This window comes from Schistocerca cancellata, chromosome 2 (assembly GCF_023864275.1).
Source record: "Schistocerca cancellata isolate TAMUIC-IGC-003103 chromosome 2, iqSchCanc2.1, whole genome shotgun sequence".
NCBI lineage: Eukaryota > Metazoa > Arthropoda > Insecta > Orthoptera > Acrididae > Schistocerca > Schistocerca cancellata.
Genome location: NC_064627.1, coordinates 811,462,098 through 811,606,276, shown reverse-complemented (window position 1 = coordinate 811,606,276; position 144,179 = coordinate 811,462,098). Strand labels below are relative to the sequence as shown.

Here is a 144,179-nt window from a genome sequence, read left to right as displayed (position 1 = left end):
TTGTAGTAGCTTACCCGCACTCCTATTTTCCTATTCATTATTAAACCTACTCCTGCATTACCCCTATTTGACTTTGTGTTTATAACCCTGTAGTCACCTGACCAGAAGTCTTGTTCCTCCTGCCACCGAACTTCACTAATTCCCACTATATCTAACTTTAACCTATCCATTTCCCTTTTTAAATTTTCTAACCTACCTGCCCGGTTAAGGGATCCGACATTCCACGCTCCGATCTGTAGAACGCCAGTTTTCTTTCTCCTGATAACGACATCCTCTTGAGTAGTCCCCGCCCGGAGATCCGAATGGGGGACTATTTTACCTCCGGAATATTTTACCCAAGAGGACGCCATCATCATTTAATCATACAGTAAAGCTGCATGCCCTCGGGAAAAATTACGGCCGTAGTTTCCCCTTGCTTTCAGCCGTTCGCAGTACCAGCACAGCAAGGCCGTTTTGGTTATTGTTACAAGGCCAGATCAGTGAATCATCCAGACTGTTGCCCTTGCAACTACTGAAAAGGCTGCTGCCCCTCTTCAGGAACCACACGTTTGTCTGGCCTCTCAACAGATACCCCTCCGTTGTGGTAGTACCTACGGTACGGCTATCTGTATCGCTGAGGCACGCAAGCCTCCCCACCAACGGCAAGGTCCATAGTATCCATTATAAATGTCTCAACTGCCGCAGATACTATTTCTTTGAATTCAAGTTACATCTGTTCTATAGTTGCATAGCTGGTTGAGAAGGAGTGGAGACTGCCTCTTTGGAAGGCGTCAAGCGAATTTTTATCTACTTTTTAAATATATGTATTTTTCGTTCACTTTTGGTGTATTTGAATGTTGTTGTTGTCAGTCTCACTAAACCGACCTTGTAGACACTAATTCCTGCACCTTTATGATGCTTCCTATTTGCTTAGGATTATTTGTTGCTAAGACGTCAAGTATGCTTTCGCAATCGTTTACGCTTCGAATGGGCTCCGGAACTATTTGCTCAAAATAATTTTCTGAGAAAGCGTATAGTACAATTTCTCAAGATGTTTTATTTTTACCACCAGCTACGGACATGTATTTTCGCCAACATGTCGAGGTTAGATTGATGTCACCGCCAACTATAATTGTATGAGTGGGATACCTTTTTGAGATGATACTCAAACTTTCTTTGTTCTGTTCAGCAAGTGTATTATCTGAGGCGGGAGTTAAAGGAACAAGTTATTAATTTATTCCATTTGTCAGGCATGACCTCTATCCATACTGACTCGTAGGACCTACATACTTCTTTCGCTATATAATAAACTACTTCTAACAGCAACAAACGGGCCGTACTGCATTTAATCTATCCCTTCCGAACACCTTCCTTTGTAAAAATTTCGTCTGAACTTATATCGAGCTCTAGCCAGTTTTTTAAGATCTATAACTATTTGAACTTCAGTGCTTTCTATTAACGCTTGGGGCTCTGGTTGTTTCCCAACACAGCTACGACAATTTACAACTACAATACCGGCTTCTGCAATGTCTAACCTCTTCCTGTGTTCGGTCTGCACACATTTAGACTGACGCCCTTTCTGTATTTTGCCCGCTATCCATGTAGCCGCCTCCTGTGTGTGTGGTGGAGCCGTGACCTATTAAGCGGAACCCCAAACCCCACCACAAATTTGTTGTTGGCCCAATATTGGGCAGGTGTTATGTGTTGTGCTACTGTTGTTAGGCCATTTTTGGTAAGCTAATTTCTGTTGTGTTGGATTTGAGAAGCTAAGATATTAGTTGCATTTACCAACAGCAGTATAGAAAGTGAACTCGAATATATCGTTTGCAGTCAATAACAAATAGAAGTCTTGAATTGGTCAACTGCTGCGGCTATGGCGGCAGCTGGCTTAATCAGTCACCGCCCGTCATGTTAGGACAATCTCCGTACCTCCGCCTCCTGTCTCTTCTCTCTGCTTGCGTTCTGCAAAATTTTCCCTGTGTGTTTCTTTATGTTTGATAAGCCATCTTAGGTGTTCAGCCCATCAATCGAAATGCTTGATAACAACTTTTGCTGCTGTTGCGCTACGTCGTTCCTTAAGATACAAAGAAACACAATTTTATCAAATATCTAATGCTTCATTTAGATGATATCTCTTGCAAGCTGCAACTATCATGCAACATCGATCTTTTAATGTACTTACGCTATCGGCTCTATTGTGCGTTGTTATTGATATGCAGGTCAGTAACAAGCCTTGAGTCACTGTCTTTGAACTGTTCCTACAATGGCTTTCAGAGAGACGCTTCTATAAAAACAATACAAACAAAGGTGACTGAATATAGAAACAAAACTAACAAAGATGGTGATTGCTCAGTTGCCTACAAGAAAGCCTTAATTGATCTGAGAGTTGGCTCTGACAGCCACGCGCTGTTCTTGGACTGGCATATGGAGGTACTGTGCTGATAAACAGTTGTATCACGCTGCGTGGAGTTGGACTTCGGCATCCTGCTAAACCCATTATAATACTTCGTGAATCGTTCAGAGACTCCTCAAGCCACTATACAGTGAATGTCGGAGAGTACATCGTACCATTCATTTCTCTTTTCCGTTCGTGTATCGAGCGAAGGAAAAATGACTGCCTGTATGGCTTCGTATGTGCCCTAATCCCTATGATCTCTCAGTTCATATTCTCTTTACGAAATATGCCGGCTGTTTATAATTAAAGTGATTGTGTTCCAAGTGTTTCAGTGCGACCTGCATGGGTCGCAGGACGCTGAAACATTGTAGCTATGTTCATTAACTGGTGCTCTCGCGGAGAATGCTGAAAAACATTAATATTTCCACTTTCTGCCACCAAGTAAAAATATGATGCTCTAAGGAGTCAGAATGTCAAATGTTTTCTGTTTTGACGTCAGTATGCTGTTTGTCGCTTGGCGACACGCGCTGATCTTTTGTGGGGTGAGGTGTGATGTAAAGCGTTAAAAAGAAGTTGTCCGAAAGAAACGCGGTAGCTATTGTGAAGAAAGTCAGTGCACTGCTGGTATGGTTGTTTTACCATAAAGGTAGAAATAGCAGCACTGAATTGCGGGAATGGCGTCGTCAGATACTTCTGCGAAGAAACCTCACGTCAGTAAATAGACTGAAGAATATGATCAAGAAATTTGAAGAAGCAGGCGAATTAGGTGTTGCAGCATGGAGAGGGAGGCTGCCCACCCCCATGCCAGTAGTTGATGAAGTTGCTGTAACCGACAGTGCAGCAGATGCCTCAAATTCTGCAGCCGGTGCTCGAGCTGTGACGTGGGAATCGTCTCTGCCCTAGTGAACAGTTCAAAATATTTTGGGGCCCATTTTACATTGGTATCCCTACAACATTCAGAATGTGCACCAAATGAAGCCTCAAGATAGGCTAAAACGCCGTGATGTTGACCTTCGTTTCTTGGCAAGCATGGAAATGAATGATATGTGGCTGGGGAGTATTCTTTGGATGGGCACATTTTATTCTGTATGGTGCCGTGGATGCACAAAACTGCTACTCCACCACATGTTGTGCCGGAACATCCACTGTATTCACTTTATGTCATTGTGTGGTGTGGTTTCACAAGTTCCTCTATTCTCGATCCGTATTTCTTCGATAAGATGACACCTTGCGGACCTCTTACGTGAACAGTGAGACCTGCACGTGATAAGGACCTCCTTGTGCAACAAGTGATGCCATCTTTGCGAGAACGCAACTGTGTTCTCACCATTATTTCCATGCAAGATGAGGCGACACAAATTGTCGTTTATCAGGTGAATAATTTACTTCGAGGAACAGTCGGTAACGATGACATCATCCCTAAGCAATTTCAAACTGCGTGGCCTTTCAGATCCTCCAACCGAAATCCATATGACTTCTGGTTGTGGGGATTTCTGAAAGAGCGTGGTTATCAGGGACGCTTCGAGTGGGCTCATGAACTAACTGTTCAAAATAATTTACTGAGAAAGATTGTATACCGATTAGGTTCCTTTCAGATTACGCTGATACAATAGCTCCCTACTTAGCAATCATATACAACCGCTCGTTCACCGATAGATCTGTACCTACAGACTGGAAAATTGCGCAGGTCGCACCAGGGTTTAAGAAAGGTAGTAAGAGTAATCCATCGAACTACAGACCTATATCATTGACGTCGGTTTGCAGTAGGGTTTTGGAGCATATATTGTATTCAAACATTATGAATCACCTCGAAGGGAACGATCTATTGATACGTAATCAGCATTGTTTCAGAAAACATCGTTCTTGTGCAACACAGCTAGCTCTTTATTCGCACGAAGTAATGGCCGCTATCGACAGGGGATCTCAAGTTGATTCCGTATTTCTAGATTTCCGGAAAGCTTTTGACACCGTTCCTCACAAGCGACTTCTAATCACGCTGCGGGCCTATGGGTTATCGTCTCAGTTGTGCGACTGGATTCGTGAATTCCTGTCAGGAAGGTCGCAGTTCGTAGTAATAGACGGCAAATCATCGAGGAAAACTGAAGTGATATCAGGTGTTCCCCAGGGAAGCGTCCTGGGACCTTTGCTGTTCCTGATCTATATAAATGACCTGGGTGACAATCTGAGCAGTTCTCTTAGGTTGTTCGCAGATGATTCTGTAATTTACCGTCTAGTACGGTCATCCGAAGACCAGTATCAGTTGCAAAGCGATTTAGAAAAGATTGCTGTATGGTGTGGCAGGTAGCAGTTGACGCTAAATAACGAAAAGTGTGAGGTGATCCACATGAGTTCCAAAAGAAATCCGTTGGTATTCGATTACTCGATAAATAGTACAATTCTCAAGGCTGTCAATTCAACTAAATACCTGGGTGTTAAAATTACGTTCAGTTGGAAAGACCACATAAATAATATTGTGGGGAAGGCGAGCCAAAGGTTGCGCTTCATTGGCAGGACACTTAGAAGATTGTAAGAGGTCCGAGCAGATGTAATTTTATGTAAGAGGTCCGAGCAGATGTAACAGATGTAATTTTATGTAAGAGGTCTGAGCAGATGTAATTTCGATGTATTGCTCATGCGCTGCCTGCGATATGCAAGGTATAAGAGAATCGCTGACCAGAGAGCAGTGTTGATGCAGTAGGTACTGTGTAGCTGTAGCAGTAAGTTGCTAGTCTGTGCTAGTCTGCGCTTGTGTGGAGTCTGCTCTGGTCTGGTATAGTGTATCGTGTTGGCTGGCCGGTCGCGGTGCAGCGATGCCGGAGCCTGAGTATTATAGTATAAGGTAAAAAGCAGCCTCGTGCATATCTAGTAATGTTATGTGAACTCCCATGTAAATCTTTTTTAAAAAAAAATGTCCTAATAATAATCTTTGTCATATAAAGTAATTTTTTTTTACAAGCATTCATTTCAATTTAAAGAATTAACTAATTTCTCCAATCCATGATCATTCCTATTGTTGCAAAAGAAAAATCAGTTGCTTACTTTCATAAATGACAAATCTATCGGCCAGCATTGCACAGAGCTGTGCCGGAAAATTTTTATATAAGAGCAGATATATTCGCCGTTTTTATTGAGGTAAGAATTTTTCCTTTTTTTATTCAGAATGATCTTACAGGGCCATGACGCAGCACTGCTGTCGTCCAAAATTTACCAGGTTACTGAATTTATTTTTTATTATGAGGTTTAGGAATTTTTCTGTTTCGAGCTTACATTAAATGAGAAAAGAATTTTGTGGGTACATTAAATGTGAATGCATTTCTGTACGGAGATTATAAATGGGAACCAATTTTGTTCTGAGGTTACACAAAAAAATAGAATCATATTCATTATTATTATTCATTTTTTATTAATTTTGTGGGGAGGTTACAAGGTGCAACAAGTCCACTAAAGAGACAGCTTACACTACATTCGTTCGTCCTCTGTTAGAATATTGCTGCACGGTGTGGGATCCTTACCAGGTGGGATTGACGGAGGACATCAAAAGGGTGCAAAAAAGGGCAGCTCGTTTTGTATTGTCACGTAATAGGGGAGAGAGTGTGGCAGATATGATACGCGAATTGGGATGGAATCATTAAAGCAAAGACGTTTTTCGCGCGGCGAGATCTATTTACGAAATTTCAGTCACCAACTTTCTCTTCCGAATGCGAAAATATTTTGTTGAGCCCAACCTACATAGGGAGGAATGATCATCAAAATAAAATAAGAGAAATCAGAGCTCGAACAGAAAGGTTTAGGCGTTCGTTTTTCCCGCGCGCTGTTCGGGAGTGGAATGGTAGAGAGATAATATGATTGTGGTTCGATGAACCCTCTGCCAAGCACTTAAATGTGAATTGCAGAGTAGTCATGTAGATGTAGATGTAAATGTAGATGTACAGGGTTATTACAAATGATTGAAGCGATTTCACAGCTCTACAATAACTTTATTATTTGAGATATTTTCACAATGCTTTGCACACACATACAAAAACTCAAAAAGTTTTTTTAGGAATGCACAAATGTTCGATATGTGCTCCTTTAGTGATTCGGCAGACATCAAGCCAATAATCAAGTTCCTCACACAATCGGCGCAGCATGTCCCCATCAATGAGTTCGAAAGCATTGTTGATACGAGCTCGCAGTACTGGCACGTTTCTTGGTAGAGGAGGTTTAAACACTGAATCTTTCACATCACTATGCGTGAAACTTGCCCGCACGCGTTCAACCGTTTCTTCGCTCACTGCAGGCCGACCCGTTGATTTCCCCTTACAGAGGCATCCAGAAGCTTTAAACTGCGCATACCATCGCCGAATGGAGTTAGCAGTTGGTGGATCTTTGTTGAACTTCGCCCTGAAGTGTCGTTGCACTGTTATGACTGACTGATGTGAGTGCATTTCAAGCACGACATATGCTTTCTCGGCTCCTGTCGCCATTTTGTCTCACTGCGCTCTCGAGCGCTCTGGCGGCAGAAACCTGAAGTGCGGCTTCAGTCGAACAAAACATTATGAGTTTTACTACGTATCTGTAGTGTGTCGTGACCATATGTCAATGAATGGAGCTACAGTGAATTTATGAAATCACTTCAATCATTTGTAATAGCCCTGTAGATGTAGAAAGCATTCAGTAAAATTTTGGATGACGTTTTATGCCTACCGCCGGCTTTAAACGTATAATTTTCCCAGTATATCAAGTTTAAATTAAAGTCACCACCGACTATATTTGTGTGAGTGGGGTACCTATTTGAAACGAGACTCAAGTTTTCTTTGAACTGTTCAGCAGCTATATCTTCTGAGTCAGGGGTCGGTAAAACGACCCAATTATATAGTATAGTCCGATTGTGAAGTATAACCTCTACCCATTCTATTTCGCAGGAACTATCTATTTCAATTTCACTACAAGGCAAACTACTTCTGACAGCAATAAATACTCCATCATCAACAGTATTTAATCTATCCTTTCCGAACACTGTTAGATCGTTAGAAAAAATTTCCGCTGAATTTATTTCCGGCTTTGGCCAGCTTTCTGTACCTATAACTATTTGAACTTCAGTGCTTTCTATTATGGCTTGGAGCTCTGGTTCTTTCCCAACGCAGCTACGACAATTTACAGTACCGATTGTTTCTACAACTAACTTGCTATGTTTCACCTGCCCCGTTTTAGATGGACGCCCTTTCTGTGGTTCCCTGAGGCCCTCTAACTTACAAAGCCGCCTAGTCTCTTCCACACGGCCCCCGCTACCCGTGTAGCCGCTTTCTGTATGTAGTGGACTCCTGACCTATTAAGCAGAACCCGGAAACCCACCACCCGATGGCGCAAGTCATGGAATTGCAGCCTACACGGTCCCAGGACTGCCTGAGCCTCTGATTCAGACGCTACACTTGGCTCTGCACCAAAGGACCACAGTCAGTACTATCGACGATGCTGCAGTGGTGAGCTCCGCCTTAATCTCGCAAGCAAGACTGGCGGTCTTTACCATATCCGCTAACCACCCAAAACCAGAGAGAATCTCCTCCGATCCTAAGCGACATACGTCATTGGTACTGACATGAGCCACCACCTGCAGTTGGCTGCACCGTGTACTCTTCATGGCATCCGGAAGCAGCCTTTCCACATCTGGAATGACTCTCCCCAGTATGCACACGGAGTGCACACTGGCTTCCTTCCCCTCCTTGGCAGCGATGTTCCTAAGGGGCCCATTACGCGCCTAACGTTGGAGCTCCCAGCTACCAGAAAATCCACCCTCTGTGGACACCCAGACCTTGCAGGCCGAGAGGCTTCCTCCAGAACAGAGTGGAAGACTGCATCCTGCTCAGGGACATCGTCAGCCACAGATAACGCCCGAAACCTGTTCGTCAAACGAACTGGGGAGGCCCTCCGATCGGCCTTTCGGAAAGTTTTTCACTGCCTGCCAGACTTTGGAATGATCTCCCACTCGACCATGGGTGAGGGGTCAACCTCAGTGCAGGCAGTACCCGGGGCGGCCACAGCAGTGCACCGGACGGGGGACACGTGGGATGTGCTCGACGTCTCTCACATCCCCGCATCTGCCTCCCACAGTGATGCCCCTTGGCAGCAGTCTCAAGCTGTGTGACGGAAGCCAACACAGCCTGGAGTTGTGAGCGAAGTGTAGCCAACTCAACTTGCATCTGTGCACAGCAATCACAGTTTCTATCCATTACTACAGTCGCTCCTGTTTGAAGCTCGTAAAAATATACAATAAACGAACGGTGTACTCAGCTTATTAGCAGTAGGAATTCGAAGTGCTCTCTCACTAACCGTCTAAACGACACTGAGCTACACTAACCAAAACAAACAAAAGCCTGTACGATCCGTGGGTCGATGCGAGGGTCGATAGCAACAGCGGTACTGTACACTACACTGTTATTAAAATAAAAGCTTGTGCGTAGTAAGCACTCGAACACGCAAGAAATTACAAAAATAATCTAGTAAGTCGTTCCTGCTGGAAACTCGTAAAAATGTACAACAAACGAACGGTGTACTCTCCTTCTTAGCAGCAGGAACACGAGGTGTTCTGTCACTGACGGTCTATCCGACACTCCGACGATTTGTTATAATTAAACGTCTCGTAATGACATATTGGCAGTTAAAGCCTTCATGAGAGTGTCGTTACAGAACAAATGCTGAAATTTCGCAGGTTCATCGTGATGTCGTGGTTATAAATATAGGGTTGCGAAGCATAAAATATCTGGTTTGCGTCCTGCAGTGTCCACATTTCTTTTTTCTTTTTCTCCTTCTTATTTCTGAAACGTTCTGGGACTTCCCCGTTAATTTAATAGAAGTATGTCCCGTAATATTTGATGTTGTGTATATGTAAGAATGGTCTCTCTCTCTCTCTGTCTCTCTCTATACACATCTGTAAACGACGTAACTTCGAGGTTAACGTTACGTGCAGTAAAGAAAAAGCATAGCATCCAGCGCTGTCTCCTTACGAGGAACTTTTGAGTCCGAGGTCGCAAATTCAGTCTTTAGTGAGAATCATCTAAAAGTGTTGTTAACGATTATGACATGAAAAATAATAGCTGCTAATAACTCAGGAGGGCGACAGAAAATGAGTGTCCAGGAAATGTAGAGATCAACCTTCTGTTAGTTGTACATACTACACTTCACAAAATGGTCATATTCGGCATTCAATAAATGTTCAAAACAAACCATTAACGTGCGCCATGAACAACGAATGAAAAATGGCGCACCAAAGTGATCACAGAGCTTCGCACCATCAAAATCGAAAGCGAACTCCTTGGGCGTTACAAACCGTGCGGGACGTTCGGCTAGGTATCAAATCAAACAGAATGCATATGGAATCATATTGGTGTAACGGGATGATGAAAACTCGTGGAATGTGATGGCGTGCACCCGGATGTGAGACAGTCTGTCGTGGAGCTTATAGTGAAACAGGCTATCCTTTAAGGCGTAGCTGCAGGTACTGCTGTAATATGTTTTGTAGACACGGAGAAAAGAAACATCCAGAGACTGAACTTGTCCAGTGGTTCTTGGTGGTATGAACTGCAATATCACACAAGTTTCAGGAGGGATAGTTTGCACGAAAGGAGTATGATTTTCATAAGCAGACTAGGAATCAACCAAAAGCAAGTTATTTCGACCAGCTGTTGGCCAAAAGCAGTGGTCATACCATAGTAGTTGTTCTCTTACACCCATTTTCCCACTCTTGCTTGCTGTGACGCAAGTGTTCCCCACTATCCTTGCAAGATCATGCACACGATAATGAATCGAAGGAGGCAGAGCACGTCCAACTTCTCGCAGTACAATAAATAACTTTCTAGCCAATTTAGGATCCAGATTAACATTCGGTATAATTCTATACGAATGTTTTAAGGCATTGATGTTAGTTGACCTTGACACAATTGCCTTGGTTCCTGTGATTTCCAGGATGCCTTTCGTATGCATTTCCTTTTCTGATCCCGACTAGTCGGGGTTGAAAACAAATTCCTTACTGGGCGAGGGGATAAATTTCTATATTTCATCAACAAACTTTCAGGCCAATTCCGCAGTTCGCTGTGCATCGTCAAGTTGACGCCTTGTTTGATATTTCGTTATCTTGCGTCTTCCAGTTCTGTAGCAGTGTTTGCAGTTACGCAACCAACCACTGCTTTCCTTAAGATCACTGTAATCTATATAGCGCGAAATCTGATGGCATGACGTAGGGTCACTAACATGCACATCCTGTAAAATTCTGTCCAGCATCACAGAATATCCGTAGTTTTTCTTAAGCACTACACGGTCATATTGTTACAGACTTATTTGAAGTATGATCATAATTTTTTTTTTACTATGCAGTGGATGTTCTTCCACGTTTCTTGGACAACGATTGTCCTTTACTATGTTTCACTGCAGACGGGAATTGTGGCTTCCTGTCTGACAGGGATGGTGAACTACATGGCTCGATACCCTCGTTAACCACTGTCGCCCTCAATGTATTCCTCATGTAAATGTCCGCACAGTGGAGCGCATACGACACACACATTCTACCTCCTCATCTTGCATAAACGCCAGTATTATATCTGCCACTTCATTCCCACTCTGTGAAATTCTTTGGGTTCCTTTCTGACAAAATATCAATTTTGGCAACTATTGTTATAGATATAAAGCCATGTTTGCTTTGTTTACCGTTACTGTTGCTCTGCTTTGTATCAACACCACTAGAACTGCAGCACAGTTATTACCCGTCGACTAAGCAGTTCAACTAAGTACTGTAGCCTCATGCTGTTGCCATTAGTAGCCAATATTGTGGTTACATGACAGGCAACATGTGGAGCGTCGAATGCCGTGAACCTCATAGGCCTTCTGCGACTCCGCACTCAAGGGGTTCCTTGTTATCTGACTGTCGATAGACAGCTCTTTCCATCTTCGAAATGACGTCACGTGTGTACCTAATCTTGTGAACTGTACATTACCAACATGCCCCTCTGTGTGGCCTTCAAGTAATGGTGCCATAGCATAAAGCGTAAATGAATTATTGCGTGCGTAATATGATATTTCAACTGTTTGTCTGCTGTCTTCAGTTTCAGTACTAGGCAGATCCACCATTAGATGCAAGGTTTGAACCCTCTTATTGAATTTACGGTGGACCAGGACTTCCCAGAATTTTCTGTCACATCTCCCATTAGCCTGTGTCAGAGAAAATTATTGTAAGTCTGACGCAAGGGCCATCTAATGGATGCACGACTTGATATGGTTTTCTCTTTCGGCTTACTTGCAGTCTTTTCTTTTATAGCGGCAGCGTAATAGCATGTTTTTTCACAGAATTCTTCGAATGACACAGTAAGATCAGAATGAGTCTTTGCCGCATTTTATAATTTTTCATGGAACGCACTTACCTAGAACGTAGTTTACACTCATGTTACAGAAGTCATGGGATACCTCAAAAATGGCTCTGACCACTATGGGACTTAACATCTGAGGTCATCAGTCCCCTAGAACTTAGAACTACTTAAACCTAACTAACCTAAGGACATCACACACAACCACGTCCGAGGAAGGATTCGAACCTGCGACCGTAGCGGTCGCCCGGTTCCAGACTGAAGCGCCTAGAACCGCTCGGCCACACCGGCCGGCTGGGATACCTCCTAATATCGTGTCGGACCTCCTATCGCCCAGCGTATGCAGCAGTTCGACTTGCCATGGACTCAACAAGTCGTTGGAAGTCTCTTGCAGAAATATTCGGCCATGATGCCTCTACAGCCATCCATAATTGCAGAAGTGTTGCCGGCGCAGGATTTTGTGCACTAACTGACCTCTCATTAATGACCCACAAATATTCGATAGGTTGCCAAGTCATTCGCTCGAACTGTCCAGAATGGTCTTCAAATCACTCGTGCACAATTATGGCCGGTGACATGGTGCGTTGTCATCCACAAAAAATTTCGACCGCTGTTTGGGTACATGAAGTCCATGGCTGCAAATGGTCTCCAAATAGCCGATCACAACCATTTCCAGTCACTAATCGGTTCACTTGCACCAGAGGACCCAGTCCATGCCCCACAGCCCACACCACTGTGGAGCCACCACCAGCTTGCACAGTGCTTTGTTGACAACCTGGGTCTATGGCTTCGTGGGGTCTGCGCCGCACTCAAACCCTACCATCAGTTCTTACCAACTGAAATCGGGACTCATCTGACCAGGCCACGGTTTTCCAGTCGCCTAGGATCCAAACGACATGGGCATGAGCCCAGGGGAGGCGCTGCAGGTGATGCCGCGGCGTTAGCAAAGGCACTCGCGTCGGTCATCTACTGCCACAGCCCATTAACACCAAATTTCGCAGCACTATCCTAACGGATACGTTCGTCATACGTTCCGCGTTGATTTCTAGCCGTGTTGCCTGTCTCTGAGCACTGGGTTGGGTTGTTTTGGGGAAGGAGACCAGACAGTGAGGTCATCGGTCTGTGAGCACTAACAACTACACGCAAACATCGCTGCTCTTGGAGGTTAAGTGAAGGTCGTCGGCTGCTTTGTTGTCCAATATGAGAGGTAATGTCTAAAATTTGGTATTCTCGGCACTCTCTTGACACTGTGTATCTCGGAATACTGGATTCCCTGACTATTTCCGAAATGGAATGTCCGACACGTCTAGCTCCAGCTACCACTGCGCCTTCAGAGTCTGTTACGTCCCGTAATGCGGTCATAATGACGTCGGAAACCTTTTCACATGAATTACCTGAGAGCGAATGACAGCTCGGCCAATGTACTGCCCTTTTATACCTTACGTACACGACACTACCGTCATTTGTATAAGTGCATATCGCTATCCTACGACTTTTGTCTCCTCAGTGTATAATGTATATCAAGTTCAACCAGCATTGTTCTTCGTTTGCCAGACATAAACTAAATGTTCTCATTTCGTCCTTTAATTAAGTTGATAGTGACTATCAGTTTGACGAAACATAAATGCTCTCCTAGCTTTCGAGATGATCTTTTCGCTTTTGGTGACTACTGTTCCTGTAATGCCATTATGCTCAACAATACGAGACTCCTCAGTGACATTTTCGAAAAGATTGTGCCTGTTAGTAGCAAGGAGATGCAAAATATTTCTTCCGCGTGTTGGTTATCTGTCTAGTTGTTCAAGGCAGATGTCGAGACAATGTATTCAGTATTACTTCGCAAAACTGCTTTGTCCTTACCGCCTGTAACGGATTCGTGGTTTTTCCAGTAGATTCTAGGTCGTGTCAGGACATTTTAGGTGAGCAGAATTCGCCTAGGTGGGTTCTGGGGTATTTTACTGTTGAGAACGAAGCAATCCCTGAAATGCAGAGAGTATCAGGTTGTGTAGTCCAAATCTACTTGTAAGTTTGCGGTTGATGTCATTCCGGCCACATGCTTTTATATTTTTCCCATGCAGTGAGATTTGAAGGCAGGGTCCGAATGACAGGTCATTCCTCTACGGGACAAGAGATATGTCCTCGCATCAAGTCTATTCAGACCAGAATAAAAGGAAATTCTTTCGGAAAACTTGACACGAAGCAGAAGATGAGCTTCGCAAGTATACGTGCAGAAAAATCGCTACTTTGAACTAAGGCTCAAGACTCTATTTAACGGGAATAAATTTTGGAAAAAAATATACCCGGAAAACACTAATAAGTCCGTACAATCCGTCATTTTTAACCAACACTCCAATGACTCATTTGTATTCCAAAATGTTTCTGCCTAAGTTCTGTTGTTGCTTCGATTAGCTCACTTTTATCAACTCCATTGAACTTCTTCACGCAATATTTGTTTTTCTTGTTTGTTGGAATACCATTTAGAACAGAAAAATCTTGAAGGACATTTCAGCTACATGCAATTATCTCTTTTTTTATAGGCTTCATTACTTTAGCTTATCGATAATCGTTATCTAATTTCCTCTGTAACATAGCCTTGTTATAACTGTTGTGAGTGGCGTGATAATCTTGTACTCTTACTTAAGCAAACATCACTTTGTTACGTAACTACCGACTAATGCCCATTTCCAATGGATAGATAATGGCAATATGTCAGGAATGTTGGGCACTCGTTGACAGTGAGTGCTGAAGATATGTTTACTGCGATTTTTATGATGTTCCTTTTAGGTTTTCAGCATTCAGCACAGTAAACAGAGAATTAATTTTTACATACTTCAACTACTCAGACACCCACTTGTTCACTTCCATTTACAAGAAAGATATTAACTAGTTCCAATTCAAAAATAGATCCAATAATTGTTCCTCTAAAACGAAATATTTATGTCACTCAGCTGCATATTTCAGTTTTTATTAAACCACTAGTTTTGATATTTTATCTTATAAGGGGTATTTTTTGATTCCGGCCTGCAACATTGTTTACTCAAATCTATATGATAAACGCTATTTCATTTCGAGCGACTTTTCCATCTCAGTTAATCAGTGAGTCAAAACGAACGTTGGTAGGTTTCTGCTATGGGTATATGGCGCAGTCAATTCATAAACTGTTCACTCTTTCTTTACAGGGAACCACTGACAGAAAAGATTGTAAAATTTAAAGGAAAACAACAAATGAATTTGTTTTGTTCCAGGATCTTATTTGGCGTTTTCCACTGTTTGAGGGGAAATAATCAAGGCATAATCCTTTTAATCTTTCTGATACACGAACCTCTTGAGTTTAACCAGACATATGTATCCTGTATCGGATCTACAGCAACTTGTGGATGTGTTTCTTGATTCTTAACTCGCATAGTCCAAATATGACGGTGTGGAACGACTGGTCTACGTATATTTTCAGTCGTTTCATTCTGTGCCTTTATCGGGGAGTGGCTGTTAATCAGCTTATGATCAGCCTGCGTGTAAATAAGACTGAAATAAAATTTTGTATACTATTAAAATGTTAGAATTAATTTAAAATATGCTTAAAATAAAGTTGGCCATTTGGGAATGTGACAGATTGTAATGGTGATTTCTGATACTGATGCAGAATAGTGTCGGGTAGCAAGTGTATGTAGTGAGATCTCATCATCAGAAAATTATCTCGAAAATTTCCTTTGTCATTGTTGCACGGAGTAACAGCAAGTGGTCAGACTATGCAGTACACAGTCTCACTGGCACAGAACCGATTTCGGATTCTCACTTGCACAGTACCGAATTCGGATCTCAAGCATCCATTTTTAAGTTCCCTACGACATGATTAGACCTAACGTTACTAACATTAATGTGCAAACTGTGCAAGAAATCCACTTATTCAAGTGTAATAGACCTGAAATCCAAGTTGAAAATGAGAAAAGAAAATTGAGAACTGAGTCGACCAGGTGTCCTTCTTCTTCTTGTTTGTGTTAATTCCGTCTAGTAGGGGCTGCACTGTACCCAAAAACTGTGAAATTTACTTCATTTAATTTCTGCGGTTGAACGCAGTCATGAGGTACCTAAGTGAGGGAAGTTACGTCCGCCATCTGTCAGTCAGTTATGTAAACTGTGTTCTGTTTGTGGTCGTATTTTAACTGTTTGTGTGCCGTATTTTCTGAGACGGAAGTGGAGAACCAGCGCAGCATTTGCCTAAAAGAGCGTGGGAAACTGCCTGCAAAACAGACTCAGGCTGCCCTGTGTACAAGCCCACTGTCATTAACCCGCCGTGCGGATTCGATACGTGTGTGGTTCACTTCCCTGTCTCGCAAATTAGCGCGTCATGCTGTTCGAACAAGTAACCGATCTAACATAGTATCATCAATTTTTCGTGGGCCAATTGTAGACGGATAGCGATAATTCTGAGCGTAGTCTTGTGACGGAGTACTTACTTATTATACAAAGTGTGTGAGAAAAACAATAATGCTGCCCCTTACAAGTAGTCAATTTCGACAGCTATACACCGACAGAGTCTTCAGTCTTGGTAGCAGTGCTGAAAGGCTTCAAGTGGTAGGTCCTTCAACAAGTCGTTCACATCGTTTTGAATGTTCTCCAGAGTCCCAAAACGATGTCCTTTTAAGACATTTTTCAATTTCGAGGAAAGAAAAAAGCTACAAGGACTCAGATCAGGTGAATAGGGGGGGCTGTGGAACAACAGGAATGTTTTTTGAGGTCAATAGTTGCGTGATGGAAGTGACCGTGTTACATTGGGCGTTGTTGTGATGCAGCATCCAATTGCCTACAATGCATGGCCTCACTCGATTCGCTCTTTTCCTTTCAAGGACGACTTTGTAAAACACTTAGTTGACAGTTTGTCCTGAAGGAACAACTTCTTTATGCACGATACCCCTACTGTCATAAAAGGAAATGAGTACTGTTTTCAAAAAATGGCTCTGAGCGCTATGGGACTTAACATCTGAGGTCATCAGTCCCCTAGAACTTAGAACTACTTAAACCTAACTAACCTAAGGACATCACACATATCCATGCCCGAGGCAGGATTCAAACCTGCGACTGTAGCAGTCGCGCGGTTCCGGACTGAAGCGCTTAGAACCGCTCGGCCACATCGACCGGCAGTACTGTTTTGATCTTTGATTTGCTCATTCGAGCTTCTTCGATCAAGGTGATGTCTCAGAGTGCCACTCCTCACTTTGCCACTTTGTCTCGGGATCGTAATAAGGGGGAGGAGGAGATTAGTGTTTAACGTCCCGTCGACAACGAGGTCATTAGAGACGGAGCGCAAGCTCGGGTGAGGGAAGGGTGGGGAAGGAAATCGGCCGTGCCCTTTGAAAGGAACCATCCCGGCATTTGCCTGAAGCGATTTAGGGAAATCACGGAAAACCTAAATCAGGATGGCCGGAGACGGGATTGAACCGCCGTCCTCCCGAATGCGAGTCCAGTGTGCTAACCACTGCGCCACCTCGCTCGGTGATCGTAATAAAAAAATCCAGGATTCATCACCTGTGATCACACGGCTGAACCATTCGTAATTCTCTCAAAAATCAACACACACGTTTCTTTGACAGTCCTTCTGCTCAGCTGATTTTGAAGTTCAATGTCACCGTGAGTGAGGTTCATCTTCAACATGTTCCCGGCCTTCCAAAAATGATGAATGCCAGTGAGAAACTTGTATTCTTCATTAAGGAATGTTCGCCATAGGCCTGTTTCAACTTTTCCTAGACCACACTCCCAATTTTAACACAAAACTTGATGGCATAACATTGCACTAAATTCTGCTGTTCCGTTTTCGTAATAAACACAACTTCACTGATGGTGTTCTCAAAAATCATTTGATGCCTGTTCGGAGTTGAAATTCAGAATGAGCATCTGAAAGAGACTGAACACACAAGCAGAACACACAGCGTTGCCAAATGGCTCGCAACGTTGCCAATCTAATCGCTTTTCTCACACACCTCAAAACTTCGCTTGCTATAGGGATAGTCCATTGTTCTAATTTCGTACTAGATTGTTAAACATTGTATGCATGCCAGAAGGCTTCAGCTAGCACATGAAGCAACAGAAGAAAAAACAAACACGAAGGTATTGGTTATTCTCGTAAACTGAGTCTTTGTTCTGGCTGACAATCTCTGGACTCTCTTTGTCAACCTAAGATTTGAAGGATGAAGTACAGCATACCTCGGAAGTGTTACCTATGGTACCTCAAACTTGGAATGGAATTCATCACATTCCGATAGGTTACAGAGAAACTGTGTGTTTACTTAAACTTTCTGGTAGAGTAAATTAAGTTTTTCTCTTCTGTCCCAATTAGAGTATAGCAAAATGTACAGACGAATTGCTGCAGCAGTAGACCGTATTGAATCCTTGAGTCATGTTGAGAGACACTTTTGGATAGGACCTACAGTAACTAGTTAGCCCTCGGATGGAAAGGACCAGAGTTTGAGTTCGTATCCCGCACACAGATTTAACTTACTATGAAGTTTCATTGCAACGCACACTTTGCTCCTACAAGAAGAGTAATTCTAGGATAAAGGGGTTATAAAGAGCAAACAGAGATAATTTTTGTTGTATTTAGTAATCTGGGTACTGTGCTGCGTTTTCCTATACTGCGCAACTTGAGAAACTTCAAATAGTCGTGTCTGTTCTCAGAAATGGAGTAATGTACTTAAATTTCAAATAATCAGCGAACACTGCTACTTTCCTTCGAAAAGCATGTGCTCATTAGAATTCCCTTTACTTTAGTGCGTAAGGCGCAGATCTGATCTACAGCAGGGTAATGACAACAGTCGATTACTAGCGAGAGATAAATTTTAATGTATCAGATAAGAAGCGTTCGAGAGGATTCTCATATATGTACATTAATAACGGTGACGCAATACTTGAATTCATAGTCAATGTTTCGACTGTGATTGCCTACGTCGAGCTGCAGAAAATGAACGAATAACGGTCAACTGCAAGAAGATGAAAAGGTCTCGGCCATCCACGTATCATCCAACGAGGTCCACCGTAGGTTTTCCCCTGTAAAATGGGCGCCAATGTTTGGTGGAGACGAAAGCTGAGCAAGTCAAGGATGATTAGAATCATGCGGTCCATGACACATTTTGACTTCTGGGATCCGCCGATGACAACCCAAGGTTGTTTCCCATATAAAAACCGGCAGGTGTGACCGAGCGATTCTAGGCGCTTCAGTCTGGAACCGCGCGACCGCTACGGTCGCAGGTTCGAATCCTGCCTCGGGCACGGATGTGTGTGATGTCCTTAGGTGACTTAGGTTTCAGTAGTTCTAAGTTCTAGGGGACTGATAGCCTCAGATATTAAGTCCCATAGTGCTCAGAGCCATTTGAACCATTTCTCTCGCCGGCCGGGGTAGCCGAGCGGTTCTAGGCGCTACAGTCTGGAACCGCGCGACCGCCACGGTCGCAGGTTCGAATCCTGCCTCGGGCATGGATGTGTGTGACGTCCTTGGGTTAGTTAGGTTTAAGTAGTTCTAAGTTCTAGGGGACTGATGACCTTAGCAGTTAAGTCCCATAGTGGTCAGAGCCATTTGAACCATTTTTGAACCAACCATTTCTCTCATGGGTGAATGATGTCGTCGATTGATGTTGTAGGGGACAGAGGACAATGTGATAGGGCCGGCAGCAGTACAATCAAGTTGTTTTGGTAGATGAACTGCGTTAAATATCAGGACAGGCCGTTTTCCTGAGGAAGAGCTGCAAGAGATGTGCAACTTGTGGCAGAGTTTCGACGCACCAGTGCTGTCGACTGCTACATTGTTATTGCCATAGATAATGTACCTTGGCAGGACAGAACTAACACATTACCAGAATTGTGCTATACTGGATTTAACACGATGATGAACACTGTTTGTCATTATATCTCCTAAATTTTTCAGGTATACAATCTTTCAATAATATCTGGGATAAAGATACTTGATAAGATTCTCTTTCTGGAAAACTTAATACATAGTTTCAGATCACTGCAATATGGAATCCAGTTTGAAGCTTTTAGGTCCGATAGTATACTTTGATGAGTGGAGCTCAATTCTACCTAAGCTCAGCAAATGAAACCGATTCGCTAATTCGCTATGCTGTGTAATATTAAACTTGGATCAAATGAAAGATGTTCAATGTTGATCTAAATTAGCAAGAAACGCACTTGGGAACACAATAATTCAGCTATGGAGGCGATTATCGCTTCGATCACAGATGTTAATCGTACATCGTAGATACCAGTGATCTAGTAGATACAAATTTATTACTGATCGTTTCGTACTGTAAGAATGAAGGAAAATAAGCCTTACGTCTCCATAGCGGACAAGATTCATTGATAGAAATCGTTTCGACCGGTATAAGGATACAACATAGGACAAAAAATTGATAAGGCAACACGGCCAACAAAGAAGTCACCATTGAGTTTAATACATAAAACATGGTAACATACTGAGGACGGAAAATTTTTAAAAATATGCACTGATCAGCCAGAGCATTATGAGCACCTGCCAGACCACTATAAGCACCATACCCAGTATGTCCACCTTTGGCACAGACAACAGTGGCCACGCGTCGTGGCATGGAAGAAATGAGGCCTTGATAGGTCTTTGAGGAGAAGTGGCACGACATCTGCACACACAACTCACCTAATTCGCATAAACTATGGGAAGGGGGGGAGGGGGGGAGATGAGCTCTGACGCCACATTCACATGCCAGATGTGATCGATAGGATTCAGATTTGGCGGGATGAGGGCCAGCACATCAATTGGAACTCACACTGTGTTCCCCAACCACTCCATCCCATTTCTGCCCTTGTGACATGCTTCTTGTAAAAAAATGCCACTGCTGTCGGGAAACATGATCGTCATGAAGGGATGTACGTTGTCTGCAACCGGTGTACGATGCTTCTTGGCCATCATGATGCCTTACACGAACTCCACAAGACCGACGGATGCCCAGGTGCAAGTTCTCCAGAGGATACCGAAGCCGCCGCCGGATTGTCTCCATCCCAAAGCACAGGCGTCAAGGAGCTCTTCCCCTGGAAGTCGACGGATTCTCGGCTTTCTATCAGCATGATGAAGAAGGTATCGGGATTCGTCAGACCATGCAACGTTCTGCCACTGCGCCGACGTCCAGGGCCGATGGTCACGAGTCCATTTCAGTAGTAGTTGCCGATCTCGCGGAGTTAACATTGCCACATGCATGGTTCGTCGGCTGCGGAGGGCCATCGTTACGAGTGTTTGGTGCACTGTGTGTTCAGACACACGTTTACTCCGCCCAGCATTAAAGCCTGATGTTAGTTCCGCCACAGTTTGTCGACTGTCCTGTTTTACCAGTCTGCCCAGCCTACGACGTCCGACATCTGTAATGAGGGGTGGCCGCCCAAACCCACGACGTCTGGTCGTGGTTTCATCTTCGCTTTGTTACATGTTGAAGACACTCACCACAGGATTCCTCGAGCACTGGAGAGACGTGCAGTTTCCGAAATGCTCGTACCGAGCTTTCGGGCCATCACAATGTGCCCTCGGTCAAACTCATACAGATAGCGTGCCTTCCCCATTCTATACATAGACAACACGCTCACTGATACTACATGCACCGTGCGTGTGTCTGACTAGCAGTCCTTCCTCGCGAGGTGACGCTGCTATCGCCTGGACAGTTTTATATCGATAATACACTCCTGGAAATTGAAATAAGAACACCGTGAATTCATTGTCCCAGGAAGGGGAAACTTTATTGACACATTCCTGGGGTCAGATACATCACATGATCACACTGACAGAACCACAGGCACATAGACACAGGCAACAGAGCATGCACAATGTCGGCACTAGTACAGTGTATATCCACCTTTCGCAGCAATGCAGGCTGCTATTCTCCCATGGAGACGATCGTAGAGATGCTGGATGTAGTCCTGTGGAACGGCTTGCCATGCCATTTCCACCGGGCGCCTCAGTTGGACCAGCGTTCGTGCTGGACATGCAGACCGCGTGAGACGACGCTTCATCCAGTCCCAAACATGCTCAATGGGGGACAGATCCGGAGATCTTGCTGGCCAGGGTAGTTGACTTACACCTTCTAGAGCACGTTGGGTGGCACGGGATACATGCGGACGTGCATTGTCCTGTTGGAACAGCAAGTTCCCTTGCCGGTCTAGGAATGGTAGAACGATGGGTTCGATGACGGTTTGGATGTACCGTGCACTATTCAGTGTCCCCTCGACGATCACCAGTGGTGTACGGCCAATGTAGGAGATCGCTCCCCACACCATGATGCCGGGTGTTGGCCCTGTGTGCCTCGGTCGTATGCAGTCCTGATTGTGGCGCTCACCTGCACGGCGCCAAACACGCATACGACCATCATTGGCACCAAGGCAGAAGCGACTCTCATCGCTGCAGACGACACGTCTCCATTCGTCCCTCCATTCACGCCTGTCGCGACACCACTGGAGGCGGGCTGCACGATGTCGGGGCGTGAGCGGAAGACGGCCTAACGGTGTGCGGGACCGTAGCCCAGCTTCATGGAGACGGTTGCGAATGGTCCTCGCCGATACCCCAGGAGCAACAGTGTCCCTAATTTGCTGGGAAGTGGCGGTGCGGTCCCCTACGGCACTGCGTAGGATCCTACGGTCTTGGCGTGCATCCGTGCGTCGCTGCGGTCCGGTCCCAGGTCGACGGGCACGTGCACCTTCCGCCGACCACTGGCGACAACATCGATGTACTGTGGAGACCTCACGCCCCACGTGTTGAGCAATTCGGCGGTACGTCCACCCGGCCTCCCGCATGCCCACTATACGCCCTCGCTCAAAGTCCCTCAACTGCACATACGGTTCACGTCCACGCTGTCGCGGCATGCTACCAGTGTTAAAGACTGCGATGGAGCTCCGTATGCCACGGCAAACTGGCTGACACTGACGGCGGCGGTGCACAAATGCTGCGCAGCTAGCGCCATTCGACGGCCAACACCGCGGTTCCTGGTGTGTCCGCTGTGCCGTGCGTGTGATCATTGCTTGTACAGCTCTCTCGCAGTGTCCGGAGCAAGTATGGTGGGTCTGACACACCGGTGTCAATGTGTTCTTTTTTCCATTTCCAGGAGTGTAGGTCGGCGGTCATTACGTTCTGGCTGATCAGTGTATTACGACAGTATAAATAATTTAAACACCATGAAAGCATTCGCTTGTGACAAAGTGAAGTTTTATGGAGCACTATGCAATAGAGAGAATACATGACAACAGGCGTTGGCCTCCAGGTGTCGCGTACAATTTGACGTCGAACACAGACTATTGCCGACCATGGCGTTGCCTCAGGCTTTCAAGTATTTCTCCAGGGTGATGCAAATTTACATATTATAGTTCGTTGACTACTTATTTTAGCGTTTTCTGTGTGGACGAAAGCTCGAACTTATTGGCTAAAAGAGATATCGCTTATGATTCACCTATATCAGGATGCGTCTGTTTTTGTGCACGTATCGTGGCAGTTTACGCACCATTTAAGCAGTCGGTAGTTACATTGTAGCTCATCTCCGATCACCGGCTTGCACAGTATTTAGTACAAAGTGCGTAGTTACTGCTAGGCAAGCCTATATAATATTTTTTTTAAGAGACGTTCAGTTACTTTTAGTTGCTGCCTAACTCTATATTCTTACTCTTCACTACAGATGGTTCGAATTTACCTCTCTTATTCTGCCGCTAAAAATCTACGAAGTGCCAATAAATTTTTTCACGTAAAATGCAAGTCGTCTCCAAGAAATCTTATAGGAGCATTTCTCGTGTGCACCTACCAGTTACGTTCCCGATACCTTACTAAACTAAACTGAGGACGAGAAAAATAATTTGAACTTCAGTGTATTCATCAAATTACTTACTTTTTTGTGTCAACAATAGTTTCTTTGTTAATTACTTTATTCATCTCCCGTTTGTGCGAAACTAAATCCATTCTTTTACGGTGTCACTAGATTGTAAACCGACATCTACAACAGAACTAAACTTGATCTGCTTATGTTTGGTAGTCAGAGTTAGTCCTAGGTCGTGGCGACATACTCTGCGATAAATGTTAATACACAGCAGATTCCTGAGTCCAATTTGCCCCAAGTCCATATTTGTTCTAATCTACAAGTACAATTAACTACTGTGTACAACTAGCCCTTCAACGGTTTGATCTGAACGAACAGTACCAGATTACTCTCCCAGACAAAGTAAATAAAGAACTTCGATTATGTCGGATGTCACAATAACTTCGTAGTCGTCGGCGGGTACGTAAATGATAGGAGTTGTAATTTATTCTTTGTGACAGGTAAAACGACGTTAGTACTGCTTGTGTTTAGTGTGTTACCGGATGGAGTAGGGACGTGGACAGCCTCAATCGTTGAGCGATCACAGTGAAAGGCGCAGAGGTACCACGTACTCGTGTGAGACCGCGTTATCGTCTGATACGCCCATTGTTGTCTCCATTTGTCCCGATGGTCGAATCGTGCAATATCCAGATTCTTGCGGCATTAGTATGCGACAGTGGGCCGAAATAGAAGTCTATAGGGCAACAGAGGCAATCTTACTTGTTGTCAAGGATTCATACACTATGTGATCAAAAGTATCCGGACACCTGGCTGAAAATGACTTACAAGTTCGTGGCTCCCTCTATCAGTAATGCTGACATTAAATATGGTGTTGGGCCTCCCTTAGCCTTGATGACAGCTTCCACTCTCGCAGCCATACGTTCAATCAGGTGCTGGAAGGTTTCTTGGGGAATGGCAGCCCATTCTTGACGGAAAGATGCACTGAGGAGAGGTATCGATGTCGGTCGGTGAGGCCTGGCAGGAAGTCGGCGTTCCCAAAGGTGGTCTATAGGATTTAAAACAGGACTCTGTGAAGTCCAGTCCATTACAGGCATGTTATTGTTGTGTAACCACTCCACCACAGTCCGTGCATTATGAACAGGTGCTCGATCGTGTTGAAAGATGCAATCGCTCTTCAGCAGTGGGAAGTAAGAAGCTGCTTAAAACATCAATGTAGGCCTGTGCTGTGATAGCGCCACGCAAAACAACAGGGGGTGCTACACACGCTGTCAGATGACGTTCACCGGGTATTCGTCTTACCCACAACCTGCCACAGGATCGCCACATTGTATACCGTGATTCTATACTCCACACAACGTTTTTCCACTGTTCAATCGTCCAATGTTTACGCTCCTTACACCAAGCGAGGCGTTGTTTGGCATTTACCGGCGTGATGTGTGGCTTAGGAGCAGCTGCGTGACCATGAAATACAAGTTTTCTCACCTCCCGCCTAACTGTCATAGTACTTGCAGTGGATCCTGATGTTGTTGTTGTGGCCTTCAGTCCTGAGACTGGTTTGATGCAGCTCGCCATGCTACTCTATCCTGTGCAAGCTTCTTCATCTCCCAGTATGTACTGCAGCCTACATCCTTCTGAATCTACTTAGTGTATTCATCTCTTGGTCTTCCTCTACGATTTTTACCCTCCACGCTGCCCTCCAATACTAGATTGGTGATCCCTTGACGCCTCAGAACATGTCCTACCAACCGATCCCTTCTTCTAGTCAAGTTGTGCTTTATCCATACAGTAAAGCTGCATGCCCTCGGGAAAAATTACGGCCGTAGTTTCCCCTTGCTTTCAGCCGTTCGCAAGGCCGTTTTGGTTAGTGTTACAAGACCAGATCAGTCAATCATCCAGACTGTTGCCCCTGCAACTACTGAAAAGCCTGCTGCCCCTCTTTAGGAACCGTACGTTTGTCTGGCCTCTAAACAGATACCCCTCCGTTGTGGTTGCCCCTACGGTACGGCTATCTGTATCGCTGAGGCTGTTTGGAATTCCCGTGTGACAGTCTGGATAGATGTCTGCCTGTTACACATTACGATCCTCTTCCACTGTCAGCAGTCTCTGTCAGTCAACAGACGAGGTCGGCCTGTACACTTTTGTGCTGTACGCGTCCCTTCACGTTTCCACTTCACTATCACATCGGAAACAGTGGGCCTAGGGGTGTTTAGGAGTGTGAAAATCTCGCGTACAGAAGCATCACCTGACCACGTTCGAAGACTGTGAGTTCAGCCATTCTGTTCTCTCATGATGTCTAATGACTACTGAGGTCGATGACATGGAATACATGGCTGTAGGTGGTAGCACAATGCACCTAATATGAAAAACGTATGCTTTTGGGGGTATCCGGATACTTTTGATCACATAGTGTATGACAACGTCTGACCATCACAAGGGAGGGCCTCAGCATTGTGCTCCAAGTATATCGCAACCTCTTCATATCTGCACCTGCCATGAAAGAACAAGTAATGAAGACCCTGCAACATTCTATGCCATCTTCGCCTTTGGCTGGAGATTAGCATTGCTGGAGTAGGGAATTACCGTTCCTTGCATAGGCTGCTGGTAACATCACAGCAGAAACGGCTGTGTTTGGAATCGGCCCTGACTGGAAAGCATAGACTGCTAATGAATGCCGTCACAGTGTGTTCAGTAATGAATCTCGGTTTTGCAATATCCCGGATCCCCATCATGACGGCGACCTGGGGTGGGGCCCCGTTCTTCAGATGGGCAGCGGTGTTACTCCTGGTGTCACGGTGTGGGGACCCATCAGGTATGACTTCAGGTCACAGTTGGTAGTAACTGAGGGATCTCTGGTGGCACAACGGTACGCCACGGACATCCACAGGTTTTATCACTCACCCGACGGTACCGTAGTGACATTTTTCAACAGAAGACAGCTCGTCCACATATGACATATGTCTCTGTGAACAGTGTCCGTGATGTTGGCCTGTAAGATCGCCAGATCTGTTACCGATAAGACGTATGTGGGATCAGCTCAGACGTCAGCTCCATGCCAGCGCCAGGATTAGTGGACCAGTTTGCCTCACGGTATGCTACAACGTATTTATGACACCCTTCCCAACCCAATCAGTGTACTCATTCAGTTAAGAGAGGATGTAACGCCATACCGATAAGTGGGCTTATACTGTCAAGTTCTTTGTAACTTTGACTCGATTTTGGGATCACTGAAGTAACATCACATACGCTCTCAAGGTGTGAAGCTACATTTCGTTTCCTCCTCTCCTTCTAAACGCTTCACTCTTTTTGTCAGGCGGTGTGTATCTGGATCCACCAGTGATACAAAGTGCGAACCCAGTCAACCCACAAAAAACGAAAACACGGTACAAGGCAAATATGGCTTGTTGTACTGTAGAACAGTCTCTTCTTATTTCGATCGCCAGCACAGAAATTAATGTTGTACGTACTGCAGTGAAATGTACAACTAGAGTCCAAGTTCCGTTGCGTCAAATTTAAAATATTAAACATTGGCCGGCCACATACCGGTATAATCCGCCGCCATTCGCTGAGTCCACTGAATAACGTCTGGTCTTTTAGGGCAATGGAGATATCAATGGAACATGAGGGTTGATAATAGGAAATGTGCGTAATGTGGGAATGTAGGTCGTAGAGAAACATGGGAATTACAGTGAGATGACAAAACTCGTGGACAGCGAAGTGCACATGCACAGAGGGCGGTAATATCGCGCACACAAGGTACAAAAGGTCAGTGCGTTGCGGAGCTGTCAATTGTACTCAGGCGGTTCATGTGAAAAGATTTACAATGTGATTCGGGCCGCACATCGGGAATTAACAGACTCTGAATGCGCTATGGCAGTTGGAGCTAGATGCATGGTATATTCCATGTCGGAAATCGTTAGGGAATTCGGTATTCCGAGATCCATAGTGACAAGAAAGTGCCGAGAATACCAAATTTCATGCGTTACGTCTCGCCACGGACAATGTATTGGCCGACTACTGACAGAAGACGGGTTTGCATAGAGTTGTCAGTGCTAACAGACAAGCAACAACTGTACGAAATAACCGCAGAAATCAATGTGGAGCGTACAACGAACGTATCCGTTAGGAAATTTTACGTTAATGGTCTATGGCAAAAGATGAACGACGCGAGTGCCTTTGCTAACAGCACGACGTCATCTGCAACGCCTCTCCTGGGCTCGTGACCATATCGGTTGGACTCCAGACGACAGGAAAACCGTGGCCTGGTCTTATAAGTCCCGATTTTAGCTGGTAAGATCTGATGGTAGGGTTTGTGTGTATCGCAGACCATCCGAAACCATGGAACCAAGCTGTAAACAAGGCACTGTGCAAACTGGTAGTGGCTCCATAATAATGTGGGCTGTTGTTACATGGAATGGACTGGGTTCTCTGGTCCAACTGAACTGATTATTGGCTGGAAATTGTTGTTTTCGGCTGCTTGGAGACTATTTTCAGCAATTCATGGACTCCATGTTCCCAAACAAAAAAATGGCTCTGACCACTATGGGACTTAACATCTGAGGTCATCAGTCCCTAGAACTTAGAACTACTTAAACCTAAGTAACCTAAGGACATCACACGCATCCATGCCCATAGTAGGATTCGAACCTGTGACCGTAGCTGTCTCGCGGTTTCAGATTGAAGCGCCTAGAACTGCTTGGCCACTGTGGCCGGCTGGGACTTAATGTCTGAGATCATCAGTCCCCTAGACTTAGAACTACTTAAACCTAACTAACCTAAGGACATTACACACATCCATGCCCGATGCAGGATTCGAACCTGCAACCGTAGCAGCAGCGCAGTTCCAGACTGAAGAGCCTAGATCCGCTCGGCCATTCCCAAACAACTATGGAATTTTTATGGATGACAACGCGCCATGTCACTGAACCACAATTGTTCGTGGGTGGTTTGAAGAACATTCTGGATAATTTGAGCGATTGATTTGGCTATTCAGATCGTCCAACATGAATCCCATCGAACATTATAGGAAGTAATCATTAAATCAGTTTGTGCACAAAATCCGGCACTAGTATGGAGACCAGGCCATGGTAGTGAGGCGTAAAGAATGAGTGAAGATTGGACAGGAAGAGCATGGTTCAACATATCTGCAGAGGACTTAAAGTGCCTTGTTGAGACCATGCCATGTCGAGTTACTGCTCTAAGTCGGGCAAAAGAGGTCTGACAAGGTGTCAGGAGGTATCCCATGACTGTTGTCACCTCTGTGTAGGATAGATGTAACTAGTATGGAGACCAGCCATGGTGGTGAGGCGTAAAGAATGAGTGAGGATTGGACAGGAAGGGCAGGAGCTGTAAATACCCAGTTGGATTTCATTGTCTGGGAGAGGGAGTATGTAAAAATCTGGCAATAAGCGGAAAAATAACGTTGTTGGAGTCGAGACAGCGGGTGTATAATATATGCTGAGATGTTTGATGTATGTGGGAAGGGCAAGTTATGATCTGGTAAAGGGTTCTTCTAGGGAAAGATAAATGGAAGTAGTGGGACAACCTGTGTATGGGAACACTCTGCATTGTTGCCAAATTTATTCAAGATGGCGGCGATGACATCATCAAAGATGGCGGCGTGTAGACTTGGCGACAGCACATGACGTAATTCAAGATTGCTGATTTTTTTTTTCGGGAAAATAGGTCAATGGTGCTATGTCCACTAACCTAACCCGCCAGAAAAACTGGCGCCAAATTCAAATTCCAACAGGATAATGGCCGCAAAACCATACTTGTCTTTAATATTATTCATTATTATTTATTATCATTTATTGTCATTTGAGATATGATTCGCTTATGACTGTGATCCTTCTCAACTTAACTCAGTGGATATATAATGGAACATATGACTTGGTATCGAGACAGAATAAGTTACATACTGGATAATATCTAGCAGCATGAGGGAGTTGCAAATACCGGTCACATACAGCGTTTCTTAGCCGAATGACTTTCAAAATTCATCGGGCAGATGTGTGATATGTCCGCATTTGAGGATCAGGTTTATAAAGTATATATGTTTGTGTAAAGTAAATGTCGATGTGCTGTTGGAGGGTGTGTGTGGATTTGACTTGGGGTGCTGTGATAGCGAAGGGAAGAGTATGTCTAGTGCTAAGGAAGGTACAGGTATTTCCAGAGCCACAGCGTTCAACAGCGTGTATTTCGAATATTTCGCTCATTGCCGAATACCGTTCAGTTGAGACCTAGATCGTAAGATGTAATTGTAAGTATAATAATAGAAGAAATATGTGAGGCGTTTTCTAGAATGTGTTCGTGTATGCAAAGTCTGTGGTGGTATTGATTCGCGTTCCCATGTTAATGGTAGCGGTCTTCCGAATGCAGAGGCCTGTTAGAGTGTAGGAATGTATGATAGTTAACTTTACCATGTTCTAGACGACCGAATAGCGAACTAAGTATGTCCTGGGCTGCTTTCGTGATCAAGTGTAGCTTTGAGAAGATGGCGCGTTTGCCGTGGAGCGTTATTCCCTCCCATGTAAATTGTTCGGATGACTGCTTCTGCACATTTGATGACTTTACTTAGTTGGGGGAATATGGATTGTGGTGTGTTGGACACACGTTTGCCTGTTCTCTAGACGTGGGAACGACCATAGTTGGTTTGCATAGAATATTGATCATCTCGGATCTGTTAGACGACCGACTTCAGAATTCGAGAGTGCGAATATCAGTTTACTCGTTTCTAGTTAGTCAGTGGTTTACAGCACGCTGCACTTCGCTAAAGTTTGGTGTTTGCGGAGAAATAATTTACAGTGTATATGTTGTGCATTATGCTGCGTTAGCGATCGGGAAGCTAGTGCGGTGTTCTTGATATCGAGAAGTACAGCGAAAATTGACGGTACTCTGTGATATATTCCCTGGTTGGAGATCAGTTTGACGGTCCAATATTCTTGCGAGTATCGTTTGTATTTGATGACCTGTACACAACTTTGCGATGTTTAGTTGTCTGTGAAAAATGGTGATCAGTGTAAAATAGTTTATTACTATTGAGTGTAGCGTATGTAGAAAGAAAGAACAGGTTGGTGGTGCATAGATTGAAGGAAATGTCCGTGCAAATTAGCACTCTTTACAAAATAACAAGAGAGAGTCCCAGAAAGAAAAGCTGGATGGTGCTTCGATAGCGACGGCGTTAGTAATTCCACTAGTAAATTCGATAAGAGCTCATGAGAATGCTCGATTGATTGTGATGTGATATAGGAGTGGTGAGAACATTTGCTTATGTTGTGAGCAGGAAGGCTATCACGTTACGTCCGGGAGGAAGAATGGATTAGGCGATATTTTGGTAAACAGGTTCTGTTATGGGTAGAATTTCCGTGCATACAAGTTGAGGCATGAAGAAAGCAAGCGTTAACTATTTCTGGGACTATACAGACTATACAGTTCCAGAGAGGTCGACTTGGCTCTTATTATTTGCAAAGAGATGTGACATAAGAATAATGTTGAGAACGTTTTAGATGGCGAGTCGTCACGCAGACGTTTCAAGGCGAGGCGAGAGCTGTGCTGGGTAATTAAGTATCGTTAAACAAGTGTGTATGTGTGTCTAAACGCCCTGCTTTCAACAACAGAGACAAGCGGCACCTGGAGATGCCTCGAATATGAGACTGGTGTGAGCGCTGCTTGGAATACAACCTTCACTGGTGTTCGGTGGCGGCGGCTGGCGGCTGCGACCGAGCGTGCAGGGCCCAAGCTGTGGCTGCCTCAATTCGCGGGGGTTGTGGGGCGCGCGCAGTGAAGCGTCAGTCAATCGTCATTTATAGCCCTTTAGAATCGCTAAGGGGTGGGGGGGGGGGGTGGGGAGAAGCAGGTTCTGCTATTGTGGAATGGAATTCTGAAGCGTCTTCGCCGGACCGCAGTTAGAGTGAGGGTAGTGAGGAAGGACAAACGCGCACGGCTCTGCTTGGAGTGTGCACTGTGTGTAAATAAATGCCCAGTCATTAACGGCGCCTACATACAACTTCGACCTGCGTTTGGCTGCAGCTCGCGGCTGTGCTCCCGCCCGATCACATCAGCACGTGTGTGTAGGTGAACACATATTTGGATAGGAATTTCTCAGGTGTTACATATGAATGGGAGGTGCATCACCTCGTGCTTGTGGAAGCTGAGCAGGGGCTGTGCGCGGTTTGACATCTGAGTTACACCTCACTTATCGCTGCCTCCTGTGTACTCAGTGGACAGGGGGCTGTGGACTGTGCTTACGCCTGTTGATTGCATTATTTCGGGAGCAGGTCTGTAGGCCTTCATATGTGCTATTTGAATAGTTTACGAGTACTTAGCATGTCTACACATCATTGTGCTGTATTATTTAGTAGCAGTTTGGAGGTATGCACTGAAATTATTTCAGAAAATTAGAAGTTGTTTGGCTATTTGGACGTAAATGTTTTGCATTATTTACGAGCGGTTCGCGTGTCTGTAGGCTGTGGGATGCGTTATTTTTAACTGTTCACAATTAGCAAGCGTGTGTGTAGAGCATTATAAATGAGTTATGTAGGAGTAGTTTGCAGCTCTGTATGGTGTGGGGCATGTCAGTGCGTGGGTTCTGTGATACGTATATTCCATCCCTAAATAAAGTACATTCATTCCTCCATCTATGGGCCTAGTGCAGGCAGAGTCCTTTTATCAGAAACCCATAGGAAGAGGTTGCATCCTGGAGGCTTAGGTTATTGGTGATGAGCTTCGTTTGCAACAATTTTGTTACGTTGGTGGCGGAAGCGCAAGTGACCGTTCTTTATTAGCAGAATTCAAACTTGGCACTGGTTCCTAGGAGGAAGTGGCGGTCGGATGGCTGATGTTAGTACAAGTGTCCTTTCTTTCCAATAATTTTCTTAAGTTGGTAGAGAAAGCGCAAGTGACCTTTCTTTACTGCCAGAATTCAAACTCGGCGCTGGTTCCTAGGAAAAGGTGGAGGTCTGGACCTTGAAAGTAGTTGAAATTCGATAACTGAACCGTTTTTCATACTTACATGAAATTGTAAATTGAATTATTTAATATGATTAAAATTGAAATGCAATTAAGTATTTAGGCAATTGATAGCTTAGATGCGTGATGTGGGTATTAGCATATTTACAGAAGACTATGGTTCAAATGGCTCTGAGCACTATGGGACTTAACATCTATGGTCATCAGTCCCCTAGAACTTAGAACTACTTAAACCTAACTAACCTAAGGACATCACACAACACCCAGAAGACTATGTCCGGCACATGTATGGAGGTGGCGATCGAGGATGGGTGACGTAAGTGGCGGCATGGCACGTGTCCGATTATAACACGCACGCGAGAGAGCATTCGATCTTGAGTCAGTTAACTTAGCGAGAGTGTTCTTTGTCGAGCACGCCACGTGATGGACTGGCGGTTGTGTGATGCCAGGGCTGATTCCACTCTCCAGCAAACAACTTTGGCGCCAAGTATGTTCTTTGTCCGCCACAAAACCACGTGGTGGATTGCTAACCGACCGTTGTGACATTGGGGGAAGATTCCACTGTCAGGCGAACAATTTTGCCGCGAAACGTGTGGGAGCGACATACACATGGTGAACGGACAACCTACCGTGTTGTGACGTCAGAATTGGCAGGTTCGAATGAGCAAAACATGTTTACGCCGCTGGGCACGCGCGGTCCGAGCGGCCACTGGACCAGTGGCAGGCTACCGCTGACCGGTGGCGCCAGGGGTAGCCTCCTATGCTGGTGATGATTGGAACTAAGTCAGTTGTAGTCTGGACCTAGTGGCAAGGGCACTGGGTGCCACCATCTCGAAGATGTGTACTAAGTCTGTTGGAGAACAAGTGATGACTGTACTGCTTGAAATAAAGACTCCAGTCCTTTTTCCTTGCAAAATCAGAGGACGTGAATTAGGTTAGTACAAGTGCAGTTTATTATTTGACCTGATTTTGATGGGTTAGCAGTGATAAAACGTAAGTGACAGTCAAAGTTCGTAGGATGTGGACTATTTCGTAAGTGTGATCGATTATGGTGTTGGAATTTGAACTTATGAGAGATTTTTGTTATGGATGTAAGCAAATGGCTTTTTTCCCGTCGAAATCAGAAATCTTGAATAAATAATAAATGATGATAAATGATAATAATAATAAATAGTACAGTTTTCGAGACATTATCATGTTAGAATTTGAATTTGGCGCAATTTTCTAGTGGAGGTAGGCCAAATAATAATAATAATAAAAGATAATAAATGATAATGAATTATAATGAATGACAATAGATGATAATGAATAATATCAAAGACAAGTATGGTTTTGCAGCCATTATCCTGTTGGAATTTGTATTTCGCGCCAATTTTTTCTGGAGCGTTAGGTAAGTGGGCATAGCCCAATTGACCTCTTTTTCCGCCAAAATTCAAATTCCCCGCCATTTTTATGGTGGTTAGATTAGTGGACATAGCCCAATTGACCTATTTTCCTGGCAAAATCAGCCATCTTGAATGACATCATGTGCTGTTGCCAAGTGTACACGCCGCCATCTTGGATGACGTCATCTCCGAAATCTTGAGCAAATGTGGTAACAATACAGAGTGTTCCTGTACACAGGTAGTCCCACAACTAATGGATGCAGAAAGTAAGGCTGAGTGTATGGCGTTAAAGGATTTGGAGAGAGTGGTGGAACTTGTATGAAACATATATCCAGGCTGCATTTGCGCAGCAGAGGATTCGTAGGTGTGGAGGATGGCAGAGAGGAGTAATTCCCATATTCGATCGGTTAGTAGTAGCAGCTGTTGTCTAGGGAAAGTCGGCTTTTGGCTGTGGTAAGGCGCAAACGCCTTGTTTGCGTCTCGCCTGTTGTGATGCTTGCTAGCGAGCGCGCGTTTACATTCGCATCGCGTCTTATTTCCGAGTCCGACTTCATTGATCATCATGGCGTATGCTTACCACCGAGAGACAATTAAATTAACTTTTCCGTAAGATCACGAACGACCGAAAGCGTATGAACTTGAACGTTTTGTACGGGAAGAAATGCGTCTCCCGCCAGAAGATGTTCTCGGAATACATTTTTCGATCCTCAGCACTACTGTGAACATAAATCTGGCGAATGACGAGCTGTGCGACGACGTTGTGCGGTGTCACGCTGACGATCTCAAGTTCCGGTACTCTGACGGACGTAGAGGTGCTGTCGTGGTTGATCACTCTAGTTTTGGGCTCCAAACGTTGCGGGTTTTCGAATTCCCGTTTGAAGTACCGTCGGACGTTGTAGTGGTCGCTTTTAAACCTTACGGCAACGTCGTCAGTCACGTGGAAGACGTCCGAACATACCCTGTCCTCAGTGGTGTCCGTCAGAAAAAAATTGAACTACGGAAACAGGTTCCTTCCTACTTGGTTATTGCCGGCTGCAAGGCTGTCGTCATGTACGATGGCCAACCGCGCACCAGTTCAGGCTGTGGCCTGGAAGGCATTTGTCCGTTCTGAATGTCTCCGACGCAGACTGGTTCAGAAGCCGATCGGAGACGTCGCTCCTCCTGCGGCGCCCGCTGTGTTATTCAATCATTATTATGATACAAATTAACCTACTACCTAAGTAAATTAGTAGGTCCTATTTTTAACTATTACAATTTACAATCTGCAGCTATTATTTTCTAATACTACAGGTTAATACTTTGATCCTTCACCACTATGGGGATTATTCTACTATTATTTACTACGCTATTGTTTTGGTATTTGGATTGTAATTTTCAGCTACTGTTATATTTGGATACTACTTATAACGAGTTACTATGACTACTCTACCTGCAGCGTCACAGGTGTGCCAGAAGATACAGACCTATAATTACTGGCCTTTCCCACTGAGCTAATCCCAGTGGGAGTGTCCCTGGCACTGGGCTGGCCGATGACTTGGTCGCTGCAGTTCTATACTAATCTTATTATCCTAATCTGAACCTATAAGTAATCTATATCTACTGTCATAATCGGTGCGTTGTCAATTCCGGTGGTGATGTACTACCCCCCCCCCCCCCCCCCCCCGAACCTAGTCCTAAAACATGGCGGGTTCCAGCCGTTAGGCGGCTGGCCATGTCCCGGAGGAACAGGGAGGGTGTACGTAGTCAAGTCTGGTGTTTTTTCATTGATTGTTTCTCAGGTACTCTTTGAGGACTTTGCCTGAGATTGAATCTGCTAGATTATTCAGGACGTTAAAAGTGTTTTCTTGCCTGAGCAAGTGGTGCGTATCGTTATTCGGCAGTTGTTCCCTAAATTGTTGTGCAACGTCGTCGAAGAGGGGACACTCGTACACCTCATGGTCTGGAGTGGCCTGCACTGCTCCACAGTCACACGCTGGTGTTGCCCTTCTCCCGAACCGACACAAATACACTCCTGGAAATGGAAAAAAGAACACATTGACACCGGTGTGTCAGACCCACCATACTTGCTCCGGACACTGCGAGAGGGCTTTACAAGCAATGATCACACGCACGGCACAGCGGACACACCAGGAACCGCGGTGTTGGCCGTCGAATGGCGCTAGCTGCGCAGCATTTGTGCACCGCCGCCGTCAGTGTCAGCCAGTTTGCCGTGGCATACGGAGCTCCATCGCAGTCTTTAACACTGGTAGCATGCCGCGACAGCGTGGACGTGAACCGTATGTGCAGTTGACGGACTTTGAGCGAGGGCGTATAGTGGGCATGCGGGAGGCCGGGTGGACGTACCGCCGATTTGCTCAACACGTGGGGCGTGAGGTCTCCACAGTACATCGATGTTGTCGCCAGTGGTCGGCGGAAGGTGCACGTGCCCGTCGACCTGGGACCGGACCGCAGCGACGCACGGATGCACGCTAAGACCGTAGGATCCTACGCAGTGCCGTAGGGGACCGCACCGCCACTTCCCAGCAAATTAGGGACACTGTTGCTCCTGGGATATCGGCGAGGACCATTCGCAACCGTCTCCATGAAGCTGGGCTACGGTCCCGCACACCGTTAGGCCGTCTTCCGCTCACGCCCCAACATCGTGCAGCCCGCCTCCAGTGGTGTCGCGACAGGCGTGAATGGAGGGACGAATGGAGACGTGTCGTCTTCAGCGATGAGAGTCGCTTCTGCCTTGGTGCCAATGATGGTCGTATGCGTGTTTGGCGCCGTGCAGGTGAGCGCCACAATCAGGACTGCATACGACCGAGGCACACAGGGCCAACACCCGGCATCATGGTGTGGGGAGCGATCTCATACACTGGCCGTACACCACTGGTGATCGTCGAGGGGACACTGAATAGTGCACGGTACATCCAAACCGTCATCGAACCCATCGTTCTACCATTCCTAGACCGGCAAGGGAACTTGCTGTTCCAACAGGACAATGCACGTCCGCATGTATCCCGTGCCACCCAACGTGCTCTAGAAGGTGTAAGTCAACTACCCTGGCCAGCAAGATCTCCGGATCTGTCCCCCATTGAGCATGTTTGGGACTGGATGAAGCGTCGTCTCACGCGATCTGCACGTCCAGCACGAACGCTGGTCCAACTGAGGCGCCAGGTGGAAATGGCATGGCAAGCCGTTCCACAGGATTACATCCAGCATCTCTACGATCGTCTCCATGGGAGAATAGCAGCCTGCATTGCTGCGAAAGGTGGATATACACTGTACTAGTGCCGACATTGTGCATGCTCTGTTGCCTGTGTCTATGTGCCTGTGGTTCTGTCAGTGTGATCATGTGATGTATCTGACCCCAGGAATGTGTCAATAAAGATTCCTCTTCCTGGGACAATGAATTCGCGGTGTTCTTATTTCAATTTCCAGGAGTGTATGTCGGGTAGGGTCCATGCCCAGTAAGAAAGTGCAGCAAGCCTCTAGTAGGTTTGATGTATGTAAGTTTTAAGCGTTCCTGTATATTTGGAAGTAGCTCATGTGTTCTTCGCCCTGTCTCATCATTATTCCAAAGATCCTGCCATGCTGTGTTACCTCTGTATTACGCATCTGCGGCGGTGCTGCCTGCTGCGTCCCCTCTGAAGCAGTCCGTTCAGGTGTCGGTTCCTCTCGACGACGCGATGGACGTTTCACCTGTCTCCCCTACACGCCTGTCGGAGGCAATACAAATGAACGACGACCGTCAGCAGGCACAAGCTATCTGTCCTGACTCCATGGCTATTGATCATGGAGATGTACCTACCTCCGCCTTTCTGCCATCTGGCCACATGTCGGACGATAGCCTCCCTCTATCCGACACGGAACAGCGTGTCAGGAAGCAATGAACGCCGAGGAAACGGAAGAGACAACGGTGTACCCCTTCTGATGGCTGCGTCCATTGGAAGTCTGCACAGGATGACGATCCTGCTACTGATGGTGCGCTGTCCTCTGACACCCTGACACCTGACGACGCGACATCCTTCCCTGCCGCCATCTCCAGTCCGCGTCCCCTCCGGACACTGACCTTCCCCCGCCTGCATCTGATGCAGTTGCCTCCTTTTCTGTGCCTGACGCTACCTGTGGGCGCACCTCTGTAATGTTCTACTGAACCGGACTGGTGACACGTCTGTCTGCTGGGCGGACGACGTCGATGCTGAGGATGGACATTCTGGAGGTGTACAGAACGATGGACCCCCTTGGTGGGGTTGGCTCCCCGTCACAGTGATGGGTTCTTCTGTAGGGGCCTAACAGGGAGTTCCCTGTGCTTCCCCCGTGTTTGAATCGCCTGTCCTCCTGGAGATCGCTGCTTTTCAGAGTTATCTCAGAGCCACAGTCAATGTCAACTCTATTCAAGTACGCCACAAACTGGCTTTACTCCATGACATGCTGATGACATGTTGTATGCCGCGGACGTTGACGTAGCTCTCCTTCAGGAGGTGCATGTTGCAACTTTGTGTTCCCCATGATTTTACAGCACATGTCTCTCAAGCTTCCCCTGGTGGTAGTGAGGTGGCGATCCTCTTACGTATCCTCGCTGATGCAGTTGCCTATCTCCCGGATGCCAGAGGTACGGCTCTCATGATTAGTGGCGTCAGGGTCATCGTCTATGCGCCGTCCGGTTTGTGTCGCCGCCGCGAACGTTCCACCTTTTTCTCAGAGACAGTCATGCCTCTCTTCCTGGGTCGGCAGGATGCGTTGATCATGGGAGGCGATTTTAACTGCTCCCAGACACCCCAAGACCAGCTACCACGTCACTCTACGTGAGCAGCGCCAGCGCCAGTTCTCCAGCGCCTCAGACAAATGGATTCTTGCGAGCATGTTCATGGCGATCGTCCGGGGTTTACGTATTTCCAGCCGACTCGCTCGTGTTTACATCTCCCGCGATATTGTCAGTGGGGTGTAGGCTGCTGAAGTCTGGCGCACTGCGTTCTCTGACCATGACGCATATATCAGCGCCACCAATCTCTGCCGCCAAAGGGTGTGGCGCGGCCGTGGACCATGGAAACAGAACACAATTCACCTTACTTCACCTTACTTCACCCGACTGCCCTCAGCTCATAGAGACCACGTGGGGAGCTTGTCGTCGACGCTGTGATGCCTATCAGTCTGCCCTGTCTTGATGGGTGCTGTGTGCAAAGCCTGCTCTCCACAAGGCCTTGATCGGTTATGGAGCGGAGGTTGCAGCGTGGTGGCGACGGACTCAGGAATTCTATTTCACCATTCTACGGGAATGTACTACACTCCTGGAAATGGAAAAAAGAACACATTGACACCGGTGTGTCAGACACACCATACTTGCTCCGGACACTGCGAGAGGGCTGTACAAGCAATGATCACACGCACGGCACAGCGGACACACTAGGAACCGCGGTGTTGGCCGTCGAATGGCGCTAGCTGCGCAGCATTTGTGCACCGCCGCCGTCAGTGTCAGCCAGTTTGCCGTGGCATACGGAGCTCCATCGCAGTCTTTAACACTGGTAGCATGCCGCGACAGCGTGGACGTGAACCGTATGTGCAGTTGACGGACTTTGAGCGAGGGCGTATAGTGGGCATGCGGGAGGCCGGGTGGACGTACCGCCGATTTGCTCAACACGTGGGGCGTGAGGTCTCCACAGTACATCGATGTTGTCGCCAGTGGTCGGCGGAAGGTGCACGTGCCCGTCGATCTGGGACCGGACCGCAGCGACGCACGGATGCACGCCAAGACCGTAGGATCCTACGCAGTGCCGTAGGGGACCGCACCGCCACTTCCCAGCAAATTAAGGACACTGTTGCTCCTGGGGTATCGGCGAGGACCATTCGCAACCGTCTCCATGAAGCTGGGCTACGGTCCCGCACACCGTTAGGCCGTCTTCCGCTCACGCCCCAACATCGTGCAGCCCGCCTCCAGTGGTGTCGCGACAGGCGTGAATGGAGGGACGAATGGAGACGTGTCGTCTTCAGCGATGAGAGTCGCTTCTGCCTTGGTGCCAATGATGGTCGTATGCGTGTTTGGCGCCGTGCAGGTGAGCGCCACAATCAGGACTGCATACGACCGAGGCACACAGGGCCAACACCCGGCATCATGGTGTGGGGAGCGATCTCCTACACTGGCCGTACACCACTGGTGATCGTCGAGGGGACACTGAATAGTGCACGGTACATCCAAACCGTCATCGAATCCATCGTTCTACCATTCCTAGACCGGCAAGGGAACTTGCTGTTCCAACAGGACAATGCACGTCTGCATGTATCCCGTGCCACCCAACGTGCTCTAGAAGGTGTAAGTCAACTACCCTGGCCAGCAAGATCTCCGGATCTGTCCTCCATTGAGCATGTTTGGGACTGGATGAAGCGTCGTCTCACGCGGTCTGCACGTCCAGCACGAACGCTGGTCCAACTGAGGCGCCAGGTGGAAATGGCATGGCAAGCCGTTCCACAGGACTACATCCAGCATCTCTACGATCGTCTCCATGGGAGAATAGCAGCCTGCATTGCTGCGAAAGGTGGATATACACTGTAGTAGTGCCGACATTGTGCATGCTCTGTTGCCTGTGTCTATGTGCCTGTGGTTCTGTCAGTGTGATCATGTGATGTATCTAACCCCAGGAATGTGTCAATAAAGTTTCCCCTTCCTGGGACAATGAATTCACGGTGTTCTTATTTCAATTTCCAGGAGTGTATGATGCCGTATTCGCCAGAGCGCCAGGAGATGGTGAATCGTGTCAAGGAACAGCTCACGTCCTTCTCTTGCCGAACCTTGAAGAAGTTATGGTCAGGGGGCGCACAAACGATGGGTTAGTGCCAGAGCGTCCATCTATGTATTATGTTATAGTGGAACGACGCCACCGTCGGAGGAATTTGATTAATGTTCTTACGACTGATGATGGGCAGCAATTTGATACCCAATGGGATATCGGATCTGCCCTCCATGCACATTGTTATGGTATACTCTGAACAACGTCATCGCCCTGCCAAAATTATGGCGGTCTCCATTCTCCGTTGTCTCGGTTCCCGTGGATGTGACGATGGATCTGATTGCTAATGTCGCGAAGGACAAAGTCCTTGACGCTATCCAGGCGGGTTCTACGAACAGTTCGCCTGGCCCTGATTGCCTCCCACTGGACTTTTATCGGACATTTCATCCCCTTCTGGCGCCAGTGTGGAATGATATTTGTCAAGACCTTATGTCACCTTTCGTGCCGATTCCCGACGGTTTCCTCGATGGTTTCCTCATTCCCATCCAAAATCGTCAGGGTACCTCACGGATATGCGATTACCGCCCCTTAGCGTTACTCAACAACGGCACAAAGATCTTTACCCAGCTGTTGGCTGCACAGCTTAAATGGAACAGCTCGGTACGTGGTTGCCCCCGATCAAACTTCTTTGGGAGGTACCAATAACATCCGCACTTTCCTCTGCCGATGTCGAGACATAATCACTGTTGCTCATTCTCATCGTATGCCTGGACTTACGGCAGCTCAGTCAAGTATTTGATCGAGTTCGTCAAGACTTCCTGGAAGGGACGCTCCGCAATATGGGCTACCCTGGTACTATCGTCGACGTCGTAATGCGTCTCCTGCGTGGAGCTACGTCTCGTGTACTCTACAATGGCCGTCTTACTCCTCCCATCTCGATCCGTCGATCAGTACATCAAGGCTGTCCGCTCTCTGCACTGTTGTATGCATTCGCCATGGAACCGTTGCTATGCGGCCTCCGTCAACGCGTCTCTAGGATGTCTCTCGGTGGCCATGTATTCAGCTGCACTGCATATGCAGACGATCTCGTTATCGTTCTTCGTAGCGGTGCTGAGGTCAGGGAGTCACTGGCAAGGGTCACCACCTACGGCGAACCTTCTGGAAGCTGCCTTAACATCCGCAAAGCGAGCACCACGGCTTGCTGTTCAAGATAATGTACGAAACCCCCGTTCTCCGCGGTCTAGGGGCGGTTTAGGTCTGTACCTTGTGCCCGACAGATCGGTAGCCTTTTTCATTGTCTCTCAAATGACGTTGTGGCGCCGTAGTCCTACGTACCTTACCAGCCTATTGCTGGAGGCCCTTGCACCACACTCTCTCTCTCTCAACACATATCCAACTTTCGGAAGTCCCGCCGCCCTTCTTTTACTTCCGTCAGTTTTTCCTTGAACTGAGCTACGTTCATACTGTGATACTGCCGGCGCAGTTGACATCCACGAAGGCTATCTATGGTTTCCTTCAGCAGCACAGTTCACCGTACGTGGTTGAAGGGAAGCTTCCTCATGCCGACTGGCGTGCCGTATGGCAATCAGTGTGCGCTCCTTATCCTGACTGACGTCCAGTCTGCATGGTACCTTACTGTCAGTGGAAAGCAAGTATGACGGTCACGCGTTCACAGGATTCACCTCGCAGACACCCCGTTATGTGTCGACTGTGATATTATGGACATAGACGAGCACCGTCTGGTGTGCAGATTGGCGAGAGGTGCCTGGTTCTTGGTACGACAGATGTTGTCCCTAATTACCCGTATGACTCCTCATCAGATACCTACTCAACTGCTCCTCTTTCTGGACGTGGGATACTTCCTGCAAGCGAAGACGAACTATGTGGGGTGGATTTGTGGATACGCAGCACACTACTTGTGCGCTGATGGCGAGAACTGTATCCTTGACTTTCGGCAGTTCCTTAATGAACGCCACTGTGCAGTTGTCAGCAATGCAGAATACAGACAATTTTTCTCTAATTTCCTATTCAGTGTCTTCCTTAACCCAACCCAGCGCTGGGGTGTTCCTGTCATGAAGAGTTGATCCCTGTCTCTTTCGCACTTAGAACCGATATATTCACTGGGTATCGGAATGTTCTTCTTAGTATGACGTCTGCCTGCGCCCTCCTTCTCGCGCGCCGCCAGTTTCCTGACATTCTCGGTGGTATTTATGACAAAAATAAATAAATACATGAAAGTAAAAAAGAACGAAAAGAAAAATAAATACATAAACTAATGTTCATTGTACCTCTACTCCACATTGCCTACACTATCGTGGTTCCAGGAGGGTGGAACAGGACAGTGTGGCCAGCCCTCGGGTTGCGACCCCTGCCCACTTTGCCCCCACACCTCCCATTGGGCGCCGGGAAGGTTCAGTCAGCATTGGCGGACGAGGACTTCCAGCATAAGAAGTCAACCTCATTCTGCCAACGGCCTTGTCGCAGAGGGCGGAGGAGCGGACGGAGGCTCGGGGCACTCTCTTGTCCTTGGGGTGCAAGGCTGCCCCTAGAGGCGGAGCAATCAGCAATGATTAACGGCATGGAGATGCAGAAACCAATGGAAGCCACTGCATTAAGGACACATAACGCGTATCTACAGGACATGTGGCTTGTAAATAAAAATGTGTCGTGATGGTCTCTCCATTGACAAAAGATTCTGGAAGAGTACCCCATTCGGATCTTCAGGAGGGGACTGTCAAGGGGGGGGGGGAGGGTGACCCTGAGAAGAAGACTGAATAATCAACGAAAGGATAACGTTCTACAAGTAGGGGCGTGGGATGTCAGAAGATTGAAAGTGGTAGGGAAGCTAGGAAATCTGAAAAGGCATATAGTTGGGGTCAGTGAAGTGATATGGAGAAAAGACAAGGATTTCTGGTCAGATGAAAAAATGCTTCAAATGGCTCTGAGCACTATGGGTCTTAACATCTGTGGTCATCAGTCCCCTAGAACTTAGAACTACTTAAACCTAACTAACCTAAGGACATCACACACATCCATGCCCGAGGCAGGATTCGAACCTGCGACCGTAGCGGTCGCGCGGTTCCAGACTGTAGCGCCTAGAACCGCTCGGCCACACCGGCCGGCAAGTAACATGTGACGCCGTATTTACTTATTTAAATAACACCAAATGTTCCGAATTTCACCAACTTCCTTCCACACTTTGACACTACTCAAACATTTTGGTACCAAAATATCACAATATTAATAATTTTCAATGAGGTACATATCAATAGGTCTCATCACTATGAGATCTAAGCCCTGGCTCTGCTCATCTCTCGACACGAAGTAGCTTCTAGTTCCCCAAAAAAGGGACAATATGCTAATTTCTGATTAGTAGAGAAACTTCACAGCCAATTGGAAAGCTCATCAAACACCCTCAGTCCTGCACATGTATACAGAACCGATCAAAATTTGTCAATGAATCAGGACTGTAAATTAACGTAACGAAATTTTGAAAACGCTCGAATATAAGATTAATTCCCTCTTAACAAAACTACTTTACCGAAATCATAATCTCATTTCCCAGTACCGTAAACTGACGAAACAGTTTACAGTAAATTCCCCGGTACGAATGACTAACTCACACGTCATTCTCGTAGTCCTCATGTGGCCTGTTACTGCAATGCATAATATAAAAACTTCACATAAAACAGTATTTCACATTCACGCCTTCTTTCCTCTCATAACGAAATACAATAATACTAGTAATTAATAAAGAATTAGAAGATTTAACAAACAAAACCGGAAATAAAATTGACATAATTTTGACTGCAGCTCCAACAGTCGCAGTCGGCCAGTGACCTCTATCATATGGCATAGAAACTACGTACACTGGAGCCATTTGTCGCCACTTGTTTTGCGCGTGATTCACACTGCATATCCAATCACCGCTGTGACGTCCCATCTGAACAGGCATGATGCGAGGCGGTACGCCTCACCGTGAAGAGAATAAAAAGAATAAAAGCTGAAACATTAGCGTAGTATAGCAAAAGCTGCCATACACAGTAAGCAGAGGACTATTGTATTGTATGGAACTGGGGACCTAGAAACGAGGGAGAGGCTTCGTCCCCGCCATAGCTCTCAGTGGTACACAACGGGCTACAGCAGTCCAAGCACCCCACCGCCGTCCCACACCGATCCCAGGGTTATTGTGCGGTTCAGTCCCCAGTGGAACCCTCCCCCCCCCCTCCCCCTCCGGGAACGTCTGACACCAGACGAGTGTAACCCCAACAATGTTTGCGTGGCAGTGTAATTATGGTGTACGCGTACATGTTCGCGTGGCAGAGTAATTATGGTGTACGTGTACGTGGAGAAAGCGTGCGCAGCAATCGTCGACATAGTGTAACTGAGGCGGAATAAGGGGAACCAGCCCGCATTCGCTGAGGCAGATGGAAAACCGCCTTAAAAACCATCCACAGACTGGCCGGCACACCGGACCTCGACACTAATCCGCAGGGCGGATTCATTCCGGGGACCGGCACGCCTTCCCGCCCGGAAAGCAGTGCGTTAGACCGTACGGCTAACCGGGCGGGTCAGCGTAGGACTAACAGGGGAGACTCACTGAGTGAAAACACAGACCTACATTTCGGTGATGGACACTGCAAGCCCAGCCGCATGTACTCGATCTCTTAACCTTACCTGGTCTTACCTGTTATTCAGTTGCTCATACGCTGCGTTTCCACATGCGAAATCGATTCTGCTCTAACGTAAAGAAACCGTGGATGAGGTTGCCACCCCATTAAATAAAGAACAAACTAAGGTGGTACATTCCCAATATATTGCTAGAACCGCACGGCCACTCCGGCCGGCCTAAGGACATCACACACATCCATACCCGAGGCAGGATTCGAACCTGCGACCGTAGCGATCGCGCGCTTCCAGACTGATGCGCCTAGAACCTCTCGGGCACACAGGCCGGCTATAATAAAATAAGGGAAATCAGAGGTCGCACGGAAAATTTAAGTGTTCCTTTTTACCACGCGCTGTTCAAGAGTGTAATGGTAGAGAAATAGTTTGAAGGTGGTTCAATAAACCCTTGGCCAGGCACTAATATGGGAAACGTAGGGTAATCATGTAGAAGTAGATGCAAAATTACGTAAAAGTGTAGAATTCAAGGAGCTTCAGCGACCAGAAACAACATCCCCATTGAGAAGGCCCCTCTGGGTCCAACAAAATAGTTATTCACGTATAAAAAAACCACTGTGCAACTGTCCGAAATACTGTTTCTGGTATCTGCCACTAAATCTCTGCTCTCTGCCATGCAATTTCTACTTTCTGCCACGCAGGAGTTACAAACGAAACGCCAGGTTAGTTTTGGATATGCTGGCAATAAGTAATACATACGAAGACAGTAACTGTTCTCGAAAGAACAGTTACTGTTGATGACCGTGCAGCTTTTCCCTGGAATAAATAATGACTAACTGAAACCCTCAGCTGCCGACAGGTGTTGTTGATATACCTCGATGTGGACAGCTGAAATAGTGTGCCCCGACCGGGACTCGAACCCGGGATCTCCTGCTTACATTGCAGACGCTCTATCCTTCTGAGCCACCGAGGACACAGATGAATAGCGCGACTGCAGGGACTTATCCCTTGCACGCTTCCCGTGAGACTCACATTCCCTTCTGTCCACAATTCTACATATGTGGGTGAGCAAATGTCTATAAGGTACAATACATATGTAGAATTGTGGACAGTTGGGAATGTGAGTCTCACGGGAAGCGTGCAAGGGATAAGTCCCTGCAGTCGCGCTATTCATCTGTGTCCTCGGTGGCTCAGACGGATAGAGCGTCTGCCATGTAAGCAGGAGATCCCGCCTTCGAGTCCCGGTCGGGGCACATATTTTCAACTGTCCACATCGAGGAATAGCAACAACACCTGTCGGCAGCTGAGGGCTTCAGTTAGTCATCATTTAATAAGCAATACGTTCGAAGAGATTTTGGGATTGCAGCCGGTCGTCGTAAATTTCACTTCACGATATTTAGAGTGGACACCTGCCAGTCATCTTCATGTCAGCGATCGAAGACTGACGAAGACGTTCTCTGCTCCATCTTATTCAGGACGCTGCGAGTACTTGCCGCGCACGGTGACACATGGACCACACCGCCCGGGGATTTTCTCTGTCTCGTGATGACTGGGTGTTGTGTGATGTCCTTAGGTTAGTTAGGTTTAAGTAGTTCTAAGTTCTAGGGGAGTGATGACCGTAGATGTTAAGTCCCATAGTGCTCAGAGCCAAGCCAGACCTTCCCGTGGCAGCACCCTCGTGGTGGAACTACTAAGATCAGCTGTCTTCGGCGTTGGCGCTGGCCGAAATCATCGGAGTATTCTGGCGTCTACGTCGAGAGCAAATCACGGAGATGACGAGATTCCACTTATTATCCAGCTGATAGCCGTTGTCACGGTTCATTAGGTTTTCAGCGATGCGTATTTAAATAGATTCCTTTACTCTGAAGAGCCAAAGAAACTGGTACACCTACCTAATACCGTGTAGGGCCCCCGTGAGCACGCAGAAGTGTCGCAGAAGTGTCGCAGAAGTGACGTGGCATGGACTGGACTAATATTTGAAGTAGTTCTGCAGGGAACTTACTTCATGAATCGTGCAGGGCTGTTCATAAACCCCTGAGAGTACGAGGGGGTGAGATCTCTTCTGAACAGCATGTTACAAGGCATCCAGATAAGCTAAATAATGTTCATGTCTGGGGAGCTTGGTACCCAGCGGCAGTGTTTAAACTCAGAAGAGTGTTCCTGGAGCCACTCTGTAGCAATTCTGGACGTACGGGGTGTCGCATTGACCTGCTGGAAAGATGCAAGTGATCAGACAGGATGTTTACGCACCTGTTACCTGTCAAAGTTGTATCTAGACGTATCAGGGGTCCCTTATCACTCCAGTTGCACACGCTCCGCACCATTACAGAGCCTCCACCAGCTTGAGCAGTCCCCTGTTGACAAAAAAATGGTTCAAATGGCTCTGAGCACTATGGGACTTAACAGCTGTGGTCATCAGTCCCCTAGAACTTAGAACTACTTAAACACACATCCGTGCCCGAGGCAGGATTCGAACCTGCGACCGTAGCAGTCGCACGGTTCCGGACTGCGCGCCTAGAACCGCGAGACCACCGCGGCCGGCCCCTGTTGACAATCAGGGTCCATGGGTTCATGATGTTATCCTCGTACCCATACACGTCCATCCGCTAGATGCAACTCCAAACGAGACTCATCCGATCAGGCAACATGTTTCCAGTCGTCATCAGTCCAATATCAGTGTTGACAAGCCCAGGCAATGCATAAAGCTCTGTGTCGTGTAGTCATCAAGGGTACACGAGTGGGCCTTCTGCTCCGAAAGCCCATATCGATGATGTTTCGTCTAACGGTCTGCACGCTGACACTTGTAGATGGCCCAGCATTGAAATCTGCAGCAATTAGCGGAAGGGCTGCACTTCTGTCACGTTAAACGATTCTCTTCAGTCGTCGTTGGTCCTGCTCTTGCAGACGCTGCACGGACCTCACATGGTAGTAAAAAGAACAAACAAACAGGTGTGAAATATATTACGACAAGGGAATTCAAGAGTCAAAACCTCCAAAACGGAACGCAAGAGTCATTTTTATGGAACTTCTGTAGAACAAATAGGAGGTACGTACGTCTGGAGGTCCCTTATTTAAACTTCATTGTTGCAAACGGACGTTACGCCACGACACAAACACAAATCCGAATACAGCGACAATGACCAGGTGGACAGTTTATAATTTTGTGAAAAAAAGGCACGAGTGAGATCTGAACACCGTGACCTCCTAACCACAACGCCGTGGTTGTTCAAATTCGCTCGCTGTTTCACATCTACAGCTTGGACCGTTCACTGTTTCTATTTAGCTTGTTTTTTCACAGTTCAGTGCATCTCCTTCCTGTTTTCATGTTTGATCTGTGTTCAGTTTTTGACGGGCTGTCCAATGCGTCATCTTACCACTAAATCTGAGGGCGTGCGATGGGGAGTTTCCCTTGTTAGGACATGTCATTAACTGCGAAGGAGTGCACCCATTGAGGTCACATTTGCTTGCTATCCATGATCGTCCACCCTCATGCAGTATGCGGGTATTGCAGTCTGTGTTGGGGAAGTTCACGTATTACATCCTATTTATTACTAACGCCGCTTAAATCGAGACTTCTTTGCATCACTTGCGCAGGAAGAATGCTCCTTTTGTTTCTTCACAAGACAGTCAGTCTGCTTTTCAGAAGCTGAAAAATGCTTTGCTTAGTGATCGAAGCCTTGTTCCTTTTCATCTAATCAAACCTGTGATCTTGACAGTGGATGCTTTCTGTTACGGCATCGGTGGAGTTTTGTCGCATAAATTTGGTGCTGTTGACGGGTCGACTGCCTTTACTTCGAAGTTGTTGAACAGAGCTCAATGTAATTATTAGCAAATTGAAAAGGAGGCTTTTGCCATTGTCTACAGGGTCAGTTAGTTCCATCAGTACCTTTCTGGTAGAAAATTTTACTTGGAGACTAACCATAAACCTCTACAATTTTTCCAGAATGATATTTTCACTCTGCAGCGGAGTGTGCGCTGATATGAAACTTCCTAGCATATTAAACCTGTGTGCCGGACCGAGATTCGAACTCGGGACCTTTTCCTTTCGCGGGCAAGTGCTCTACCAACTGAGCTACCCGAGCACGACTCACGCCCCCTCCTCACAGCTTCACTTCTGCCAGTTCGTCGTCTCCTACCTTCCAAACTTTACAGAAGCTCTCCTGCGAACCTTGCAGAACTAGCACTCCTGTAAGAAAGGATATTGCGGAGACATGGCCTAGCTACATCCTGGGGGATGTTTCCAGAATGATATTTTCACTGTGCAGTAGTCAGCACTGCTTCGGCAGTTGTTCGAATGGCCCAAACCTCAAGTACCTCGGCAACATTTGCACTAGGATTTCGCAGGTTCATACTGGAATACGATTTAGCTCATCATTTTTGACACTTTGAGCAATTTCCCTTCGTGGTTCGTATGCGTTCTACTAGGGCTCCCTCCACTATCTAGGACTTGTAGTCAATGTTTTGCCTCGAAGATTTGCCTGAAGTGATTGCGATTGACAACGGACATCAGTTTGTTGCCGCCGAATTTGAATAGTCTGCACCACCTTCAGCATCACCCACAACACAAGTACATCATTCCACCCACAATCCACACAGAAACTGAACGCTTTGTACGAACATTTCAGATGTACAGACTTCGGGCCTCCCACACATATAGTATCAACCTCTGTTGCTTTTCTTGTCTCCCTACCTCTCCCAGCCACACGACGGAGCATTGCCGGCAGAGTCGTTACATGGACGACGCCACTGCAACTTGCTACAGTTGCTGCACCCACCACAGCAGGCGGCGCCCATTCTGCCCAGAAAGGCAAAGTATCAAACTAACGATTCGGTCTTTTGCAGATTGTATGGCGGACGTAGGCGAGGTACTATCTACATTTGCTTGGACATCCTCTCTTTTTACTGCCGGGCCTGGAAGGATTGCTTAGACGCCGCCAGAATCAAATTTGTCCTTGTGAACTGCGTGATTCTGCCACAGTCTTTGTGCTTTAAGATTCTGTGCCTGCCCGGATGAAGCAGCCCTTGCTGCATCTGGCTTCTGCGGTCTCCGCGCCTTCAGCGCCAGTCCCAGAGCCGATGAAAGTCGACGCCCTTTCACGGTCGCCGCCGCCGTCTCGACAGTCACCGTTGTCTGGGGATGGGCCGCTCTTCCTGGTGGCTCTCCCGATGCCGCTTCAGGTCCCACTGCAGTCGTCGTGATGCTTCCGTCTTCGTTTGTTCCTCTGCTTCTGGATGTGAGAGCACAACCTCTGCCTACTTTTTTGGCTAATGTTTCCGAGCGGGCTCAGAGCGTATGCAGGCGTGTGGGCAGGAGCTCGGCACAGCCTTAGTTTCAGCTTCTGTCTTGTTATTGCCATGTGCATTCAGCCCTCCCCCCCCCCCTTCCCATCGTCGTTCGCTCATCTGCATTACATGACGACAGTGAGGAAGGTTTGCAGGGGAGGGACGTAGTATCATGTATCAATTCCTCTCCGCAGGTGCCATAGTAGTGGAATTACAAGTTTCTATCTCACCCCAATAGTGGTCGCGCAGGATATGCTGGACCGCTGAGCCACACCTCCAATAGATCTGTACCACGAGCACCCTCTGCTACTGCAGTATGGGACATCCAGTGGCAGCCACTGAACCCCTTACACTTGGGGCCTCATGGCTTAGACACCATCGTTTGTGCTTAGTACTACGAGACTCATCCTTGTTGCTACTGCATGAGCTGAACTCTAACTCTTGCTGTGTTCTTTGTGATGAGTTGTCGTATGATTGGGTAAATACAAGTTAAGTAAATCTTCTGTTTGTTGCGTTAACTTGCTCGCTAATCATTTCTGCTCCTGTCCAGTTTTCCTATGACGACAGTTGCCATACCACTTTGCAGCCCACTTCTCCTTACCTCCGTATATGAAGTCGTACACAACAAATTGTCCAATGGGATGTACCCTCTGCCACGTAATTCACAAAGATTCGTAGAGTATGGATGTAGATGTAGATGTAGTTGATGATTATACAGACATGCTGTTAGGTTTGGGCTTCTGCCCTGGTAACATGGACTACACAACATGTTCAAACGCCTGTGAAAATTGGAATACTGTAAGTTAAAGCCCACTTTTGTACGTCAGTTAATTTATTAATTAATTATAGTTCAGAATGCTGGAGTCAGCATAAATTTTTTCGTTGACAGTAAAAGCTATCTTTAAAATACTTTTTGTCTTATTCAATATGATATAAATAAAAGAGAAGATAAATCATATTATTTGCAAGCTGGACTCTCAGTTAAACAAGCACTAGGGTCACATGGAATGAATTTCCTTTATTTCACGTCTATGGTAACAAACTTGTAGGTCCTGAGACTACCGGTTTCGGTCAGCAATGACATTCTTCAGATCTGTTTTATAAACATTTTTATATGTGTGATGATGCTGGCGCTGATTTTGTGTTTAGCATTTGACGATGCCACTTTGGCTTCAGTATACTATGACATGTTTTTTATAAAACAGATGACCGAAACCGATAGTCTTAGGACCTACAAATTTGTGACCATAGACGTGAAATAGAAGAAATGTATTCTATTTTTGGACCACTGTTCCATTCGCGACCATGTCGCAGCTTGTGAAAGATGGTCATATGGAACAATGCATCCAATAAGATATTTATCGCTTTCTCATTTATTTGAAGGCAGCGTAGTATACTTGCACTTAAATGTTCTTTTTTTTTCCTTACCTTCGTGCTCCCTTTTATCGTCGTGGCTTGTGGAATATCACGCTGAGTGCATTAACTGATACGCGGTGTTTGGCTAAAAGTCAGTGTCAAGTATTTATTTAATTCAACTGAGCAGTAGAAAATTTCATACGTTTCTTAAGTGCAGGTTCTATACGCTTGACTATGAATCCATAACGATACTATACCACTTCCTGAAAGACGTACAAGACACAGAAATTAAATTAAACTTCAAGGTACATTAACCTCCAAAAAATTACACTTCTCGCTGGTTTTAATGATCGATAATGTTCTGACAATGTCAAAGAGAGCACTCTAATTCAATTACACTATTACAGTTTTATCGGTACACAAATTGCCCGAATTAAGCAGTATTAAAGAATTGTGTCATTTTCCTGCGGACGACATCAGGGTGATCACGAAGTCCCATTATCCCCTGTGAATTACACAGATGTTGATAAATTATTGTCTCTCATTATTGTAGGTAAATGATGTAAAATAAGGCTGGTGACTGATGAATCCACTTACACTATAGAGGAATGGACCGTAATGAGCACGTGGGCTCACGAACGACCCCATGCAGGAAAATCAGTGAGATATATTCAACACGATTTCATGGTAAATTTTCAGAAATGTTCCCTACCCTAAGCAACGATTTTACGGCGGGAGTAACAGCTTTTTGTAATTGATTGCGTAAGAGATAAGCCCCGATGAGGGCGACCGTCAGCACGATTAGAAATGTGTTCGCAGGCTTCAACGTCTGTCAAACGTGCGCCAAAAGCGATCGCAGGAACCGGGGTTCAATGCTCGACATTACAATAAGAGATGAAGAATGATTTGAAGGCATTTAAATCTTCGCTTGTGTACAAATTGAGTGATAATGACATACAAAAACAACATCAGGCTTGTGGGAGAATGTTCGGTGCCTTTACAAAACTTTTTTCGACTGGGAAAATGTTTTTCTCCGACGAGTGTACATTTCATATAACGCAGTTCAAAAGCGAGAAACACTTATTCCTGGAGGAAAAAAATTACGAAAAATATAGAATGTTCATATCTTTTCGACGGTGCTGTGAAACATATTGCTTATCTCAAGATGAGTGATTAAATTAGGCTGTTTCACATCTAACTATACCCAATTTCATATAGTAAGCTTTTTAATTAAGATTGTGAACAAATGAATGATAAAACAACAATAAATTTGGCGCCATTATTGTAGAAACTGGTACACAACATTTTTGGACCTATCCGAAGTTTTCTGTGCATCGTCAAGTTGACGCTTTGTTTGAAATTTCGCTAACTTTCGTCTTCCAATTCGATAACGCTGTTTGAAGTTGTGCAACCAACCACTGCTTCCCTTGAAATTACTGTAATCTATGTCGTGCGCAATTTAAGGTGCACTACGTAGTAGATCACTGTCGTGCACATCCTATAAATTATATCGAGCATCCTTGAAACGCACCAACACCAGTTTTTGTGACAAGTGCGCCTGTCCTCCCTTGAATACCTGTAGTTGTTCTTATGCATTACACGGTCATATTGCTGCGGACTTCTTCGAAATCTGTACGTAATTTTTTTTTTTTTTTTTTTTTTTTACTGTGCTGCGGAGTATCTTATATGTACGTATGTTTAGTACCAGCTCCTTGGACAACGATTGTCCTTTACTACGTTTCACTGGAGACGAGATTTGTGGCTCCATGTCCAACAAGAGGATGAACTTCATGGCTCGACAATTGTTTCAGTATCACTTTCGCGTGTTAAGCACGTATCGTTATCAATGTACTTATGTACATCGTCCGTACTTCCACGTGTTTAAGCACGTATCGTTACAATGTACATCGTCCGCACAGTCAAGCGTATACGACACCACATATTCCATATTCCATATTCTTGTACTGACTCATCTTGCACAAAGGCTGATATTTCATCTGCGACTTCCTTCTCACTGTGCAAAATTCTGACGAAATGACAATTTCGGCAACTGTTGTAGATATAATGCAATGTTTGCTTTGTTTATCGTTCCCATTGCTCTTCTTTGTATCAACACCACTAGCGCTGTAGGACTGTTGTGAGTTACTCGTCGACTATGCAGTTCAACTGAAGTCCATAGCCTCTTGTTGTGCTCACCACTGGATAACTGCAGTCCCACCCCTTGTTGCCATCGGCAGCCCAATATTGTAGTTGCGTGGTAGACAATGTATGGGGCGTCGAATGCCGTAAACATCCTTCGCTTTTTGCGACCTCGCACTCAAGGGGTTCCTTGTGAGTGGTCAATCTGTCTTAGCTGACCATCTGATTCAACCACACCTACTCGACAACTGTAATGTATCTAGTTACTTTATTCGCCGTGTGCGAGTCATAGTAATTGTTTGATGGGTAGACACAGTTAGAAGGACAAGTAAGCGCATTATTATCACTTCTGTTGTTCGTTTGTTCGATAGCTTCTCGATGAAAATGATCTATTGTTCACAGTGATCAGAAAGTACCATTACCCCTATCGAGTGTCCACATATTCACAGATAGTCACATTTTATTCGTGTGGGATCATTGCGGAGGAAAACTTCGAGGTAGTGTGACTATTCTTTATTATTTTTCGCAGGATGTTTGTGTATACACCATGCACGGTGTCAAATTCTCCTCAACATTGCTGGCGTTAAGGCAGTAAATTCACATCTAACTGCATCCTTAAGCTCGTCTACTATCTCGTAACGTGTGACAGCAACTTTCTGTTTAATGAACCCCCATAACGCATTGTCGGAGGATGACAGATGAGGACTTCGGTGTAGCTACTCCAAAGGTGCGAAAACATATACAACCAAGCAGTCCCCGATCTTGCATGTGTGCAATAAGACAATCACGTAACATGGTGAGGTACGCAATGTGATTCACAGTTCCATCAAAGAAACATGGACCTATCGTATGGTTTGCAGACATTGCAGCCCAGATCATGATGTGTGGAGGGATGAGCTCAAGTTCTTCATAAAAATGTTGGTTTTGTTTAGTCAAGAAATAAATGTTTCTCGCTTTCGCACGGCGATATATTGCACACTCGTAGGCGTAAGACGATTGAATGGAGGAACCGGAGTACGTTTTTCTCCGCTTATGGCCATCATTTCTCAGTGTGACACTAACTCAATATATACACTCCAGGAAATTGAAATAAGAACACCGTGAATTCATTGTCCCAGGAAGGGGAAACTTTATTGACACATTCCTGGGGTCAGATACATCACATGATCACATTGACAGAACCACAGGCACATAGACACAGGCAACAGAGCATGCACAATGTCGGCACTACTACAGTGTATATCCACCTTTCGCAGCAATGCAGGCTGCTATTCTCCCATGGAGACGATCGTAGAGATGCTGGATGTAGTCCTGTGGAACGGCTTGCCATGCCATTTCCACCTGGCGCCTCAGTTGGACCAGCGTTCGTGCTGGACGTGCAGACCGCGTGAGACGACGCTTCATCCAGTCCCAAACATGCTCAATGGGGGACAGATCCGGAGATCTTGCTGGCCAGGGTAGTTGACTTACACCTTCTAGAGCACGTTGGGTGGCACGGGATACATGCGGACGTGCATTGTCCTGTTGGAACAGCAAGTTCCCTTGCCGGTCTAGGAATGGTAGAACGATGGGTTCGATGACGGTTTGGATGTACCGTGCACTAGTCAGTGTCCCCTCGACGATCACCAGTGGTGTACGGCCAGTGTAGGAGATCGCTCCCCACACCATGATGCCGGGTGTTGGCCCTGTGTGCCTCGGTCGTATGCAGTCCTGATTGTGGCGCTCACCTGCACGGCGCCAAACACGCATACGACCATCATTGGCACCAAGGCAGAAGCGACTCTCATCGCTGAAGACGACACGTCTCCATTCGTCCCTCCATTCACGCCTGTCGCGACACCACTGGAGGCGGGCTGCACGATGTTGGGGCGTGAGCGGAAGACGGCCTAACGGTGTGCGGGACTGTAGCCCAGCTTCATGGAGACGGTTGCGAATGGTCCTCGCCGATACCCCAGGAGCAACAGTGTCCCTAATTTGCTGGGAAGTGGCGGTGCGGTCCCCTACGGCACTGCGTAGGATCCTACGGTCTTGGCGTGCATCCGTGCGTCGCTGCGGTCCGGTCCCAGGTCGACGGGCACGTGCACCTTCCGCCGACCACTGGCGACAACATCGATGTACTGTGGAGACCTCACGCCCCACGTGTTGAGCAATTCGGCGGTACGTCCACCCGGCCTCCCGCATGCCCACTATACGCCCTCGCTCAAAGTCCGTCAACTGCACATACGGTTCACGTCCACGCTGTCGCGGCATGCTACCAGTGTTAAAGACTGCGATGGAGCTCCGTATGCCACGGCAAACTGGCTGACACTGACGGCGGCGGTGCACAAATGCTGCGCAGCTAGCGCCATTCGACGGCCAACACCGCGGTTCCTGGTGTGTCCGCTGTGCCGTGCGTGTGATCATTGCTTGTACAGCCCTCTCGCAGTGTCCGGAGCAAGTATGGTGGGTCTGACACACCGGTGTCAATGTGTTCTTTTTTCCATTTCCAGGAGTGTAGGTCGAGTGCAATTACTTATGACCTATATCATGTAATTCTGTAATTAATCGCCATCTTCTCGCCGTGGCCGTATCGGACTTTAAAGCTTTGTCCACAGTGTTGGGAAGGACGACGGTTCAATCCTGCGTCCGGCCATCCTGATTTAGGTTTTCCGTGATTTCCCTAAACTGCTCCAGGCAAATGCCGGGATGGTTGCTTTCAAAGGGCACGGCTGATTTCCTTCCCCATCCTTCCCTAATCCGATGAGACCGATGACCTCGCTGTTTGGTCTCCTTCCCCAAACAACCCAACCCACAGTGTTGGCACTAAGAGTGAATATTGCAATAGGTGTGAACCTATTTGCGTCGGCGATGCGACGCCATCTGCTGAGGGCTGGACTGTAGCGCGAATGCGACTGTGCTAGCTTCTGTTGTCCAAGAACAAATATTTCAAAGACGCACCTATCACAGTCACCTGTCCTGCACGACGTTCTTGAAACTAACTGAAAGTTCCTTGAACCATTTTCTTCAAGATCTAGCCAAGACGTCTGTGAAATGTAACTTTCATAGAATGTTGCCTACAATCTGTGGGACTGAAATCACAAACAGGTCTGACAACATCGACGGAGACCATATGCTTTTCCTTTGTAACCGAAGTCGTTTGTGCTTGCTAGAGCGATGATACGCAATTCCGAGTTAACTTATCTCAGTGTAGACGAGTGTAATGTGCTGCGAATACATAGAAAGATCCTTTATCATTTAGATACAATATATCAATTATCTAGGAGTAGGCATTAGGAGTGATTTAAAATGGAATGACCACATAAAATTAATCGTCGGTAAAGCAGATGCCAGACTGAGTTTCACTGGAAGAATCCTAAGGAAATGCAGTGTTGTGGATTGGCAAGACAGTCAATCCACTATGACAGCAAGCCGAAAGGCACGCGTTTAAGCTCACGCAGGCTGGCGTGAGGTTTGGAACAGGACAAGGAATTTATAGCAGCAAAAATAGTACGTAGCTGCTGGAATACTTAACTTTAATCCATAATTGGTGAACATCGCTCTTGACGGTACATGTTTTACAGCATCAATAGTAACTGGTAATGGCGCCTTGTTAGGTCGTAGCAAATGACGTAGCTGAAGGCTATGCTAACTATCGTCTCGGCAAATGAGAGCATACTTTGTCAGTGAACCATCGCTAGCAAAGTCGGCTGTACAACTGGGGCGAGTGTTAGGAAGTCTCTCTAGACCTGCCGTGTGGCGGCGCTCGGTCTGCAATCACTGATAGTGGTGACACGCGGGTCCGACGTATACTAACGGACCGCGGCCGATTTAAAGGCTACCACCTAGCAAGTGTGGTGTCTGGAGGTGACACCACATGCAGTCCGAAAACAAAGGAAGTAGTTTACAGTACACCTGTTCGCCCACTGCTTGAATACTGCTCACCGGTGTGGGATCCGTATCAGATAGGGTTGATAGAAGAGATAGAGAAGATCCAACGGAGAGCAGCGCGCTTCGTTACAGGATCATTTAGTAAACGCGAAAGCGTTACGGAGATGATAGATAAACTCCAGTGGGAGACTGCACGAGAGACGCTCAGTAGCTCGGTACGGGCTTTTGTTGAAGTTTCGAGAACATACCTTCACCGAGGAGTCAAGCAGTATATTGCTCCCTCCTAGGTATATCTCGCGAAGAGACCATGAGGAGAAAATCAGAGAGATTAGAGTCCTCACAGAGGCATACCGACAATCTTTCTTTCCACGGACAATATGAGACTGGGATAGAAGGGAGAACCGAAAGAGGTACTCAAGGTACCCTCCACCACATACAGTCAGATGGCTTGCGGAGTATGGATGTAGATGTAGATGGAGATATTCTTCATGTTTTACTATCCCTATTAATACACAGCTATAGAAGGAGTATCGGTAGAGACTAATTTCGGACCGCCCTGTCGAATGAGCACGTGAAATTCCACTTTAAAAATAATTTTGTTCGCAACGAAAGATGCGATGAGCAGTATTTATTTGGGCTGACTCCAGCTACAAGTTGCAAAAAATAAATTGCAATATCTGACGAAACACCAGAGAGAATGCCCCTGATAACTCTTACGGGAAACATCCCACATATTGAAAACTGTCAATCGTGGAATTCATTTGTAATAATTTTAATCCATCTCTTGATATTTTCTTTTTGAGTTTCGTACCAGTTTTTATTACTGTCATCAGAAAAGTTGGTTTTATTTTATGTAACTTAATCATCATCATGGGGCATTTGGCCTCCAGACTTCACCTCATGCAACGACTTAGCCTTACATAAGGTTTTCTCCCTGTGTTTCATGAAGTGCTGTAGACTCTTGCTCATCCTATAGGTCGTTTCTTACTATAAAGACTCCTCCAAAGTGTTTTCTTCCCATATCTTGAAACGTCCCCTTAGATCAATTTATACAAGACTATGCTTAACCTGACACACAATATTTTTAGCGCAACGCAATCTGACTATCAAAGATCCCTGCAAAAGAATGGCCCTGAGTAACTTTAACCTATACCTTTCACAAATCACTTACCTCACAAAAATCTTCGTTACTCGAACTACTGCAATACAGCGAGCGCCACTATTGCCAGCTAAATAAAAGATTCAAACTACAGAAGGCACTAACTACTGATAGGGATAGTTAGCAAATGAAAGATTATTAATAGAGAACAAACAATGTATTTACCTTAATAGTCATAATATATATAGCAGTTCATGACAAATTACAAAACTCCGCCATCTCTCTCCTCACATCCACCACTGCTGGCGGCTCACCTCCAACTGCGCAACGCTACGCGCTGTTCACATCCAGCTGCCGCTGCCCAACACTACAATGGCAGACAACAATGCAAACTAGCCACAGACTGCACACAGCACAGCCAGTGATTTTCATACAGAGCGCTACGTAACGTTGCCAATAAGAAAACATAAACAGCCTACTTACATAGCCCCCATGCTCCCCACAAAAAATTTTACAAAATATTTTTGGGCAGTGGCCAATAATGATTTGAAAAAATTTTTCATAAATACAATAACAAAGAAATCAAATGCACACACTTATTGATACAATGTTGGTCAAAAGCTAAAATTTTCTCACAGTCCATAAAGACAGTCCAGATTGTTCATCACAGTAAAATTTCAGTGTTTTTTTTTTTTTTCTAAGTCTGAGCAGTAAGAGACAATGCACACGGAAGTAGTGGATTTCCATGCAGTCGTGAAGAAGTAGTGTTGTCCTTCCAATGGAAAGACTGCTGACTCTTGACATGCAGACAGGTAATGGGCCACAACAGAGCAAACCCACAGCAGAGTCATTCGACGTTTTGAAGAAGATTGGTAGGTAGGTCATCACAGAGCAGACCCACTGTAGTCCTGGTAGAGAGTATTGGTATTGGTGGGCCACCAGAGGTGCAGACCCACTGCAGTCCTTGTAGAAAGTGTGGATGGGCCCACTGTAGTCCTGGTAGAGATTGTGGTATTGGTTGGTCATCAGAGATGCAGACCCACTGTAGTCCTTGTAGAAATAATGGTATTGGTGGGTCATCAGAGATGCAGACCCACTGTAGTCCATGTAGAGACGGCCAGCAGCCATCTGTTGCGACTGTGCAGGTGCACAATCACCATTGAAGAGTCTTGAGGAGAATATAGCAAGTCCATAACCACCACTTGTGCACTCACAAAGTTTTTGGAATTGTCCTTAGAACCAGCAATGCTGTTATCCAGTCCCTTGCTGAATTATTAACACACGTGCAAACACTAACAGTCTCAACTTCTCACATATTGTCCATATACTATGACCAACAGAAACGTGTGCAGTGAAATGGAACTTACAAGTTACTTAATTTGATTAACTGGTGTCAATTACAATATTATAACATGAGAATACAATTACAAAGGTACAAAATACATCATTAAAAACATAACAATACAGATAACATTTGTAGTAATACAGGCTTTACAACAGAATAGAAATATACATATACATCAGTGTTACAGGAATTATGACATGAGTACATACATAAAAGATCAGAATAATTATTGAAACATCCACTTCACACATTATCATTAAAACAAAACAGAATAAATAATGTCTAAGCATATTTACAAGGTAAATAACATATTATTAATGCCAATTATGTTTGAGGATAACAGTATTCCTCTTCATAGTGAATGTAGCTTAGTACTAGAAAAACTGTACAGCATAAGTCTTATCAGATAAACATATAAAGACAGGAAGAACATAAATACACAAGGGTACACAAACACATAGTGGGATAACACAAGGAAAGGACAGGGTTTGTTTTACTGCAGTATTTTGCAAACAAAATTTTCTTTGCTTCTTGGAGATCTCCCTTCATCCATCATTATTCCCAAAAAGTCCTATCTATACCTCCTTCCTGTATTCTATTCATATTTCTTTCAAAATAATTATTTCTCATTGTACAATACTCATTTTGGCCCAAATCTTTTTCATGTAACTTCGCAATGCATTCTTTACCTATTCTCCATAGTCTGTTTCTTATATAGTCTACCCCTCTTAAGCTAACTTAAATCTACTGAGCTCAGATATATATACCAAGGGACGAGGCAATGCAGCATCACATAAAACAATTAATATAAACAGCAATGAAAAAAACACAGATTCGCGAAGCAAGCAGCATTATAGAGATCAGCAAAGCAATTGCAGTACTACAACTAATATAAGGCACTGTGCAGCAAACAAGGAAAACTAGCTTAGAAGAGTAACACAAAGTCAAATTCAGTAACACTATGCCTGGCAAACAGCAGCAACTTATACCTAAACATCACATAGCTCAAGCAGAAAAAAATATTACAGTAAAAACAACAATGCAGAAAAGGGAAATGTCTATTCACATCTTAATGTCTATGTAATTAAAGTGGTGCACCACAAAAACTAATTCTTCAAAAAATTACCAAGTACTCGAAAAGAAAATTATATATGCAGTTACTGTTATTAGTCCCTTCTTATTGTTCTTTCCATTCCAAAAGCTCCTTTTTCGAAGAATGTGGATCATAAAATAATTATTTAATAGATCTGTTGACAGAAAGTGTTCACATTAGCAAATGCATCTAAGTTTATTTTATAAAACTAATGCTGCAACACAGCTGGAAACCAGATATCAAATGAAATAAGCAACTACGAAAAGCAAAGCATAAAAATATCATTCAATAGTCATGTGACATTTCATAAGTTAGTAGAAATTCTCTCAACTCTCGTAGAAAGACACTTGTCGTAATCAGGTGTGCAGATGTAAAAATATTTCTCGTCATTTCATTAGGCATTTCAGTAAATATCATAAATTACCAGCTCCACAGTATGCTTTCAACAAGGAAATGTCAATAGCGGGGATAATGGCCTCCCTTTTTTTTTTTCTACCTGTGCTTCCGGAAAGGCACACCCTAATGGCTTGTTCTCCAGGTGTCTGACACAGCTGTGTGCCCACGACGCACCTGCAGGTGGTCACTTAACTTTCTTACGGAAATATTTACGACAGCAGTTTCCGCTACAGTGACAGTCTCATATAAAAATTTCACAGGTCGAGAATTTACGGTGCAAATGTGTAGAAACAAAATCCTATGAATATAACAGTGTCCAAAAAAAAATTTCGCCGGCATTGTGATACATTCACGCATTTACACACATTTCATAACTCTTAAAGTACGATTCTTGGTTTCCAACATCCTTTTTCACAAGTCAAGAGTCCCTAACTTCTATTCATTATTCATATAGATATAAACACGTAATCACATTCCTCATATATGGTAGCATCATCTTATTGACATAAACATACCTCAACAGCATAATACACATCATCGTCGTAAAAATAACATCATAACACCTCAGTCAAATCTCAAAATCGTCGCAGCTTCCTCCAATAATTTCAAAACCTAAAAAAATTCTCTGCCCATGCCAAAAGTGTCATCTGCCTCAAACGTACTTTAAAAATCATGATCCAATACCAAATATATCATTCAAAGCTCTCATAATATCACAATGGGTCCGAAAAAATATGAACAGTTCACAAAGTACAGACAAAATACAATTTCGTAAGTGTAAAGTTATACAACGGTGTAATTACGTAAACATCTGTCACAGACGTAATAAAAAAGTTTGTCTCTCTCAGTTAAATGATCAGATAGCTGTGTAATTTGTGTTAGAGAAATATGGTACCAATGTGTAAAGTTGTATAAGCAAATACCATATTAGCTAGGGTTCCTTGTGCTTGCCAAACACATGGTACACAAAGTAGGCGTGTACCCCCCTGAGGATTAATCTAATTATACCTTCAGGTGTTACAGATTACAGCAATGGAATGAAATGTATCACGGAAAACTTTCTTTGTAATTCAAAAATCTTTAAAAATAAATGTTTTAAGTACAAAATTAATCACTGAGATGCGTGTCCTGTAGCGCTAAATGTGCATCTTGTTGTAAGATAATCTCTGTGGAAGTTTCGTAGTTATTTTCCTCTGAAAGCTAAGTTCTGCAGAAGTCAATGTACTGACCTCATGATAAACAAAAGTGAAATGCTTTACGTATAGATATCTTACTTATTACGCTTATTGCCGTGATGAAGAAAGTACTGTGCTGTAACGTATTGTTGTGCTACGAAAAAGGCTGTCTCATTGTAGCTGTACCACAAAAGTTACTACTAAAACATGTTTTACTTTCCAGAAGAATTCAGAAAAACCGTGCAGATATAAAACGGATACACCGCAAAAGCAACAATGTAAATTGTGTCACACATTAGTAACGTCGTGATATAATCGTGTAGCTGTCACATAAACTAACCATTGTCTCATCTGGTATCTCACAGAAAGTACTTTAAATCCGGAATGTATTTTCAAGTAAACCAAAATGTTGCATTAGAATCTCATCAGCAGTACTGGTAAATGTTCTAAGTATGTGAGCCTTATAGTCGTTACATAATCGTGCAACTAACAAGCAAGAATGTACACACACAATAACACTGTGTCGTCTGTTCACAATAACAATGCATTCGTAATTTCTGTTTAAATAAGTTCTCTTGGTTCTTGACTGGATATTTAACTTTAAACATTGTTGCATTGTAACAGTTTCTAAAGCATACTAGTAATGTGAAGTGAAACGTTTTATGGCAAAGACAAAGTTAAAAAACAGTTTATCTCTTAATAAACGGTTTTACATGTGAGATGTGGTGTAACCCTTTGCTCTTCTCAGTACGCAGAGTTTCAACTCGAATGCAATTATCATGTGGTATACGTCAGTAAAGGATACTGGAATTTTTCTCAAGGTTAGCGTCTATGTTATTTTTCCCTGAGCCAGCGGGCGCACGTGTATGCCTGCGGTGCGAGTCATTGTCTGTCTCTTTGTTGCCGCGCGTCGTTACTGGGATTAGGAGGCCTAACTTCCACAAATTCGCCTTGCCGAGAGGGCCCAGCTCTGTTTAAAGCTCGCCAGTTCCGATGGAATTCAGGTCTGTCGTTATGTCGGTAGTTTACACAGTTTCTTTCGTGTCGGTCACGTGGTGGAGAATTTCTCCCTGAATCGTAACTGCGCACTTAACTGTTGCGTCTGAAATTATTCTGTCTCTCGTGATAATAATTGTTCTGGTTGCCAAATTGTCTGTTTCTATGAGTGTCTCTGTCATATTCATTACTGCGGAAAGGTGATCTTTCCCTGTAACTATTACTCTGCCAGTGGTTGTCATATGGGTGCTGTCTGTTTTGATCACGATTTGCGTTGTAAGAATAGAATTGTCGTGCCCTGTTATTGTTTCTGTCGTCACGGAATTGTGACGGATGTGACCTGTAGTGATTGTTTTCCTGTTTTCGCATCCCGCGACTGTCTGTGTCAATTTCTAATTCTTGTAAGAGTCTCTGAAAAGCTTCAATGTCGTCTTTGCAACGTCCTGCCAAAATAATATGTCGTAAATGTTCAGGCAGTTTGATTAAGCAAATGCGGATGAGTTCTGAGGGGCTGTATGGGTTTGACAGGTACTGATTCTTGTGCAACATGTCTTCAAAATATTTCACAAGACTGGAAAATTCAGATTGTTCAAAGTGTTTCATCATCATGATGCCATGTTTTACTCGGTCTTGTGTGGCTGGAGACCAATATGCTGAGAGGAAGGCATGGTAAAATTCTCCTTCACTGTGGCAATCGTGAATGACCGATCGCATTCTTACAGCTGGTTCATTCTCCAAGTAGCCACACATAAATTCTAACCTGTGCTCCAATGACCAGTTGGGAGGGAAACAATGAGAGAATTGATGGAGCCACGCTTGTGGATGAATGTCGTTGGCAGAGTTCTTAAACGTTTTGAATTTATGTGTAGTAATGAACAGCTTATAATCAAAATCATCATGTCGGCGAGTTGCATGTCGGTCATTGTTACGTCGTTTCGGCGGTTCCATCTCAAAATTCGGTGCACCTTGCCAATTCATTTCATAATTACCGAAATGCCCTGTGCTATTATTTTGTGGCTTTTCCGTATTTCTAAGTTCCTCTTCCTGTGTTGGAGCGCGAGTGTCCTCTGAAATATGAAATTTTTGTATTACTTGTGCCAACTGATCTTGTACTTCCCGGATTTCTCTTTTGTACTGTGTATTGATTTGATTTTGATTTTGTTTGAATTTTCTTATTTGTTCATACTCTTCTGTGTCAGTGAAGGCTACAGGTCTTGTGTCATTCAGATCATCATCTACCTTTGTAGATAAGTTAGTGACCTGATCCGAAAGTTCGGCTACTTTCTCCGATAGTGTACTTATTTCCTCCACGTGTCTTTCTGAACCAATTTTCAGGGTATCTACTGTGTCCTTTAAATTTTCCTGAGTTTTTGCAAGTTGCGTAACCGAATCGGTAGATGCAACTGAGTCAATTTTAGCTTGCAAGGTCTCATGATTTTCATGAACAATAATTTGCAGTTCTTTTATGGCTGCTTCGTGATTCTGTAATGCAGTTTCATGACGCGAAAAAATAGGTTGGAAATGCTCACAAATTTGTGTTTTTTACGTCATTACAGACCTTTTGACATTTCGATTCGATGTTATGTAACTCAGTGGTTAAATCTTCACGTGTTTGTTCAAGTGTGGTGTCTAACTTTTGAAGATTTTGTTCCATTGTGTCTAACTTTTTAAGATTTTGTTCCACTGTGTCTAACTTTTGAAGCTTTTGCTGTGTTTGTCTCTGATTTTGTTCCATTGTGTCTAACTTTTGAAGATTTTGTCCCATTTGTTGCATTAATTGTAATAACAATGCATTAGTGTCTGGAATCTGTTCCTCTACGCTTTTCGGCAGTGCATTTGCACCAGCAACATTCACATTTTGACAAGCAGAAAATGTGTCTTGACTTATTTGAGAAAACGGTGAGGACCCAAAACCCAAGTCTACAGTATTTGCAATATTGTGTTCTGTCATTTCGGATTCCTGAGGCGAGCTGTTGCCGACCGATCGATCGATAATGCTTCCCTGTTCACTACCTGTCTACACCATTATTTGCCGCCCGCTCCATTTTCCTATGTACAATTACCAAGTTACTACTTCCAACATTAGTTAATTCATTACTCGGTGGCGCTAACACACTGCTTTCGTCTTCACTGTCATTTCTCAGTTTACTTTGGAGCCTAGTATTACGTTTTTCACACGCCATTATTGTCACAATATTTCACACACAGAAAAAAAACACAATTTGAAGAGCAAAAATAGGGGAATACATTAACATAGCACTGAAAATAATATCTAGTTAAGTGCAAGCGCAGCTGCGAAATACTTGGTGCAAATCTACATGCATGCCACAACTGTATTACTGTGCAACAATGAAAAACCACAACTACCAAGGAAATTCTCTCTATAATTACGCAATAGCAATAAACAAAATCTACACTAATTGCATAAACTACAAGAAAAAATCAGAAGATTCCAGTGAGGTATCCTAGGCTAAGGGTCGACATATGAAACGTCCCCTTAGAACATTTGAACAAAACTATGCTTAACCTGACACACAATATTTTTAGCGCAACGCAATCTGACTATCAAAGATCCCTGCAAAAGAATGGCCCTGAGTAACTTTAACCTATACCTTTCACAAATCACTTACCTCACAAAAATCTTCGTTACTCGAACTACTGCAATACAGCGAGCGTCACTATTGCCAGCTAAATAAAAGATTCAAACTACAGAAGGCACTAACTACTGATAGGGATAGTTAGCAAATGAAAGATATTAATAGAGAACAAACAATGTATTTACCTTAATAGTCATAATATATATAGCAGTTCATGACAAATTACAAAACTCCGCCATCTCTCTCCTCACATCCACCACTGCTGGCGGCTCACCTCCAACTGCGCAACGCTACGCGCTGTTCACATCCAGCTGCCGCTGCCCAACACTACAATGGCAGACAACAATGCAAACTAGCCACAGACTGCACACAGCACAGCCAGTGATTTTCATACAGAGCGCTACGTAACGTTGCCAATAAGAAAACATAAACAGCCTACTTACATAGCCCCCATGCTCCCCACAAAAAATCAGTTCAGCCGCCTCTCCAGCCATTTTGATTTTGTTTTTACACTGAGGTAACAAAAGTCATAGGATAGCCGTATGCATATTTACCCCTGGTGGCAGTCGTATCATGTACGCAAGGTATGAAAGGGTACTGCATTGAGGAGCTGTCATTTGTAATCAGATGATTCATGAAAATATCACTGATGTGATGATGGCCGCATGATGGAAATTAACAGACTATGACCCCCCCCTAGGGGGCTCACAGTTCTTTCGTGAGTTCGCGAGTGACCCACAAAGGGCCCCGAGCTATTGCAGCCCATTCTTCCTTCCCTGTCTGCCTTTCCTTCACTTCCCCTCCCTCACTATCCTTGCTTCTTCCCCGTTGCCCCCACTTTCCTATTTCTCGGTGTTCTGATTTATATCGACCTGGCTATCAACCTGGTTCCCTGTATTGCTTGCAATTCTCCTTCTGCCTGTTCTCTTTCATCCTTTTATCATTTCTAAATTTTCTGTTTTTAGTGTGAGCCATTTGGGGAAGAATTCCCTCCCAACAATCTACGGCAGTGGATTCCTCTCCCGTCTTTCTTCCCCTCTTCCTTCCCTGCCGTGCCCCCTCCACCCTGCTAGGTCACCAACAAATGTAGCCAATCCATATGCCGGCCGGTGTGGCCGGACGGTTCTAGGCGCTTCAGTCTGGAACCGCGCGACCGCTACGGTCGCAGGTTCGAATCCTGCCTGGGGCATGGATGTGTGTGATGTCCTTAGGTTAGTTAGGTTTAAGTAGTTCTAAGTTCTAGGGGACTGATGACCTCAGATGTTAAGTCCCATAGTGCTCAGAGCCATTTGAACCTAATATGGTGGGGCTGTCATGCACCCACCTGACTGAGCCCCCTGATAATCCGCTGTTCCCTCCTCATGCATGCCAAGGAGTGGTTGCTAGTCTTCCTGGAGCATCGGAACTCCCGGCAATGGCCGCCCCTGATCGGAGTAGGTGGTATCAGGGCAGATGTTTGGCACATGAAGGGTATCAAGCAGCAAAAATCTGGCCGTTCTCAAATGGCCGTCTCTTCAAATGGTGAATGGTGAAGGATCATTGAATGCTGATTCTTATGACCTGGTAGCCTTCCCTTGCCTGGCTGTACCATGGGAAGAGGGCCAAACTCGCCGTCTTTGGATGAAACTTGAGGTGTAGCGCATTCGCATCGCTCCTGTCACTTGTTAGGACGATATCGTTATAGGCATGAGTCATCGACAGATGTCACCAGCTGACATGGACCTGAGTTAGCTCCACGGAGCCAGACTGACGGTACACAACGTAGTTCGGAATGTCCCCTTCTTTAGGCCCTTCATGCTAAGCATAGTCTTCCAGATTCCTTAATTTTAATATTATGGTTGAAATGGTTCTCAGTTTCCTCCATGAAAGTGGTTTTTATTTCCAGATATATTGTTTTGCTTGGAACAGGGGCAGGGTGGTTGTGGTTGAGACATCTCTTCATGTTTTCTTGGTCGGGGACCTCATGACCGCTCCTCCATGGAAAGGCCGCTCTTTTTTTCCGGTTTTTAGATTTGGTCTCACCTTTTATGCCTTATACTGTGTGTGTCTTGAGTTCATTATTTTACAATTTGACTCCCCTGACTGGATCCGTCCATTTTTAGCGGACCCTCTTTCTTCTGTAACTTCGGAATTGCGGGGCTGATGACCTCTGCGTTTGGTTCTGTAAACCCTCTCAGTTAATCACTCAGTCATCAAGAAACTTTCATCGTGGAACGGTAGTTGGAACTAGAAGCATGGGTCATTCCATTTCGGAAATCGTTAGGGAAGTCAATATTCCACGGTCCAGAGTGTGAAGAGTTTACCGATAATGTCAAATTTCAGGCATTACCTCTCACCACGGGCAACGCAGTGATCGACGGCGTTCACTTCACGACCGAGAGCTGCGGCGTTTACGTAGGATTGTCAGTGGTAACAGACAAGCAACACTGCCTGAAGTAACCGCAATAATCAATGTGGGAGGTACAGTGAAAGAATCCGCTAAGCAGTGGGGCGAAATGAGGTTGTTGCGCTACGCCAGGCAACAGGAGGTCCGGCACGATAATAGGAGATATTCCGTGACTTCCGTCAGCATTTATACATTGTTCGAATAATGAAACAAAGTGTTTGACAGGTAATTACTTTGCAGTATCGTTCATACTTATGAACTGTTTCCCTATTGATATATTGGTAGGGAATATTGCGAGAGTAATCCCAAAAGTAAGGTAAAATGGGCATACAAAAACTGCCGCAGCGTCTACAAAAATGCATCGACAGAAATGGTGATTATGTCGAATGTAGCTAAATGTTCAAGCTGTAAACTAATGTAAACCACTGTAGAAACAAACAGGTTTATGTACTTATAAAAAAAATAGACGTTACTTTTGGGATTAGCCTCGTATTAGCGCTTGTCGCGGGAACACAATGGAAAGGCAAACAATCTTTTCGTGTTTGAAGATGAATGTAATGTTGTTCACGTTTTCTTTATTAAATTTCATGGCAGATTTTACTAAACTAATTTCTGTCGCCTTATTATAGTTGTTTAACAGTTTAGCAGCATTAAAATTTAGACTTTGTTTGTTTGTGCGTGTGTGTGTGTGTGTGTGTGTGTTTGTCAGAAAGATGAATAGGAGAGGGGGAAAGGCGTAAATACAGCTCACTTCCCATGCTTAAAACTACTGTTAAGTGGCCGGTACTGGTTCAGACGAAGTAAAAATAGAACAAATTAGCTGACTCATTTACTCTATATTGTACACAGAATTCAATTACATTACTTCTAATACACCACAGTTTAATTTAGTCGTAGAAGCCCATTTTATATCGCAGGAATTTCGAGAACGGATGAGCTCGTGAGCAGAATGGCAGGGCTTCAGGAAACGCAGGCACGTCATGCGGGGGTCTGGTCGACCTGGACGCCAGCCACGTAGGAGATCCAGTCGAGGTAGAGCGAGACGACGGTGAAGCCGGTGACGGCGTTGTTGCAGCCGTCGCCGCCGGCGATGAAGGTGTTCACGCCGATCACCACAGGCGTCCCGTTTCTGTTCTGCACCAGCGGGCTGCCGTAGTCGTCCTGCAACCACACGCGCACGTCCTCACGTGAGAAACAAGATTTTCGCGGCGACGTTATTCTATAAATGTTTCTAAGCTATAATGCCGCGTCAGATTCGTTTGTATTTTCCAGCTTCCCAAGACTTCCTCTTTAGTCGTCGACAGGAGTCGACGTCCGTGTTAACTGGCCGTGTGCTGCTTAAAGTAGAAAAATCTATGGAGTAAGCAAATAGAATTATTCTCGCCAACATACAGGATGATTATAATTAAACTTTCGCTATTTGAGAGGGCCCCTAAGAAAAACCACTGCTCGTAGGACAATGAAATTTTGTGGAAACTTCTGTAAGGACGTGCGGAAGAGAAATAACGAATAAAGCATTGAAAGAAACACATTTTAATTTCCACATGAGAGGGTAACATTGTACCGTGTTTATTTTCCAGGCTACAAAGGTTGCTCAGTGTGACGACCATCTGCATCCACGACAGCCTGTAGCCACACTAGAGATTCCAGGATTGTTTGCAGCACATTTCGCATGGTGGCCAAGGAATGTACGAGGGTGAGTCAAATGAAAACCTTAAATTTGGAATAACAAATGGAAATTTCGCTCCGTTATCCTGTAAGTTGGTAAGCGTGCTACAAACTGCGTGCAGAATGACCTGTAGGTGGCAACATAGAGCAGATAGACACATACCGTCGCAGTATCAGTATAAAGATGGCCTCCCTACTTGCGACTAGCACCAAGGAAGAACAGCGTTCTTTTATTCGGTTTTTGCGTAGTGGAGGTGTGAAACCTATTGAAATTCATCGACGAATGAAGGTTCAGTACGGTGATGCATATATTGTCACAGCAGCAGGTCTACGAATGGAGTAGGAAGCTCGCAAATGGTGTGACTTCAGTGGAAGATGCTCCTCGCCCAGGTCAGGCACAACGAGTTGTGACTCCACGGAACATTGCAGCAGTTGAAGCCATAGTGAAGGAAAACCGCCGACTGACACTGAATGACACTGTAGCATGTTTACAGATTAGTCATGGGTCGGCACACCACATTGTGCATGTTGTGCTCCAGTTTCACAAAGTGTCTGCAAGATGGGTGCCACGGCAGCTGACTCCTGAAATGAGAGAACGACATGTTGATGCTTGTGAAGAATTTCTTCGGCGCTTTGAACGAGAAGGTGATGGCTTCCTTGCAAGAATCGTTACTGGAGATGAAACCTGGGTTCACTTCAATCAACCAGAAACGAAGAGAGATAGCAAAGAATGGCGCCATTCCTCATCACCAAAACCAAAGAAGTTTTGAACAGAACCATCAGCAGGGAAGGTTATGCTGACTCTCTTTTGGGACGAAAAAGCCGTCATTTTGGAGTATTACATGCCTAGGGGGGACACTATCAGCAGTGCATCATACACAGGTCTAGTAAAAAATCATCTGCGGCCTGCAATCAAATCAAAGCGTTAAGATGAAGAGGTACGCCACGTGATGCACGAGTGGTTGCGTGGTCTACCAAAAGAATTTTTTTCTAAAGGAATTTTTGCACTTTGTAAGCGCTGGAGGACTTGCATTGAGCGTGGGGGAGATTATGTTGAAAAGTGATTCAGCTTTGTACCACTTCTGCACAATAAATAATATTTAAAAAAATCTTTAGGTTTTCATTTGACTCATCCTCATACGTAGGTCTTCAAGAACAATGTAATAATTGCAATTCCAAAGAAAGCAGCTGCTGACTATCAGTTTAATAGGTCATGGTTGCAAAATACCAATACGAATCCTGTACAGAAAATGGAAAAAATGGTAGAAGCCGATCTCGGCGAAGATCAGTCTGGATTCCGGAGAAATGTAGGAGCATGCGAGGTAATACTGACCCTCCGACTTATCTTAGGAGACAGCTTAAGGAAAGACAAACCTACGTATATAGCATTTGTAGACTTAGAGAAAGCTTTTGACAATGTTGACTGGAGTACTCTCTTTCAAATTCTGAAGGTAGCAGAGGTAAAATACATGCAGCGAAGGGCTATTTACAACTTGTACAGGAACCAGATGGCAGTTATACGAGTCGAAGGGCATGAAAGGGAAGCAGTGGTTGAGAAGGCAGTGAGACGGGGTTGTGGCCTACCCCCAATATTATTCAATCTATACATTGAACAAGCAGTATAGGAAACCAAAGAAAAATCTGGAGTAGGGATTAAAGCTCAGGGGAAATAAATAAAAACTTTGACCTTTGCCGACGACATTGTAATTCTGTCAGAGTCAGCAAAGGACTTGGAAGAGCAGTTGAACAGTATGAAACGTGTCTTGAAAGGTGGGTGTAAGATGAACATCAACAAAAGCAAAAGAAGGATAATGGTACGTAGTCGAATAAATACAGGTGATGATGAGGGAATTTGATTAGCAAACGAGACACTTAAAGTAGTAGCTAAGTATTGCTATTTGGGCAGCAAAATAACCGATTATGCTCAAAGTAGAGAGGTTATAAAATGTAGTCTGGTAATGGCAACAAAAGCATTTCTATAGTACAGAAATTTGTTAACATTGGCTATAGATTTAAGTGTTAGGATTTTTTTCTAAAAATATTTGCTTGGAGCGTAGCCACGTATGTAAGTGAAACACGGACAATAAACTGTTCAGACAAAAAGAGAACAGACGCTTTCGAAATGTGGTTTTTCAGAAGAACGTCGAGGATTATGTGGATAAATCACCTAACTAATGAGGAAGTACTGAATAGAATTGGGGAGACAAGAAATTAGTCAAGCAAATTGACCAAAAGAAGAGATTGGTTGGTAGGACACATTCTGAGACATCAAGGACCACCAATTTAGCATTGGAGGGAAGTGTGGGAGGGTAAAGATCCTAGACGGAGACCAAGAGGTGAATACAGTAAGCAGATTCAGAAGGTTGTAGGGTGCACTAGTTTTTCGGAGATGATGAAGCTCGCACAGGATAGAGACACACAATATTCCCCGTCTCCTTTTACACTGCCGCATAAGTTTCTGGTGACATCTGGTCGTCAGTTTCGTATTACACGGGGCTTCCGGATACTCCTGATCACGTAGAATATGTACAGATAAATTAATCATTTGTAAAAGTAACAGAGTTACTGCAGTGAAGTATATGTCTTGAAGGGACATAAGTTTCCAGTATTACTGCTTAAAACCTTTATTGATTATTACGATAGCTGAAACTTCCTGGCAGATTAAAACTGTGTGCCGGACCGAGACTCGAACTCGGGACCTTTGCCTTTCGCGGGCAAGTGCTCTACCATCTGAGCTACCGAAGCACGACTCACGCCGCGTCCTCACAGCTTCACTTCTGCCAGTACCTCGTCTCCTACCTTCCAAACTTTTCAGAAGCTCTCCTGCGAACCTTGCAGAACTAGCACTCCTGAAAGAAAGGATATTGCGGAGACATGGCTTAGCCACAGCCTGGGGGATGTTTCCAGAATGATATTTTCACTCTGCAGCGGAGTGTGCGCTGATATGAAACTTCCTGGCAGATTAAAACTGTGTGCCGGACCGAGACTCGAACTCGGGACCTTTGCCTTTCGCGGGCAAGTGCTCTAGCGCTAGAGCACTTGCCCACGAAAGGCAAAGGTCCCGAGTTCGAGTCTCGGTCCGGCACACAGTTTTAATCTGCCAGGAAGTTTCAGATCAGCGCACACTCCGCTGCAGAGTGAAAATCTCATTCTGATTACGACAGCTGTTTCGCAAGATATCCGCATTCAAGAACGTCTACGTTGTCCTGACGTATATATAACATCTGGTGTGACCGTAGCTGCTGACTGTTCTCGTTATATTTATGTGAATTCTAAAATATCGATTTATCGTCGATTTTAGCTGTTTTATACAGTGCGTCTTAATATTCTGATATAATATTGTAAATATGGTGTGTACTGTCAAAAAATTACACGAAATATTTACAGTACCATTTCAAAATGTTACGCCAGGCAGTATAAAAGTTGCACCACACTGAAAAAAAAAAAGTATAAAATCGACGTGAAATAGAATTTTAGAATTTCACATGAAATATAAGGAGAACAGTCACCAGATACAGTCACACGAGATGGTATATATACGTCAGGACAATGTAGACGTACTTGAGAATGTAAATCTTCCGAAACAGCTGTTATAATAATCAATAAATGTTTTAAACAGTGGTACTGGAACCTCACTAACAATAACAATTACATTCATAATACGAGTAAAACTCACACTAATCAGTTTCCAATTTTCCCAGAACAATGATTCAGTTTTAAAGTACGAGGGTTGGAACTTTAATAGGGGCAACTATTTATTTACAGAATGAGATTTTCACTCTGCAGCGGAGTGTGCGCTGATATGAAACTTCCTGGCAGATTAAAACTGTGTGTCCGACCGAGACTCGAAATCGGGACCTTTGCCTTTCGCGGGCAAGTGCTCTGGTAGGAAGGTAGGAAACGAGATACTGGCAGACGTAAAGCAGTGAGGACCGGGCGTGAGTCGTGCTTCGGTAGCTCAGATAGTAGAGCACTTGCCCGCGAAAGGCAAAGGTCCCGAGTTCGAGTCTCTGTCGGGCACACAGTTTTAATCTGCCAGGAAGTTTCATATTTATTTACAGTTCGTACAAAATAGATATGTGTTCCAAAGTTTTACTGATCTTCAAAGTAGTCACCAGCATTGTGTATAATCCGTTGCCAGCGATGTGTTAGTCATAGGATAGTCTTAGCAGTGCCAGTTGTGTTGACAGTTCGAGCGGCGCGGTCTATTGCCCGACGAATTTGTAGCAGTTCTGAAGTGAATACCTTGAAGTGTTTCCTTCAGTTTAGAATTCGAGTTGAACTCACGAGGGCTTAAGTTAGGGGAGTGCAGTAGGTGGTGTAGCACTTAGCACCCCATCAGTCAAAGAGATCAGTAACAGCTTGCACTGTAAGTGCTTTAGCATTGTCATGGAAAATGATGCTCAGGTCCTGCAGAAAGTGTCATCTGTCTCTAGCTGGTCGTAGGTTGTGTTCCAAAACTGAACAGCATAATTAGTGGTGACACTTTCTGCAGGACCTGACCATCATTCTGCAGGACAATGCTTAAGCACGTACAGTGCAAACTGTTAATAATTTGTTTGTTTGATGGGGCTGCTAAGTGCTATACCACCTACTGTTCTCCCATGACTTAAGCCCTCCTGAGTTCAGCTCGATTTCTAAACTGAAGGAGACGCTTCATGGCATTCGCTTCAGAACTGCTACAAATTCGTCGGGCAATAGACAGCGCCGCTCGAACTGTCAACACAACTGGCACTGCTAAGAGTATCCTATGACTTCCACATCGCTGGCAACGGGTTATACACAATGCTAGTGACTACTTTGCAAGTCAGTAAAACTTTGAAACACGTATCTATTTTGTGCGAGCCGTAAATAAATAGTTGCCACTATTACAGTTCCAACCCTTGTACATTACCATCAAAGCCAGGGGCTCGGACCCCAACCCGATTTGACAGAGAGTAAATAGCCCAAGTTGCGACTTTACTAGTTTTCTTTTTTTCGTAATTATGCTAAGAGACTAGCAGGATGTCTGCCTGCATAAAGAATCCCAGACGCAGATGGCTGCGAAATCAGAAGACTTGCATTAAGGGCTGGCACACGACACCTCACAAAGGGGAGCGTATGCCTTTATCCTTGTGATCAGATGGTTTTATGGAGTCAGTATTACAGCCGTACTTACACAGCCTGATTCTCCGTTGTGTCCCTTGGCACGCATGGCCCAACCTTCGTCTCCGTCGTCGATCACCTCCAGGATCGCGTAGTTCAAACTGTAGTCGGAGATGGCGTCTGGAACACAACATGTAACTCATACTGTGGAAGAAAGTCAAAAGTCGTTGGGATGGAATTGATGCGTTAAATATACAACATATTTACTTTGAAGTGAAAAGGTTCTGCCCTGAAAAAAGGGGCGGGGTGTAAGTCAAATATCCTTCAAAATTCTCTTCAACTTTCAGCCGCATCAAGTCGTGTAAAATCATTGTAGATTTCAAACCACGTGACGCGGCTGGAAATTCGAGAGAATTTTATCAGTACATATTGTCGAGAAACCTTAAATCTGGATATCAAATATCTTTTGTAGCAGAAGATCTAAGCTTTTTACAAATAAAGGTATAAACTTCGGTAGCAAATGATAAGCAGAAAAATATGACACCTGTAGTTTCAGTATAAAAACTCAGAAGGCAGAAGTGAGTTGTGGAATTGCAATGCGACACGCTCTGACTGTGGAACTATTATTTTAACTTCACGTTCAGCTAGAGTTCACAATCGTGTATCATTTTTGAAAGGACCCCACGATCGCCTAGGCTTTAAAATTGTTTATTTATAAAATCTACTATTGCTGGAAGAAGCATACTGCTGAGCTCTTCTGCCACTTAAGTTCAGCTACTTTACTCTTTGCATGATGCTACTCTTGGAAACAAACCAATTAACTTCCTGGCACATTCTGGATATTTCCACTCAGTTATGTCTAATGGAATAATTTTCTGGGGTAGCTCACCACAAAAACAACGTATTGATTGCACGTAAGCAAGCAGTAAGAATAATACACTACTGGTCATTAAAATTGCTACACCACGAAGATGACGTGCTACAGACGCGAAATTTAACCGACAGGAAGGTGATGCTGTGATATGCAAATGATTAGCTTTTCAGAGCATTCACACAAGGTTGGCGCCGGTGGTGACACCTACAACGTGCTGACATGAGGGAAGTTTCCAACCGAGTTCTCATAAACAAACAGAAGATGACCGGCGTTGCCTCATGAAACGTTGTTGTGATGCCTCGTGTAAGGAGGAAAAATGCGTACCGTCACGTTGTCGACTTTGATAAAGGTCGGACTGTAGCCTATCACGATTGCGGTTTATCGTATCGTCACATTGCTGCACGCGTCGGTCGAGATCCAATGACAGTTGGCAGGATAAGGAATCGGTGGGTTCAGGAGGGTAATACGGAACGCCGTGCTGGATCCCAACGGCCTCGTATCACTAGCAGTCGAGATGACAGGCATCTTATCCACATGGCTGTAACGGATCGTGCAGCCACGCCTCGATCCCTGAGTCAACAGATGGGATCGTTTGCAAGTCAACAATCATCTGCACGAACAGTTCGACGATGTTTGCAGCAGCATGGACTATCAGCTCGGAGACCATGGCTGCGGTTCCCTTGACGCTGCATCACAGACAGGAGCGCCTGCGATGTTGTACTCTCAACGACGAACCTGGGTGCACGAGTGGCAAAACGTCAATTTTTCGGATGAATCCAGTTATGTTTACAGCATCATAATGGTCGCATCCGTGTTTGGCGACATCGCGGTGAACGCACATTCGAAGCGTGTATTCGTCATAGCCATACTGGTGTATAACCCGGCATGATAGTGTGGGGTGCCATTGGTTACACGTGTCGGTCACCTCTTGTTCGCATTGACGGCACTTTGAACAGTGGACGTTACATTTCAGATGTGTTACGACCCGTGGCTCTACCCTTCATTCGATCCCTGCGAAACCCTACATTTCAGCAGGATAATGCACGACCACTTGTTGCAGGTCCTGTACGGGCCTTTCTGGATGCAGAAAATGTTCGACTGCTGCCCTGGCCAGCACATTCTCCAGATCTCTCACTCATTGAAAACGTTTGGTCAATGGTGGCCGAGCAACTGGCTCGTCACAATACGCTAGTCACTACTCTTGATGAACTGTAGTATCGTGTTGAAGCTGCATGGGCAGCTGTATCTGTACACGCCATCCAAGCTCTGGTTAACTCAATGCCCAGGCGTATCAAAGCCAGAGGTGGCCGTTCTGGGTAAAATTGCGCGAAAATGTAATCACATGTCAGTTCTAGTATAATATTTTTGTCCAATGAATACCCGTTTATCATTTGCATATCTTCTTGGTGTAGCAATTTTAATGGCCAGTAGTGTACATGGACGGAAGAAATCGCAAAACCAAGGAGGAGTTGTTCGACGTAAACGAAAGTTGATAAGCGTACTTCTAACATCTGAAAGATGATGTCTATTCAGATTTCACGCTATTCTCATAAGAGTGGCCCTAGTACGGTCACTACGAGGATGCGAATCAGGTTTGCTTTAAATACACGCTGTAACAGTCTTGAACGTTAATTACCTTCCAGATTGGACGTGGTGAGTTGATGTCAGTCAATAACGCCATTAAGGCGACAAAGACCCCATTATTAGCACCTCACAGAGTTTGAATGGGGTAGTGTAATAGGGCTACAAGAAGTTGGATGTTCTTTCTATGATACTGCAGAACGACTTGGCGGGAATGTAGCCGTTGTACGTGCTTGCTGCCAGCGGTGGTCACCAGACTGTTCGGTTGCAAGAAGACCCGACGGCAACGTGGCACTACTGAGAGGGAAGACCATCGTGTTCTGTGTGTGGTTCTAGTGCATCGTATTGCATCTGCAGCAGCAATGTGAGCCGCAGTTGGCACCACAGTGACACAACGGACTGTTACAAATCGGTTGCTTCAATGACAGCTCCGAGCCAGACGCTCTGCACTGTGCATTCCACTGACCCCAAACCATCGCCATTAGTGACTTCAGCGGTGTCAAACGAGAGCTCATTTGAGAAGAGGGTGGAGGTATGTCGTGTTTTCTGATTGAAGCTGTTCCTGCCTCGGTGACAGTGACGGCCGTGTGTTGGTTAGAAGAAAGCCAGTTGAGGGCCTGCAACCAACCTGTCTGACCTGGAGCAATGGTCAGGAGTGTGATTTCGTATGACAGTAGGAGCGCTCTCGTGCTTATCCCACGCACCCTGACTGCAAATTTGTACGTCATTCTGGCGATTCTACTTGTATAGCCATTCATGAGCAGCGTTCTAGGGGGTGTCTTCTAACAGAATAACGCTAGCCCAGATACTGATGTTGCAACTCAACATGATATACAGACTGCGACTTGTTGTCTTGGTCAGCTCGATTACCAGATCTGTCTCCCATCGAGAACATATGGGACATCATTGGACGACACCTGCAGAGTCATTCACAAACAGCATTAGCTATCCCTGTATTGACCGACCAAGGCATGGAATTCCATCCCACAAACTGACATCCGGCATCTGAACAATACAATGCATGTACGTTTATATGCTGGCGTTCAATATTCTGACGGTTACACTGGTTATTAACGTACCTGCATTTCACATCTGCAATGCGTATCTCGCGCTTACATTAACCTGTCATCTTGCAATGTCAGTCACTTACGAGTTACCAAGACAAGTGTATTCCCGAACTTTCATTACTCTAATTATTTTTTGCTGTTGAAAATCTTTTCCGTCAGTGTATGTAGTTTTCACCCAGGCCGTCACGTAGGTACACCTTCACAGAGTTAGGCATTTTAGCTGTACCGTTGAAATAAATATATTCGCTAATAAATTCGTCGTAAGTAATCCATCACAATTTGCGAATAACAGTGATGTCCATACGAACAACATTAGAGGGGGAAAACGACATTCATTCGTATCATTAAAGATATCAATGGGTTAGGAATGAGCAAAAATTTTTGATCATTTGTCCAATAACATACAATAACAAGTTTAAAATATAATTTCTTCTGGAGAACTCACTCTATCCCATGAACGAATTTCTATTTAAAAGTTGAAAAACTGATAGCCTGGAAAAGAAATTAATTGAATTTAACACCCTATACCTGTACATATCTTATAAAATGATTCGTTCCACATCATTTCGATTAAAGAATCGTTCAAATGCTCTGTGCAACATGTAACTAACTAACAATATCGTCCATGTGGTCATAATCAAATTCAGTACTATGAAAACTTTCTTCGGGATACGTCGAAACTTTAAAAAATACCTGAAATGAAAAGCAGCATATGTTGGACATTTAGTTTAAAAAAGTGGGTATTTAATTAAAATATTATTTTGCACCAACATAATGACCATATTTTCGGTATTTAAATAAAAAATTGGTATGTGATTAAAAGTGTAATTTTACGACAGTGCGCGGTACTACTTGAAAGGCAACTACGTAATCTGAAGGCTTGTGGTAGAAGGTTCTACGGGATATATTCCAGTTCAGAAGGCTCTACAGAAAGCCACATCCGAAGGAGTTCCGTAATTACAATAACAACGAAATTCTTCATCGCTTATCGATTGGAAACAAACGGAAATTTAAATGTGAATTTCGTAGAAAGTTATTCAGTATAAAGTTAAGAAACATGGGCTGCGATGCGACGCAATCTAAGCGAGATCTAATGCAACCTCTACCTCTTACCGTGCCTGTATTTCGAAATTAACTATAGTTGCAGCAAGAATATTTATTACCCCGAAGTTTATTTTTATTCATCCAAAGGAAAACGAGTTACACCGTTAAAATTTTTAAGGTACTTTATCCATTTCTGAATTAGCATACGATACAATTTCTGGAAGACCCGAACTGAATTTCGGAATTCGTTTCCCTCCCATGTTTACATGTTAATACCTGGATCGATTTTGCTAGCCCCGTCAAATATCGGTTTTCTTATCGAAAGTTGTCTTACACGAATCGCTTCTAGAAATCAGCCGTTCCAGTTTAAAGTTACTCAGCGATTCTCCGCGTACTTTCCGCCCGGGTTCTACCCGCCTCTGCACAGAGCGTCGGTCGTTATTAACTCTGCAGAGGCGATATTTTGCAGTCTCTACCATGACGAATTTTGGTCGCCATACACAACACACTGTTGTCTATTATAATTTACAGTATATCAAGAATGTTTTGCAGTACTCCGAAATTGAAAACGTTTAATGACAAGAGACTGCAGCATTTCTGTACTTGCGGACGCAACAGTAGTGGTTCCAAATCCCACGAAGACGCCCTCCTGTCCCAAGTAGACCTTGCCGATCTCCGAGCGAGCGGGCAGTTTGGCTGGCTGCACGTAGGCTGCAACATAAACAAAAAACATGTTTTTTCACACGTCTTGTAGGATTCAAAGCTGATATATCACACTGTCAAGACATGACTAAATTCTAAGAGGAAACGAAACCCACAGGACAAAATATTAGTGACCCCCTTAAAATAGCGCAATGGTAGCTTTGGAGTGCACCCATCATGTGACCCACCACTGCTGCCGTTTAAGTGACAGTCAAATGAAAACCGAACATTCAGGACAGCCGCACCGTGAAATCGTTCCATTCAAAACCAATCACCACACACTTTAAGACATCTATTCCACTGGGAGGCGATACGATCAGTCCATGTTTCGTTAGAACGCGGCCGGCCGCTGAAGGATCCGCAGCTGCACACACTCTTACACCCCCTCCTCCGACCGAAACCGTCGTCCACACATTCATTTCTGCAAGTAGCCAAATATGTGAAAATCGCATGATGTCCGGGCTGTACAGTGGATGTTACAGTGTTTCCTAACCAAATCGCTGAAGCGCATCCTTCGTCTGACTGGCAGTGTGATGGCGGGCGTTGCTTTATAACAGGATGACACCGTCCAACAGCATTCCTGAGCATTAATGCGCATCGCAGCTACTGCAAGTGTCTTAATACCGCTGCTTGTTGATTGTGGTTCCACGCTCGAGGAACTCGACGACCAGCCGACCTCTGCAGTTGAAGAAGAAGGTCATCATGAGCTTACCGGAACTTGTGTGAACAACTTTGGATTTCTTTGATGGGATAGATGAGGGATGTTTCCACCGTTGGCTTCAGCGTTTGCCCTCGGTCTGTCGTAATGCTGTTGGACGATATCATACTGTTGCAAGATAACAACCACTGACATACAGGGTGTTACAAAAAGGTACCGCCAAACTTTCAGGAAACATTCCTCACACACAAATAAAGAAAAGATGTTATGTGGACATGTGTCCGGAAACGCTTAATTTCCATGTTAGAGCTCATTTTAGTTTCGTCAGTATGTACTGTACTTCCTCGATTCACCGCCATGATTTCATACGGGATACTCTACCTGTGCTGCTAGAACATGTGCCTTTACAAGTACGACACAACATGTGGTTCATGCACGATGGAGCTCCTGCACATTTCAGTCGAAGTGTTCGTACGCTTCTCAACAACAGATTCGGTGACCGATGGATTGGTAGAGGCGGACCAATTCCTTGGCCTCCACGCTCTCCTGACCTCAACCCTCTTGACTTTCATTTATGGGGGCATTTGAAAGCTCTTGTCTACGCAACCGCGGTACCAAATGTAGAGACTCTTCGTGTTCGTATTGTGGACGGCTGCGATACAATACGCCATTCTCCAGGTCTGCATCAGCGCATCAGGGATTCCATGCGACGGGGGGTGGATGCATGTATCCTCGCTAACGGAAGACATTTTGAACATTTCCTGTAACAAAGTGTTTGAAGTCACGCTGGTACGTTCTGTTGCTGTGTGTTTCCATTCCATGATTAATGTGATTTGAAGAGAAGTAATAAAATGAGCTCTAACATGGAAAGTAAGCGTTTCCGGACACATGTCCACATAAGATATTTTCTTTCTTTGTGTGTGAGGAATGTTTCCTGAAAGTTTGGCCGTACCTTTTTGTAACAACCTGTAATTACCAATCAGGCGAAGGCTACGCCTCAGCGATTTGGTTGAGAAGTACTGCAACATTCCCCCTACAGCCCACGTCCTTCACCGTTGATTTTCACATCTTTGGCGACCTGTGGAAAGACGTGTGTCGACGCCAGTTTCAGTCGGACGAGTAACTGCAAGACTGGGTACAGTTGTGCACCATCAGCGGCCGACCACGTTCTACAGATCAGGAACTGATCGTCTCGTCTCCCAGTAGGATAAATGTTTTATCGTGTGCTGTGGTTCCTTTTGAATGGAACCATTCTATGATCCTGTCATAGCGGGTGTTTGGTTTCCGATTGACTGCCTCTCTAAGTCATGGCAGTAAAGTGGTGTACATTTGTCAGTCTACTGAGTGGTATCAGGGCAGTGAGATGGGTCGACCGAGAGACATACGAGTACGGTAACAAAACAGCAGAGACAAGCAGCCGTGTTTGGGAGTGCCTATGACTATACGGCGAATAAAGTTGCCCGATTTGTTGATGTGTCAATACGGACTGTCCAACGATTCTATAAACAATGGTGTATCACTTGCAGCAGTGTAACAGGGCGTAAGAACAGTGGTCTTAAGAAGATCCATACCGACAGTGACTGAAACGTGTGTGATGTGCTATCAGTGAAAAACGGTTTCAAACTCAACGGGAGTTGCTGCTGTCAGTAGAAACAGGTACAGCTCAACCAGTTTCCTACCGAACATAAGGTCGTATGAATGAAACGGAGAATGTACATTGTTCTCGGAATTTCAGCGCACATTCTCACGTTCGCATGAATAAAGCGAGTCCGAGAATATACTTCATCTGAGAATGTTCTCAACATGGATGTAAAAAGTTGTTCAATGAAGAAAACGTTCTCCGGTTTCATATGAATGAAACTAAACAAGTTTCCCACAAGCGAGGAACATTCTCGGTTTTTTTTTAAGTGAGTGACATAACAGGCACTGAGATGACAAATGTCGTGGGATAGCTATGAACAATTATACAGATGACATTAGTATCGCGTACCCAAGATATAAAAGTACAGTGCATTGGCGAAGCTGTCATTTGTACCAAAGTGATACATGTGAAAAGGCTTCCGACGTGGTTATGGCCGCACGACGGGAATTAACAGACTTTGAGCGCGTAATGGAAGTTGCAGCTAGACGCATGGGACATTCCTTTTCGGAATTCGTTAGGGAATTCAATATTCTGCGATCCACAGTATCGGGAATACCAAATTTCAGGCATTACCTCTCACTAAAGCCAACGCACTGGCCGACGGCGTTCACTTCACGACCAAGAGCAGTGGCGTTTACCTAGAGTTGTCAGTGCTAACAGACGAGCAACACTGCCTGAAATAACGGCAGAAATCAATGTGGGATGTACGATGAACGTATCTGTTAGGACAGTGCAGCGAAATTAGGCGTTAATGGGCTATGGTATCAGAAGACCGATGCGAGTGCTTTCGCTAATAGCACGACATCGCCTGCTGCGTCTCCGCGGGACTTGTGACCATATTGGTTGGATCCTAGACGACTAGAAAACCATGGCATGGTCAGATGACTCCCAGTTTCAGTTGGTAATGCCTGACCGTAGGGTTCGAAGGTGACGCTGACCCCACGAAGCCATGGACCCAAGTAGTCAACAAGGCACAATGCAAGCTAGTTGTGGCTCCACAATAGTATGGGCTGTCTTGACTAGAAAAGGTTATTTTCGGCTACTTGGAGACCATCTGCAGCCATTCATGGACTTCATGTTCCCAAACAATGTCGGAATTTCTATTTCGCTAAGTTACTGAGCTACCGTTGTTTGAGTTTGATTTGAAGAACGTTCTGGACAATGGTCGAATGTCGTTGTTGTTGTTGTTGTTGTTGTGGTCTTCAGTGCTGAGACTGGTTTGATGCAGCTCTCATGGTCGAATGGGCACGAAAAATTCCGTTTGAACTCATTTGGCTTTGTGACGGGAAATAAACAACGCTTTCTGTTGACAGTGGGCATCGAATGAAATATGTGATGAGCGGTGTTTGTTTAGGCCGACTTCATCTACACATTTCAGAAATAAAATTGCAAATATCTGCCGAAACAACACAGAAAATGTGACTGAAGACTCTTAGTGAGGCACTTCATGCAATTAAAGGAATTACAAACTAGTATGTTTCCTTATTGCAGTATGCTAGCTATCGCTTGATCCTTGACCCGCAGTGTCAGCCATCGTTAATCGGATTTGCCACGTTAATGTTTAAGGGGTGGCCGGATGCCCTTCCTGCCGCCACCCCGTACCCCCTGGGACGGAATTAGTGTACCCCAGCTGTCTGCGTCGAGTATAAATCGTGAAGTAGTGCGAAAGTGTTCAGATGTCTGCGAGCCGTGTAACTGAGGCGGAACATGGGGACGAGCCCGGTATTCACCTAGCGGGATGTGGAAAACCGCCTAAAAACCACATCCAGGCTAGCCGGCACGCCGGCCCTCGTCGTTAATCCGCCGGGCGGATTCGATGCGGGGCCGGCGCTCCTACCCGAGTCCAGGAAGCAGCGCGTTAGAGCTTTCGGGTACCCTGGCGGGTTATGTTTCCTTATTGTAGTACGCCTATCCTAAATAATTGCTGAAACCTTAACTTCAACTTTATGCCGAAAAAACTACATATTATTACCAGTGTTATTATATACACTGAGGCGACAAAAGTCATGGAATACCTTCAAATATCGCGTCAGATCTTCTTTTGCCCGGCATAGTGCGGAAATTCGACGTGGCATGGACTGAAGGAGTCACTCGAAATTTCCTGCAGAAGTATTGAGCCGTGATGCCTCTATAACCGTCCACAACTGTGAAAGTGTTGCCGGCGCATGATTTCGTACACGAACTGACCTCTCCATTATGACGCATAAATGTTCGATGGGATCCACGTCGGGCGATCTGGTTGGGCAAATCGTTCTCTCAAATTGTCCAGAATGTTCTTCAGACCAACTGCGACCAATTGTGGCCCGGTGACATAAGCATTGTCTCCATAAAAATTTCATTGTTTCGGAATGTGAAATCCATGAATGGCTGACAATGATCTTTATGTAACCGAACATAACCATTTTCAGTCAATGGTCGGCTCATTTGGACTAGATGACCCAGTCCATTCCATGTGAACGCAGCTCACACCTTATGTAGCCACCACCAGCTTGCACAGTGTCTTGTTGACGTACATGGCTTCGTGCGGTCTGCGCCACACTCGAACGCTATCATTAGCTCTTAGCGACGCCTCTGACCAGGCCACGGTTTTCCATTTGTTTAGGGCCTAACCGATATGGCTCAGGAGCCCAGGAGAGGCGCTGAAGGCTTTGTCTTGCTGTTAGGACAGTCGCTGGCATCGGTCGTCTGCTGCCATAGTCCATTAAAGCCTAATTTCGCAGCATTATCCTAATAGACACGTTCGTCGTAGGTCCGGATTGATTTCTGTGGTTATTTCACACAGTGTTATTTGACTGTTAACACTGACAATTGAACGCAAACGCCGCTGCTCTCGGTCGTTGTGTGAAGGCCATCGGCAATTGCGTTGTCCGTGGTGAGAAGTAATGTCTGAAGTCTGGTATTCTCGGCACACTCTTGACACTGTGGATCTCGGAGTATTGAATTGCGTAGCGATTTCCGAAGTGGAGTGCCCCTTACGTCTAGTTCCAAGTACCATTCCGCGTTCACAGCCTGTTAGATCCCGTCGTGCAGCCGTAATCACGTCGGAAACCCTTCCACAAGAGTTACCTGAGTATAAAAGACAGCTCCGTCAATGCACTGCCATTTTAAGCCTTGTCTAGGCGATACGACCGCCATCTGTGTATGAACATACCGCTGTCCCATGACATTTTATGCTGTTCATTTTTGTAACACAACCTACGACCAGCTTAGAAACAGAAGTGATGATACTTTCTGCAGAAACTGACCATCATTTTGCAGGACAATGCTCAAGCACGTACAATGCAAGCTGTTACTGATTTGTTTGACTGATGGTGCTGCTAAGTGCTATACCACATACAGCACTCCCCTGACTAAGTCCTCGTGAGTTCAACTCAATTTCTAAACTGAATGAAACACTTCACGGCATTCGCTTCAGAACTGTTACAGATTCGTCGGGCAATAGGCCGCGTCACTCGAACTGTCAACACACCTGGTATTGCTGACAAGGGAACCTCCCCATCGCACCCCCCTCAGATTTAATTATAAGTTGCCACAGTGGATAGGCCTTGAAAAACTGAACACAGATCAATCGAGAAAACAGGAAGAAGTTGTGTGGAACTATGAAAAAAACGAGCAAAATATACACTGAGTAGTCCGCACGCAAGATATGCAACATCAAGGAAACTACGAGCTGAGGAGCGCCGTGGTCCCGTGGTTAGCGTGAGCAGCTGCGCAACGAAAGGTCCTTGGTTCAATCCTACCTCGAGTGAAAGGTTTCAATTTTTTATTTTCAGACAATTATCAAAGTTCATGCACTCAAACATGATCAACTTCGCTCTCCAAAATTCCAGGACGTGTTCAGATTTTCTTGGACACATGCAGGATTTGACGGTCTACACACGGAAAAATTTGAAAACGTTAAAAACATATGTTTTGACAGAGCACAGGGAAAACTGTGCGACCGTGAAACTGTTGCATTCATTTGTTGCAGGTTATGTGACAAACTCTTATGTTTTCATCACTTTTTGGGAGTGATTGTCACATCCACAAGAAAACCTAAATCGGGCAAGGTAGAATAATCTTTTTACCCATTCGCCAAGTGTACAAGTTAGATGGTTCGACTACATATTCTTGTCAGGTGACGCACATGCCGTCACCAGTGTCGTATAGAATATATCAGACGTGTTTTCCTGTGGAGGAATCGGTTGATCTATGACCTTTCGAGCAAATGTTTTCGGTGCCCATTGGAGAGGCACGTCCTTTCGTCTACTAATCGCACGGTTTTGCGGCGCGGTCGCAAAACGCAGACATTAAACTTATTACAGTGATCAGAGACGTCAATGAACGAACGGACGGATCATAACTCTGCGAAAATAAAGAATGTAAACTTTTCTCTCGAGGGAAGACTTGAACCTAGGATCTCTCACTCGGGAGCTGCTCACGCTAACCACGGGACCACGGCGCTCCTGAGCTCACATAATCCTTAATGTTGCTTATCGTGCGCATGGACTACTCAGTTCGTATATTTTGCTTATTTTTTTCATAGTTCCACACAACATCTTCCTATTTTCTCGATTGATCTGTGTTCAGTTTTTCAAGGCCTTTCCACTGTGCCAACTTATAACAAAATCTGAGTAGGGGTGCGATGGGGAGGTTCCCTTGTGAGAGTAGCCTACGACTTCCACGTCGCTGGCAACGGGTTATACACAATGCTGGTCAGTACTTTGAAGGTCAGTGAAACTTTGAAACACCTATCTATTTTGTACGAGCTGTAAATAAAAAGTTGCCACTATTAAAGTTCCAACCCTCGTATGACCTCAGTGTATAGAGGAACCGACAGTACTGTCCATAAACATATCACGTTGCTAATTCAGCTATCGTATCAGTTTATGAGTTACGATTCACTTCGAGTCATCTGGTCCTGGCGTGAAATGTATGAAGTAGTGATAGTAATATGAGTCGGGTACTTGTAATATGGTACTGAGAAACCAGTGTGATGGTACTTACGGGAAAGCGGAACATTCGCGCCGAGGTCGATGAGTCCGACGTCGCTGGTGAGCCCAGTGAGCGCTGCGTCGTAGCCGGGGTACTTGATGCCCCTGATGGTGGTGACCACGGTGCGGCCCGGCTCCACGGCAGACAGGTCGGCTGCGCCTAGGTACACCTCCCAGTGGGTCAGCCTGCAATACCCACCAGGAAACTACAACCCTGCTTCTCTTGCAACCCTAAACTCCAGCCGTCCGGGGTGGCCGTGCGGTTCTAGGTGCTACAGTCTGGAGCCGAGCGACCGCAACAGTCGCAGGTTCGAATCCTGCCTCGGGCATGGATGTGTGTGATGTCCTTAGGTTAGTTAGGTTTGATTAGTTCTAAGTTCTAGGCGACTGATGACCTCAGAAGTTAAGTCGCATAGTGCTCAGAGCCATTTGAACCTAAACTCCAGAGCGCACTGCGGGAAGATTAACTGAATGCTTCGGTGCGCGGATATCATGTAGTTACCCTCCAGGTGCATTGATAATGCATACACAGGAATTATATGGGGGTTGCACGTACATATGGAAACACCGCGAGAATGTATGCTTGAACATAATGCAGATGCTACCGAAGCCTGCAGGATGTACTGTGCGTTTGTACACTAACTGTGTGATGTCATCTACACCTTCCAAGTGCCAGTTGTGATGCGAACAGTCTACTATGTGGTTGTGAGTGCATTGCGTCGGAGCTAAATGAATTCGAACGAGGTCAAATTCTTGGTGTTCGTGTGATCGGTGCTCCTTAAACAAGGGTGCCAAAGAGTTTGGTGTTTCAAGAGGCACCGCATCGATGATTTCTGCTGCATACAGTGAACGTAGAAGACATTCATCCACCAAGTCACAACAGGGACGAATGTGTGTGTTGAGTGATTGTGATAGATGGCCACTTTAGACGTTTGTGACCAAAAGTAAGAGGATGAGAGCGGAAAAAGTCACTAAAGAACTTAATGTCGCACTTGTTAACACTGTCAGCACCAAAACGACTCAAAGAGACGTCCATAAGTAGGGAACTGCAGAGTGATCTGGAATTCTTCAGTCATACAAATACCTGAAACAGGGAAACGTGGTGTCAAAACCGTAAAGCCGTGAATGTAGAAGAGGGTATCAGTGATCATAAGTCAGTGGTTGCATCAATGACTACAAGTGTAATAAGAAATGCCAAGAAAGGAAGGAAAATATATTTGCTTAACAAGAGTGATAGGGCATAAATCGCAGAATATCTGAGTGACCACCATCAAACGTTCATTTCTGAGGAAGAGGATGTGGAACAAAAATGGAAAAAATTCAGAAACATCGTCCAGTACGCCTTAGATAAGTTCGTACCGACTAAGGTCCAAAGCGAGGGGAAAGATCCACCGTGGTATAACAATCATGTACGAAAGGTACTACGGAAACAAAGAAAGCTTCATCATAGGTTTAAGAGTAGTCGAATCATAGCTGATAAGGAAAAGCTGAACGAAGCGAAAAAGAGCGTAAAGAGAGCAATGAGAGAAGCATTCAACGAATTCGAACATAAAACATTGGCAAACAATCTAAACAAGAACCCTAAAAAGTTTTGGTCATATGTAAAATCGGTAAGCGGATCTAAATCCCCTACACAGTCACTCGTTGACCACGATGGCACCGAAACAGAGGACGACCGAAGAAAGGCAGAAATACTGAATTCAGTGTTCCGAAACTGTTTCACTGCGGAAAATCGTAACACGGCCCCTGACTTCAGCCGTCGCACGGACGCCAAAATGGAAAATATTGAAATAAACGATATCGGAATTGAAAAACAACTGCTATCACTTAGTAGCGGAAAAGCATCCGGACCAGACGAGATACCCTTAAGATTCTACAGTGATTATGCTAAAGAACTTGCCCCCTTTCTATCAGCAATTTATCGTAGATCGCTGGAAGAACGTAAAGTACCTAGCGACTGGAAGAAAGCGCAGGTCGTTCCCATTTTCAAGAAGGGTCATAAATCAGATGCGAATAATTATAGGCCTATTTCGCTTACGTCAATCTGTTGTAGAATAATGGAACATGTTTTGTGTTCTCGTATTATGACGTTCTTAGATAATACAAATCTCCTTCATCATAACCAACATGGATTCCGCAAACAGAGATCATGTGAAACTCAGCTCGCCCTATTTGCCCAAGAAATTCACAGTGCCGTAGACACTGGCGAGCAGATTGATGCCGTATTCCTGGACTCAGGAAGGCATTTGATACGGTTCCGCACTTACGTTTAGTGAAAAAAATACGAGCTTACGGAATATCGGACCAGGTTTGTGATTGGATTCAGGATTTCCTAGAAGAAAGAACACAACATGTCATTCTTAACGGTTCAAAATCTGCAGATGTAGAGGTAATTTCGGGAGTACCGCAAGGAAGCGTGATAGGACCTTTATTGTTTACAATATACATAAATGACTTAGTTGACAACATCGGTAGCTCCGTGAGGCTATTTGCAGATGACACGGTTGTCTTCAAGAAAGTAGCAACATCAGAAGACTCGTACGTACTCCAGGAAGACCTGCAGAGGATTAATGCATGGTGCGACAGCTGGCAGCTTTCCCTAAACGTAGATAAATGTAATATAATGCGCATACATAGGGGCAGAAATCCATTCCAGTACGATTATGCCATAGGTGGTAAATCATTGGAAGCGGTAACGACCGTAAAATGCTTAGGAGTTACTATCCGGAGCGATCTGAAGTGGAATGATCACATAAAACAAATAGTGGGAAAAGCAGGCGCCAGGTTGAGATTCATAGGAAGAATTCTAAGAAAATGTGACTCATCGACGAAAGAAGTAGCTTACAAAACGCTTGTTCGTCCGATTCTTGAGTATTGCTCATCAGTATGGGACCCTTACCAGGTTGGATTAATAGAAGAGATAGACATGATCCAGCGAAAAGCAGCGCGATTTGTCATGGGGACATTTAGTCAGCGCGAGAGCGTTACGGAGATGCTGAACAAGCTCCAGTGGCGGACACTTCAAGAAAGGCGTTACGCAATACGGAGAGGTTTATTATCGAAATTACGAGAGAGCACATTCCGGGAAGAGATGGGCAACATATTACTACCGCCCACATATATCTCGCGTAATGATCACAACGAAAAGATCCGAGAAATTAGAGCAAATACGGAGACTTACAAGCAGTCGTTCTTCCCACGCACAATTCGTGAATGGAACAGGGAAGGGGGGATCAGATAGTGGTACAATAAGTACCCTCCGCCACACACCGTAAGGTGGCTCGCGGAGTATAGATGTAGATGTAGATGGATGAAGTAACGGAAGGAAGTAATTTGGTCGGCTGAATCTTGTTGCGCACTGTTTCCAGCTTCTGCCGGAGTTTACGTCCCAAAGGTGAAATATGACGACCGTTCGATGATGATTTGGGCAGTCATATCGTAGTATTTGGTGGACACCATGGTACTCCGGAGAGGCGCATTACTACCAAGGATTATGTGACCATTTTGGCTAAACAGGTACATCCCATGGTACAATGTTTGTTTCCCAACGGTAATCCTGTGTTTCAAGACGACAGGGCACCTATGCACACAGCTCGCGACGCCCAGGACTGGGTTCGTGAGCGCGAGGCTAAATTGCCACATCTCCCCTGAACTCCTGCCATCCTTCTCAATGTTATTGAATCTTCGTAGCATACTTTGGGAAGAATGGTACATGGTCGCTATCCACCTCCATCATCAGTAGCCGAACTTGCCACTATTTTGGAGGAAAAATGGTACGACATTCCCTTCAAATCCATACAGGACTTCTATTTATCCATTGCAAGACGGCTGAATGCCATTTGGTTTTTTACACCGTATTAGGCATAGTAATGTGTTGTGTTCTTGGTATTTCCATAGTTCTGTCCAATCCTCTACATCTACATCTACATGGATACTCTGCAAGTCACATTTAAATGCCTTACAGAGGGTTTCTCGAACCACCTACACAATTCTCTATTATTCCAATCTAGTTTAGCGCGCGGAAAGAACGAACACCTATAGCTCCCTCTAGTACCATGGAAGTTATTCCCTGTATGTCTAAGGCAGTCTCCCAACAACACTTTTCTGCTCATTGCCCTTCTTGCAGTATTGTTATTGGTATCCTCAACCCACTTGGTATCTAGTTCGTAATTCCGGCTTGTAGGTGGAGGTCCTTCTGTCTGAGGGAATCCATTTCAAAATTCTTTCGTTACTTAGCTACCTTTTTTCCTCGAGACCTTCGTAGTGAAGCAGAAATGATTGCGACTGGTTCCTTTACTCTCGTTAACGCACTTCTGATGATTAATTCCAATCACTTTTTCTTCTCCAAATATGCACTTCCAGTGAGAATTTCGAATTTATCGCTTTACCTCTAGTTCAACCCTTAAATTGGGACTTTCTCGCCCCACCAGTCATTTTATTCTTTATTTCACACAATAATAAAGACCAGACATTGTTCATATCGTTATAAATCGTCATTAGAACTTCCCTTAGTGCAAAAGGTTTGATACTCTGTATTCTGAGTCCACAGAGAGCGAAAAAAGGATGGGTAGCAATCTCGTGTCAGGAGGCATCACGATTTATTTATTCATTTATTTTGAGTCATCAGTCTTCTGACTGGTTTGATGCGTCCCACCACGAATTCCTCTCCTGTACCAACCTCTTCGTCTCAGAGTAGCACCTGCAACCTACATCCTCAGTTATTTGCTGGATGTATTCCCATCTCTGTTTCCCTCTACAGTTTTTACCCTCGAAAGCTCCCTCTAGTACCATGGAAGTCTTGACAGATATCCTGTCATCCACTCCCTTCTTCTTGACAGTGTTTACCACATATTCCTTTCCTTTCCAATTCTGCGCAGAACCTCCTCATTCTTTATCTTATCAGCCCATTCAACATTCGTCTGTAGCATCACATACTTCGATTCTCTTCCGTTTCGGATTTCCCACTGTCCACGTTTCACTACCATACAATGCTGAGCTCCAAACGTAGATTCTCAGAAATGTCTTCAAATTAAGGCCTGTGTTTGATACGAGCAGATTTCGCTTGGCATGGATTACCATTTTTTCCCGTGCTAGTCTGGTTTAGATGACCTCTCCGCTCCGTCCTTCATTGGTTATTTTGCTTCCTAGGCAGCAGAATTCCTTAACTTCATATACTTCGTGAGCATCACTCTTGATGTTAAGTTTCTCGCTGTTCTCAGTTCTTCTACTTCTCATTACTTTCGTCTTTCTTCGATTTGCTCTCAATCCATATTCCGTACTCATTAGACTGCTCAATTCATTTAGCAGATCATGTAATTCTTCTTCACTTTCACTCAGGAAAGCAATGTAATCAGCGGTTCGTATCATTGACATACGTTCACCTTAAATTTTAATTCCACTCCCGCACATTTCTTTTATTTCCATTGTTGCTTCTTCGATGTATCGATCGAACATTAGAAGCGAAAGACTACATACCTGTCTTACACTCTTTTTAATCCGTGTACTTTGTTCTTGGTTTTCCAGTCTTATTATTCCTTGTTGGTTCTTGTACATGTTGTATATTACCCGTCTCTCCCTATATCTTACCCCTATTTTCCTCAGAATTTCGAAAATCTTACACCATTTGACACTGTCGAACCCTTTTTCCAGATCAACAACTCCTATGAACATGTATTGATTTTTCCTTAGTCTTGCTTCTATTATCAACCACAACGTGAGAGTTGCCTCTCTGGTGCCTTTGCCATTCCGAAAGCCAAACTGATCGTCGTCTAACACATCCTCAATTTTCTTTTCCATTCTTCTGTATATAATGCTTGTCAACAACTTGGATGCATGAACCGTTAAGCTGATTGTGATATAATTCTCGTACTTGTCAGCTCTTGCAGTCTTCGGTATTGTGTGGATAATATTTTTCCGAAAGTCAGATGGTACATCGCCAGACTCATACATTCTACACTCGAACGTGAATATTCGTTTTTTTGCCACATTCTGATGGCATGTTATCTGTCCCGTCTACCTTATATGATCTTAAGTCTTTCAAAGCTCTTTTAAATTCTTATTCGAATATTGGATCCCCTGTCTCTTCTAAATCGATCCGTGTTTCTTCTTCTATCACATCATACAAATCTTCCCCCTCATAGAGGCGTTCAGTGTACCCTTTCGGTTCCACCTACCTGCTCTCTCCTCTGAATTTAACAGTGGAATTCCCGTTGTACTCTTAATATTACCCATCCTTACTTTTAATTACATCGAAGGTTGTTTTGACTTTGCTATATGCTGACTCAGTTCTTCTGACAATCATTTCCTTTCCGATTTCTTCACACGTTTCACGTAGCTGTTTCGTCTCAGCCTCCTTGCACTTTTTATTTATTTTATTCGTAAGTCACCTGTATTTTGGTATTCCTGAATGCCCCTGATCATTTTTTTACTTCCTTATTTTGTCAATCAATTGTATTATTTCTTCTGCTGCCCAGGGTTTCATCACAATTATCTTCCTTGTACCTATTTTTTCCCCAACTTCCGTGATTGCTCTTTTTAGAAATGTCCAATCCTCTTCAACTGAACTGCCTACTGAGCTACTCGCTATCGCAGTACCTACAGCCTAAGAGAACTTCAAGCGTATCTCTTCATTACTCAGCACTTCCATATCCCACTTCTTTGCGCATTGATTCTTCCCCACTAATCCCTTAAACTTCAACGTACTCTTCATCATCACTAAATTGTGATCTTAGTCTATGCTCCTGTATGCGCCTTACAATCCAGTATCTGATTTCTGAACATGAAGTGATCTTGCTGCATTCTTCTCGTCTCTTCCGGCCTTTTCCAAGTATACTTCCTCCTCTTGTGATTCTTGAACAGAGTATTCGCTGTTACTAACTGATTTTTATTACAGAACTCAGTTAGTCGTTCTCCCCTGTCATTCCTAGTTCCAAGTCCACATTCTCCCCCCCGTAACCCTTTTTCTACTCCTTCCCCTACAACCGCATTCCAACCCCCCATGACTATTAGATTTTCATCTCCCTCTACGTACTGGCTCAATGGCTCTGAGCACTATGGGACTTAACATCTATGGTCATCAGTCCCCTAGAACTTAGAACTACTTAAACCTAAGTAACCTAAGGACATCACACACATCCATGCCCGAGGCAGGATTCGAACCTGCGACCGTAGCAGTCGCGCGGCTCCGGACTGAGCGCCTAGAACCGCTAGACCACCGCGGCCGGCCCTACGTACTGAATTACTTGTTCAATATCCTCATATACTTTCTATACCTCTTCAGCTTGCGACGTCGGCATATATTCCTGAACTATCGTTATCGCTGTTGGTTTGCCGTCGATTCTGATGAGAACAACCCGTCACTGAACTGTTCTCAGTAATACACTTTCTGCTCCACCTTCCTAGAGCATATCGAATCCTTCTTCCGTTATACCACCATTTTCTGCTACTGTTGATATTACTTTATACTCATCTTACCAGGAATCCTTGTCTACTTTTCATTTCACTTTATTGACCCCCACTATATCTAGACTAAGCCTTTGTTTTCCCTTTTCAGATTTATTGGCTTTCCTACCACTTTCAGGCTTCTAACATTCCACACTCCGGCTCGTAGAGCGTTATCCTTTCGTTGGTTATTAAGTCTTTTTCTCGTGGTCACCTCCGCTTCGTCAGTCACCTCCAGGAGATCCGAATTGGGAACCATTCCGGAATCTTTTTCCAATGGAGATATCATCATGGCACTTTTTCAATTACAGTCCACATGTCCTGTGGATACACGTTCTGTGTCTGTAACGCAATGGTTTCCATTGTCTTCTGCATCCTCATGTCGCTGATCATTGGTGATTCCCAAGGCGAGCAAATCTTCGTCCGAAGCAAATTGACAGCCACGAATGTCTCCATGCGGTTTCATGGAAATCGCAAGGAGAGAGATTGAGACCATTTGGAGGACGTGTAATTGAAACAGCAGGTGCCTCAGCTCGGGGAAAGTCATGATGACCTTTTTCTTTGACTGCAAGGAATCACTGCTCATTGACTTCCTCGAACCCCGTGCCAGAATTAGCGCACAGCGGAACGTGCACACTTTGCACAGATTGAAGCGCGCCATCAAGTCCAAACGCCCAGGAATGTTGACAGATGGCAAAATTCTGTTGGAAGATAACCCTTTGCCACATGTTTTAAGGTTGTTTCGACAACGCTGCAGAAGTTTCGAGAGGGGGGGGGGGATCCCTTACACATCCTCCACATAGCACCAAACCCTCCCCACGCGACATCCATATTTTTGAAGCCATGAGGAAGACACTCGTCGCCGTTGATTTTCTTCGGACGAACAGGTACATGCTTGGGTACAATCATTGTTCCGTAGGCAACCACAAGCATTTTTCCATGAAGGCACTGACCCTCTTTTCTCACAATGAGATAAATACGAGGGCTATTCCAAAAGTAAGGAACGATAGGTCGTGAAATGGAAACCACAGTGAAAATCAAAACTGTTTTATTTGGAACAGTTTGCTACAACTTTCAGCTACTTATCCCGATAGTCGCCGATCCGACTTAGACGTTTGTCGTAGCGTTTTACCAACTTTCCAATACCCTCGTTATAGAAGGCAGCCGCCAGTGCTTTCCACCAATTCTCTACGCTGGCCTGCAGTTCGTTGTCTGTGCCAAAATGTTGTCTTCATAGCCAGCGGCTCATATGAGCAGAGATCAAACTCAGAGGGAAACAATTACAGGCTGTATTGTGGGTAATCAAACATTTCCAATTGAAAACGATGCAGGAGCATCTTCATTGCACCTGCAGAATGCGGCTGAGAATTGTCTTGAAGAAGAAGACGCACGACAGTTATGTAATGTTGGCTGCATAGCTTCAGGCGAAATTTCTCACCAGGCCCTCGTACTTAGTGTGAGACATTATTGTTCTAGGTATATACTTTCCGAATAGCCCTCGTATATTAACACTTATGACTACTGCTTTTGAAACAGTAACAGTTAATTACTTTTTACCATCCATCTTATTTTCATTTGACGCCCCTTTCAAATGTAGAATGTTTAAGATTAAAATTAATGAACAGCTGTACGAGTATGTGGACTGTAATCTGAAGACGGTTCACTGTGGCTTCAGTTGGGCAATATTGTGTAGTTGTAACATTCTTTAAAACTGATCTGTATCAACGTAGAGCCGCGAGGGATTAGCCGAGCGGTCTAAGTCGCTGCAGTCATAGACTGTGCGGCTGGTCCCGGTGGAGGTTCGAGTCCTCCCTCGGACATGGGTGTGTGTGTTTGTCCTTAGGATAATTTAGGTTAAGTAGTGTGTAAGCTTAGGGACTGATGACCTTAGCAGTTAAGTCCCATAAGATTTCACACTCATTTGAACATTTATCCACGTAGACCTTACGAAACGTATCCCTACGGACGCAATGATTAGCATTGGTAACCATTTTTCACTGACGTATGAAAGAATGTAGCAAAAGTACACCGAGGAACTAAATTTTTATGACCACTGCTCACTGCGACGTTCGATGCCGTGTCGTGGTACTACGACCACATGAAGGGGAAGTGCATTAACGGAGACTAATGGCGAATCATTCTAAGGACGATACAGGCCGCAAATCGGCGTATTCACTGAAATCAGCGACTTTAACGAAGGCAGATCCTTACTTCCCATCGCCTGGGAACTAGCATTTTGGAAACTGTGGAGCTGATAGGCTGCTCGCGAACTACTGTTGTGACCATTTATGGAAAGTGATTGCAGGAAGGAACAACGAGTAGACGACAGGTTATTAGTTGCCCACACCTCATCACAAAACTTAGAGATCGGAGGTTCTCATAATAGGACAGATGGAGGTTTGTGGCAGATCTGATGACAGAGAACAGTGTTGATGGAGGCACAAGTGTTTCAGTGGACGCTGTTCAGCGTACATTGTTGAACACACTACTCCGTAACAGACTACCCCCGCGTGTTTCGACGTTGACTCAATTACAATATCAATTATGATTGCAGTAGGCACGGGATCATCGAGATTGGACCGTTGGTCAATGGAAACGGGTCGCCTGGTGGGATGAGCCACGTCTCTTGTTACGCCAGGTCAACGGTCGTGGTCAAATATGCCGTCATCCAGACGAAAAGATGCTCGAAGGACGCACCGCACCACGGACATAAACCGCTGTGCGCAGTATTATGCTAGGGAGACATCCCCTTAGGCTTCCATGAGCCTTGGTATTGACCGAAGGCAGCATGACAGCTGTGGAGTACCTGAACATTATTGAGGACCACCTATATCCCTACTTGATGTCTTCCGCAGCAGCGACGACATCTTCTAGTAGGATAACAATTTTTTCCAAAGAAAATTCTGTACTGGTTGTATCAATGATTTTTATTAAATCTGCGACCGGTTTCGCACCAGTTATCGGCGCATCCTCAGGCAATATACGCTATTTATAACATGGTAATTTGGACATTGCCCTGTAGCCACTTCCCACCATTCGCGTCTAATATACCATCCCCTGGTGATGAATGGTGGGGAGTGGCTACAGGGCAATGTTCAACGTTACCATGCTATAAATAGCGTATATTGCCTGAGGATGCACCGATAAGTGGTGCGAAACCGGTCGCAGATTTAATAAAAATAATTGATACAGCGAATGCGGAATTTTCTTTGGAAAAATGTCGAAGTTTGGCTGTGGTTGTCCGCCCAACAAAATAACTTGTTATAACTGCTAGTGTCACAAGGCCAGCTTCAACGTACAGTGGTTTGATGAGAACAATAGTGAAGTCATTAAATTTGCCTAATCTGAACCCGATGGAACACGGGAGCTAACGGGTGCCGGCTCCGCGAGAACGTCTCCATCTGATAGGTAACCATCAAGAATTACGCTAGCGGCCGGCCAGGGCGGCCGAGCGGTTCTAGGCGCTACAGTCTGGAACCGCGCGACCGCTACGGTCGCAGGTTCAAATCCTGCCTCGGGAATGGATGTGTGTGATGTCCTTAGGTTAGTTAGGGTTAAGTAGTTCTAAGTTCTAGGGGACTGATGACCACAGCAGTTAAGTCCCATAGTGCTCAGAGCCGACCAATTATGCCAGGCTTTTCTTTTCTTTTTTTTTTAAAAAAAAAGTGGAAACGGAAACGAGGCAGAAGAAGAAGAGAAGTGACTCTGGATACGTCAAAAAAGGTCAGCGTTACCATGGGAACGGCAGATTCAGTGTAATGGCAGTAGGCTGGTCATGTTTCCAAAAGCATAGACGTGGAAAATCATCGGTTGTTTAGAGGCGCGAAAAAAAAAAATCCAGGGGAAGCTAGGGCAAACACATTCGAAAAGTGGCAGAGGATATCTGACTGAGAAAAGCTCAATGTCGCTATGACATTATCTAGAGGAATACGTTAAATCACCACGTAACTTGGTTACATGACATCCTCGTATGATAGAAATGGCTGCTGTTGTTGGTTGCGGTGGTAGCGTCGGAAAGGAAAGGAGAAAGCAAGCAAGATTAAAGATTTGAGTTTAACCACGTGGAGCGCAATTAGTTGGGTTGTTTGGGTTCAAATGGCTCTGAACACTACGCGACTTAACTTCTGAGGTCGTCAGTCACCTAGAACTTAGAACTAATTAAACCTAACTAACCTAAGGACATCACACACATCCATGCCCGAGGCAGGATTCGAACCTGCGACCGTAGCGGTCCCTCGGCTCCAGACTGTAGCGCCTAGAACTGCACGACCACTCCGGCCGGCGGTTGTTTGGGGAAAGAGAGCAAACTGCGAGGTCATCTGTGTCAATGGATTAGATAAGGACGGGGAAGGAAGTCGGCCGTGCCCTTTCAAAGGAACCATCCCGGCATTTTCCTGGAGCGATTTAGGGAAATCACGGAAAACCTAAATCAGGATGGCTACACGCGGGATTGAACCGTCGTCCTCCCGAATGCGAGTCCAGTGTGCTAACCACTGCGCCACCTCGCTCTGTGGAGCGCAATTAGTAATCTGGGAAAGATGAAGAAGGAATTCTGCCGTGCCCTTTCAGTGAAACCATCCTAGCTTTTGCCTTACGTGATTTGAATAAATCATGGAAAATCGAACTCTCGATGGCCGTCTTTCTGAATAGGAGTCCTTTGTTTTATCACTGTGCCACACCGCTTGGCGTCAGTGGTGGTGGTGGTGGTGCTGGAGATACAAATAGTGGCTGCTGCTGCTGGTGGTGGTGATGGTAGTGTGATCATGATGACGATGGTAGTCACATTGGTTCTGACTGTTGTGGTTGTGGTAGTCGTTATTATGGTGGTGGTGATGGTGGTGGTGATAATGATGGTGGTTGTTTTGATTAATGGCTTTTCACTGTGCCTTGCTGTGTATTCTACAATACTACAAGGACGTCAAATAGAGTAGGCTATAATGATTTAGAAGGACGATGAAGGAGTTTACTCCGTGGCGCTTATGCACGTGACGCGGGCACTCACCCGTCGACGCACTGCGCTATGGTGAGGACGTATCTCTGCGAGATGAGCGCGCCGCCGCACACGTAGCCGTCGCTGTTGATGAACGCCGAGAACGGGAACTGTCCGCGCTCCGCGTGGCTGCCGCCGATGATGCGGCCCCCGCCGCGGTGGCCTGCACAGTGAAAAGAGCGCTCGTAATGACAAGTAGTTCCTATATTACAAACTATTCACAGCGATTATTACTTGTCACACAGCTTCGTGTCTATCTGTGAGACGAACTCGAATCACGTAATTGGTGGCCCCGACTCACGAACGACAGGGATCCGAGTTCGCATCCTGTTCTAACGCACAGTAATATATGTCACATAAAATCAAATATCAAACCCCTACATGTCACATGACACGTACAGGGTGTTACAAAAAGGTACGGCCAAACTTTTAGGAAACATTTCTCACACACAAAGAAAGAAAATATGTTATGTGGACATGCGTCCGGAAACGCTTACTTTCCATGTTAGAGCTCATTTTATTACTTCTCTTCAAATCACATTAATCATGGAATGGAAACACACAGCAACAGAACGTACCTGCGTGACTTCAAACACTTTGTTACAGGAAATGTTCAAAATGTCCTCCGTTAGCGAGGATACGTGCATCCACCCTCCGTCGCATGGAATCCCTGATGTGCTGATGCAGCCCTGGAGAATGGTGTATTGTATCACAGCCGTCCACAATACTAGCACGAAGAGAGTCTACATTTGGTACCGGGGTTGCGTAGACAGCTTTCAAATGCCCCCATAAATGAAAGTCAAGAGGGTTGAGGTCAGGAGAGCGTGGAGGCCATGGAATTGGTCCGCCTCTACCAATCCATCGGTCACCTAATCTGTTGTTGAGAAGCGTACGAACACTTCGACTGAAATGTGCAGGAGCTCCATCGTGCATGAACCACATGTTGTGTCGTACTTGTAAAGGCACATGTTCTAGCAGCACAGGTAGAGTATCCCGTATGAAATCATGATAACGTGCTCCATTGAGCGTAGGTGGAAGAACATGGGGCACAATCAAGACGTCACCAACAATGCCTGCCCAAAAGTTCACAGAAAATCTGTGTTGATGACGTGATTGCACAATTTGATCACGTTGGAATGAAGCCTCATCCGTAAAGAGAACATTTGCACTGAAATGAGGATTGACACATTGTTGGATGAACCATTCGCAGAAGTGTACCCCTGGAGGCCAATCAGCTGCTGATAGTGCCTGCACACGTTGTACATGGTACGGAAACAACTGGTTCTCCCGTAGCACTCTCCATACAATGACGTGGTCAACGTTACCTTGTACAGCAGCAACTTCTCTGACGCTGACATTAGTGTTATCGTCAACTGCACGAAGAATTGCCTTGTCCATTGCAGGTGTCCTCGTCGTTCTAGATCTTCGCCAGTCGCGAGTCATAGGCTGGAATGTTCCGTGCTCCCTAAGACGCCGATCAATTGCTTCGAACGTCTTCCTGTCGGGACACCTTCGTTCTGGAAATCTGTCTCGATACAAACGTACCGAGCAACGGCTATTGCCCCGTGCTAATCCATACATCAAATGGGCATCTGCCAAGTCCGCATTTGTAAACATTGCACTGACTGCAAAACCACGTCCGTGATGAACACTAACCTATTCATGCTACGTACTGATGTGCTTGATGCTAGTACTGTAGAGCAATGAGTCGCATGTCAACACAGGCACCGAAGTCAACATTACCTTCCTTCAATTGGGCCAACTAGTGGTGAATCGAGGAAGTACAGTACATACTGACGAAACTAAAATGAGCTCTAACATAGAAATTAAGCGTTTCTGGACACATGTCCACATAACATCTTTTCTTTATTTGTGTGTGAGGAATGTTTCCTGAAAGTTTGGCCGTACCTTTTTGTAACAGCCTGTATAAATTCACAATGTACACATTTTACACATATTTTAATGTATCTCTACACCTTTCGAGCCTCAGTTAATCGTCAATTGCATTAACCCTTTGTCTACTACCGGGACTTATGTGTCCCACGATAGGTTATCCGAGGACGAATGGAATTTGTTGCATGTTATAGCTAATTATTAGTGTCCCATTGGTAAAGGAAAGCCTACTGACGGTTAGCAGAATTCTTATAGTTACAGATTGCACCTGTAGGTTGTACTGTCTTCAGGTTTCATTGTTAACCCTCGTCACCGCATTTCCGATAGATAGGCAACCCAATAACCAGGTTCGCAAAGCGGATTGTCTTCGCGTGTTCTCGGAAACATCGCGTCAACGACTTGCACCCACGAGCTGACGCGTGCCACATCACAAACGGAGCCCATATTGAGTACAATTAGTGTGAGTTACACACTTGGAGAGACGTTCTGTCCAGTGACCTGTGTCTGTTATCTGTATGTCTTGTAGCTTTTGCGCAGTCGTTTTCTGAAACTCTGGAGGTATTTCTGAATAATCCTGTATGTCCTACGCCTTCCCCCCAGCCCCTCGGAAAACGAAACGACGCGAAATATTCTTTCCATATCGTTACTTTTGACTAAGACATTAATTAAAATAACCATAACGTTATGTTTTTGAAATGAAAATGGTAGTCAGAGGGTTAACACAGACACTTCCTTCTACATTAAAACTGTGTGCCTACCACGGCCAAGTGTTCTCCTGACTGCTTTTATTCAAGCACGTCTCAAGACCTGTCTCCACAGCTTTGCATCCGCCAGTACCTCACCTCTTACGTTCTAAACACAGCCCGCTGCAGAGTGAAAATTCGTTCTGGAAAAAATACCCCAGGCTGTGGCTAAGCCATGTCTGTGTAACATCCTTCCAATCAAGATTGCTAGTCCCGCAAGAAGTAACTTCGGAGAAATTTGGAAGATAGGAGATGAGTTACTGGCGGAAGCAAAGCTCCGCTTCAGAGATAAAATTCATTCTGTTACATTAATACAGGCTTATATTAGACTTAAGAAACAGATTTCGAGCCATTATTCGATAATGACTTTTCTTATTTCTGTTATTCGGGATACAACTGAACTCCACCAGCAAAATTTTGCAGGTTTTTCAGGGATATTTTCTGAGTATTTTGGTATAAGGGACGCATCGTCTCCCATGGCTCGTTATAGAGAAATTTATTTTCGTTTGATGTTTTGCCCTCATTTGTCTCCCTGTCTGTATTGCCTTGAAATTATCTACGCAACAGTGCAAATGTCGAGGACATGTCCTTTGTATCTTGCTTGGACACATACTTGTTCTATTCGTTCTCAGTATTTTGTTGTTCAGAACAGTAATGGCCTCTTTTGTCTTCGCCCTTAAGCTTTCATTTAGGTATGTTCGATTCTGTCTCGGGTTTGTTTCCCAGCAGTGTTAGTTGTAAATTAACAGTGACAGGGTCCTAAGTGTTACCACAGCGACGGGAACCGCATCACAGTCTATGCCATTCGACTGAGGGTTGTTGTATTACTCTGTTCACTGTTGAAAGTGTTGGTGTTTACATGTTGAAGGCTATTTCACTGTTGTGAACGTATTTTCACTGAAACAAATGTAATTCGTGTAACAAACCCTTGTTATTGTGATCTACAGTCCTAAGATGGTTTTGATGTAGGTCTGCCACACCACTCTATCCTGTGCAAACTGTGAAGATAGTCATTAGTGGTAGGTAATTTTTTTCTCTTTTTTTGTAATTTCTTTCACTTTCTTAGAGTAAGTATTCATATTCTGGATGGTGTAGCATAGCTGTGTTCGGTAAAAATGTTAAAACGTAACTGCAATTTATTTCTTTTTCTCTAATGCATAAATATGTTTTCTTATTATAATTTCTTTATTATTATTATTATTATTATTTCTTTTCTCAGACGTTATGTCTGGTCTAAAATGGAAAGTGACGTGGACCTTGATCAAGCGCTACTTCCTTTTAACTGTACGATATATGTTACATTGCATTTAGGAACTTTCGGGTAATTGAACAAGTATCAATAATTACAGATTTCTGTAGTTGTATATATAAGTTTGGATGTAGCTGTATTACTTTGATGTACTGGTGGATATTGTGTGGTATCACTCCTGTAGTTGATAATATAATTGGTATAATGTCAACTTTATCCTGTTGCCACATGTCCTTGACTTCCTCAGCCAGTTGGATGTATTTTTCAATTTTTTCTCCTGTTTTATTTTGTATATTTGTTGTATTGGGTATGGATATTTCGATTAGTTGTGTTAATTTCTTCTTTTTATTGGTGAGTATGATGTCAGGTTTGTTATGTGGTGTTGTTTTATCTGTTATAATGGTTCTGTTCCAGTATAATTTGTATTCATCATTCTCCAGTACATTTTGTGGTGCATACTTGTATGCGTGAACGTGTTGTTTTATAAGTTTATGTTGTAAGACAAGCTGTTGATGTATTATTTTTGCTACATTGTCATGTCTTCTAGGGTATTCGGTATTTGCTAGTATTGTACACCCGCTTGTGAGGTGATCTACTGTTTCTATTTGTTGTTTGCAAAGTCTGCATTTATCTGTTGTAGTATTGGGATCTTTAATAATATGCTTGCTGTAATATCTGGTGTTTATTGTTTGATCCTGTATTGCAATCATGAATCCTTCCATCTCACTGTATATATTGCATTTCCTTAGCCATGCACTGGATGCGTCTTGATCGATGTGTTAGATGATACGGGTGCTTACCATGTAGTGTTTTCTTTTTCCAATTTACTTTCTTCGTATCTGTTGATGTTATGTGATCTAAAGGGTTGTAGAAGTGGGTCTGAAATTGCAGTGGTGTAGCCGATGTATTTATATGAGTGATTGCTTTGTGTATTTTGCTAGTTTCTGCTCATTCTAGAAAGAATTTTCTTAAATTGTCTACCTGTCCATAATGTAGGTTTTTATGTCGATAAATCCCCTTCCTCCTTCCTTTCTGCCTAATGTGAATCTTTCAGTTGCTGAATGTATGTGATGTATTCTATATTTGTGGCATTGTGATCGTGTAAGTGTATTGAGTGCTTCTAGGTCTGTGTTACTCCATTTCACTACTCCAAATGATTAGGTCAATATTGGTATAGCATAAGTATTTATAGATTTTGTCTTGTTTCTTGCTGTCAATTCTGTTTTCAGTATTTTTGTTAGTCTTTGTCTATATTTTTCTTTTAGTTCTTCTTTAATGTTTGTATTATCTATTCCTACTTTTTGTCTGTATCCTAGATATTTATAGGCATCTGTTTTTTCCATCTCTTCTATGCAGTCGCTGTGGTTATCCAATATTATTATTATTATTATTTTATTATTATTTTTATTACTATATCTAAAACTTTAAATTCTTTTGTTTATTTTATATGCATTTGTAATATTAGCTGTGATGTGAAGAACTGCTGTATAAATCGTAGATACGTAAGCACAGAGGGCGATATCGAGAGTAACACTTGAGCAGCGACATACAATGAGGCAGTATTCGTCAGTGTGTGTGTGTGTGTGTGTGTGTGTGTGTGCAGCAATATGGCGAACCGCGCGTTGTTGATCTGACATGCGAAAACTTGCCGAGACAGTGAATCTTTGAACTTAACGGCTGTTGATTCAGATTGCCGTTGCAGTGCGTTATGAAAGCAGAAACGGTTATGAGCGGAAAGATATAACGGTTTGAGTATTACTAAATGGACTGTCTCAGCCGATACTGACAATGGTTACGCGAGTTGGCACTGTAGTCATTGCTACAGTGTGAGTTGAATAGCTTTTACATTTTAGCCATATCACGAGAGCCAAGCATCCATAAAACTATGTAATGTATTCGCCTTCTTAATGAGACGTGAGTGGTTTGGAACCGTAACTGTCGCGGTGACCGTAATTACAATTTTAGATCAGATGTAAGAACGGTTTTGCTGAGTGTGATTTTGCGAATGCGGAGAGCACACGCAAACGTGACGAAGAGTTACATCGCGGTCGGAAACCACCACGAGCAGTGTAGAAACTCTTGAAACGAGAACTAAGTGTGTATAATAAGAAATAAACGTGCTCGTGCTAAATCTATGAATTACCACCAACAATTACGTCTGTCCAGCCAGTAGCCTGTTAAACGCCACTGTGGATGACTTTGCAACCTAACCGAAAAGAGACGTCACCAGCATACTTTGTTGTGGAAATACGACAAATGGATTTGCTCTAATAACTTCGTCTTAAACATCAAGAGCCGCCGCCATATCAACACGCCGCCACGCCTCACAAACAACGAACAGATAAAAGAATTCAGTCGTTCAGATTTTAATTGTTTGTTTCATTACAAACCTATTTTCTGTCTTTACCTTTTCTTAACTCTTGCTACGTCAGTTAAACTGCTTCAAGTGACCTATTAACTTTTAGTGTAGCTTTGTCGACCCACCATTAGTTATAAGTATTTTCCTTTGCTTAAACTATTTCTCTCTTTTAAATTAATGCTGCTGCAGTTTTATGTGTATTGTGTGCCTTTTGGAGGAAAGTGTTACAATCGCGGGTGTAGCGTTGTCTTCAGGATGAGTTGGCATACCTTGATGTTTGATGCGGTGCGCGCGTAAATCGCGGCGTCCGCCATTAGTTTCTGGGCACCGACCAATAGAATTAAAGCTACTTGTTCCCTATTAGTCCAAACTTCGCGGCGAGAGAAACTTGAATGTAACAGCTGTCAAATCTTGCAGGTTATATTTACGTCGCACTTACAGTCATGTTACTACAGTTTCACAAGTGTTATGCGGACACTATATTGTGTCAGTTTTAAGCGGGAAGTGTTTTGAACTATGATTGTGTAAGATATCGATAGAGGTCGGGCATGAACTACCATTGCCAACAGCAGCAAACAACTGCGCTGTACCGACTACCAAATGCTTTGTGTACTTCAGTTTCTTTTGTGTTGTGGATTGCATGTTCTCTTTTTCTTACTGTGAAATGTAGGACACTTTATATTCTCCTTTGCTTACGGTCGCGGTCGACTGCCACAGTATGACTGTTGAATTACGTTGTACACATCCACACAATTCGGAAGTAAAATGAGTTCTTCTGGGGCGAATTAATCGAATGTCAACTCAGCTAGGTTATTTCTAAAAAGAAAAACCTCGTATAGACACACAGTCTATAAGCTCACTATGTACACGCCTGAGAGCCTCTTCATCTCTGTGTGACTACTAAAGCCTACATTCATGTGATTCTACTTGTTGCATTCGAGCTCTGGACTCTACCATTTTCAGCTCTTCTCCGCTTTCCGACATTAACAAATCGACGATTTATTGGTGCCTCAGGATATGTCCTACCAACTAATTCATTCTTTTAGACAAGCTGCGCCATAGAAATCTTTTTTCTCCAATTTTATTCAGTACCTTCTCATTAATTACTTAATCTAAAAATCTAACTTCACATGCTTCTGCTGCACTACGTTTCAAAAGCTCCCATTCTCTTCTTGTCTGAACTGTTTATCATCCACGTTTACTTCCGTGCTGGTTTACATTCCAGGCAAACTTCAAAAAAGACTTCTTAATTTTTAAATTTGTATTCAATATTAACACATTTTCTACATTCTAGATCCTCTCTAATTCGGCCACCGTTGGTTATTTTGCTGCCCAAATAGCAGAACTCTTCCACTATTTTTCTGTCTCATTTCTTAATCTAATTCTATCAGCATCAAATGGTCTAATTCGATTACATTCCATCAACCTTCTTTTACAATGTTCACGTTCATCTTATAATCTGTTTTTACAACGCTAACAATTCCGTGCAGCGGTTCTTCCAAGTCCTCTGCCATTTCTGGCAGGATTACAATGTCATCAACAAACCTCATACTTTTTATTTCTTCTCTCTGAACTTTGGTTACTTTTCTAAATTTCTCCCTATTTTCCTTCAAAGCTTACCCAATGCACAGATTAAATAACACAGACGACCGGCTGCTTCTCGACTAGTTTTCTCTTTCATGTTCTTCGACTCTTATAACTGCAGGTCTGGTTTCCGACATGTTACAAATAATCTTTCGCTCCGGTTATTTATTCTTGCTACTTCAGAATTTTAGAAAGTGTGTTACAGTCAACATTTTCGAAAGTGTTCTCTCGAGCTACAAAATCTATAAACGTAGGTTTGCCTTTCTTTAACCTACATTCTAAAATATATCGTAGGATCAGTCTTGCCTTATGTGTTTCAATATTCTTGGGAACCGAAACTGAACTTCCCCAAGATCGGCCTCAACCAGTTTTTCCATTCTCCTGTAAATAATTAGTGTCAATATTTGAAAACATGACTTGTGGAGTAATAAATACACCTAAAATAACAATTTTGCTCGTTTTCTTAAAGTCCGCTTATTAAATTGATAGTTCCGTAGTACTCACATCTACTAGCACCTGCCGTTTTTGGAACTGCACTTACTACAGTCTTCTTGAAGTCTGATCGTATTTCACCTTTCTCATACGTCTTGGATACCAGGTGGAATTGTTCTTCCAATGCTCTGAGTGATTCTAAGGTCCTGGGGCCTTGTTTCGACTCAGGTCTTTCAGCACTCTGTCAAATTTTTCTCGCAGTACACGACCATCCGGTCTGTAGCTTTACGCGAATGTGAAACATCATCAGCCAGCTAAGAAGCTGAGACCTCTCAATCAGAGTACAAACAAGCGGACAGTGCGATTGAGTGACAGCGATAAAGACAGATCAAAGAAATCAAACTGTCATATTTAACAAGCTTTAAACGTCTGGGCAGATTATCATGGTCATGGGTTATAGAATGTGCTATTTACATATGAGCGATCCACACACTATATGGCGTGATGGACGAAGGCAGAAGGTTTAAGAGCTAGAATAATGAGCGTACGGCATTATAGAAAAGGCTTTCCAAGCAATAAGTTTTGCCAAAAAACGGGATCGGGAAGCATATAACAGTACAAATTTGGAAGATTTAATGGAGGAACCGAAAACAAAGCCTTCATTGTTAAGTTTTAGGAAATAAGTTGAAAATTGGTTGATTTTTGTGGATTTAATGAAGAATAGTTATTCACAAAGTCCAACCATTGTGGTACTGGCAGTTACGGAGAGCTCTAATAATGGAATGCAGATACGTCGCCAAATAGCCTGGAAAAATCATTAGATATATTTTCTAACGATGACGAATCATAAGGATCCACGAACATATCTTGTATCATCAGAATAGACCACAGTGCTCTTCTGACGTAGCAATGGCTAGTAAGACCGGTGAGAAGTGAATCTCTAACACAGAGAGTAAGCACATTTGTCCTCGAGATAAAGTTGTTGATTGCAATTTATCGCTGGCTGATAATAAGAACGTATCTTATATTAAAAGGTGGAGGCACTCGAGCGATTTAAAAGCTTCAAAGTTCGAATTACAAGAGCAACAAGGTACTTGAGTGATTTTCCTTCGAGATTCACGTTGCGTAGTATAGCGATACAAATTTTAAAAAATGTTTGATAAGAGAGAGAACCTGATAGTATAATATCTAGAGGTAAATCTTCGAAGCTATATGAAAGTAAAACGTGAAGTTTGGTGCAGAATGCGAATTGAAGATACATTTTTTGGGAGAATTCTGCGATAGTGAGATGTAACTTTTAAAGCAAGTGCATACAAAACGCTAGCACCATCAGGTTTACTGTACGGTTCCTGCGTGAGAAGTCGTTATCAAGTAGACATAGCAGCTGACATGACAGCAACTAAGAGACTCTCTGGTAGAATAGTCAACTGTCGGTATGGCCTGTACGCAAGAGCAACAGATATACTAAGGGAAACTAAGTGGCTGTCCTTGGAAGAAAGGCGAGGTTGTTCCCGAGAAATCTCCTCAGATTGAGCTTTAGAAACGATATTCGATCCATGCAACAATTCTTCTATATCCATATATCGCTTTTAAGGATGATGGAATGCCGTAAGCTCGATTAAGATGCTTCAGGAGGTGCACCATCTGTCACGCACTTTAAAGAGTATTGCATAATACAGTTATATATATAGGTGTAGAAGAAACCAACATGCCTTACTAATTATTGTTTAGCTTGCAAGCGTGACCTTTTCCCTCGCTTCAACAACAGAACCATTTCACCCACACTGCCACTGTTTGAGGGTGAGAATGAAGGGGCAGGGGAAAGATGGTGGTGGGGAGAGGAAGTGGAAGGAGGAAGGCTGGTAGCCTTCACTTAATGTTTCACATATGAAACATTAAGTGACTATCATTTTTCTAAGGTTTTACCTTCAAGGGTGTTCTTTATCATCATCTGTTTGCGAATTAGGTCTTCACTTAACATTGTTTTTATTTTCTGTATGATGTTAATCTCTGTCCCTTAATTGTTGATGTCGCTTAGTATGTGCTCATTATATTTGAATTAGATTGTAAATTTTTTCTTTTGTATCCATATCTCCACCGTTTCTGTTTTACTTTCACATTCACCCAGATTCCACAGTTTATGACCATAGCATCAGACGCACTTGACAGCGTCTGGATCAATTTCTTCCTCATTTCTGTGTTGATATGGTTGTTGATAAGCTACTTTTATTTCTGAAGGCTTGTTTGCTTATTGAGATTCTTCTTTTATTATCTGTTACACATCTTTTATTGGTTACCACATTTATCTCTCACCACAGTTTTGAATGTGTTTGTCCATATCTCTGCCATTAATCTGGGTTCTTCGGCAAGTTATTAATCACATTTTGTTGAGATGATGGGCGTAGGGCCGTTTGGTTTGAAACGTGGCGGACGGAGTAGCTTTCACCATTTCGAATTACATGGATTGACACCGTCTATAGAAAAACCTAACAGAATATTGAAGTTAGATGGTGTTACTCTCCAGTTCCGTCAAGAAGGGTAGTCCAAAACCAGTTCAGCCTTGAAAATAAATAAAAGTATAAAATAAAATAAAGATGGATGAAATTAGTGCATTCATTGCACACACCTGGTTGTTTCCTTATCATCAGTAGGCCTACACAACTGAATAACATAGGTGCTTGATTTTAGATCACGTGATCTGGTTAATCGAAAAACAGGATACTCAGTTCCATCTGCTCCAGACAAGTTGGTTAACTTAAGAGAACATTATTTTTCTCGTCCCATCGCAAGAAACTATTTTGAATTAAAGGTGTGAGGACGGGGCGTGAGTCGTGCTTGGGTAGCTCAGTTGGTAGAGCACTTGCCCACGAAAGGCAAAGGTCCCGAGTGCGAATCTCGGTCCGGCACACAGTTTTAATCTGCCTGGAAGATTCGTATATGGTTGGAATGGGGTTCAAATTTTCCTCTGCGTAACTAGATATATGTTCTGAAATTTCTCTAAATCAGATGTGATGATGCTACTTTTGAAAAGAACATAGTCGGTTTCCTTTTCTACCCAAACCTTATCCGAACTTCTCCTCCGCCTTTAATGATGTCATCGTGGGTGGGCCATTCAATCCTAATCTCCCTTGTTTATTTTCAGTTGCGTGAACAAAGTAATTATTATTTCCCATACAGACCACAAAGACTCGTAATTTCACATTCTGCTACTATAGAGTTCAGGGAAGATGTGCTATTTGATCCTCATTTTCATCAAATCTATGTTGGATGCTTGCAGCTGTGTTATTATGTTTCTGTTGATCGGTCGTCTAGGTTGTGTGCGCCTTCTTTGTATTCATTTAGTTAAGAAGAGTGAGTACTCTCGGTGCTGCCATTCTTTTCTAGATGTGTGTTAAAACTAAATAGTCACTTTCGTGGCAGTGGCCTTCGCTTTAGATCTTCCTTATCGCCCCCCCCCCCCCCCCCCCTTTGCGTGCGGTTTCTCAGGATCTCTGCTTGCTATAATAACACAGATGCTCTAGTTGTATAAACTTCCGGTACATTTGCGGTTCTTGTCTGGCTACGCCAAATAAGCAAAGTAGAACATGCAGCCATCTTTCCTGAGATACTGTGAAGCCGAAAATCTTGAACTTACCTGGGTTCTTCAGAGAGTGGATCATCGTCTCTTGTGGCACGGCCTGTGGAAGCACAGACAAACGTTACTTAGTTCAGAGCTTAACTTTAACAACTTTTATTCTTTTTTACAACATGAAAAGTTTCAAGGTTGATACAAAGATAAGTAACTCTATGATTGCGTTCTTGTTAAGTTTCTGGACCATAGTTAATACCGAAAACTGACGAGAGTGCAAGTATACGATAACAGAGATGTTCCAGTAAACAAGTGTCCACTAAACGAGTGGTTTGCGACATTGTTAAAAACGTGTGGTCTGTAGTTACGAGCCATCATTTTTGTCAATATGAAATTTTGTCCTAGTTAGTATACATGAATGGAAAGGGAAGTTTTTCGATTACACTCCCATTAACTGAGCTAAACTTTCACCCACGGCCCATGGTTGCGGAATGCTCTAGATGCCTGTTGGGTTACTGGCGTCTATGATGCCGATGTAGGATGTCTGCTGCGTCAGAATGGTCGAAGATGGATAGGCCTCCAAGATCACATGTCCTCAATCCTCCGGATTTTTCTGTCTAGAATGAAATATACAGCGCTTCCATTGATAAAGATGAAGAAGTAGAACAGCGAATTGTGCATTCTTGTCAAGATGTAGGAGATGGTCCTGGTGTGTGTGACAGAATTCGTAACTACCTGCAGACACGAGTGAATTATGCATCTAAATGAGAGTACAGCACTTGGAACAACTCCTTTGACAGGCACACGACTATAGTGAATTGTAACATGTAAATAATGCTAAAGGCTTTGTTAAGGTAGTCCATGGATGGAATTTGAGTCCAATCAGATGGGGACTTAATCGGAAAGTTTACGTTTCAAATAAATTTGTACTGACTAGGGCAACATTACATACTGAAGTCAGCCATAGATCGTCTATAGCGGGAACGTCTCGTTTGCAGATCCATGGTTACTGGAAAGTTTTCGCTTTTACTGTCGTATACTTTCATCTGTATCAGCTTTCGCTATCAGTCATGATATAATCATATATCTGACTGTTGGTATAAATAGGAAATCGATCGTGACTTCTTACATGATGTTGTTGCTGTGGTCTTCAGTCCTGAGGCTGGTTTGATGCAGCTCTCCATGCTACTCTATCCTGTGCAAGATTCTTCATCTCCCAGTACCTACTGCAACCTACATCCTTCTGAATCTGTTTAGTGTATTCATCTCTTGGTCTCCCTCTACGATTTTTACCCTCCACGCTGCCCTCCAATACTAAATGGGTGATCCCTTGATTTTGCAGCTGTGGCTTATTAAACTGATTGTTCGGTAATTTTCACATCTGTCAACACCTGCTTTCTTTAGGATTTGAATTATTATATTCTTCTTGAAGTCTGAGGGTATTTCACCTGTCTCATACATCTTCCTCACCAGATGGTAGAGTTTTGTCAGGACTGGCTCTCCCAAGACTGTCAGTAGTTCTAATGGAATGTTGTCTACTCCCGGGGCCTTGTTCCGACTCAGGTCTTTCAGTGCTCTGTCAAACTCTTCACGCAGTATCATATCTCCCATTTCATCTTCATCTACATCCTCTTCCATTTCCATAATATTTTCCTCAAGTACATCGCCCTTGTATAGACCCTCTATATACTCCTTCCACCTTTCTGCTTTCCCTTCTTTGCTTAGTATTGGGTTTCCATCTGAGCTCTTGATATTCATACAAGTGGTTCTCTTTCCTCCATAGGTCTCTTTAATTTTCGTGTAGGCTGTATCTATCTTACCCCTAGTGAGATAAGCCTCTACATCCTTACATTTGTCCTCTGGCCATCCCTGCTTAGCCATTTTGCACTTCCTTTCGATCTCATTTTTGAGACGTTTGTATTCCTTTTTGCCTGCTTCATTTACTGCATTTTTATATTTTCTCCTTTCATCAATTAAATTCAATATTTCTTCTGTTACCCAAGGATTTCTACTAGCCCTCGTCTTTTTACCTGCTTGATCCTCTGCTGCCGTCACTATGTCATCTCTCAAAGCTACCCATTCTTCTTCTACTGTATTTCTTTCCCTCATTCTTGTCAATTGTTCCCTTATGCTCTCCCTGAAACTCTGTACAACCTCTGGTTTAGTCAGTTTATCCAGGTCCCATCGCCTTAAATTCCTACCTTCTTGCAGTTTCTTCAGTTTTAGTCTACAGTACATAACCAATAGATTGTGGTCAGAGTCCACATCTGCCCCTGGAAATGTCCTACGATTTAAAACCTGGTTCCTAAATCTCTGTCTTACCATTATATAATCTATCTGAAACCTGTCAGTATCTCCAGGCTTCTTCCATGTATACAGCCTTCTTTTATGATTCTTGAACCAAGTGTTAGCTGTGATTAAGTTGTGCTCTGTGCAAAATTCTTAATTCTTAATTCGATATAATAACTGCACATAATGTCTCATAAGATATTATTTACACATGCGTTTTATGTGCATTACGCACAGAATGTCATATAATTAAAGAAATAATCCAACTTACAAAACTTTTTAACTGCACATTGCACAATTGCAATAACTAATCATTCTGAAGTGTTGTATTGAGGTATGATCTGATTATAACAAATGCGTTCTCTGTCCTATAATGTAAACGCTAATGTTACTGAAGCAAATATGAACTCATAGTGTATTAGTACTATTGTCCAAAGACCATAAATTACTGTCAGAATTATATTGCACAAACAGTTAAAACTTCAAAATGTATTTACTGACTAATTATAACATGAGAATATATGTAATTTTGAGAGTGCAATCAATCGCCTGTTTATTTTTGTCAGTTGCATTTTAAATAATAATACTGATAACAAGTTACTGAGACTATTTTTATTATTTTTTCTTATTACATACAAACAGAGTCGAATTATAAAAATAAAACAGTACATGGATGCATCAAACCCACTTGGGAAGTTGTACTGTAAGAGCTTAATAAGTTATCAGTGCCTTTACTTTAAACTGAACAGCAAGTCTCAGTAAAGAAGTGTTGTTGGAGATTTGTACACTAGAATGGGCATAATTCATATATTAAACATAACCAAAGTTTTTGAAGAGCTATAATTTAATCTAAATATATAACCATTGTCATCAAATTATATTGACCAAGGTTTCTATTAATATTTAACATTATATTAACATTTTTAATATTTTATTAACATTTTCATGCCAAATCAGGTACTCAAACACATTCCATAGAACTGTAAGATGATAAATGCATTAAAATATTTAATTCTACTTTACATCCACCTACATTTCCTAAGGAACATAAAATAAAAGGAATGCATATACAACCTCTCCCCTCCCTACATACTGCAAACACACACACACACAGATATACTCCTATGCATTTACGCTTACATAATGCAGTTGTATAGCACTCTGCTCTATTTTAAACTCCTTAAGACATGTAGGTAGATATAAAGTTGTATTAAACGTTTTATGCATTTCTATCATTTTACAGTCTGATGATATATCTGATTACAATATTAGGCATGGTATTCGACAGTTACACAGGCCAAAGTAGTAACAGTTGGATAAATTTTCTTATATCTTTATATCTTTGTGCCAGTGTATTTATGTTAAATATTAATAGGTACTTTGGTCGATACAATACAAATGGGCGAAAATTGCTTTATACCTAGAGTAAATTATAACTTTCAAGGAATTCTGATTATACTTAATAAATGAATAGTGACATTTCAAATTTAAATGACTCTGGCGTAATTCCTTTACTGAGTTTTGATGCTTCATTTAAAATAAATGTATTGATAACTGATTAAGCTCTTAAGTACACCTCCCCAGTTGGGTTTGACGCATCTGCGCGTAGTTTTCTTTTTATAATGCGACTGTATTTTTTGTAATAATAAAAAAAATGTCAGTGACATGTTTTCGCTGTGGTTAAGATGTTCCTAATAGAAATACATAGACAAATGACTGTACCCTTATATATTAAGTTATATTGACCTGTTATAGTTGCATTTAGTTTCATGTTGTCGTTAATAAGTAAATGAATTTTCAAGTTTTAACTGTCTGGAATACATTTGAGCCTGTAATATAACGTCTTTGGACAGAAGTTGCAATAAATCCGGTACTAAGTCTTTTCTGGACACATGACAGAGGACATGTTTATTTTAACACATTTCAGAATGATCAGTTATTGCAATTAGAGAAAGTCAGTTGAAGAGATGTTGTAAGTATGTTTTTCGTATTATTTTCTTACACTCTGTGCGTAATACGTTTATAATATATGTACAAAAAAAATTTATGCTGGTCTGTGTGGAATGGAAGAAACCTTAATATATGGTTCAGTGATAAGAACAATCTGCCACGCACATCATAGTGTCTTGCAGAATATAGCTGTACATGTAGATGTCTATGCAGATGTAGAAGGCTGTATAGAAAAAAGAAAAACATTTCAGTTACCAAAAGAGCACCAACCGAAGAATAATATTCCCACTGACACCTAACGCTACAACTGTACATATTACAAAGTCCGTCGCTGCGATTTTCTGTCTGTATGTGAAGCCTAATCTCAGGAACTCCTGGAGGGATTTCAATACGGTTTTCACTAATAGAGAGACTGATAGACCGGTCGACAAGGAAAATTTATGTAATAACTTACACTTACAGCTATGATGGGTGTGTAGTACATGTATTGTTATCTGTTCCATATTTGGTTGGCTTTTGGTGTGACATCTCTCGGTAATGGTGAAAGCTGTGAGGTGGTCAGCTACAGAGGAGGTGATATCTGGCGGGAAAAAACACAGAGCTGCGAAGCTTGACCAGCATCTATATATATCAGTAGCTAAATATTATACAAAGTCTGGAATATTCGGTGAATGGTCCCAGAATGAAATTTTTTCTCTGCAGCGGAGTGTGCGCTGATCTGAACTTTCTGGAAGATTAAAAGTATGTGCTGGAACGAGACTCGAACTCGGAACCTTCCTTTGCCTTTCGCGGGTATGTGCTCTACCAACTGAACTCCCCAAGCACGAATCACGCCCCGTCCTCGCAGCTTTCCTTTGCCAGTATCTCATGTCCTACCTTCCATACTTCACAGAAGCTCTCCTGCGAACGTTGCAGGACTTCCTTTCTGCCAGAAGTGCTAGTCTTGCAAGATCCGCAGGAGAGCTTCTGTGAAGTTTGGAAGGTAGAGGACGAGGCACTAGCGGACGTAAAGCTGCGAGGAGGGCGGCGGAGGTGAGTCGTAGCTCAGTAGGTAGAGCACTTACCCGCAAAAGGCAAAGATATCGAGTTCGAGTGTCGGTCCGAGACACAGTTTTAATCCGCCAGAAAGTTTCATATCAGCGCACGCTCCGCTGCAGAGAAAAAAATTCATTCTAGGACATATCTCCCAGGCTGTGGCTAAGCCATGTCTTCTCAGTATCCTTTCTTCCAGAAGTGTCAGTCTTGCGAGGTTCGCAGGAGAGCCTCTGTGAAGTATGGAAGGTAGGAGACGAGGTACTGGCGGAATTAAAGCTATGAGGACGGGGCGTGCGTCGTGCTTGGGTAGGTCAGTTGGTAGAGCACTTGCCCGCGAAAGGCAGAGATCTCATTTCGAGTCTCGGTCCGGTGCACACTTTCAATCGGCCAGGAAGTTTCGATGAATGGTCTCAGAAAATACAGGAAACAAGTCACAGATAACATATCTTTATTCACCTTCAAAGAAGTCATTAGCTACTACACACTCCGGACATTGATTTTAAAGTTGTTGGAAACTGACAGCAAACGCTTCTTGTGGAATCACAGCGGTCACACATTATTAAAAATCCGAATCATTACAGGAGGTGAGGCCTGCCTATACGAATACGATCCATAGACCAAGCCACTTTCAGTGGCATGGTGTCCAACGCCTTCCCCGCCTCCTATAAATACTCGATTGACAAAATCCAAACTGTAGACGGCGTTGATCGCCTTTTCCGACAGCAATGGCTTGATCAGTTATGTATTTCCATCTGATGGAAGCGGGGAAGACGTAGAAGAAGACAGCACCATCGAATGACGCCTGGTCTCCGTATCCTATTGGCATCACCAGGTGTCATCTCAAGTAATGATGCAGATATCCAACAACGCGTGACCGCGGTGCTTTGAGTAATACCACAAGAAACGACTGCTGATAGTTTCCAGCACCTTTACAAGTGATGCCAGAAGTGTATTACAGCTAATGGCGATTACTTTGAAGTCCAGTAAAGGTTTCTTGTTTCTGTTATTTTCTGAGACCGTTCACCGAACTTTTCAGACGCTCTTTGTACATTAAAGTCCGTCTCTTCGTTTTCTGTCTGAATGTGAAGGCTGATCTCAGGAAGTACAGTACTGATTTTCACACGGTTTTCACTGACAGATAGAGTGATTCACGAGGGAGGTATGTATTCAAGGTGGTCCATTGATCGTGACCGGGCCAAATATCTCACGAAATGGCCGGCCAGAGTGGCCGAGCGGTTCTAGGCGCTACAGGCTGGAACCGCGCGACCTCTACGGTCGCAGGTTCGAATCCTGCCTCGGGCACAGTTGTGCGTGATGTCCTTAGGTTAGTTAGGTTTAAGCAGTTCTAAGTTCTAGGAGACTGATGACCTCAGAAGTTAAGTCCCATAGTGCTCAGAGCCATTTTTTTATCTCATTAAATAAGCGTCAAACGAAAAAACTACAAAGAACGAAACTTGTCTAGCTTGAAGGGGGAAACCAGATGGCGCTATGGTTGGTCCGCTAGATGGCGCTGCTATAGGTCAAACCGATATCAACTGCGTTTTTTAAAATAGAAACCCCATTGTTTATTACATATTCGTGTAGTACGTAAAGAAATATGAATGTTTTAGTTGGACCACTTTTTTCACTTTGTGATAGATGGTGCTGTAATAATCACAAACATATGGCTCACAATTTTAGACGAACGGTTGGTAACAGGTAGGTTTTTTAAATTAAAATACAGAAATTGAAATACAGAACGTAGGTACGTTTGAACATTTTATTTCGGTTGTTCCTATGTGATACATGTACCTTTGTGAACTTATCATTTCTGAGAACGCATTCTGGTACAGCGTGATTACCTGTAAATGTCACGTTAATGCAATAAATGCTCAAAATGATGTCCGTCAATCTCAATGCATTTGGCATCTCAACAACGAGTACTTCGCCTTCCGTAATGTTCACACATGCATTGACAATGCGCTAACGGATTTTGTCAGGCGTTGTCGGTGGATCATGATAGCAAATATCATTCAACTGTCCCCGCAGAAAGAAACCCGGGGACGTCAGATCCGGTGAACGTGCTTCGACGAGCAATCCACCTGTCATGAAATATGCTATTGAATACCGCTTCAACCGCATGCGAGCCATGTGCCGGACATCCATCATGTTGGAAGTACATCGCCATTCTGTCATGCAGTGAAACGTCTTGTAGTAACATCGGTAGAACATTACGTAGGAAATCAGCGTACATTGCACCATTTAAATTGCCATCGATAAAACGGGGGCCAATTATCCTTCCTCTCATAATGCCGCACCACACATTAACCCACCAAGGTCGCTGATGTTCCACTTGTCGCAGCCATCGTGGATTTTCCGTTGCCCAATAGTGCATATTATGCCGGTTTACGTTACCGCTATTGGTGAATGACGCTTCGTCGCTAAATAGAACGCGTGCAAAAAATATGTCTACGTCCCGTAATTTCTCTTGTGCCCAGTGGCAGAACTGTGCACGACGTTCAAAGTCGTCTCCATGCAATTCCTGGTTCATAGAAATATGGTACGGGTGCAATCGATGTTGATGTAGCATTCTCAACGCCGACGTTTTTGAGATTCCCGATTCTCGCGCAATTTGTCTGCTACTGATGTACAGATTAGCCGCGACAGCAGCTAAAACACCTACTTGGGCATCATCATTTGTTGCAAGTCGTGGTTGACGTTTCACATGTGGCTGAACACTTCCTGTTTCCTTAAATAGCGTAACTATCCGGCGAACGGTCCGGACACTTGGAGGATGTCGTCCAGGATACCGAGCAGCATACATAGCATACGCCCGTTGGGCATTTTGATCACAGTAGCCATACATCATCACGATATTGACCTTTTCCGCAGTTGGTAAACGGTCCATTTTAACATGGGTAATGTATCGCGAAGAAAATACCGTCCGCACTGGTGGAATGTTACGTGATACCACACTTATACGTTTGTGACTATTACAGCGCCATCTATCACAAAGCGAAAAAAGTGGTCCAACTAAAACATTCATATTTCTTTATGTACTACGCGAAAATGTAACAAAAAATGGGGGTTCCTATTTAAAAAAAACGCAGTTGATATCCGTTTGACTGATGCAGCGCCATCTAGCGGGTCAACCATAGCGCCATCTGGTTTCCCCCTTCAAGCTAGACGAGTTTCGTTCTTTGTAGTTTTTTCGTTTGATGCTTATTTCGTGAGATATTTGGCTCGGTCACTATCAAAGAACCACCCTGTATACAATTTAATATCGCTACACCAGGCATGTCGTCCGTCTGCACATACTTAGCTTAGCGTGCGAAGCCAGGGCAGGGCATTAGTAGAATATCTAGAGACAGGGTGAATCAGCTAATCCGTTCATCTCGAATATTTCCGGAACAGTTCTGTTTTCACCCAGATGAATTATCAAAAACTAATTAACGACGGATAGTCTCTTCTCATGGCTACATTAATTACAGAGATATCACTATCAACAAAGCTTTTTCAAACATATAACTATGGTAATATCTGTTGCTAGTATCGTACTTTTAAAGAGACGAATTCAACAGTGATTCACTCTTCAAAACCAGATAAGTAGTCTCAGAGGAATTATGGTATTTAGAAGTTAGGATTGATCTGTTTTGAATATGAAACCGGTTCTGTCATATGTGGAAATTTCATACGCAAATAAGAAAATATGCCACGTCAGATAAGGCTGAAACAGAGTACTGCACAGATACAGGTATAAAAGAGGCAGAGAGTAAATTAACCTTCCATTCTGTCTGTGTCGCTCATATGCGTCGTGAGCTAGTTAGTCTGGTGAAACTAATATCTTTCACAAACCAAGAGAAACCACATATGGTACGTCTTAAGTATGCAGAAGGCACTCAAGCTGTACGCACAAAGGTATCTCAACAAACGGTGTCCGGTGTCGAAGAATGACAAATCGGCGAATGTGAAAAAAGAAGCCGGCACCGAGTGGAGCAAACGCATTAGATGTAGTGGCAACTGTTGCCCACAACACACGTATGATCTCCAGAAAAATTGCGAATGTTCTGGAATAAATCTGCCCAACGTTCATCTAGCGAACAGCCTCCACCCGAGGCAAGTATTGCTTCACATCCAAATCAACTAGCGGGCTTGCAGATAACGCTTGGAATTCTGTCGCTCGGTTGTGACGCATCAGGACAACAGGTTCTTTCTTCAAACAACTCCTCGTATCCAAGATGCTGCCACTACAAATCATGTGAATATGAATGTAAGAAATGTGCGTCACTGAGATTCAGTAAACACGCACTGCCTAAGACAGACTTGAACATCAGAGGCAGTAGAGTATGCACGTTTGATGCGGTGTTTTTGGAGACTAAGTGATTTGTCATTATTTCAGCGAAGAAGCCTTAACGTCTAAAAGAAACGTGCAATTTCTTACCAAAGTCTGCTGGCTTTCCTAGAGGACGTACCACTTAAAATGCGTAACTGTATGTGTACCAGCGCGATGGCTCGCTACTAGCCTTTGGCTTGGAAAGCGCTCACCTGACCCTGTCGTTGGGTCAACATGTGAACACGAAGGGGTGGTCTGCCACGGAGCTCCATGTTCAGGAATATACGATGGACGATGTGGTCCGAAACACTTGAGTGGAGCAGCTTTGTGCCCTTTCGGCAGATATGCCACAGATCACCATCTATCCTATTTTATAGAGCAGACAAGCCTCCACACCCTATGTTCTGCGAAGAGTCGTAGACGTGCAACCATTTAGCGCCTAGTGGTAGTTTTACTGTCCTTCTAGATCTTTCCGCAGATGCTCACGGCAGTAGTTCGTGAACATTCGACCAGAGTCCGCGTTTTCGACATACCCGTTCACAGGCTCTGCGTGATAATAATCTGTCTTCTGTCAAAGTCTTTTATCTCAATGGATTTCCCAGTTTGCAGCCCATATCTTCGCTAGGGTGATCCCCGGTCGGTACCTGCTCCGCTTACGTATTTTTGCTACCACGTCGCGTACTCTCAACGCCACCAGGCGTCATCCAACGTCAGGTGGGCAGTGGCGTAATGTTTTGGCTGATTAGTGTATGATAATTCATATCACAATCAATAAATATGGATGCGTTCGACTGAGCTTGTCACTTCCGCACAGGCCGTTTGAGTACCAGTTGCAACATAAATCTTATGGACTTTGTATCCGAATAAATATTGTATTTCGTAAGGTCTTCGGCAACAGCCCTTTCAGTATATAAAATCCACTAGATATTATGATTCATCTGCTCAATTACGACTGGCTTATACGATTCGAAAATTGTCAGACGCTAGAGCATAACTTTATTTGCAGTGCAAAAATAGACGTGTTTTCGGCATTTGGTCCTGTGCATCATTCTCTACATATACCGGGTGTCCTCCTAAGAGTCGCCGATGTTAACGCCAAAGATATGAAAATCACATAGCGAAAGATCCGGACTGTGCAGATGATGTTGCATTATTTCCCAACCAAATCGCTGAAGCGTAGCCTTCGTCCGATTGGCTTTGTGGATGCTGGTGTTATCGTGCAATAGGATGATTCCGTCCGACCGCATACCGGTAGCCGAGGGCAAACGGTAGGGCCAACAGCGGAAACATCCCACATCTCCCCAGCCACAGAAATCCAAAGATGTTTACACAAGTCTCGGTAAGGTCATGATGACCTCCTTCTTCGACTGTAGATGCCCTCTGCTCGTCGACTTTCTCGGGTGTGGAACCACAATCAATGCAGAGCCCTAAGAAGAAACTTTGGAGAAACTGCGACGCGTCATATAGTCAAAACACTCAGGAATGCAGTCGTACGGAATCATTTTGTTGCAATATACCGCCCACCCCTACAGTGCGAATTGAACGAAGGCTATGCTTCAGCGGTTTGATTGGGAAACTCCGTACAGTACGGATCCTTCACCGTGTGATTTTCACATCTTTAACTACCCGACTGCGTTCACAAAATAGGAAATGATCGTGTCGTCTCCCAGTCAGAACATTGCGACCATCGACCAACTATCGATATAAACCAGTCCAGGATGTAGCAGTGTCACCTGGTGAGCAATGACTGCTAGTCAGACACACGCGCGGTGCATGACGTATCACTGAGCGTGCTCTCCGAGTGTAGAATAGCGAAGGCGCATGATCTATCTGAGTTTGACAGGGCAGAATTTGATGGCCCACAGGCCGGCACAAGCATTTCAAACTCTTCACGACGTTCAGTGTTCGAGGTGTGCAGTGATGAATGTCTTCAACACGTGGCGAAACCACATCCAGACCTGGTAGGATTGGGGGGCCAGCCCTCGTTACACATATCGGACGTCATAGGTTGCGCAGACTGATAAAACAGGACAGTCGACAAACTGTGGCGGAACTAACATCAGGCTTTAATGCTGGGCAGAGTACAAGTGTGTCTGAATATTCTGCGCACCGTAATACTACTAACGATGGGCACTTATCGATCGTCACTGAACGTTGGCGCAGTGGTAGGGCGTTGCATGGTCTGATGAATCCCAATAACTTCTTCATCATGCCGATGAGAGGGCGTAAATCCGTCGCCTTCCAGGGGAACTGCTCCCTGACACCTGTACTGCAGCCTGGAGACAAACTGAGAGCGGCTCCATTATGGTCTGGGGAACATTCACGTGGGCATCCATCTGTCCAATGGAGCTCTTGCAAGGCATCATGACAGCCAAGGAGTATCGTACACTGGCTGCAAACCACATATACCCCTTATGATGATCATGTTTCCTGACGGAGAAACACAGTGACGAGTTCCAATTGATGTGTTGTCCCCCCAGTTCGCCAGATCGAACACATTTGGGATGTAATATAACGTGGCGTCAGAGCTCCTCACCCCCTCCCCGGAATTTACTGGAATTAAGTGACTTGTGTGTGCAGATGTGGTGCCAACTCCGTCCAGCGACCTACCAAGGCCTCATTACTTCCATGCTACTACGCGTTGCCGCTGTTATCCGTGCCAAAGTTTTTCTAATGACTATTAGGTAGGTGGTCATAATGTTCTGGCTGATGAATGTACATCTACTGTTGGCGGCATATCGTAGAACAATGCAAACGCTGTGCCACATGAATGTTTTTCCCTAAATCCGTGATGATTATTCGACAGAAGCTTGTTTTGCTCCATGAACATCATATTATTAGAACACTCTCTAGGATCTTACAAGACTCGAGCAGCAGCGATATTCGTCTGGTATTTTGTTCATTTGGTCTTTTACATATTTTCTAAATGTGGTTTATTTGTCCTTTTCTTCAGTCACTCGGGACAGTTAGCTTCGCGAGAGCTTTATCCACTGTTGCTCTTATTACTTTATTTTTTGTCTTTGGCCACTTCTGTGGCTGAACGGTCAGTGCGGCTAAGTCTCAGACGAAGAAATGGCCAGTACCGTCAGTGAGGCAGTCCAAATTCGTGCGGGAAACTGAGAAGCCACTCGAAGATATGTCGGCTCCGGTCGGCCTTTACAACCAGTGTGTCGACTACCTGTCATCAGAACACTGCAATGCAATATTGCCTATTGCGGCGTATGACGCAAAGGTCCGTCTATAGATCTTGATTGTACACACACCAAGAAGCAAGGTCTTATCACCTTTTATTGTGGCGTACATTATGTACAATAAACGGGTGAAATCTAAATCAGCAGTAGGGCACACAGTGATCCTGAAGTACTCTCGTCGACGCAGAAGTTACTCCAACTTCGTGAGCAACAACTCGGAAAAGAATCTGGATGTCTGCCGCTTGGCGGTAGCGTTCTCGCTTCCCGCGCCCGGGTTCGATTCCCGGTGGGGTCAGTGATTTTCTCTGCCTCGTGATGACTGGGTGTTGTGTGATGTCCTTGGGTTAGTTAGGTTTAAGTAGTTCTAAGTTCTAGGGGACTGATGACCACAGACGTTAAGTCCCATAGTGTTCAGAGCCAGTTGAACCAGTCTGCCGCTTGGCTACGCCAATTTTATAGCGAATGTGGTGCTTAAAAATTATTTTAACACGTTAACAGTAAGAACCGAAACGTAAATATAGTAGAACATAAAAAATACATATTTTCTTAAGGGTGACAACCTATAAAGTGAGATACCACACGAGATTCTGGTACCAATTTACTTTAACCGCAGAGTGATGGAAAGGGTGCTACTTTCCGAGCTAGAGCAGTAGTACGTCTACTTACAGCCGCAGCCACCAGCAGAGCCGCAATCACACACAGGCGCAGCATCTTTCCTGGAAAAGCCTCAACAGATCCGCCCGGTCGGCAGGACGGGTTCTTATATCACGCACACCCTTATCATCAGCTGCACAGATTCCCCGCTAAAAGCTGCCATCCGAAATGATAGGAGCTTCGTATGATTGGCAGGTGTTAAAAGTCTATCGAAGCTTCTTGGTACTACTTGTAATGATTGACGTGAAATTCATAAACAGGCTTCCGTAAACGGCCGATTGCTAGTGCTTCAGGTGTTACGCACATTGGGAAATAAATCACTCAGAAATGCTTAAGCGGCGTAATACATTTCAGTCGGAAAAAATGTTGACGTCGCATATTCCACTGTATTCACATTTTTAAACAGAGGTGAAGGATATCTTTTCAATTCTTCATATCCTGAAAATATGGAATCATTATTTCACTTTCTACAGCCAGTTATGCAGTATTGAGCACTGCTTAATTTTTCACCAGGAAAGTAGTTGTGGTGCTTAACTTCCCACTCATCTCGCTGGGCTGCCCGAGCTTGACCTTTAACAATGTCCTACGCAGTATCATCCACAATGTCTACACCAACAATTTCTTACCTCTTGCAGATCAGTTTTGTTCCACGATTTTGTCATGACTCGTTACTTACCTCTAACTGTCAAGGAAATTATTGGAATAGAAGCGAGGCAGTTAGGTCTATTATCTTAACGACTTTAATGTAGACTGTCACCCTGTGAAGTAGCAGTGCGCTGTTGTGGTTACCGCTGCTGCTAGAGCAACCTATAAAATAAAGAAATAAATAAAATAAAATAAAATATTAATTATTAATTATGTATTATAGTAATTGGTTGTAATTAATACTTGCTTATCTGGAACGTGGACGTTTAATTATTTGGCATCAGACGCTTGACAATGACTTTTTCGTAAGTGCAATGTTATTCGTAGTTGACCGTGAAATAAGACTCAAATAATCGGACTTCGTATTTAAATCATTTCCAAAGACTGCTGCGGTAGGTGCGGACTCAAAATCTAAATCTCAATATTAGAATAATTTGCCAGCCATGTCAATACGTCGTACAGAGGTGACTGTCTACTAAACATAAAAAAGTTTACACAGTTAGTTAAATCAGCTATATTCAACGAATAAGCCTACAGTTAAATAATTCAACTTACTTTCATAAATATAAATTCTTTACAGAATCGAGTGCCTAGTAAGATTGCAGCTCGCAGTGTTCTTATATAACATCAAAAATGGCGGTGTGCCAGTTAATAAAATATACGTGCTTCCAGCCTCAGCTATTCTACAAGACCTCCTCCTTCTTAATGAAACATAAGAGTGTCATAATTGTATTTTGTTTTATCAGCGGCATAGCGCTGCAGTTCTGTGCCATAGGCTTTATTTATTTGTCAGAGATTAATTACTTAATTAAGATTTCGCGTTTCCGAGGAAACTCACGCACGGCATGCAAATGTGCCTTTATATTGCCCTCTGAATTGCGAGGCGAAAGGACACACCTGCAGGCGAGCAATTCACCTAAAGGCACAAGAAAATCTAAGTTATCTACAACTATTTACATGACATACATTATACAGTATATTATATACGAAATTTGAATGACGCGCGTGCGCCGTAAAAGTTCTTGTTGGCAAAATAGAGTGCGCGCATGCGCAGAAGCGTCTATGTGACTCCGGCACTGCCGTTATATCGTAAATTTACATCACGCGGCACAGTATTACAGTTCATATTGTTCGTGTGCGCGCGCGTTTCTTAGTCGTTGAACAAAGAAAATATTCCACGAAGATTACATATGAAGAGTACATTCTATCACAGGTAACTTAATTTTAAAAGTACAATATTTGTTGTAATGCAATACAACTTTAGATTGTTGAATGTTCTTGGTTACATAGTATTGCATTGAAATGCTTCAAAGAAAAATGTCTTTTTGTTTCAGGTGCGTTGACCTATACACATCGTGTCGTTATTACAGTTTATATTCATCTGCTGCACAGTAATGTTTCACAGGTTAGTGTCGTCGTGGTAAAGTTTTTTTTCACAGTAACATCGCTGTGTAACAACGTAATTGATACATAAGCATGTCCATTTCCTATTTCCATTATAGTCGTTGTGATGCAGTTCGTCGTGGCAAAAAGCATTGTTTATTAAAGATCGGACGTGACCCGTCGAGTAATTGGTCCATATGCAGTTTGTTTTCGATATACCGTGGAAGCTTGGTTGCAGAACCTCGGACGGCACATAGCTGGCGTCGATCCTTGGACAGACCAGGTACGTGTGTCCGTCACATTTCGAGAACGTTCCATTTCCTGAAGTTCCAACCAAAATTCTTCCACTCGTCGTGTTGTTGTCTGGACAGGCACGTTGTGACCATTTAATCCAGTTAACATCTTCAAGTTAGGTACTGTAGTAATGTCACTAGACGATGCACCAATTATGCACTTCACATTTTCAGTTTTTCTTTTAAAATATAGCTCACCTAAATGTTCGTAGTTACTTATCAAAGAAATCGTTCATCGCGCTTAAAAAGGTACGATGCATGATGAATGTCATTAACAGTTTCTTTCACATAGGTTTCTGCGTAGTTGCAGACTTAGTAATGTACGTTAATGTCCGTGAACAGTGGTTCACTATGCAATTTTTTTAAAAAGTTTTTCACATTTTGGCACTCGTTATCGTTCAAATTTTCACATAGTAACAATTATACATCATTAAAAAAAACATAAGTAATCATACATATACACGTCACATATTTTCTTAGCATAAACATAATACAGTTACACATAAACATGTTTACATCATCATTACATAGCTTAGTCCCTCAGCCGTTAGGGGTAAAACCCAATGGGACTTGGGGCAAGTAAGGCTAGCAACCCGCTTCCCTGGTACTTTAAATATGATGCTGGCAACAATCAGAGCAAAATGCCTCGGACCTTTGGAGGTGACGGAGTCCAACCTCTAACTGACAAACCAGGGACTCCTAAGGTACGACTTGGCAAACAAATGGTAATGAGATGGGGAGCTATTAATATCAATGGGGGCTACTCTGGGAAGAAGGTAGAGCTGGCAGAGGCTGCAAGTAAGATGTGGCTGGACGTTTTAGCTGTTAGTGACATTCGGGTAAGGGGTGAGAAAGAAGAGGAAGTGGGAGAATACAAGGTCTACCTGTCAGGAGTCAAAGCAGGAATAGCACAATGGGATGTAGGGCTTTACATCAGGAAAGAAATTGAACCCAGCGTAGTTGCTATAAGGTATGTAAACGAACGACTGATGTGGATAGATTTGACAGTGTCTAGCAAGAAAATTAGGATTGTGTCAGTATATTCGCATTGTGAAGGGACAGATCAAGATAAGATGGATAGTTTTTATGAGGCACTCAGTGATGTAGTTGTTAGAGTAAAGGACAAGGACAGTGTTCCGCTCATGGATGATTTTAACGCCAGGATTGGAAATCGAACAGAAGGGTATGAAAAGGTTATGGGTAAATTTGGAGAGGATATGGAGGCCAACAGGAACGGGAAACAACTCTTGGATTTCTGTGCCAGTATGGGCTTAGTAATCACAAACTCCTTTTTTAAACATAAGAACATTCACTGGTATACTTGGGAAGGCAAGGGAACCAGATCTATCACTGACTACATAATAACAGATCAGGAATTCCCAGGAAGGCTGTGAGGGACACACGTGTATTCAGGGGATTCAAATGGTTCAAATGGCTCTGAGCACTATGGGACTCAACATCTTAGGTCATAAGTCCCCTAGAACTTAGAACTACTTAAACCTAACTAACATAAGGACATCACATACACCCATGCCCGAGGCAGGATTCGAACCTGCGACCGTAGCAGTCCCGCGGTTCTGGACTGCAGCGCCAGAACCGCTAGACCACCGCGGCCGGCTCAGGGGATTCTTTGATGACACTGATCACTATTTAATCTGCAGTGAAATTGGTATTGTGAGGGCGAAAGTGCAGGTGGTCAGGTCCATATGTAGGAGGATAAGAGTGGAGAAACTTCGGGATAAGGAAATCAGGCACAAGTACATAACAGCGATCTCAGAAAGGTACCAGTTAGTTGAATGTAGTCAATTACAGTCATTGGAAAAAGAATGGACAAGGTACACGGACACAGTACTAGAAGTGGCTAAAGAATGTCTTGGAACAGTAGTGTGTAAAAATAGGATGAAGCAAACAGTTTGGTGGAATGATACAGTCAAGGCAGCCTGTAAAAGGAAAAAGAAGGCGTATCAAAGATGGCTACATACCAGAACCCAGGTAGACAGAGAAAGTTATGTTGAAGAAAGAAACAAAGCCAAACAGATAATTGCAGCCTCCAAGAAGAAATCGTGGGAAGACTTTGGAAACAGGTTGGAGACTATGGGTCAAGCTGCTGGAAAACCATTCTGGAGTGTAATTAGTAGTCTTCGAAAGGGAGGTAAGAAGGAAATGACAAGTATTTTGGACAGGTCAGGAAAACTGCTGGTGAATCCTGTGGATGCCTTGGGCAGATGGAGGGAATATTTTGAAGAGTTGCTCAATGTAGGTGAAAATGCGATCAGTAATGTTTCAGATTTCGAGGTAGAATGGGATAGGAATGATGATGGAAATAGGATCACATTTGAGGAAGTGGAAAAAATGGTCAATAGATTTCAGTGCAATAAAGCGGCTGGGGTGGATGAAATTAAGTCGGAACTCATCAAATACAGTGGAATGTCAGGTCTTAAATGGCTACACAGGATAATTGAAATGGCCTGAGTCGGGACAGGTTCCATCAGACTGGACAAAAGCAGTAATCACACCAATCTTTAAACATGGAAACAGAAAAGATTGTAACAACTACAGAGGTATCTCTTTAATCAGCGTTGTGGGTAAAATCTTCTCAGGTATTGTTGAAAGGAAAGTGCGAGTATTAGCTGAGGACCAATTGGATGAAAATCAGTGTGGGTTTAGGCCTCTTAGACGTTGTCAGGACCAGATCTTTAGCTTACGGCAAATAATGGAGAAGTGTTATGAGTGGAACAGGGAATTGTATCTATGCTTTACAGATCTAGAAAAGGCATATGACCGGGTTTCTAGAGAAAGTTATTGTCTGTTCTACAAGATTATGGAATAGGAGGCAAACTTTTGCAAGCAATTAAAGGTCTTTACATGGATAGTCAGGCAGCAGTTAGAGTTGACGGTAAATTGAGTTCATGGTTCAGAGTAGTTTCAGGGGTAAGACAAGGCTGCAACCTGTCTCCACTGTTGTTCATATTATTTATGGATCATATGTTGAAAACAATAGACTGGCTGGGTGAGATTAAGATATGTGAACACAAAATAAGCAGTCTTGCATATGCGGATGACTTAGTTGTGATGCAAATTCGATTGAAAGTTTGCAAAGTAATATTTCAGAGCTAGATCAGAAATGTAAGGACTATGGTATGAAGATTAGCATCTCCAAAACGAAAGTAATGTCAGTGGGAAAGAAATATAAACGGATTGAGTGCCAAATAGGAGGAACAAAGTTAGAACAGGTGGATGGTTTCAAGTACTTAGGATGCATATTCTCACAGGATGGCAACATAGTGAAAGAACTGGAAGCGAGGTGTAGCAAAGCTAATGCAGTGAGCGCTCAGCTACGACTACTCTCTTCTGCATGAAGGAAGTCAGTACCAAGACTAAGTTATCTGTGCACCGTTCAATCTTTCGACCAACTTTGTTGCATGAGAGCGAAAGCTGGGTGGATTCAGGTTACCTTATCAACAAGGTTGAGGTTACGGATATGAAAGTAGCTAGGATGATTGCAGGTACTAGTAGATGGGAACAATGGCAGGAGGGTGTCCACAATGAGGAAATCAAAGAAAAACTGGGAATGAACTCTATAGATGTAGCAGTCAGGGCGAACAGGCTTAGATGGTGGGGTCATGTTACACGCATGGGTGAAGCAAGGTTACCCAAGAGACTCATGGATTCAGCAGTAGAGGATAGGAGGAGTCGGGGCAGACCGAGGAGAAGGTACCTGGATTCGGTTAAGAATGATTTTGAAGTAATAGGTTTAACATCAGAAGAGGCACCAATGTTAGCACTGAATAGGGGATCATGGAGGAACTGTATAAGGGGGGCTATGCTCCAGACTGAACGCTGAAAGGCATAATCAGTCTTAAATGATGATGATGATGATGATGATACATAGCTATAAATTATTACATTATGTCACATTTGATTACATGAATTGCAGATATTTACTTTCCCTTTAACGGTTTTGCTGCGATTTTATCGATGTTCTTTGTGATGTCATCTGAAATTAAGATAGGTTAGACACAACATTCATTACATCAGTAGGCAAGACCAGGCGTTTTCACTACTCAATAAATATTCAAAATAATAAGAGACGGAAAACTGTTAGATTCCTCGCGTTTTGTGCGTGTGTGCATAGTGTCTGTGTGGCCTTGGCTACTGGTAGATGTTTTTCTTGCTGAGAGATGTGCGTCTAATCTATTTCTCGAAGTAAAAGGTCCCTTCACAGATGACGTCTGTCGGTTCGTCAGGTGTCATACCAAGTCAGTGGTACCTACAGTCACAAATGTTCCGTGAAAAATTAATATATCATTCACTGCTACGTAATCATAAATTTTACCTTAATATTCAGTCTTCTTGGTAGTGCCGCGGCGTTGAAAGAATAGTTGTTCTGTCTTCAACTGCGTCATTGGTACAGCTGAAATGAAAATTTCTATACTACTTATTATCTATGTTGTAGCAAACAGATTTTTGCGAGTTGCTTAGCAATGTTTTCATGGATATGACTTTGACATTATTTAGCATGAAATGCTCTAAGATCTCGGTGTGTGTATAGCCCAATAATTTTGTTAGTTCTAGGATGTTGTAACAGATACGCACCAGGATGCGGTATGTTAACAATAATATAAGGTCCTTCATATAGCAGACGCCACTTAGCATTGCGTCGTTTGAGTGCTACAGATTTATGATGAGTACGAAGTAGTACAAGCATTCCTGCCTTGAATTTTTGTTTTCTTTTTATTATGTTTGCGTGATGTTTGTTTCGTATCTGTGCGTGATGTGTTAGTGTAGTCAATACTTCTTTTATTTTCTGTTCAGGTGTGATTTCCTTGTCTGACAACTTAGGTAATGGTTCTATCCATTGATCGTTCTGTTTGCAATTGAACATGATCTCATTAGGTGTGTAATTTGTATTGTAAATATTTAAGTTATTGTGTACGTCTTCGAAAAGACTTAGGTAGGACACCCAATTAGTATGTTTTGATGAAATATAAGTCTTCGTGAATCGGTTTAGTTCTCGGGAAAGTCTCTCAGTCGCGTTACATTGTGGACTAAACCTTGAAATAAATATACTTTTAATGTTATTGTCCCTCAAGAAATTTCTCCATTTGTACCCAGAGTAGTATGCTGCATTATCTGACAGAATTGCTTTAGGTTTTCCCACGTGCGTCAGGTAATCACTTGAGAATCTTCGTACTATACCATTTGCAGTGGCGGATTTTAAAGCATAAAGTTTTACGTGTTTAGAAAATATATCGTAAAAAGCTAAGATATATTTGACGCCTCCAGAGCTTGCTGGATGCGGTCCACTGATGTCAGTACACAGAATTTCCAGGGGTTTACTCGGTATAATAGAATGTAAATCTGTTTTTGTGGATAAATTCTGAGGTTTTGATTTTTGACACATGACACATGTTTTCAGTTCCCTGTAAATTTTTCTTCTCGTATTGCTAAAATAACAGTATGTGCTGAGCTTTGCCAAACACTTTTTCGTCCCATAATGACCCAAAACTAAGTGTGTGTGCCAAATCAAATTACGTTCAGACTCTTTGGGAATGCATACACACCAGTGAGTAGCATTTGGATGTCGGCGATAAAATTCACATCATTGTGTAACTTGTAATACTTGGTCAAAGGATGATTGTGTTTTTCTACCAGTAATGTTATTATCTTATACCAGTGAGGATCAGATTTTTGTAATTTAGCTATGTTTCTGCACATATCAATATAATATTGGTGATACTGCTTGTCTTGCATTAAGAGAATCCTGTAGTCATTTATATTTTCTAAGTCACTGTTGGTTTCATTCATACCTTGTGGAAGTCTAGACAAAGCGTCGGCAATGGTGTTGTCCTTACCTTTTATGTACATAATTTCAAAAGAGTAGTTCTGAAGAGTAACTGCCCATCGTGATAATCTAGGATGTACAAGTTTACAAGTTAACAAAAATGTCAGGGCCTGGTGATCGGTATTAATTACTGTATGTTTGCCAAATAAATAATAATTGAATTACTTGAATGCCCAGACTGTGGAAAGTGTTTCTAACTCAGTAGTGGAGTATGTACACTCACATTCAGTTAGAGTACGACTTGCAAACCCAATAATTCTTCTGTGTTCCTTTTCTTTATTCTTTACAACTTGAAATAAGCAACAGCCCAAGCCAGAACGTGAAGCGTCACAAGTCATACAAAAATCTAAATTGAAATCTGGATGGCTCAATATGTTTGCATTCACTAAAGCATGTTTAATTGTATTAAAGTCATTCTGGCACTGTTCCGACCAGATCAAAACTTGATTCTTTCTGAGTCGATTTAACAGATGTTTACTGTTCAAAAATGGTTGTGGTAAAAAACGTCTGAAAAATGAACATAGCCCAAGGAATGATTTTAACTGTTTTTTTGTTCGAGGCCTAGGAAAGTTCCTGATAGCATCTAATTTACTGGGATCAGGACGTATGCCCCGTGAATTAATGATATGTCCTAAATACTTAATCTCACTGCAACCAAATTTTGATTTTTTAAGATTGGCTGTGACTCCAGCTTGTGCAAATTTTTCTAAAATTCTTTGAAGTGTGTCAATGTGTTCATTCCAAGACGGTGTAGCTATCAGTATATCATCTACATAGTGTGTGACTGTCTCAACTAAATCATCGCCAAGCACGGTATCCAGGGCTGTAATGAATACCCCAGAACTGACATTCAATCCGAAGGGTAGAACACAAAACTGATAGGTTCGCCCCCTGAACATAAATGCAGTATATTTCCGAGAATCAGGAGTGATACCTACTTGCCAAAATGAATTAGCGAGATCTATTGAGGAAAAATATTTTGCATCTAGAAATTTCTGTAATTGCTCTTCTAAATTTTCGGGTTTTGTGTGAAGCGGTAAAATTATTTCATTAATTGCTCGTGCGTCTAACACTAGCCTAATGCTACCATTTGGTTTTTTGACAAGTAGAGGACTACAGTAAGGTGAGGTGGATGGTTCAGTGACCTTCCTGTCTAACATTTGTTTTAATTCTTGCCACACAGCAGGTCGTTGAGATAACGGTACGTTATATGTCTTGTGGTAGAAGATCTTGTGAGGCTTAACTTCAATCTTGTAGACATACGTGTTGATAACACCTAATCGTTTGGTAAAAACTTGTAAATATTTGGATAGCACCTCCTGTAGTTTCATACGTTCATGTACACAGAGAGCTGTAGCTTCATTTATCTTATGATCAATCAATGTTTTCAAGTCCATTAGCTTTGTGTCAGATGAGTGTGTTTGCATGTCTTGAATGTCATTGTCAAGTACTAACTGAATCTTGTACCCTGTACAGTGTTTGTCATGCTTTAGAGTTCTCTTGTCCAAATCAATAATAATTACATTGCCTTTATCATTTAAAACACATTTACCTTTGGAGAAGTCTATAATGCAGTCCTTCTCGCTCATAATATCTAATCCCAATACGCAATTTGTCACAAGGTTTTGTACAACCAGGAATGGCCATTGTACGGTTCCATTACCTATTTTAATGTTTACAAAAACTTACTTCTTAACCCTACATGACTTATTACCTAGAGCAGTAGTTATTTTACAGTTTTGGGCGGGAAACTCAGGCACAGGCTCCAATTCACACATCTTTTTATAGAAATTAAAAGACAAAACGCTCACAGCTGCATCTGTATCTAAGATAATAGTAGTTGGAATCCCACCCACTACACCAGTAGTAGATGCTAAAACAATTTCACTTGTGTTTGAACGACATTGTGTACTGTCTTGCAAAAGTTCATCTGATATATTTTCAATTCTTCAGCCACGACCCGGAGCATAGAAGTGGCTGTTTCTAGTTTGTTGGATTAGCATTTGTATTAGGTACTGACACAGATTGAGGTTGTGTATCAGGTGTCACTTCGGTTATATTCACATTTGGATATTGCCTGTTGTGATCTCCAAACTTTTGCGGTTGTTGTTGCTGTTGCGCATTATGACTCACCTGTCGGTCGTAAGATATGCTCCAATTTTGTCCTGGTGGCTGCTGTGGTATAGCAGTGTTTGAATGAAAGTATTGATCGCTAAGAGTCCACCCTTGATGCTGTCTTGGCTCGTAGTTATTATTTCTATTTCTGTTTGTGTTTTTGTTGTTATATTTGTATCCGTTGTTACCGTTGTTGTTGTTGTTGTTACCGCGGTGCCTTTTGTATGGATTGCCGCATGAAGTGTTATTACTGTTGTAACTGTTGTTTGTATTGGAATACACGTGTTGATTTTGATTTCCGTATTGAGACGGCATGGGAGTTTGCTGTTTTTGCTGTACCGCGTATCCAACTGTCGGCGCGCCAGAATTGAGTTGGCAAGCCTGCATGTTTTGCATACCACTAATATAAACATTGTGGTTGCTGTTTTGCCGCGCGAAGCGCTGATCTTCTAGTAACATGTCAACCGAATCTAAAGCTGTTAAAAAATAATCTGGATCGTCATCCGGAATATGTAAGAGGTTTTCTTTAATGTTGAAAGGCAATTTGGCCTTCAACGCACGGAGTATATCACGTGTTGCGGCTGGTTCGTCCAAAAAATGTCCCATGTTCAAGTATTTTTCAAAATATCTGCGTAAGTTACCATTTCTACTGTTAAAAGTTTCAGGTTCCAAAATTTGTCTTCTGAGTCGCTCCTGGACGGATTGCGACCAGAATTTGTTCAGAAAGGCACGCTCAAACTCACTGTACGTGGTACATACGTCAGCTTGACTGTATGCCCAGACAGCTGCATCGCCTTGGATGTAACCGACAATATATGAAATCTTTTTCCGGTCACTCCAAGTGCGTGGAAATGCGTTACTAAAAGATTTAAGAAAAATCACCGGATGAATGGTTCGTTTTTCTGGGATAAAAGTCTGAAATTGCCTGTGTTTTATTAAGCTTTCTTCTTCCTTTGCATTATGATATGGATTTGTTCCACAGTAATTACTGTAATGTTCAGATGGCGAGTAATTACGATAATGTTGCTGTGGTTTACCATGATAATAGCTTGTGTTTGTGTTTGCACGTCGTGGTATGTGTTGTTGTCGTGGTGTGTTTTGTTCTTGTGTGTTTGTCGTGTGCGGTATGTGTGCGTCATACTCGTATGTATATTGGTTTCTGAACTGTACATTTTGACTGATATTTTCGTTACATTCAGACTGTGGTTGATCGGTGAATTGTCTCACGGGTGCAGTGACAGATTGTACTGCGTCACTAATCAGCTGTTTGTTATTAGTGATGTATTCCGCTACGGAGTAGTGCACAATTGTTGGTAAATTTTCACGTATGCATCTTTCAAAATGTTTGTCTTTGTTCTCTACCCAGTCATGAAATTCTTTATTAATATTTTGAAAATGAACTGTGGCATCAGATTTAAGATGTCAGTCAGGTGTTGTTCAACATCGTCAAATTTATTCTGGACGTCAGTAATTCGTTTTTTAAGGTTGTCGTGTACTGAAGGATATGTTTAAATTTGTTCAGTAAGAGCTTCACACGTGACATTAAGGTTTTTTACTTGTGTCTGTAAAAGTGCTACGTCATTTGTAGTCTTTTCTTGTATCGTATTAAGCTTGGAAAATTTCGTACTGAGTTCAGTCATCTGTTTGGTCAGTGTGGCGTCTATAAGTTCCACACGTTTACATAAAGTGTCATTACATGTCTTGATTGCTATGAGATCAGATTTAATTTCGTCATTTTGTGTCTTTAACTGTTCATTTTGTGTCTTTAACTGTTCATTTTGTGTCGTTAAGGTTGCCATATTTTATGCGTTTTGTTTCATTAGCATTTGTAGCATGTTGGCAATGTTTGCTGTTTGCAAGGTATCTGCCCCCGCCGCGTCATGAGACGTGACGTCATGTACTAACACGGGCTCTGACTGAGACTTTGAAATTTTTGTGGTGGACGGCATATTGTCAAAATTTCCGTTAACACTTGCGTCAATATTTGATGAATCGTCACTACCAGTTGCTGTCGTAAAGTCATTTTCAAACATTTGTCTCTCGTCCGAGCCGGATTGCGTCTGAATAGTATGTCTTTGCTGTTCCATCTTTGCGTATTGTTTTCTAGTTATGACCATGCCTCACGTAAGATATGCTTCGAGAAAATAAAGTTTGACATTTAAAAAGTTTTACATTTGAAAATGTAAACTGAATATGGGATTATTGTTAATGGCTGCTGGCCATGTTACAACGTATCGTACTGAAGTCGGCCATATTGTACACTCGTGTATAGGTATTGTTGCAGAAGTTATTGTTTAAGGAAAAGCACTGAGAATGAAATTTATCACTGAAAACTGCTACGCGCGAAAGAAATACTACAGAATCTACTGAAGAGCTAATACACTGAATTATGCGTCTGGTCAAGCATGCCAATGCACAGATGCTGCATCTTACCTTATTTTTCGTCTTCCCGCAAAATTTTAGAATTGGAAAATATCGTCAGATTTTTGTTATTTCTCATATATTCAAGTCCAGGTCCAGAAAGTTGATTTTTCACATGAAACAAAGAGAACAATGTGACAAATGACAAATTAACAAGTCCGACACGCAGTCGCCAATATAAAATAAATAAATAAATAAATAAAATAAAATAAAATAAAATATTAATATGTATTATAGTGATTGGTTGTAATTAATATTTGCTTATCTGGAAAGTGGACGTTTAATTATTTGGTATCAGACGCTTGACAATGGCTTTTTCGTAAGTGCAATGTTATTCGTAGTTGACCGTGAAATAAGACTCAAATAATCGGAATTCGTATTTAAATCATTTCCAAAGACTGCTGCGGTAGGTGCGGACTCAAAATCTAAATCTCAATATTAGAATAATTTGCCAGCCATGTCAATACGTCGTACAGAGGTGACTGTCTACTAAACATAAAAAAGTTTACACAGTTAGTTAAATCAGCTATATTCAACGAATAAGCCTACAGTTAAATAGTTCAGCTTACTTTCATAAATATAAATTCTTTACAGAATCGAGTGCCTAGTAAGATTGCAACTCGCAGTGTTCTTATATAACATCAAAAATGGCGGTGTGCCAGTTAATAAAATATACGTGCTTCCAGCCTCAGCTATTCTACAAGACCTCCTCCTTCTTAATGAAACATAAGAGTGTCATAATTGTATTTTGTTTTATCAGCGGCATAGCGCTGCAGTTCTGTGCCATAGGCTTTATTTATTTGTCAGAGATTAATTACTTAATTAAGATTTCGCGTTTCCGAGGAAACTCACGCACGGCATGCAAATATGCCTTTATAAACCACACCGAACAATCAGACAGTTGCACCTGTCTCATCGGTAACAATTTTTCCCGATCTTCTTTCTGTGTACACAAACACACTAAAAAACTAAAAATAAAAGCCGACGTACCACAAAGGCACGAAGGAATCATCCGAACGGGACGGAAATTGGTACATGTGATATACATGTACGGACAAACATATGGTTTCATTTATTTAATCATATGGCTAGGGCGCCCCGTCGGACAGACCGTTCGCCGGGTGCCGGTCTTTCAATTTGACGTGACTGCGGTGACCTGCAGTCGATGAGGATGAAAGCATCAGGATGAGAACAGCACAACACCCAGTCCCTGGGCGGAGAAAATTCCCCGACCCAGCCGGGAATCGAACCCGGGCCCAGAGGAATGACAATCTGTCACGCTGACCATTCAGCTACTGGGGGCTGACAAACAAATGACTACAGTTTCTGAAAAAATGAATGATTTATTCAAGAGGAAGAGCTTCACAATTGAGCATGTCGATAACGCGTTGGTCCATCTCTGCCCCTTGCGCCAGCAGTGATTCGGGTTCGCACTGAATGTTTAGAGTTGTTGGATGTCTTCCTGAGGGATATCGTGTCAAATTATGTCCAATTGATGCTTTAGGTCGTCAGCAACCCGATCTCGCTGTAAGTCCTTGCCCATAATGCTCTACACTTTCTCAAATGCAGGAGGATCTGCAGCGAATTGACGCATGGTGCAGGGAATGCCAGTTGAATCTCAGTGTAGACAAGTGTAATGTGCTGCGAATACATAGAAAGATAGATCCCTTATCATTTAGCTACAAAAGGTCAGCAACTGGAATCAGTTAATTCCATAAATTATCTGGGAATACGCATTAGGAGTGATTTAAAATGGAATGATCATATAAAGTTGATCGTTGGTAAAGCAGATGACAGACTGAGATTCATTGGAAGAATTCTAAGGAAATGCAATCCAAAAACAAAGGAAGTAGTTTACAGTACGCTTGTTCGCCCACTGCTTGAATACTGCCCAACAATGTGGGATCCGTACTAGATAGGGTTGATAGAAGAGATAGAGAAGATCCAACGGAGAGCAACGCGCTTCGTTACAGGATCATTTAGTAATCGCGAAAGCGTTACGGAGATGATAGATAAACTCCAGTGGAAGATTCTGCAGGAGAGACGCTCAGTATCTCGGCACGGGCTTTTGTTAAAGTTTCGAGAACTTACCTTCACCGAAGAGTCAAGCTGTATATTGCTCCCTCCTACGTATATCTCGGGAAGAGACCATGAGGATAAAATCAGAGAGATTAGAGCCCACACAGAAGCATACCGACAATCCTTCTTTCCACGAACAATACGAGACTGGAATAGAAGGGAGAACCGATAGAGGTACTGAAGGTACCCTCCGCCACACACCGTCAGATGGCTTGCGGAGTATGGATGTAGATGTAGATGTAGATGTAGAGCTCTGATGGCATTGCTGGCCAAGGTAGGCTTTGGCAAGCACGAAGACATTCAGTAGAAACTTCACCGTGTGCGGAAGATCATTATCTTGTGAAATGTAGGCCGAAAATGGCTTACCCTGAAGGGCGACAGAATGGGGCGTAGAATATCGTCGACTTACCGCTGTGCTGTAAGGGTACCGCAAATGATAACCAAAAGGGCCCGGCTTTGAAACGAAATGACACCCCAGACCATCACCCCTGGTTGTCGGGCCGTATGGCGAACAACAGTCTGGTTGTTATCCCACTGCTCTCCAGGGCATCTCCAGACACGTCTTCGCTTGTCACTGCGGATCAGTTCGAAGCGTGACTTAAGACAATTCTACTCGAGTTAATGAGATTCCAGGGCTCAATGACCAGCAAAGACATGTCTGGAGACACCCCGGACAGCGGTGGGATCTCAACCTGACTGTCACATCCTATACGGTCTGACAATCAGAAGTGATGGTTTGGTGTGCCATTTTTTTTTCATAGGAGGACCCTTTTAGTTCTCATCCGCGACATCCTTACAGCAATGTGGTACGTTGACGAGTTTCTACGTGCCATTCTGTTGCCCTTCATGGCAAGCGATCGTGGGCTTACATTTCAGCACATACTAAGAGCTTCTGCTACTTGTCTTCGTGCTTGCCAAACCCTAGCTTTGCCAACAAGCTCGCCCAATCTCTCCTCAATTACGTTTGGAGTATTATGCGTATGGCCCTTCAACCAGTTCAAACGCGTTACTAAATAGTCACTTCTGACCCCTTACATCTCGTCCAGCACCCTATTTGCAGGAGACTCCACTGCACTGACTGTCTTCTAGGTCACCGGCCCAGGTGGCAGTTCTAGGCGCTACAGTCTGGAACCGCGCGACCGCTACGGTCGCAGGTTCGAATCCTATCTCGGGCATGAAGGTGTGTGATGTCCTTAGGTTAGTTAGGTTTAAGTAGTTCTAAGTTCTAGGGGACTGATGACCACAGCAGTTAAGTCCCATAGTGCTCAGAGACATTTGAACCATTTGTCTTCTAGGTCTAGTAAAGCATCTTTCAGCCGATTTAACATTTAATATGCATACACATATCAAAACCTTCCTTGATCATTAGAGAATACGTTTTTGAATTTTCTATAAATCGCCCTGCCATTCTGAAAAGGTTCGGAACTGGATTAATAAAAAACTGAGAAAACTTAAGGTTGTTGTTGTTGTTGTTGTGGTCTTCAGTCCTGAGACTGGTTTGATGCAGCTCTCCATGCTACTCTATCCTGTGCAAGCTTCTTCAACTCCCAGTACCTACTGCAGCCTACATCCTTCTGAATCTGCTTAGTGTATTCATCTCTTGGTCTCCCTCTAGATTTTTACCCTCCACGCTGCCCTCCAGCACCAAATTGGTGATCTCTTGATGCTTCAGAACATGTCCTACCAACCGATCCCTTCTTCTAGTCAAGTTGTGCCACAAACTCCTCTTCTCCCCAATTCTATTCAATACCTCCTCATTAGTTATGTGATATACCCATCTAATCTTCAGCATTCTTCTGTAGCACCACATTTCGAAAGCTTCTATTCTCTTCTGGTCTAAACTATTTATCGTCCATGTTTCATTTCCATACATGGCTACACTCCATAGAAATACTTTCAGAAATGACTTCCTGGCACTTAAATCAATACTCGATGTTAACAAGTTTCTCTTCTTCAGAAACGCTTTCCTTGCCATTGCCAGTCTACATTTAATATCCTCTCTACTTCGACCATCATCAGTTATTTTGCTCCCCAAATAGCAAAACTCCTTTACTACTTTACGTGTCTCATTTCCTAATCTAATTCCCTTAGCATCACCCGATTTAATTCGACTACATTCCATTATCCTCGTTTTGCTTTTGTTTATGTTCATCTTATTCCCTCCTTTCAAGACACTGTCCAATCCGTTCAACTGCTCTTCCAAGTCCTTTTCTGTCTCTGACAGAACTACAATGTCATCGGCAAACTTCAAAGATTTTATTTCTTCTCCATGGATTTTAATACCTACTCCGAACTTTTCTTCTGTTTCCTTTAATGCTTGCTCAATTTACAGATTGAATAGCATCGGGGAGAGGCTACAACCCTGTCTCACTCCCTTCCCAACCACTGCTTCCCTTTCATGTCCCTCGACTCATATAACTGCCATCTGGTTTCTATAAAAATTGTAAATAGCCTTTCGCTCCCTGTATTTTACCCCTGCCATCTTCAGAATTTGAAAAAGAGCGTTCCAGTCAACATTGTCAAAAGCTTTCTCTAAGTCTACAAATGTTAGAAACTTAGGTTTGCCTTTCCTTAATCTTTCTTCTAAGATAAGTCGTAGGGTCAGTATTGCCTCACGTGTTCCAACATTTCTACGGAATCCAAACTGATCTTCCCCGTGGTCAGCTTCTACCAGTTTTTCCATTCGTTTGTAAAGAATTCGCGTTAGTATTTTGCAGCTGTAGTGAACGCATTATTGTGGCCAAGATAGACACGTAGCCCACGCCTACTACAGTAGTACAAGTTTATATGCCAACTAGCTCTGCAGATGATTAGGAAATTGATGAAATGTATGATGAGATAAAAGAAGTTATTCAGGTAGTGAAGGGAGACGAAAATTTAATAGTCATGGGTGACTGGAATTCGACAGTAGTAAAAGGAAGAGAAGGAAAGTAGTAGGTGAATATGGATTGGGGCTAAGAAATGAAAGAGGAAGCCGCCTGGTAGAATTTTGCACAGAGCATAACTTAATCATAGCTAACACTTGGTTCAAGAATCATGAAAGAAGGTTGTATAGCCGGCCGGAGTGGCCGTGCGGTTCTGGGCGCTACAGTCTGGAGCTGAGCGACCGCTACAGTCGCGGGTTCGAATCCTGCCTCGGGCATGGATGTGTGTGATGTCCTTAGGTTAGTTAGGTTTAATTAGTTCTAAGTTCCAGGCGACTGATGACCTCAGAAGTTAAGTCGCATAGTGCTCAGAGCCATTTGAAGGTTGTATACATAGAAGAACCCTGGAGATACTAGAAGGTTTCAGATAGATTATATAATGGTAAGACAGAGATTTAGGAACCAGGATTTAAATTGTATGACATTTCCAGGGGCAGATGTGGACTCTGACGACAATGTCTTGATTATGAACTGTAGATTAAAACTTAAGAAACTGCAAAAAGGTGGGAATTTATGGAGATGGGACCTGGATAAACTGAAAGAACCAGAGGTTGTACAGAATTTCAGCGAGAG

General features: G+C 43.7%; 2 protein-coding genes across 2 annotated transcripts; one reads left to right on the top strand and one right to left on the bottom strand.

Annotated features, from left to right (window-relative positions):
* Positions 1 to 69,635: 69,635 nt before the first annotated feature.
* LOC126148456 (elastase-1-like) lies at positions 69,636 to 126,010 on the bottom strand. The gene is made up of 7 exons (XM_049915758.1): positions 125,914 to 126,010; positions 112,537 to 112,579; positions 100,655 to 100,805; positions 88,226 to 88,398; positions 80,841 to 80,948; positions 75,745 to 75,851; positions 69,636 to 70,079 (listed from the first exon to the last, which is right to left on the bottom strand). Exons 1-7 carry the CDS (start codon positions 125,956 to 125,958, stop codon positions 69,897 to 69,899), a joined length of 810 nt encoding a protein of 269 aa, XP_049771715.1. The 5' UTR covers positions 125,959 to 126,010; the 3' UTR covers positions 69,636 to 69,896.
* Positions 126,011 to 128,785: 2,775 nt separating this feature from the next.
* Positions 128,786 to 129,616, top strand: LOC126158842 (craniofacial development protein 2-like). The gene has a single exon (XM_049916471.1). It carries the CDS (start codon positions 128,786 to 128,788, stop codon positions 129,614 to 129,616), a length of 831 nt encoding a protein of 276 aa, XP_049772428.1.
* Positions 129,617 to 144,179: the final 14,563 nt, after the last annotated feature.

Coding starts and splice junctions, on each gene's coding strand:
- LOC126158842 (XM_049916471.1), top strand. CDS start 128,786: ATGGGACTTGGGGCAAGTAAGGCTAGCAACCCGCTTCCCTGGTACTTT.
- LOC126148456 (XM_049915758.1), bottom strand. CDS start 125,958: ATGCTGCGCCTGTGTGTGATTGCGGCTCTGCTGGTGGCTGCGGCT. Junction 100,806..112,536: donor CCACTCTCTGAAGAACCCAG/GTAAGTTCAAGA, acceptor TTCACTGTGCAG/GCCACCGCGGCGGGGGCCGC. Junction 75,852..80,840: donor CACTACTGTTGCGTCCGCAA/GTACAGAAATGC, acceptor GTTGTGTTCCAG/ACGCCATCTCCGACTACAGT.